At 54.5% G+C, this 128137-nt stretch overlaps 9 protein-coding genes and 3 long non-coding RNA genes across 63 annotated transcripts; 5 read left to right on the forward strand and 7 right to left on the reverse strand.

Moving 5' to 3' along the window:
- The first annotated feature begins 234 nt into the window (after nucleotides 1-234).
- On the forward strand, nucleotides 235-8106 carry ZNF324B (zinc finger protein 324B). Of its 6 annotated transcripts, none has more exons than XM_045380544.3 (4): nucleotides 235-1416; nucleotides 2615-2741; nucleotides 3142-3258; nucleotides 4108-8106. In XM_045380544.3, the coding sequence occupies exons 2-4, from the start codon at nucleotides 2621-2623 to the stop codon at nucleotides 5502-5504; spliced, it is 1635 nt and encodes a 544-aa protein (XP_045236479.1). In that variant the 5' UTR covers nucleotides 235-1416; nucleotides 2615-2620; the 3' UTR covers nucleotides 5505-8106. The 6 variants fall into 6 exon arrangements, with proteins under 6 accessions (XP_045236479.1, XP_073881145.1, XP_073881146.1 ...); XM_074025044.1 differs by having other exon boundaries at nucleotides 235-1108; XM_074025045.1 differs by having other exon boundaries at nucleotides 235-386.
- Nucleotides 8107-14610: 6504 nt separating this feature from the next.
- On the reverse strand, nucleotides 14611-18901 carry LOC135968594 (uncharacterized). Its single transcript, XR_010583506.2, has 2 exons — nucleotides 17451-18901; nucleotides 14611-17368 (listed from the first exon to the last, which is right to left on the reverse strand). It is a non-coding gene; the product is annotated as an uncharacterized lncRNA (long non-coding RNA).
- LOC102137841 (zinc finger protein 324A) lies at nucleotides 15156-22002 on the forward strand. Of its 7 annotated transcripts, none has more exons than XM_074025040.1 (5): nucleotides 15156-15357; nucleotides 17225-17351; nucleotides 17772-17888; nucleotides 19087-20436; nucleotides 21088-22002. In XM_074025040.1, exons 2-5 carry the CDS (start codon nucleotides 17231-17233, stop codon nucleotides 21177-21179), a joined length of 1680 nt encoding a protein of 559 aa, XP_073881141.1. In that variant the 5' UTR covers nucleotides 15156-15357; nucleotides 17225-17230; the 3' UTR covers nucleotides 21180-22002. The 7 variants fall into 7 exon arrangements, with proteins under 7 accessions (XP_073881141.1, XP_073881144.1, XP_015297180.3 ...); XM_074025043.1 differs by having other exon boundaries at nucleotides 19087-20410; XM_015441694.4 differs by having other exon boundaries at nucleotides 15156-15261; nucleotides 19087-20410.
- A 482-nt stretch (nucleotides 22003-22484) lies between these two features.
- On the forward strand, nucleotides 22485-29920 carry ZNF446 (zinc finger protein 446). Of its 6 annotated transcripts, none has more exons than XM_005590607.4 (7): nucleotides 24142-24212; nucleotides 25598-25979; nucleotides 26056-26245; nucleotides 26506-26600; nucleotides 28362-28446; nucleotides 28638-28727; nucleotides 28855-29920. In XM_005590607.4, exons 2-7 carry the CDS (start codon nucleotides 25638-25640, stop codon nucleotides 29403-29405), a joined length of 1353 nt encoding a protein of 450 aa, XP_005590664.1. In that variant the 5' UTR covers nucleotides 24142-24212; nucleotides 25598-25637; the 3' UTR covers nucleotides 29406-29920. The 6 variants fall into 6 exon arrangements, with proteins under 6 accessions (XP_073881155.1, XP_005590664.1, XP_005590663.1 ...); XM_005590606.5 differs by lacking the exon at nucleotides 24142-24212 and adding an exon at nucleotides 24274-24587; XM_005590605.5 differs by lacking the exon at nucleotides 24142-24212 and adding an exon at nucleotides 24546-24893.
- On the reverse strand, nucleotides 23658-60402 carry SLC27A5 (solute carrier family 27 member 5). 8 transcript variants are annotated; one of them, XR_006694438.3, is made up of 10 exons: nucleotides 59559-60283; nucleotides 58995-59204; nucleotides 58113-58271; nucleotides 52778-52902; nucleotides 51701-51895; nucleotides 51524-51614; nucleotides 50365-50563; nucleotides 49993-50090; nucleotides 30081-30879; nucleotides 23658-29484 (listed from the first exon to the last, which is right to left on the reverse strand). XR_006694438.3 is itself a non-coding variant. In XM_074025015.1 (10 exons), exons 3-10 carry the CDS (start codon nucleotides 58225-58227, stop codon nucleotides 49388-49390), a joined length of 1131 nt encoding a protein of 376 aa, XP_073881116.1. In that variant the 5' UTR covers nucleotides 58228-58271; nucleotides 58995-59204; nucleotides 60296-60402; the 3' UTR covers nucleotides 49217-49387. The 8 variants fall into 8 exon arrangements, 5 of the variants coding, with proteins under 5 accessions (XP_073881116.1, XP_005590672.1, XP_045236477.2 ...); XR_006694437.3 differs by having other exon boundaries at nucleotides 50268-50563; XR_010583499.2 differs by lacking the exons at nucleotides 23658-29484; nucleotides 30081-30879 and adding exons at nucleotides 49217-49564; nucleotides 49656-49786 and having other exon boundaries at nucleotides 50268-50563.
- LOC135968597 (uncharacterized) lies at nucleotides 50388-59415 on the forward strand. The gene is made up of 2 exons (XR_012428067.1): nucleotides 50388-51917; nucleotides 58051-59415. It is a non-coding gene; the product is annotated as an uncharacterized lncRNA (long non-coding RNA).
- A 1456-nt stretch (nucleotides 60403-61858) lies between the features above and the next one.
- Nucleotides 61859-68498, reverse strand: ZBTB45 (zinc finger and BTB domain containing 45). 6 transcript variants are annotated; one of them, XM_005590618.5, is made up of 3 exons: nucleotides 68187-68498; nucleotides 64707-65985; nucleotides 61859-62619 (listed from the first exon to the last, which is right to left on the reverse strand). In XM_005590618.5, the coding sequence occupies exons 2-3, from the start codon at nucleotides 65983-65985 to the stop codon at nucleotides 62363-62365; spliced, it is 1536 nt and encodes a 511-aa protein (XP_005590675.3). In that variant the 5' UTR covers nucleotides 68187-68498; the 3' UTR covers nucleotides 61859-62362. The 6 variants fall into 6 exon arrangements, with proteins under 6 accessions (XP_005590675.3, XP_005590674.3, XP_005590679.3 ...); XM_005590617.4 differs by lacking the exon at nucleotides 68187-68498 and adding an exon at nucleotides 68056-68124; XM_005590622.4 differs by lacking the exon at nucleotides 68187-68498 and adding an exon at nucleotides 67931-68124.
- A 21095-nt stretch (nucleotides 68499-89593) lies between these two features.
- Nucleotides 89594-91961, reverse strand: LOC135968412 (uncharacterized). Its single transcript, XR_010583169.2, has 2 exons — nucleotides 91877-91961; nucleotides 89594-91527 (listed from the first exon to the last, which is right to left on the reverse strand). It is a non-coding gene; the product is annotated as an uncharacterized lncRNA (long non-coding RNA).
- A 5692-nt stretch (nucleotides 91962-97653) lies between these two features.
- Nucleotides 97654-103817, forward strand: TRIM28 (tripartite motif containing 28). Of its 2 annotated transcripts, none has more exons than XM_045380554.3 (17): nucleotides 97654-98288; nucleotides 98613-98725; nucleotides 98952-99084; nucleotides 100523-100658; nucleotides 100740-100856; nucleotides 100934-101048; nucleotides 101174-101320; nucleotides 101434-101548; nucleotides 101630-101736; nucleotides 101833-101869; nucleotides 101955-102003; nucleotides 102082-102334; nucleotides 102425-102744; nucleotides 102831-102954; nucleotides 103043-103129; nucleotides 103249-103386; nucleotides 103479-103817. In XM_045380554.3, the coding sequence occupies exons 1-17, from the start codon at nucleotides 97949-97951 to the stop codon at nucleotides 103653-103655; spliced, it is 2508 nt and encodes an 835-aa protein (XP_045236489.1). In that variant the 5' UTR covers nucleotides 97654-97948; the 3' UTR covers nucleotides 103656-103817. The 2 variants fall into 2 exon arrangements, with proteins under 2 accessions (XP_045236489.1, XP_045236490.1); XM_045380555.3 differs by having other exon boundaries at nucleotides 101958-102003.
- Nucleotides 103818-104968: 1151 nt separating this feature from the next.
- CHMP2A (charged multivesicular body protein 2A) lies at nucleotides 104969-108783 on the reverse strand. Of its 3 annotated transcripts, none has more exons than XM_005590624.4 (6): nucleotides 108668-108783; nucleotides 107734-107925; nucleotides 105649-105828; nucleotides 105445-105575; nucleotides 105296-105357; nucleotides 104969-105180 (listed from the first exon to the last, which is right to left on the reverse strand). In XM_005590624.4, exons 2-6 carry the CDS (start codon nucleotides 107899-107901, stop codon nucleotides 105053-105055), a joined length of 669 nt encoding a protein of 222 aa, XP_005590681.1. In that variant the 5' UTR covers nucleotides 107902-107925; nucleotides 108668-108783; the 3' UTR covers nucleotides 104969-105052. The 3 variants fall into 3 exon arrangements, with proteins under 3 accessions (XP_005590681.1, XP_005590682.1, XP_073881173.1); XM_005590625.4 differs by having other exon boundaries at nucleotides 108546-108783; XM_074025072.1 differs by having other exon boundaries at nucleotides 108410-108783.
- A 608-nt stretch (nucleotides 108784-109391) lies between these two features.
- UBE2M (ubiquitin conjugating enzyme E2 M) lies at nucleotides 109392-112259 on the reverse strand. The gene is made up of 6 exons (XM_005590626.3): nucleotides 111966-112259; nucleotides 110750-110844; nucleotides 110579-110617; nucleotides 110374-110477; nucleotides 110003-110066; nucleotides 109392-109917 (listed from the first exon to the last, which is right to left on the reverse strand). The coding sequence occupies exons 1-6, from the start codon at nucleotides 112072-112074 to the stop codon at nucleotides 109777-109779; spliced, it is 552 nt and encodes a 183-aa protein (XP_005590683.3). The 5' UTR covers nucleotides 112075-112259; the 3' UTR covers nucleotides 109392-109776.
- Nucleotides 112260-115825: 3566 nt separating this feature from the next.
- Nucleotides 115826-126426, reverse strand: MZF1 (myeloid zinc finger 1). 21 transcript variants are annotated; one of them, XM_015441305.3, is made up of 7 exons: nucleotides 126159-126426; nucleotides 125653-125822; nucleotides 124248-124515; nucleotides 123449-123632; nucleotides 122620-122690; nucleotides 122403-122523; nucleotides 115826-117396 (listed from the first exon to the last, which is right to left on the reverse strand). In XM_015441305.3, exons 2-7 carry the CDS (start codon nucleotides 125733-125735, stop codon nucleotides 115964-115966), a joined length of 2160 nt encoding a protein of 719 aa, XP_015296791.1. In that variant the 5' UTR covers nucleotides 125736-125822; nucleotides 126159-126426; the 3' UTR covers nucleotides 115826-115963. The 21 variants fall into 21 exon arrangements, with proteins under 21 accessions (XP_015296791.1, XP_005590685.1, XP_073881169.1 ...); XM_005590628.4 differs by having other exon boundaries at nucleotides 124080-124515; XM_074025068.1 differs by having other exon boundaries at nucleotides 115826-118072; nucleotides 124080-124515.
- Between the last annotated feature and the right edge of the window lie 1711 nt (nucleotides 126427-128137).

The following is a 128137-nucleotide window of genomic DNA, read 5'->3' on the forward strand; positions in this document are numbered from 1 at the left end:
CCCTAATGCTAGACAACCCGATGGGCGACTCCACCAGTGCTACGGAGCCCTTGGAAACCCGCGGCAGCGGCGCTACTCCACTTCCAGGCGCCCTGCGCCGCGGCGCTTGGCCGTTGCCATGGAGACTGGTAATGGCCCCGCCTCCACGCCGAAAAACAGGCGGGAACCACACAACCCAGAAGGCTGTGCGCAAGTGTCCGCGCGCGTATTGGGCCAATATGAGCTGTGGGGGCTGGACTTCCGGCGTTGAGACTGTCACTTGGCTGCTCGCGTCAGGCCACACCGGTGGTCTGGGCTGTGGCGCGCGGGTCGGGGCCCGAGACTGGCGGCGAGGAAGGTACTGACCGCGAACAGCTGGCCGCGCCCCCAAGCCTCGGTATCTTCGAGTATGACGTGGGCGGCCTGGGGGCGGTCGGGCCCCGGCGGGAACCACGCATTCTCCCGCCTTGCGGAAGCCCCGGAGGCAGCGCACTGGGCATTCTGCGCCCATGACTGCGGGGGAGGCTGAGGCGCGGCGCAGCCGCGGGACGCTGCGGGCGGGGATGGCGGTGCCGGGTGGTCCACGCCTCTCTCCCCGCCCAGCTGCGGGATTCGGTGGCAGCGCTGACAGACCCGCGTCGGGGAGGCGGGGAAGTCCCTGCTCCCACAGACCGCGCCCCCACGGAGGGAGGCCGCTTCCTAGACCTCGCCTTGTCGTCCTTCCTCTCCCTGCCCTGGGGGGTTGCGGGGGTCAGTGCAAACCCCTGTGTCCAGGGCACCGGTGGGCTCCCGACTTCCGGCAGTCAGGGGGCTGAGGTCCTGAAGGAAGCTCCGAGGGGAGAGTCCTGCGTGTGCAAAACCTGGGAGGGGAGCCGGAGCCCAGGTGCTTCTGGGACTGAGCGCTCTCGATGTGGAGCTGGGGGAGAGGGGACGTGTGTGGCTGCAGTAGCAGGCGAGGAGGTGGGTTTTTTCTCGAGGGCGTCGGGAGACAGAAGTTTTGAACAGAATCAGGACATCCTCTGAGTTGGGATTTTAAAACGGTTCCACCGTTTGTTGCGTGGAGAACAGACATGCAGGGGTGTCGGCATGAAGGGAAGAACCGACTGCCACAGTCTGGGCAGCAGTGGAGGTGAGCGGCCAGGTGAATTCTGGTGGATCTGCGGATGCATCAGGTGTGGGCTGTTTGAAGAACGAACTGCTGCTCCATGTTGTTCAGCCTGAGCGCCTGGAAGAAGGGAGCTGCTGTAGACAGAAAGGAAACTTGAAGGGAAAGCAGGTTTCCTTCGGGGAAAGATCAGGAGTCTGGGATGTTCTAGGTTGGTCATGTCACTGGACCTGACGTTGTTGGTGTCCTGGGCTGAGGACAGGGCCTATGAACTGGACTGAGGAAGGTGATGAACCGATGAGCTGTCAGGCGTGGGCAGTTACAGCTTGAGGGTAAGAAAAACTGGCTGGGGTGCCTGAGGCTATCAGGGGAGGAGTTTGGCAGGTGACTGAGTAGGAGAGGGTGGTGGCAATGTGGGAAAGTGAGGGGGCGCCGAGATCGAGACCATCCTGGCTCACACGGTGAAACCCCGTCTCTATTAAAAATACAAATAAATGGCCGGGCGCGGTGGCTCAAGCCTGTAATCCCAGCACTTTGGGAGGCCGAGGCGGGCGGATCACAAGGTCAGGAGATCGAGACCACAGTGAAACCCCGTCTCTACTAAAAATACAAAAAAAATTAGCCGGGCGCGGTGGCGGGCGCCTGTAGTCCCAGCTACTCAGGAGGCTGAGGCAGGAGAATGGCGGGAACCCGGGAGGCGGAGCTTGCAGTGAGCCGAGATGGCGCCACTGCACTCCAGCCTGGGCAACAGCGTGAGACTCCGTCTCAAAAAAAAAAAAAAAAACAAAAAACAAAACAAAACAAAAAAAAATTAGCCGGGTGTGGTGGCAGGCGCCTGTGGTCCCAGCTACTCGGGAGGCTGAGGCAGGAGAATGGAGTGAACCCAGGAGGCGGAGCTTGCAGTGACCTGAGATCGCGCCACTGCACTCCAGCCTGGGTGACAGAGCAAGACTCCGTCTCAAAAAAATAAGAAGAAGAAATTGAGGGGGCGCCATGTGGAGGGAGGAAGGGATTGAGTTTCTCTGTGTTCACGGGTTCTTGGGGCTGCTCCCCTATGATGACTGGTGGGGATCATCCAGTCCCTCAGGCTGGATGAGCAGCCTGGAAATGTCAGGCAAGCACAGCAGGGGAAGGTCTCAGTCATGGGCATGCCTGGGGTGTCCACAGCTGGGACTTACAGCGTTACTTATTACAAAAGCAAGAAGGGCCATGGGGAGGGTCATGAATGGTCATGCTGAGTCATGAGTGGATACTTGCCGCTGCCCTTGGTGTGGCAGCTAAGGGCCCAGCCAGGGCTTGCTCTAGCCCGCTTGTGTAGTGGGGAGGTCAAGAAGCCATCTGGGGCCTGGACCAGAAGGGCAGAGGGGAAGGGTCCCAGACAGGTGAGGGAAGTGCCACCTGAATATAACCCCGGGGTGGAACCCAGGGAAGGCGGGACACTAGGGGAGGTGACTGTTGGGATGGGGAGCTTGGTCCTGGCTTACAGCCATACCTTAGACCATGCCTACCTCCACCTCCCTGCTATTTTAGGACCTGATGGCCTTCGAGGATGTGGCTGTGTACTTCTCCCAGGAGGAGTGGGGGCTCCTGGACACAGCGCAAAGGGCCCTGTACCGCCACGTGATGCTGGAAAACTTCACACTTGTGACCTCACTTGGTAAGACCCTGGGTGCTCCATGAAAAGTGCACTTGGTGACCATCTGACCTGCCAGGACTGCCTCTTCACTTCCCTCCTGATTGATGAGCAGGATCAAATCTTCTGGCCGGGGCCATGTGGAGCAGGGGTCCGGTCCTGTAGACATGCAGTTTGGTTGGGTCAACCACTCCCTGCGGCCCTGTCCAGCTGTGGCCTCTCCCATGCCTGGGCTCAGTCCCCTTCCTTTGGTGCTCTGGGCACAGTTGCTGCTCTGAGGACACATGAGCTATTCCTATGAGCCCCTTGCCCTGTGCCATCTTTAGATTCTCCCAGTTGCACAGATAACTGTCTATTTCCATGAAGCCCTGACTCCTGCTCTCTATTGAGAGGTGGAGTCTTCACCTGGGGCTCCTCTTCACAGGACTCTCCACCTCCCGACCTCATGTGGTCATCCAGCTTGAGCGTGGTGAGGAGCCCTGGGTTCCCAGTGGAAAGGACATGACCCTGGCCAGGAACACCTACAGGAGGCTCAATGCTGGTGAGCGGGAGCTCAGGGTGGGGTGAACTCAGGACCAACCTGTGGCCAAGCCCATGTCCCTGCATTTCTAACTCTGGAAACATATCCTCCTCTCTTGCCTCCCATCTGACTCCCTTCTCTTCCATCATCCGCCTCTCCTGGAGGCTGCTGCCTTAGTAGGTGCCCTTGAAGGGAGAGCTCCAAGGGCACAGAAGCTGGGTTCACACAGAAGGGCCTACCCTCAGCTGGGTTGTGTGGCCTTGAACCCTCCACAACTAGCGGCCATTATTGATAGGTCATTTATTTATCCCATCATTCATCTTTGTATTCATCAAATGTTTCTTGAGGGCTTGCAGGCACTGTAGACACAGCCTTGACCAGGACACTCATGGTCCTGCCTTCGTGGGGGTGATGGTGCCAGAGGAGAGGCAGTGAGTAAGTAGGGTTCAGGAGTACAGTCTAGAGCATTGGATGGAGGTCATTGCAAGAGCAGGTTTGGGAGTGGGTTCCTGAGACAGGGCACCAAGGGAGAGGGCAGTGCGCTATGGAAAGGGAGGGGGTGGAACAGCCAGTGTGGAGACCTGGGTGGCATGCATCAGCTGCTCAGGTTTTCTCAGCTTCACATCCTGGGTGTCTGGGGGCTGCCACCTTGATCATGGGAGTCCCCACTGCAGTCAGTGCCATACGTGTCAGGGCAGATACTTCCTCAAAACTCCAGCGCCTCCTGCAGGGCCGGCCTTGCCTCTACTTTTCCCCTAAGCTTTTGTGTCAGCCCCCCCCGCCCCGGTTCCTTCTTGCCTGTCCACTCAACCTGCCCTGGTCCTCTCCTAACCAGGAAGCCCCCAGCAACCACCGTTTCTCTGCCTTTAGGTTCCTGGAGTGTGGCAGAGGATGGAGATGTTTCTGGAGAATGTCCACCAGCTTTCCCAGATACCCCACCTGGGATGACTACTAGCGTCTTCCCAGTTGCCGGTGCCTGCCACAGTGTAAAAAGCCTGCAGCGACAACGGAGTGCCTCCCCATCTCGGGAGAGAAAACCCACAGGGGTATCGGTGATCTACTGGGAGAGACTCCTGCTAGGCTCGGGCAGTGACCAGGCCAGCATTAGCCTGCGACTGACCTCACCACTCAGGGCCCCCAAGAGCAGCCGGCCCAGGGAAAAGACCCTCACAGAGCACCCGGTGCCTGGGAGGCAGCCCAGGACGCCTGAGAGGCAGAAGCCATGTGCACAGGAGGTCCCTGGGAGAGCCTTCGGGAATGCCCCGGACCTGAAGGCCGCCAGTGGTGGTGGGGATCGCAGAATGGGTGCGGCTTGGCAGGAGCCTGAAAGACTCCTCGGTGGCCAGGAGTCCTCGACCTGGGATGAGCTGGGCGAGGCTCTCCCTGCTGGGGAGAAGTCCTTCGAATGCAGGGCGTGCAGTAAAGTGTTCGTGAAGAGCTCCGACCTCCTCAAGCACCTGCGCACCCACACCGGGGAGCGGCCCTACGAGTGCGCCCAGTGCGGCAAGGCCTTCAGCCAGACGTCGCACCTGACGCAGCACCAGCGCATCCACAGCGGCGAGACGCCCTACGCCTGCCCCGTGTGCGGCAAGGCCTTCCGGCACAGCTCCTCACTGGTGCGGCACCAGCGCATCCACACGGCCGAGAAGTCCTTCAGCTGCTCCGAGTGCGGCAAGGCCTTCAGCCACGGCTCCAACCTCAGCCAGCACCGCAAGATCCACGCGGGCGGGCGTCCCTATGCCTGCGCACAGTGTGGCCGCCGCTTCTGCCGCAACTCGCACCTGATCCAGCACGAGCGTACGCACACGGGCGAGAAGCCCTTCGTGTGCGCGCTCTGTGGTGCTGCCTTCAGCCAGGGCTCCTCGCTCTTTTTGCACCAGCGTGTGCACACAGGCGAGAAGCCCTTCGCCTGCGCCCAGTGCGGCCGCTCCTTTAGCCGCAGCTCCAACCTCACCCAGCACCAGCTCCTGCACACGGGCGAGCGGCCCTTCCGCTGTGGGGACTGTGGCAAGGGTTTCGCCAAGGGCGCTGTGCTGCTGAGCCACCGGCGCATTCACACGGGCGAGAAGCCCTTCGTGTGCACGCAGTGTGGCCGCGCCTTCCGTGAGCGCCCGGCCCTCCTGCACCACCAGAGGATCCACACCACAGAGAAGACCCATGCGGCAGCACCAGACTGCACCCCCGGGCCAGGTTTCCTTCAGGGGCGACATCGGAAGGTGCGCCGGGGAAGGATGCCAAGCCCAGTCCTGAAGCCAGCGAAGGTCTGAGGTCCTAGCTCGCAGCCCCACCCTTTCCTGGCCTTCTGTGAATCCCTTCCACAGCTAAAGGGTCCGTGTGCTCTTCAGATCCACGATGGGAAAAAAACCCTGTGCCTGAGAGTCAGGGACGAGGGAGACCCTTTGGCTGTGGTTCCATTTGCAGGTGGGGACAGGATTTGCCAGTTTAGCCATAGCTCACACCTCCATCCCCAAAGAGGTAACACTGCAGAAACATCAGAGGGAGGACATGTCAGCTGGAACTCTGGTGGGGCTGAGGCTGCAGCTGGGGCCATAGGAGGCCGACAAAGGCAGCACTGCATGGTGGTGCTACTTCATGTGTTATGAGAGTGGATGCTGAGGTGAGGGGGATGCGGACATGGGGTAGAGGTGGCCCAGAGAAACTTACCACATCTGCATACAAACTGGCCGCTGGATGGACTCTGAGGACATTTGCCCCCTGAGGCCTCTGTTCAAGGCTTCCTGGGGGCCATCTCAGCAGACAGGAGACCACCAGGGACTGGGGATCAGGGTGTGGCCTGTGAGTGTCAGCCTCCTCCTCTGGGAAACAGAAACGCTTTGGGTCAACTCAGCCTCGTGTTTGCAGATGCTGGGCGAGATCCTAATGAGAGTCAATGTGTGCTCAGCTCCTGGGCTGTGCTCTGGTCAGCCAGGTGTGAGGGCCTGGCCTGTGGTCACACACACAGCCGACTCAGGAGAGGGATGCCCGTGGTTCTCAGCACTGGAAGGACAAATCTAGGATGCTGGCTTTCCAGTGGCACTCGTTCAGGTTTTCGTCCAAGTCTCAGCTTGGCCAATGCCTGTCACTGACTCGTTTACCAAAGTCGATGTGAGGAGCAGACTTTACAACGGTGGGGACAGTGATAGCTTCAGAGCAGATAAGGTGGAGCTGCTAATTTCTGCTGGGTTTGGTGGCCATTCCCCACCCCCACCCCACCCCCACCCCCTCCATCTCACCTTTCCCTTGTTATGCCTCCTCAATTAGAGGCTGGACAGAGAGCTGAATAGGAAGGACTTGCCATTACCTAAGGCAATGTGTGACTGCTCCACCCCAGTGTGATGGGCCTGTATGGCAGAGACAAAAGGGTAGACTGGGCGTCATTTACTTCCTGTGGCCTTAAGCCTACTAGGCCCCATCCCTACCTGGAACCTCACCTCCAAGGAAATTAATGGTCTTTTCAATGGGGAAGAAAAAAAACAACAACTAGCATTTGCAATTTAAAATAGATGTAGTTTCCTTTACAGCCTCCTGTCTGTATTCCAGGGCATGGTTCAGTTGTTTGTTTGTTTTTGAGACAGAGTCTCAAGGCAACTCTTGTTGCCCAGGGTGGAGTGCAATGGCGCAATTTCGGCTCACCGCAACCTCCATCTCCCAGGTTCAAGCGATTCTCCTGCCTCAGCCTCCTGAGTAGCTGGGATTACAGGCACCCGCCACCATGCTCAGCTAATTTTGTATTTTTAGTAGAGACAGGGTTTCACCATGTTGGGCCAGGCTGGTCTCAAACTCCTGACCTCAAGTGATCGGCCCACCTTGGCCTCCCAAAGTGCTGGGATTAGGGCATGAACCACTGTGTTTGTTTTTTGATACAGCATTTCAGTCAGTCGCCCAGGCTGGAATGCAATGGAGCGACTCCCTTTTGCCTCCTGGGTTCAAGCCATTCTCCTGCCTCAGCCCCTCCAGTAAGCTGGGATTACAGGCTTGCGCCACGACACCTGGCTAATTTTTATATTTTTAGTAGAGACGGGGTTTCACCATGTTGGCCAGGCTGGTCTCAAACTCCTGACCTCAAGTGATCGGCCCACCTCGGCCTCCCAAAGTGCTGGGATTACAGGCGTGACCCACCACACCTGCCTACATACCATGATTTTAAAGTTGCAGCTGTTTCCTATTGCTTGTAACTCAGTTGTTTTTCCAATGGTAACCAATTTCTGTTTTAAACTGAAAGGTGCATGAGGGGTGAGTTCTTGTATTAGTCTGTTTTGTGTCACTATAAAGGAACACCTAAGGCTGGGTAATTTATAAAGAAAGGATTAATTGGCTCATGGTTCTGCAGGATGTACAGCCATGGCACCAGCATCTGCATGGCTTTTGGTGGGACCTCAGGAAGCTTGCAATCATGATGGAACATGAAGGAAGAGCTGGCATATCACATGGCAAGACAGGAAGCAAGCGAGAGAAAGGGGAAGTGTCACACACTTTTTTCTTTTTTTTTTTTGAGAAGGAGTCTTGCTCTGTCGCCCAGAGTGGAGTGCAGTGGCACGATCTCGGCTCATTGCAACCTTCGCCTCCCGGGTTCACGCCATTCTCCTGCCTCAGTCTCCTAAGTAGCTGGGACTACAGGTGCCCACCACCACACCTGGCTAATTTTTTGTATTTTTAGTAGAGACGGGTGTTAGCCAGGATGGTCTCGATCTCCTGACTTCATGATCCACCTGCCTCGGCCTCCCAAACTGCTGGGATTACAGGTGTGATCTGTAATCGCACCCACCAATTGTAAGCTTCTAGAGAACCTCCCAAGAAGCAGATTCGGAAGCCATGCTCGTATAGCCCTCAGAACAGTGATCCAATTAAAGCTCTTTTCTTTATAAATTATACAGCCTCAGGTATTTCTTTATAGTAATGCAGGAATGGCCTAATATACCTCATGATCCAACACCTCCCACTAGGCCCCACGTCCAACATTGGAGATCACATTTCAACATGAGATTTGGAGGAGGCACACATCCAAACCATATCAGTTCTCTTGTCCCTAAGTGAAGAGGCATTTGCTCCCTCTAAACCCAATTCTAGGTGACTAGAGATTTATGAAGGTGTCGGGATGTTTGTTCCTGATGTGTAGTGGCCTCATAGGGTCTCCCTACTTCTTCCTCAAGAAGGGACTTTCAGCTCAGCCAGAAGGTTCACATAAAGGTTGGTCATCTGGCACCTTGAGCACTCTGCCAACACAGGTGATCATAGATTCCAAGACACATCAAAGAGTGGATCACGACTCACTGGTGACTCCTTGAAGAGTGATGCTCACAAAGCAATACACGTCGTCTAAATACACTGTACTAACCTTGGTCACTTTTGAAAAGATATTTCTACAATTATGGGAAACTGCTCATCAAAACAGCTTTCCCTTGAGGAGCAAACCACCCACCCTTCGAAACGTCACCTGGATTTATGTATAATACCTATGGAGCTCCAATTTGCAAATACTTAGGTAAATGGACCCAGGTCACTCGAGATGACCCTAAAACGCAGTGGCCAAAATGGAGATCTTTTGAAATTCCTAAATTAATATATTTGTGTGCAAAATAGGAAACTAATATGTTTGTTCTAAAATCAGACAAATTGGATGGGAGCCCTACTTTCTGTTTGTGCAGGCTATACTCTGATAATAAGATATTTAAAGACTTTTTAAAAAGAGCTCTATAGGCCAGGCGCAGTGGCTCATGCCTGTAATCCCAGCACTTTGGGAGGCCAAGGTGGGCGGATCACCTGAGGTCGGGAGTTCGAGACTAGCCTGATCAACATGGCAAAACCCCATCTCTACTAAAAATACAAAAATTAGCCAGGCATGGTGGCATGCACCTGTAGTTCCAGCTACTTGGGAGGCTGAGGCAGGAGAAGCACTTGAACCTGGGAGGCAGAGGTTGCAGTGAACTATCAAACTACAGCAAACTCCAGCCTAGGTGACAGAGTCCGTCACAAAAGTAAGTAAATAAAATGAACTGTTTGGTCAGATGTCAGCTTAATTAAAAGCTGATATTCAGGCTTTTTTTTCTTTTAAAGAAAAAATGCCTTTCTGCTTTTTCTCATTTGGATCCTGTTTCTGGGAATTTTTTTTTTTCAGTTGACTGAAACTCCTCTTTAAATATGTCTGATCCTTTTGTTTGCTTCTTTTCTTGTTAGTATGATGTGAAATTTTATTGACCTGAAAAACTTAAAATCTCTCCAAATTGGCTTAGAGTTGTTCTCCCATTTTCTTCTACTCTTTCTTCCTTTAGCTATCTTTGGTACCACATAAAGAAATCTAGAAGAGCCTTCTGATGTCTCTGAGATCCTTTGAGGAACACAGAAAAAAGTGTCACATATACCTTTTATGGAGTTCTGTCTTCCTCATGGAGTCCTAAGAATATCAGGCAGTTTATCTTAGGTCTAAAGCTCTGATCTCTTTTACACTGAGTTCTCTGACCTTTTGGCTTGGGGGGTGCCAGGGGTTACTTTGTTGTATGAAAGAACATGATCTTTGGGTGTGCAGTGGCTGGCAAGTTCCTAGCAAGGGCTGAGTTGTGGTGGTGGCTGGTGGCTGTCAAGGGATAAGAATCCTGTGGGAGATGGGCTGATCACAGAGTGGGCTAATGGGTATTGGGTCTCCCACCAGCCTCAGGGAATGTCCATGCAGTGAGGTGCGCTGTGGAAATACAGCCCTGTCCTGTGGTATTTCCATCTTGTGGGAGCCTCAATATTCCATTTAAAAGTGGAATCCGGCGGGCGCGGTAGCTCAAGCCTGTAATCCCAGCACTTTGGGAGGCCGAGAGTGGTGGATCATGAGGTCAGGAGATCGAGACCATCCTGGCTAACACGGTGAAACCCCGTCTCTACTAACAAATACAAAAAAAAACTAGCCGGGCGAGGTGGCGGGCGCCTGTAGTTCCAGCTGCTCGGGAGGCTGAGGCAGGAGAATGGCGGGAACCCGGGAGGCGGAGCTTGCAGTGAGCTGAGATCCGGCCACTGCACTCCAGCCTAGGTGACAGAGTGAGACTCTATCTCAAAAAAAAAATAAAGCGGAATCCTTGACTTTTTTTTTTTTTTTTTTTGATACGGAGTCTTGCTCTGTCACCCAGGCTGGAGTGCAGTGGCACGATCTCAGCTCCACGCCCCCGGTTCACACCATTCTCCTGCCTCAGCCTCCCGAGTAGCTGGGACTACAGGTGCCCGCCACCATGCCCGGCTAATTTGTGTGTGTATGTGTGTGTGTTTTTAGTAGAGACGGGGTTTCACCGTGTTAGCCAGGATGGTCTCAATCTCCTGACCTCGTGACCCGCCTGCCTCGGTCTCCCAAAGTGCTGGGATTACAGGAGTGAGCCACTGCGCATAGCCTGGAATTCTTAATTTTTTAAAGCTCTAGATGCTCTGCCTTTCAACTGTGCCAGTTTTTTACATAGATGGGGTTTCTCTATGTTGGTCAGGCTGGTCTCAAACTCACAACCTCGTGATCTGCCTACCTCAGCCTTCCAAAGTGCTGGGATTACAGGCGTGAGCCACCGTACCTGGCCTATGTTGACTTTTACGCCACAAAAAATTGACCAAAATTTTTTTGACAATTGCATCTTTAACCATGGCCATTTTAAGTTTTGTCCTCAGCCGGGCACAGTGGCTCATGCCTGTAATCCCAGCACTTTGAGAGGCCAGGGCAGGCAGATCATTTGAGGTCAGGAGTTCGAGACCAGCCTGACCAACATGGAGAAACCCTATCTCTACATTTTTAGTAGAGATAAAAATTAAATTAGCCAGGCGTGGTGGCCCATGCCTGTAATCTCAGCTACTCAGGAGGCTGAGGCAGAAGATTCACATGAACCCAGGAGGTGGAGGTTGCAGTGAGCCGAAATCCAGCCATTGCACTCTAGCCTGGGCAATAAGAGGAAAACTCCATCTCAAAAAAAAAAAGTTGGCTGGGCGCGGTGGCTCACGCCTGTAATCCCAGCACTTTGGGAGGCCGAGACGGGTGGATCACATGGTCAGGAGATCAAGACCATCCTGGCTAACATGGTGAAACCCCGTCTCTACTAAAAATACAAAAAAATTAGCCGGGCAGGGTAGCGGGGACCTGTAGTCCCAGCTACTTGGGAAGCTGAGGCAGGAGAATGGCATGAACCCTGGAGGCGGAGCTTGCAGTGAGCCGAGATCACGTCACTGCACTCCAGCCTGGGTGACAGAGCAAGACTCTGTCTCAAAAAAAGAAATTAAATTTAAAAAAAGTTTTGTCCTCTTCCTTCTTGGGGAGTTCCTTTGAAGCTTCACAGCAACCAAGGAATCTATTTCACTGATGAAACAATTCAATCTACTTTAACATATGACTGGTTATTTAGAATTCCCATTTTGCATACTACTCTCAGTCTTCCAGATTGCTGGAATGTACAAATAATGTAATTAAAAAATCAATTTACAAAGCTTACAGAAACTTTTAACCTTCCGTGGCCTAAGGCTTTTCCAATGGTCCTGAATGAAGGAGCCTACAAACCAACTCTCCTTAATGTGAGCTCCGGGGAGACAAAATATCAAAGATCAAGGGCTCCAACGTGGAGATTCTGTTTATGAGAAATGCCATCTAATAAAGGACTCCCTACAACCATGTTGAAGAGAACTCCAGCCTGGGCAACATGATGAAACCCCATCTCAACAATAACAACAAAAAAAGCAAAAATTAGCTGGCATGTACCTGTAGTCCCAGCTACTTGGGAGGCTGAGGTGGGAGGATGACTTGAGCCCAGGAGGCAGAGGTTGCAGTGAGGTGGATTGTGCCACTGTACTCCAGCCTGGGCAAAACAGCCAGACCCTGTCTCAAAATAAAAAAAGTTGGGGGAGGCACATCAGGTATTCTTTTTTTTGTTTTGTTTTTGAGGTGGGGTCTCGCTCTGTCCCCCAGGCTGGAGTGCGGTGGCGCGATCTCGGCTCATGGCAAGCTCCACCTCCAGGGTTCATGCCATTCTCCTGCCTCAGCCTCCCAAGTAGCTGGGACTACAGGCGCCGCCACCACGCCCGGCTAATTTTTTTGTATTTTTAGTAGAGACGGGGTTTCACCATGTTAGCCAGGATGGTCTCGATCTCCTGACCTCGTGACCCGCCCACCTCGGCCTCCCAAAGTGCTGGGATTACAGGCGTGAGCCACCGCGCCTGGCCTATGTCAGGTATTCTTAACCAATCCTTGTGCAAGCTAAACTCAAAGGCATTGACTCGCAGATTTTTCATTTTTACAAAATGCAGCCCTGCTTGAGTAGACATCTTCGATCATTCCAGATCTCCAACTGAGGCAGTCCCATTCCCCAAGAAGGAAGAGGACAAAACTTAAAATGGCATGGTTAAAGATGTGATTGTCAAAAAAAAAAAAAAAAAAATTGGCCATTTTATTTTTTGTGGCCAAGAACTCAATAATCATCATTGTGACTGATAGCATACCATATACCAGTCATCTTATAGTTCACACCAGCATGAGAAGTAGAAAATTTTTGTTAGAAAATATCACTCAGGCGGTTGGGCACGGTGGCTCATGCCTGTAATCCCAGCGCTTTGGGAGGCTAAGGCGGGTGGATCACCTGAGGTCAGGAATTCAACACCAGCTTGGTCAACATGGTGAAACCCTGTCTCTAGTAAAAATACAAAAATTAGTCTGGCATGGTTGCAGGCACCTGTAATCCCAGCTACCTGGGAGGCTGAGGCAGGAGAATCACTTGAACCTGGGAGGCAATGGTTGCAGTGAGCAGAGATCACGCCATTGCACTCCATTCTGGGCCACAAAGCAAGACTCCATCTAAAAAAAAAAAAAACTAAAAAAGAAAATATCAAACTAGCACTCAGGCCAGGTGCAGTGGCTCATACTTATAATCCCAGCACTTTGGGAGGTCAAAGCAGGTGGATCACTTGAGGTCAGGATTTCGAGACCAGCCCGACCAACATGGTGAAACCTTATCTCTACTAAAAATACAAAAATTAGATGGGTGTGGTGGCATGCACCTGTAATTCCAACTATTCGGGAGGCTGAGGCACAAAAATCTCTTAAGCCCAGGAGGCAGAGATTGCAGTGAGCTGAGATTGCGTCACTCTGCTCCAGCCTGGGTGACAGAGCAAGATGCTGTCTCAAATAAATAATTAAATAAAAAATTTAAAAATGAAACGTTTAAAGAGTTAAAATGCCTCCAAACATGCATACACTGCTTGAAATGGTAATAATGCCTCTAAGCATTTGATTACATCACAACTTTAATACTTCTAAGTGTTGGGTTTTTTTTTTCTTCAGGGTTTTTGTTTGTTTGTTTTTTCCTGAGACAGGGTCTCTCTCTTACCCAGGCTGGAGTGCAGTGGTTCCATCATCGCTCACCGAACACTCCAACTCCTGAGCTCAAGCGATCCTCCCACCTCAGTCTCCCATGTAGCTGGTATTACAGGCTTGCAAGACCATGCTCAGCTAATTTTTCTATTTTTTTTTTATACAGATGGGGTCTCATTTTGTTGCTCAGGCTGGTCTCAAACTCCTAGGCTCAAGTGATCGCTCACCTTGGCCATCCAAAGTGCTCAGATTCCAGGTGTGAGCCACTGCACCCAGTCCTGAAATGTTCTTAAATTCTTTCAAAGTAGCAAAATTTATATTAAAACATTCAAAACATGATGAGCTCCCTTGCTCTACAAGGATTTACAAGTAGAATCAATTAGGTGGACAGTTATAGCTGACATTTGACAGAGAGATAGTTATAGATGGAGGTAGGTATAGAGGGAAGGAGGCAAAAAGAGTTAAGGAACTGGACACCTGAGAACTGTCTACAGGTTCCAAAAACAAGACAAAGAGAGAACCTTTTATTCTCTGCCAAGAGGAACAATCTCTATTGATACTTCTCTGCCTTTCGTTTTTATGTGTCAAAGACACTTAAATTGGCCTATAATCCCAGCACTTTGGGAGACCGAGGCGGGTGGATCACCTGAGGTCAGGAGTTCAAGACCAGCCTGGCCAACATGGTGAAATTCCGTCTCTACTAAAAATAAAAAAATTAGCCAGGCGCGGTGGCGCGCACCTGTGATCCCAGCTACTAGGGAGGCTGAGGCGGGAGGATCACTTGAACATGGAGGCAGAGGTTGCAGTGAGCTGAGATCGTGCCACTGCACTCCAGCATGGACAACAGAATAAGACCCTGTGGAAAAAAAAAAAAAAAAAGACACTTAAATGGGTCCCAAGAAAAAAGGAAAAAAGAATCAATATTGTGATGTGTAGGGCAAGACAAGAACTAGATGGTCTAAGGACAAGCAAGGCTGGGGAAGTACCTTCTGCCCATCCAAATTACAAGGAAAACAGATGCTTTGGGCAAGAGTCCAAGAACAATCACAGACTTGAGGCAAATGTAGGGTTACGGGCTGAGAATTCTTGGTGTAAAGGTTGAAAAACTGACCTTAAACCTTTACGGGACACTGACACAGAGAGGTCGAACCCGCGCCCAGGACGCACAGTCAGTGAGGCGGAGCTGGGAAGGGAACCCTGAGCTCCAGGCTTCGGCGCCTCCACTTACACCTGCCCTACCCGGTGTGTTTTCTCCTCCGTGCGGCCTGCTGGTGGTGCTTTCTGGAACCTCGGCAGTTTCTGCTTTTGCACCTGCAGGGTTTAGTCTCGGGCTGCTTGGGAGGACACCGGGAATGCAGAAGGCAGGACTACACACCGGGCGAGTGCACCAGCGCCACCAAACCCTTGAAAACCCGAGGCCGCCGCGCGACTCCATTTCCCAACGCCCCGCGCGGCGGGGGCTTGGGCGTTGCCAAGGAGACCGGCAGTGGCCCCGCCTCCACGCAGGGAAACAGGCGGGAACCACATGACCCGGAAGGCTGTGCGCAAGCGTCCGCGGCGCGCATTGGGCCAATGAGAACCGAAGGGCTGGAGTTCCGGCGGTGGGACTGTCATTGGCCGCCCGCGTCAGGCCATACCGGTGGTCTGTGCTGGGGCCCGCGGGTCGGGGCCAGTTTCCAGGAGGTTCCCGGGGCCCGAGGCTGGCGGCGAGGAAGGTACTGGCTGAGGGCCCGCGTCGGGCCCGCCCTGCGCACGCGTCGTGACCAAGGGCGCCGGCCACCGGCCGCGCCCCCAAGCCTCCGTTTCTCAGAGTGCGTTGTGGGCGTCCCGGGGACTGTCGGGCCGCGGCGGGAGCCATGCGCTCTCCCACGGTGCGGCAGGCCAGGAGGCTGCGCGCTGGGCGTTCCACGTCCCTGACTGGCGGGGAGGCTGAGGCGCGGGGCGGCCCTGGGACGCTGCGGGCGGGGATGGCGGTGCCGGGTGGTTCACTCCTTTCTTCCCTCCCAGCTGCGGGTTCCGCTGGCGGCGGCGGCGCTGACAAGCCCGCGTCGGGGAGGCAGGGGGGTCCCTGCTCCCACAGACCGCGCCCCCACGGAGGGAGGCCGCGTCCTAGACCTCGCCTCGTTGTCTTTCCTCTCCCCGCCCTGGGGGGTTGCGGGGGTCAGTGTAAATCCCTGTGTCCAGGGCACCGGTGGGCTCCCGACTTCCGGCAGTCAGGGGGCTGAGGTCCTGAAGGAAGCTCCGAGGGGAGAGTCCTGCGTGTGCAAAACCTGGGAGGGGAGCCGGAGCCCAGGTGCTTCTGGGACTGAGCGCTCTCGATGTGGAGCTGGGGGAGAGGGGACGTGTGTGGCTGCAGTAGCAGGCGAGGAGGTGGGTTTTTTCTCGGGGGCGTCGGGTTTTGAACAGAATCAGGACATCCTCTGAGTTGGGGTTTTAAAACGGTTCCACCGTTTGTTGCGTGGAGAACAGACATGCCAGGGGTGTCGGCATGAAGGGAAGAACCAACTGCCACAGTCTGGGCAGCAGTGGAGGTGAGCGGCCAGGTGAATTCTGGTGGCTCTGCGGATGCATCAGGTGTGGGCTGTTTGAAGAACGAACTGCTCCATGTGGTTCGGCCTGAGCGCCTGGAAGAAGGGAGATGCTGTAGACAGGAGAATTGAAGGGAAAGCAGGTTTCCTTTAGGGGGAAAGCTCAGGAGTCTGGGATGTCCCAGGTTGGTCATGTCACCGGACCTGACGTTGTTGGTGTCCTGGGCTGAGGACAGGGCCTATGAACTGGACTAAGGAATGGGTAGGGACTCAGCCAGGTGTGGGCAGTTATGGCTTGAGTGTGAAGAAGACCAGCTGGGATGACTGGGGCTATTGGGAAGAGCCTAGCACCCAGCTGAGGAGGGAAGGGTGGCAACAGAGGGGAAGAAAGAGAGGGGACACCGTGGAAAGAGGAAGGGATTGAGTTCCTGTGTTCACAGGTTCTTGGGGCTGCTTCCCTGTGGCGACTGGTGAAAATCATCCAGTCCCTCAGGTTGGATGAGCAGCCTGGAAATGTCTGGCAAGCAGGCTCAGCAGGGGAGGGTCCCAGTGATGGGTATGCCTGGGAAGCCCCAGCTGGGACTTACAGAGTTTCTTGTTCCAAGAACAGGAAAGGCGCATCTGGTCATGCTGAATCATGAGTGGATACCTGGGGCTGCCCTTGGTGTGGCAGCTGAGGGCTCAGCCAGGGCTTGCTCTAGTTTGCTTGAGTATGGCGTGGCCAGTGGGGAGGCCAAGAAGGCATCTGGGGTCTGGTCAGGGAGGGCAGAGGGGAGGGTTCCCAGACACGTGAGGGAAGTGCCATCTGAAGATGGTGGGGGCAGAACCCAGGGAAGGAGGGTGAGTGTCTGAGGGACATCATGGGAGGTGGCTGTTGGGATGGGGAGCTTGGTCCTGGCTCACAGCCATACCTTAAACCAAGCTTGTCCAACCCACGGCCCAGGATGGCTTTGAATGCAGCCCAGAACAAGTTCATAAACTTTCTTAAAACATGAGATGTTTTTGCAAATTTTTTTTTCTAGCTCATCAGCTGTCATTAGTGTATTTTATGTGTTGCCCAAGACAATTCTTCCAGTGTGGCCCAGGGAAGCCAAAAGATTGGATAACCCAGCCTTACACCATGCCTGTCTCCTCCTCCCTGCTCTTTTAGGACCAGATGGCCTTCGAGGATGTGGCTGTGTACTTCTCCCAGGAGGAGTGGGGGCTCCTGGACACAGCCCAGAGGGCCCTGTACCGCCGTGTGATGCTGGACAACTTTGCACTTGTGGCCTCGCTGGGTAAGGTCCTGGATACCCTATGAAACGGGCAAATTGATGAGAAGCTGACTAGCCGGGACTGCCCCTCACCTCCCTGGTGGCTGACGAGCAGGCCCATACCTTGCAGCCAGGGGTCATGTGGAATAGGGGTCTGGTCCTGTACACATGCAGTCTGGTTGGCTCAACCACTTCCTTTGGCCCTGTCCGGCTGTGGCTTCTCCAAGCCTGGGCTCAGTCTCCTTCCTTTGGTGCTCTGGGCACAGTTGCTGCCTTGGGGTGAGTGAGCTATTCCTGTGAGCCTCTTGTCCTGTGCCATCTTTAGATTCTCCTGTTGCACAGATGACATCTTCTGTTTCCATGAAGCCCTGACTCCTGCCCTCTGTTTGGAGGTCGGTTGTCTTGAGCTGGGGCTGGACTCTAACCTGTACCTCCTCCTCACAGGACTCTCCACCTCTCGACCTCGTGTGGTCATCCAACTTGAGCGTGGCGAGGAGCCCTGGGTTCCCAGCGGAACGGACACGATCCTGTCCAGGAACACCTACAGGAGGCGCAACCCTGGTGAGTGGGAGCTCAGGGTGGGGTGAACTCGGGAGCAACCTGTGGCCACGCCTCTGTCCCTGCTTCCCAGACTCCCCAGAAGCACCCTCCTCACCTGCCTCCCACCTGATTCCCTTCCCTTCTATCATCAGCCCCTCCTGGAGGCTGCAGCCTTAGCTGCCCTTGAGGGTGGCGCTCCAAGGGCACAGGAGCTGGGTTGACACAGAAGGGTACTCAGGCTGTGGTGAGACCATCTAAGAGTCCTGCCATCAGCTGGGCTGGCCTCAAACCCTCCATGGCTAGTCACTGCCATAATTTTTTTTTTTTTTTTTTTTTTTTGAAACTGAGTCTTGCTCTGTCGCCCAGGCTGGAGCGCAGTGATGCGATCTTGGCTCACTGCAAGCTCCGCCTCCCGGGTTCATGCCATTCTCCTGCCTCAGCCTCCCAAGTAGCTGGGCCTACAGGCACCCGCCACAGCACCCGGCTAATTTTTTGTATTTTTAGTAGAGACGGGGTTTCACTGTGTTAGCCAGGATGGTCTGGATCTCCTGACCTCGTGATCTGCCTGCCCTGGCCTCCCAAAGTGCTGGGATTACAGGCGTGAGCCACCGCGCCCGGCGTCACTGCCATAATTAATAGGTCATATCTTTCACCCATCATTCATCTTTGTGTTCAGCAAACGTTTCCTGAGTGCTCACGGTGGCCAGGCCCATTCCAGGCAATGTAGGCACAGCCTCAATCAGGATGATCCTAGTCCTGCTTTTCTGGGGCTCCTGGTGTGGTGGGAGAGGGAGGCAGTAAGCAGGATTCAGGAGTGTAGAGCACTGGATGGAAGTCATTGCACGAGCAGGTTGGGGAGTGGGTGCCTGAGCCGGGGGGACCATAGATGAGCAATGGACAGGAGGTGGGCGGAATAGCCAGTGTGGAGATGTATGTGGCATACAGCAGCCGCTCAGTTTTCTCAGCTTCACATCCCGGGTGTCTGGGGGCTGCCGTCTTGCTCATGGGAGTCCCCAGTGTAGTCAGTGCCACACCTGTCAGGGCAGATGGTTCCTTCAAATCCCAGCCCTCTCCTGGAGGGCCGGCCTCGCCTCTACTTTTCCCCTAAGCTTTTGTGTCAGCCCCCCCCGCCCCGGTTCCTTCTTGCCTGTCCACTCAACCTGCCCTGGTCCTCTCCTAACCAGGATGCCCCTGGCAACCACCGTTTCTCTGCCTTTAGGTTCCTGGAGTGTGGCAGAGGATGGAGATGTTTCTGGAGAATGGCCACGAGCTTTCCCAGATACCCCACCTGGGATGACTACTAGCATCTTCTCAGTTGCCGGTGCCTACCACAGTGTAAAAAGCCTGCAGCGACAACGGAGTGCCTCCCCATCTCGGGAGAGAAAACCCACAGGGGTGTCGGTGATCTACTGGGAGAGACTCCTGCTAGGCTCGGGCAGTGGGCAAGCCAGCGTCAGCCTGCGACTGACCTCCCCACTTAGGCCTCCCGAAGGCGGCCAGCTTAGGGAAAAGACCCTCACAGAGCACCCGGTGCCTGGGAGGCGGCCCAGGACCCCTGAGCGGCAGAAACCATGTGCACAGGAGGTCCCTGGGAGAGCCTTCGGGAATGCCCCGGATCTGGAGGCCACCAGCGGTCGAGGGCATCATGGAATGGGTCCGACTTGGCAGGAGCCTCAGAGACTCCTTGGTGGCCAGGAACCTTCCACCTGGGATGAGCTGGGCGAGGCTCTCCCCGCTGGGGAGAAGTCCTTCGAATGCAGGGCGTGCAGTAAAGTGTTCGTGAAGAGCTCCGACCTCCTCAAGCACCTACGCACCCACACCGGGGAGCGGCCCTACGAGTGCGCCCAGTGCGGCAAGGCCTTCAGCCAGACGTCGCACCTGACGCAGCACCAGCGCATCCACAGCGGCGAGACGCCCTACGCCTGCCCCGTGTGCGGCAAGGCCTTCCGGCACAGCTCCTCACTGGTGCGGCACCAGCGCATCCACACGGCCGAGAAGTCCTTCAGCTGCTCCGAGTGCGGCAAGGCCTTCAGCCACGGCTCCAACCTCAGCCAGCACCGCAAGATCCACGCGGGCGGGCGTCCCTATGCCTGTGCACAGTGTGGCCGCCGCTTCTGCCGCAACTCGCACCTGATCCAGCACGAGCGTACGCACACGGGCGAGAAGCCCTTCGTGTGCGCGCTCTGTGGTGCTGCCTTCAGCCAGGGCTCCTCGCTCTTTAAGCACCAGCGTGTGCACACAGGCGAGAAGCCCTTCGCCTGCCCACAGTGCGGCCGCGCCTTTAGCCACAGCTCCAACCTCACCCAGCACCAGCTCCTGCACACGGGCGAGCGGCCCTTCCGCTGTGGGGACTGTGGCAAGGCCTTTGCCAAAGGCGCTGTGCTGCTGAGCCACCGGCGCATTCACACGGGCGAGAAGCCCTTCGTGTGCACGCAGTGTGGCCGCGCCTTCCGTGAGCGCCCGGCCCTCTTCCACCACCAGAGGATCCATACCGGCGAGAAGCCCGTCCGGCGATCCAGGGCCAGCTTGCACCCCCAGGCCAGGTCTGTTTCCGCGACATCATCAGAAGGTGCGCCAGGGAAGGAAACCGAGCCCACTTCCGCCTCGGGCCCAGCCGCAGTCTCGGAGCCAGGGGAGGTCTGAGGTCACAGGTTGCAGCCCTGGCCTTGTGTGAATCCCGTCCACAGCTAAAGGGCATATGTCCTCTGCAGATCCACAGCAGAGAAAAAGCCCCGTGTTTGCTAGTCAGGGCTTTGGCTGTGATTTCATTTGCACTTGGGGACAGGAGTTGCCAGTTCACCCACAGATCACACCTCCATCCCCAAAGAGGTAGCACTACAGAAGCCTCATGGGGAGGATGTGGTGGCTGAACTCTAGTGGGGCCGAGACTATTCAGAGCCAGTAGGAGGTGGACAGTCACAGCACTGCACTGTGGTGCTGCTTCATGTGTTGACAGTGGGTGCTAAGGTGAGGGGGATGCGGGCATGGGTTGGGGGTGGCCTAGAGAAACTTACGACAGCTGCACACAAACTGGCTGCTGGATAGATGCCCACTGAGGGTATTCTCAACCCACCACTGCCTCTGTTCATCCAAGGCTTCCTAGAGGCCAGCCTAGCAGACGAGACCACAAGGGACTGGGGATCAGGGTGTGGGCTCTCAGTGTCAGCCACCTCCTCTGGGAAAAGAAAAGGTTTGGGTCCACTGAACATCATGTTTGCAGACGCTGACAGGTGGGGTCCTAATGAGAGCCAACACGTGCTCACTGCCAGCTCCCGTCCTGAGTGCTGGGAAATTTCTCCTGAAGCCCTGTGAGATGGCTGCTGTGGCTGGTATCCTGACTTGGAAGATGAGGAAACTGACATAAAGGGGAAGGTGAGTTTCCCATGGCACACAGTGGAGTCGGCACCCAAGTCCGGGTGGACTGATCCAGCATCCAGATGCCTCATCTCCTGGGCTGCACTCTAGTTGGTCAGGTATGAGGGCCTGGCCTGGCTTCACACACATAGCCGACTCAGGAGAGGGATGCCCGTGGGGGAACATGTGACTCTCAGCTTTGGAAGGACAGAGCTAGGATGATGGCTTTCCAGTGGCACTCGTTCAGGTGTTCGCCCAAGTCTCAGCTTGGCCAAGGCCTGTCACTGACTCGCTTACCAAAGTCGATGTGATGAGGAGCCTTTACACCTGAGGGGATGATGTTAACTTCAGACAAGATGGAGCTGCTCATTTTTGCTGGGTGTGGTGGCCACTTCCCCCCCAGCCCCTGTCTCACCTTACCCCCGTTATCCCTCCTCATTTGGAGGCTGGACAGAGAGCTGAATAGGAAGGACTTGCTATTACCTAAGGCCATGTGTGACATCCTCCTGAGGACCTCCCCACCCCAGTGTAATGGCCCTGCATGGCCGGGACTGGGGGCCATTTGCTTCCTGTGGCCTTCAGCAGACCAGGCTGTGTCCCTACCTGGAGCCTCACCTCCAAGCAAATTCATGTTCTCCTTAATGGAAAAAAAAAAAAACCGACTAGCTTCTGCAACTCGGAATAGGTGTTGCAGTTTCCTGTACAGCAGTTGGGACCTCCAGAGCATGGTTGTTTTCAATAACAGTTGAAAGAGCTTCTCTGATAAAGGTTTCTTTTTAAACGTGTGTGAACGGTAGCAACCTGACACCCATTTCACCCTCATACAATGCAGATGGTATTGAACATACCCTGACATGCCATCAGCGTTTGTCGTCATCACAGAAGTTCCTGGACTTGGCTTCAACCTGGGTACCCTCAAGAGGCCACAGAGTAGAGATGCAGCCTGTCTGCGGCCCAGGGAGGGAGTGGGATACCTGTATCCTTTTCAGGGCCAGAGGTGGGGTTGTGGGAGCCAGGAGCTCGATGAAATGGGATAGAGTGGGGCTGCCTGGAGCAGCAGCTGGGCTAGGAAACGAGTCCTGGTGGATCCTGGCAATGGGAGGATGGTAGGTGGAGAAACCAAGGCAGGGGCTGTGTCCCTTCTGCTGCTGAGATAGAGAGCGTGGCCATGTGGTGACCCTGCAAGGCTGCCTCCAGACCAGTGGGCACTCCATCTCATCTTCCAAAATCTTGCAGCTATCCTGCCCTATACACAAAGAGCAGACTCAGGCCCCACTTACTTGATATTGGGGCCAGATTCTTCCACCTGTGAGGAGACACACAGGACCCAGCGCCCCCGGAGCCTGCAAGACTTGGGCCACCAGAATCCCAGTAGGTCCCTGAACCATTGTCCCCCACTAAGTCTGCAGAGCTGTGAAATGCAGACAATAACCCTTCCCTGCCTGAAAGAGCACTTTTCTGGGGGAGCCCATGGGAGTCAGGAGCAAAAGCATCTGTCAAGTATATACCCAGAGAGTTACATGAAATCATTTCTGTGCCTTTGATAGATGCTTCTTGAACAAAGTTTCTGCCCTGAGCCCGCCTGACCCCTCAGGCTGGGCTCAGTGCCCTACCTTGTCTTCCCACCAGCCTCCTCCCTCCATCAGGCTCCTTTCCGTATCTGCTTGTGCCCCTGTTGTCCCTCAGTTTGTCCACCCTCTTCCAATCTCCCCCTCCCCAAACCCATGACTGGTCAGTGGCCCCCAGCCTAGGCTCCCGCCTCCACGCAGGTCTTGGCCCCTCAGCTGACCTCCCTCCAACCTCCCTCTCTGCTCTTACTTTTGAGTAGGTAGTGACTGTAAAAGTATCTCCGGGCTTCTAGGTCAAAAGGTCAGACTGAACACCTGCATCTCAGTGGGCTCAGAAATCCACTGAAACCAGAGGGGAGTATTTAAAACACATAAACCCACAAGTATGAGGATGGTGAAAGAGGAGTCAGGAGCAATGGCATGCCTAAGCTAGACATGGATGAGAGCTGTCACTACGTTAGGGAAGGCCAAATACTGCGTGGCGGCATGGGGAAGTGGAGAGAGTTCCCACCAGGCTGACTCCAGAACTGCAGAAGGCTGAGAACCAGCAGCCCAGAGACGGGAGACCTATAACAAAGCTGCCTGGGGAACAGCTACTGAAGAAGCCCTTAACGCCCCACTGCTCTCCCCACCTGGTGGAGGGTGAAAGTTTTTTTGTTTTCTGAGACTACGCATAGTCCCAGAAAAAAGACCTAAGCACCTCATCCCCAAAAACAACCTGAGGCCGCCTCTGGAAAGCTCCGAGTTCACAGGTCTTACCCACGCACATGCTCAGTGCTTCCAATCAGCGATTAAGGCCATTGCTTTTCATCCGGAGCAGGCAGCAGGGATTCCCAGGTATCCAAAGCAACCAAAACAGGCGGTGTAATTTAGGACTGAATAATTCATGGCTCGGCCACTTTAAGTGTGGAAGCAAAACTGACCCCACAGATACAGAAAACTAACACTGCTTATTGGGAGACACTAGTGTCACCCTGTCTAGTTCTGCTCCCCAAATTAAATAAAAGGGAAATAAACAGTTGAGCACGTCCCATCAGCCTGGAGGGAAACTTCCGCCCCCAACTTTGTAGGACTGACATCTGAAGACGTCAGAGACTGCGGTCACAACCGTCGGTACCTCCTCAGGGCGCTTAACAGGTCAAAGGCGGCCCTCGCACCCTCCCGCCGGGAGAAAGCCCAGGCTCAGGGTGGTCTTCCACACCACCGCCTCTCCCGGGACCACTTGGAAGCAAGCGCCAGCGAACTACTCGACCCAGGAAACCACTGGGCCGCCACTTCCAGCCTCTTCGGAAGTCGAGGCAACGCGCCTGAAGGTTGCCATGGGAACAGCTGGAGGCGGGCGGATATGCCCTGTTTTCTGGGGGCTGCCCGCGGGAAATGGCGTGGGAGCGGCGAGGGCCAAGCAAGCGCCCCCTCTGATTGGGTAAAACCTCCTGCCTCTCTCCTCACCTGCCAATAGGAACCGGTGCACTGTACAGACGCGCGGGTTTACAGCATGGGGAGAGCTGCTCCCAGGGCGGAGGGAGTCCACATAACGCGGTCTCTGCGGCACCTCCTAGAGGAACAGAGCGCCTCTCAGGCGTCAGCGGCTGCTGCAAATGCTAGTCCGCGGGCCACGGCCGCCCCTGTCTTGCGGACGCTCATGGGAAACGTAGTTCAAAGGGCGTGGGTGGTGCCTTCGGTGCAGGCGAGAGATTGGTCGGCGCGGCGTCGCCGGGGCAACTCCCGGCTAAGGCTCCCCGCGTTGCGCGGCGCCGCTTCCGGGAAGCGGCCTCCCAGCAACGGCTCCGGGGTAGAGGTGAGCGCAGGCTTCCAGAGGCGGCGCAGCCGTTCCACCCCGTGGGAGGGTTTGGGGCCGCCCTCGGGCCCGCACAGCTCCTGCTCTCGGCGCCCTGGGGGCCCGCCCACCTCCCGACAGGCCCCGCGCGTTGGCTCAGCCTTCACACGGGCCTTTCCTCCCCCTCAACACCGCTCCGGGGGGCCGGCCCGGGCACGTCCTCTTGGAACACCTCCCTCTTGCCTTCCCCTTTGGGAAACAGACCCCGAAGTTCGAGCATCCCTCGGATAGGCCGGGTATCAGGCCTGGTCTCTCAGGCCAGTCCAGGTGGGCGTGTTTCACTCCAGACCTTCAGGGCCGGGATGCTGTGGCCATCCCTCGACTCACGCAACGTGGAACGTTGGCCCCGTTTTTCTTGGCGTTTGCCTTTCGTTTTTACATGCACGGGTCCCGGCAGTGTGAGTCATCCACGGTTCGCTGTGGTCAGCGAGCACGGTGTCCACATCGGCCCTTGCCTTGCCCCATACGCCCCACGTGACCCCTCCCCAGAGCCAGTCCTAAGGGAGGTCCCACCCAGTCAACATCCCCGAGATTGTGGAGGGAGACTTGCCCCCATACTTTACAGCCTGGCTCCACCTTCTAGCCCCTGCCTCCCTGGACCACTCTCCTCCCACCTCGGCTAGGCACTGTCTGTGGCTCCTCAGCCTGGCCCTGGAACTCTGATGACTGTTCTTCTCCACCTCTTTACCGTCATCTTCCAGCAGTCACCTATTGGACCTGTTTGCAATTTCCGGGAAGCTCCTTGGACACCTTGCGTCCAAGCATTTGTCCCCGAGACTTCCTCCTGCCCTCATTTGCCATCATTGTTTAGCTCCCGTGACCCTCCTCCTTCCATGACGCTTTCTTGGCTTTACCTCCTCTGGCCTCAGAGTACACTTGGTCCTGGTCTCAGCTCCCTGGGCGGGGCCTGGTGTCTGCCTTTCCCTGGCCAGATTCTCTTGGCTGACATTCTGACCCTTCCTTTTCTTTAGGCCCATCTTGACGATTCCAAGACCACCCCCTTGAGCAAAAATGCCATCCCCTCTGGGTCCCCCATGCCTGCCCCTCATGGACCCAGAGACTGCCCTCGAGGAGCCTGAGACTGCCCGCCTCCGCTTCCGAGGGTTCCGCTACCAGGAGGTGGCAGGTCCCCGAGAAGCCCTGGCCCGGCTGCGTGAGCTGTGTCGCCAGTGGCTGCAGCCTGAGGCACACTCCAAGGAGCAGATGCTGGAGATGCTGGTGCTGGAGCAGTTTCTGGGCACACTGCCTCCCGAGATCCAGGCCTGGGTGCGCGGTCAGCGGCCAGGCAGTCCTGAGGAGGCCGCTGCCCTAGTCGAAGGACTACAGCATGACCCTGGGCAACTGTTGGGCTGGGTGAGTGTGGCTGGCATCAGCTTCTTGGAGGGATAGACCCTGGCTAGAACCCTTTTGACTTATTTCTTCTCCTCAGATCACAGCCCACATCCTGAAGCAGGAGGTGCTCCCTGCAGCTCAGAAAACAGAGGAACCATTGGGGAGCCCCCACCCCTCAGGGACAGTGGAGTCCCCTGGAGAGGGTCCCCAGGACACCAGAATAGAGGGGTCTGTCCAGCTCAGCTGCAGTGTGAAGGAGGAGCCCAATGTCGATGGACAGGAAATGGGTGAGATTGGGGTCCACCCGGGATGGAAGGTTCCTGGAGGAAGCGTGGACACTCCTGGCTAGGGTGGGAGTCCCAGGAGAGGTTGTGTCAAGGCCGGGACTCCTGAAATGAATGTGGATGTCCCTGTCTGGGATGGGGCCCTGGGAGGCAGGAGCCAAGGGCTGGCTACGTGCCATGTCACACAGCAGAGGATTTCCTTGTCTGCCATGGCTCATGTGGGCAGCCCCTGACACCACCTTTCCATCTGCCCCACTTTTCAGCACCCTCCAGCCCTCCACTTGCAGTGCAGTCCCCTGAGGGGCACCATGGACACCAAGCAGCAGCCTCCACATCCTTCCACCCTCCCAGGATTCAGGTGAGCGCTCCAGGTGGGAAGCGTAGGCCCCAGGTGTGGGAAGGGAGTGTCCCCATGGCTGCCCTCTGCCTGGTGGTTTTCCAGGCTCCTTGGCTAGTGACTCTTTGCTGCCCAGAAGTGGAGTAACAGCTGTACCCCTCCACAGGCCCTGGGGCAGAGGGACAGACTGGTGATCTATTATTGAAAAGGATTTGAGGCTGGACATGGTGGCTCACACCTGTAATCTTAGCACTTTGGGAGGCCGAGGTGGGTGGATCACCTGAGGTCAGGAGTTTGAGGCCAGCCTGGCCAACATGGTGAAACCTCATCTCTACTAAAAATACAAAAATTAGCCAGAAGTGGTGGCAGGCGCCTGTAATCCCAGCTTCTAGGGAAGATGAGGCAGAACAATCGCTTGAACCCAGGAGGCAGAGATTGCAGTGAGCCGAGATTGCACCACTGCGCTCCAGCCTGGGCAACAAGAGCAAAACTGTGTGTCAAAAACAAAAAAAAAAAAGGATTTGGGCCTCAAGCCATGAAAATGCAGTTTAGAGTGGCTGGAACTGGTGGGCTTGGCTTCCTCACCTCCGGAGAAATCAGGTGGGAGGTTTGCTGCTCCCAGAGGTCCTGAGCCAGAACCTGGGGATTTGAACGTTTGCGTGTAGCTGGGGAGGGGACAAGATGACCAGCTGTGGCAGGACTCCCCCACACCTGAGACCAGATGGAGACACTCTTCCTGGGACATGCCCAAAGTCCCTTCTCTCCCAGGGGTTTCCTCAGAGGCCACCTGTTGGCCCTGGAAGCTCAGCTTGAGGCCCCTGCTACCTGGATCACTTGGTTCCCAAGTGTGGGCAGCAAGGCCTTTTCCTCTCCCAGCTCCTCTGCTTCTAACAGCTCCACTGGGAGCTTCAGCAGCATTGCTGGTTGAGATGTGTTTCAAGGCTGAGAAGTCCTTCCAGGCTCCCTCCACAGCCCCATGGCACAATCAGAAAGTGAGCCAGGGTGGGTAGGCTGCACTTCCCACAGTGTCCTCACGTCCAGCCAGCACCATCTCTGGCTGTGGCTCCTCACAGCTGCCACCTTCCTGCGCCTGGACTTGCCACAGCTTGTCCCTCAGGATGATTTTCCCAACCCAGCAAAGCCCCAGATGGTGGGACTCAGGAGGCAAGGAGAGCTGACCCCCAAGCAGGGAGTTCATTCCTTGATAAACTCACTCAGGTCCCTGTAATGCTGCCAGGCCCTCCCTCTCAGCAGGGTGGGGTAGTGGAGGGGGATGAGAGCTAGCAGCCGCACTGGTCAGGTGATCTGAAAGAGGACCCTAGCACTTAACACCCACCTCGAGATCATTCTCAGCAGGAGGGGCAGATGAGGCATAGGTAACCTGCTGACTCCCCCGGGTAGTAAGAATGTGAACTAGGCCGGGCGCGGTGGCTCACGCCTGTAATCCCAGCACTTTGGGAGGCCGAGGCGGGCGGATCACAAGGTCAGGAGATGGAGACCATCCTGGCTAACATGGTGAAACCCCGTCTCTACTAAAAAACACACACAAAAAAATTAGCCGGGCGCGGTTGTGGGCGCCTGTAGTCCCAGCTACTCGGGAGGCTGAGGCAGGAGAATGGCGTGAACCCGGGAGGCGGAGCTTGCAGTGAGCCGAGATCGCGCCACTGCACTCCAGCCTGGGCGACAGAGCGAGACTCCGTCTCAAAAAAAAAAAAAGAATGTGAACCAGATAGGGCAGGGGAGGAGTAGAAGGACACCTACAGTGATGGGCCACATCCGCAGGAGGAGTGGGGGCTGCTGGACCGGTCACAGAAGGAACTGTACTGGGATACGATGCTGGAGAAGTACGGCACGGTGGTCTCCCTGGGTGAGGACCAGCCAGCCCCACCCCGCCCCCCTCCCTGGGGCCTGCACCCACCCTAGCTGGGCAGGGACTCTTTGTTACCAGCCCTACCCAGCTCTCCCACCTTCCAAAGGAACACCCTGTCTCCTGCCAGAACCCACCCCACCCCTCCTTCATGCAAACCCTGCGCCTAACTGTGCCCCCCACCCGGGCAGGGTTACCGCCCCACCAGCCAGAGGCACAGGCCCAGTCAGAGCTGGGGATGCTGCTCATGGGGACAGGCGTCTGCAGAAGCCTGCGCTCAGGTGAGTGCCCCACACCATCCAGCCTGAGCCACCCACTCTTAGGGGGATGGGAGCTTGTGCCACAGCCACAAGCCTGAGGGAGGGGGTGCCGAGTGCCGGAACTCACCTGGTTTGCCCCTGCCCCCAGGAAATGAGAGTGAGGGTCCACCCGGCTGCCCAGAGGCCCAGCCGCCCCAGGGCCCAGGGCCTGCAGCCTGGGAGGGCCTGCCTGAGGCCACCACTCCTGCCCCCACTGCGCGCCCAGGGACACCACCAGTGCCCACTCAGCCCACACCCACAGAGACGAGACTGGAGCCGGGTACCACCCCTAGGAAGCCCTACACGTGCGAGCAGTGTGGCCGCGGCTTTGACTGGAAGTCAGTGTTCGTCATCCACCACCGGACACACACGAGTGGGCCAGGTGCGCAGTCCCCAGGGCTAGCCGCCGGGGAAGGCACAGAGAAGCCACCGCAAGGGGAGCTGGCCTTTCCGCGCCACCCCCGACATTCACTCGCAGGCCCCCGGAGCTACCCATGTGAGGAGTGCGGGTGCAGCTTCAGCTGGAAGTCGCAGCTGGTCATCCACCGCAAGGGCCACACGGGCCAGCGGCGCCACTTCTGCAGTGACTGTGGCCGCGCCTTCGACTGGAAGTCGCAGCTGGTCATCCACCGCAAGGGCCACCGGCCGGAGGCTCCATGAGCAGCCACATGGCGCAGTCACTCGGGGCCTCGCTGTTCTCGCGGCCTGGATGCAGCCTCTGGGGCACCAGTAGAAGACTCTGGAGGCAGAAGGGGATGCCGGAGTGAACAGGGGGTCCTAAGCCAGTTCCCTGCCCCTGGTCTGGTCTCCCCCAAAAGACCTGGGTGCAAGGAAAAGGAGCTGCTCCCTCCCTCCTTGCCCCCGCCTCCTGGAGGGAGGTCTGAGTTCCTTTCTGTGGGTGACCAGTGCCTGTGGGGTGACTGCCAAGCACCAGGCTCCCTCCCTCCCCGCGACATGGCCCTGGGATGACAGCACTTCCTCTCTGGGACCTCCTTGCCTCAGGGGGGTGTTCACAAGCTGTGCCTTCCCACCCCTCTGTGCAGAGGCTGGGCCTGAGGTTTCAGTGTGGAGGGCAGAAGACCCCAGAAAGCCCGACTGGCTTCCGTTTCTCCTCCGTGTGTGTGAGAATTTTAACATAAATTCCACTTCCATAATACAGAGTTTCTGAATAAGAATCCTGATTTCTGGCTTCTGCTGGTTGGGAAATAGGCAGTTTGCTGTCTCTGCCCAGTAGCTGGAGCCACAGGGCAGTTGGTCCCGGAATGGCCAAACCTCTGTTGCCCCAGAACCCAGGTCCCCAGCCTCCCTTGCTCCTTAGCCGTCCACATCACTCACCAGCCTCACTGGCCTTGGAACTCATCAGTCCCAGCTTGAGTAGACACAAAGGGGATTTCCTTTCCAAGCACGGCTGGACAAGGGGGACCTCTGAGAAGAGGGGCTGCAAGCAGGTGTTGCCAAGGCCATGGGTACTTCCAGGTCAGGTCGCAGCCTCCATAGTTAGCTGGTCATGCAGCAGGAGGGCAAAGGGTCAGCTCCCTGGGAAGCACCGGATCTCCGGGCAGTCACTGGGGACTCGCCTCCCCGGGAAGCACCGGATCTCCGGGCAGTCACTGGGGACTCGCCTCCCCGGGAAGCACCGGATCTCCGGGCAGTCACTGGGGACTCGCCAGTGCACTGTATTAGTTTCTTGTTGCTGCTTTAACAGACTTGGCAGCTTGAAACAACAGATTTATTCTCATAGTCTGAAGGTCAGAACTCTGACATGGGTCCCACTGGGCTAAAATCAAGGTTTTAACAGGACTGGTTCCTCTTGAAGGCTCTAGGAGAGAATCATCTGTTTTGTTGCCTTTTCCATCTTCTAGTCAGCCCACGTTGTTTTTTCTTGATCCCTTCCTCCGTCTTCAAAGCCAGCCATGAGTAGTCACGTCTTCTTTAGGCTGCCTAGGCTGCCAGCTCTCTGGCACCAGTCGATCCTTTGGTCTCCTTCTCTTAAGGACCCTCATCATACCTTGTCCCCTACCTGCACGCTTAGTCACACCTGCAGGATCCCTTTTGCTGTATGAGATGTTCACGGCTTCTGGAGATTGCAATGGGGAGTCCTTGGGCCCCTTGATTCAGCACTCTCCTTCCTACTCTGAAAACAAGGGGCATTTTCACAGGGGATGGTTTCAGAAAACAGGTGCCCTCTCGGAAGGAGCCCTCGCCAGCTGCTGGTTTATGCACAAGTTACAGGTAGATATTGAGGGGAGCTGCAACTGTGGTTACCCCAGGAGGGGCTCCCTGGGACAGGGGGCAGGAACCCTGCTGCAGCCTGAAGCTGCAAGAGCAAGCCTCTCCTCAGAGGCCTATCTTCCCCATCCCCTTTTCTGAGGACCTTCTAACCCATTGCTCCCGTGCTCAGGCCTCCGAAAGCAGGGCCAGTTTAGAGATGGAGCTGTGGGTGGGTGATCTGTGAGCAAGCAGGAGGCGAGAGCTGTGCTGGGGACAGAGAGGAAGAGGGCAGAGCGTACCCAGGGGCTCCAGCCAGGCCCCAGCCCCAGAAGGGAGAGCCAGGGTATAGAAGGCTGTGAAAGGGCCAGATCATGCAGGAAATGCTGCAGGGGTGAGGGTGGTTTTTTCTTTTTTTTTGTTTGTTTGTTTTTTGTTTTTTTTTTTTTGAGACGGAGTCTCGCTCTGTCGCCCAGGCTGGAGTGCAGTGGCCAGATCTCAGCTCACTGCAAGCTCCGCCTCCCGGGTTCACGCCATTCTCCTGCCTCAGCCTCCCAAGTAGCTGGGACTACAGGCGCCCGCCACCTCGCCCGGCTAGTTTTTTTTTGTATTTTTTAGTAGAGACGGGGTTTCACCGTATTAACCAGGATGGTCTCGATCTCCTGATCTCGTGATCCGCCCGTCTCGGCCTCCCAAAGTGCTGGGATTACAGACTTGAGCCACCGCACCCGGCCATGAGGGTAGTTTTTTAATAAACTTTTTCACATTTAGAAGTAATTTATGCCCACTTAGAAAAATCTGAAATATACAAGATGGCACAGAAGATCGTGAAAATGGCCCCTAATTCAACTGTCTCATGTCAGTGCTTACTCTAGAAGTTTACACATCGAAGTGTTTGAAAGTAGTTTCTTGGCCGGGCGCGGTGGCTCAAGCCTGTAATCCCAGCACTTTGGGAGGCCGAGACGGGCGGATCACAAGGTCAGGAGATCGAGACCATCCTGGCTAACATGGTGAAACCCCGTCTCTACTAAAAAATACAAAAACCTAGCCGGGCGAGGTGGCGGGCGTCTGTAGTCCCAGCTACTCGGGAGGCTGAGGCAGGAGAATGGCGTGAACCCGGGAGGCGGAGCTTGCAGTGAGCTGAGATCCGGCCACTGCACTCCAGTCTGGGCGACAAAGCGAGACTCTGTCTCAACAAAAAAAAAAAAAAAAAAAAAAAAAAAGTAGGTTCTTGTAAGGCAACTTACGTTGTTTCACTTCGGGAGACCAGGAGTTCAAGACCAATGTGGGCAACATGGTGAGACCCTGTCTCCAAAAAGAAAAATTAAAAATAATAGGCTGTGTAATCCCAGCACTTTGGGAGGCCGAGACGGGCGGATCACGAGGTCAGGAGATCGAGACCATCCTGGCTAACATGGTGAAACCCCGTCTCTACTAAAATATACAAAAAAAAAACTAGCCGGGCGAGGTGGCGGGCGCCTGTAGTCCCAGCCACTCGGGAGGCTGAGGCAGGAGAATGGCGTGAACCCGGGAGGCAGAGCTTGCAGTGAGCTGAGATCCGGCCACTGCACTCCAGCCTGGGCGGCAGAGCAAGACTCCGTCTCAAAAAAAATAAAATAAAAAAAAATAAAAATAAAAATAATAGGCTGGGCGTGGTGGCTCATGCCTATATTCCCAGCACTTTGGGAGACCAAGGCAGGTGGATCACTTGGAGTTTGATACCAGCCCGGCCAACATGGTGAAACTTCGACTGTACTAAAAAAAAATACAAAAATTAGCCAGGCGTGGTGACAGGTGCCTGTAGTCCCAGTTACTTGGGAGGCTGAGGCACAAGAATCACTTGAACCTGGGAGGCAGAGGCTGCAGTGAGCCACGATGGCACCACTGCACTGCAGCCTGGGTGACAGAGCGAGACCATGTCTCAATAATAATAATAATAATAATTAGCCAGGCATAGTGGTGCATACCTGTAGTCCCAGATACTAGGGAGACTGAGGTGGGAGAATCACTTGAGCCCAGGAGGTTAAGGCTGCAGTGAGCTCTGATAACACCACTGCACTCCAGCCTGGGCAACAGGATGAGACCCTGTCTGGAAAAAAAAATATGGAAATGGGAGATGGAAGGGTAGGTCAGACAGAGGGATGATGGATAAAGTAACCATAAATATTCAAAATGGGAGAGAGATGACCCCACCCTATGGAATGCTTCACAAATGTGTGTTTACCCTCGCACAGGGGCCATGCTGGCCGTTCCAGTTTTAGTATATGTGCTATAGAAGTGAGCAAGCACTTAACTTTTTTTTTCATGCCTGGATGAATCTTCCATTTTCTGGCCAGCACCATCATCTCTACCAAGACCAAAGAATTTCTTGTTCCCTCCTCACCCCACAGTACACAGTCCTGTGATTAATTCTCTTGAGTAAACAGTTGGATACCACTGTGGCTATTTCTGTAGGATAAATTGCTCAAAATGGGATTGGTGAGTTACAGGGAACATGAGATTTATTTTTGCCTTAAAACAGCAAAAATTTATTGTGCAATTCTGGAGACCAGAAGTTAGACACCATCTCACCAAGCTAATCCCAAGGTGTGGGCAGGGGCTGAGCACAGTGGTTCACCCCTGTAATCCCAGCACTTTCAGAGGCTGAGGCAGGAGGATCACTTGAGGCCAAGAGTTTGAGACCAGCCTGGGCAACAGAGTGAGACCCCATCTCTACAAAAAAAAAACACAATTAAAATTTTTTAGCTGGGTGTGGTGGTGCACAGCTGTAGTCCCAGCTATTTGGGAGGCTGAAGCAGGAGGATCACTTGAGTCCACGAGGTTGAGGCTACAGTGAGCCAAGATCTCATCACTGCACTCCAGCCTGGACAACAGGGCGAGACTCCATCTCAAAAAAAAAAAAAAAAAAGCATTGGCAGGGTTGCATTCCTTCTGTAAACACTAGGGGGAAAATTGTTCTGTAGCTCATGGCCCCTTCCCCCATGTGGTGGCTCACACCTGTAATCCCAGAACTTTGGGAGGCCAAGGTGGGCAGACTGCTTGAGCCCAAGAGTTCAAGACCAGCCTGGGCAACATAGCAAGACCCTGTCTCTACTTTTTTTCAATAAAAATTTTTTTAAAAATTTAAAAAGCCAATCAGCCAATTTTCTCCAAGTTAATCTATAAAGTAAATGAAACACAAGTAAAATATACCACATTTCAGCTGGGTGCAGTGGTTCACTCCTGTAATCCCAGCACTTTGGGAGGCCAAGGCGGGGAGATTGCTTGAGCCCAGGAATTCAAGACCAACTTGGGCAACATGATGAAACTCCATCTCTAGTAAAAATACAAAAAGTAGCCAGGTGTGGTGGTGCACACCTGTTGTCCCAACTACTCAAGAGGCTGAGGCAGGAGGATCACCTGAGCCTTGGAAGGCAGAGGCTGTAGTGAGCCATGATCGTGCCAGCCTGAGCAACAGAGTGAAACCCTGTCTCAAAAAAATGAAACACATTTTATATGATCTAAAAAAAAGATTCTAAAATGCATGTGGAAAAGTCCAAGAATTGCTGAGACAATTTGGAAAAATATGACAAGTAGGGAAGAATTGTCATATTGTAAATGAAAACACTGTTAAGTTACATAATATTAAAATAGTGTGGTGGCCGGGCATGGTGGCTCATGTCTATAATCCCAGCACTTTGGGAGGCCGAGGCGGGCGGATCACCTGAGGTCGGAGTTCAAGACCAGCCTGGCCAACATGGTGAAACCCCATCTCTAGTAAAAATACAAAAGAAAATTAGCCAGGTATGGTAGCACACACCTGTAATCCCAGCTCTTCGGGAGGCTGAGACAAGAGAATCCTTGAACCCGGGAAGCAGAGATTGCAGTGAGCTGAGATCGTGCCACTGCACTCCAGCCTGGGTGACAGAGTGAGACTCCATCTCAAAAAAAAAAAAAAAAAAAAAAATATTGTGGTACTGGCACAGGAGTGGAGAACTAGGTCAATCTAGGAACAGACCTTCTAGAACTTGATATACATGAAATGACTCAACTGATCAGTGAAGACAAGGTGGACGTTCACTGAATATTGGCGAACAACTGAACTCCTCATACAAAAGAAAATGGATTTCCACTTTACACACACTCGAAATTAAATTCCAGATTAAATACTAGGATATTTTAAATGATGTTTTCAATATTTTTTTTTTTTTGGTAGAGACAGGGTCTCAATATGTTAGTCTAGTGTCAAACTCCTAGCCTCAAGCAATCCTCCCTTCTCTACTTCTCAAAGTGCTGAGATTACAGGCTGAGCCACCGCACCCAGCCTGATAGTTATTTTTAAATATCAGGAAAATGTAAAACTTTGTTTTGTTTTTTGTTTGTTTTGAGACAGAGTCTCGCTCTGTCACCCAGGGTGAAGTGCCGTCGTGCGCACGTGGCTCACTGCAGCCTTGACCTGGGCACAAGCAGTTCTCTCACCTCAGCCTCCTGAGTAGCTGGGACCACAGGCACCTGCCACCACACTCAGCTAACTTGCTTTTTTTTTTTTTTTTTTTTTTTTGAGACAGAGTCTTACTCTGTCACCCAGGCTGGAGTGCAGTGGTGTGATCTCGGCTCACTGCAACCTCCGACTCCTGGGTTCAAGTGATCCTCCTGCCTCAGCCTCCCGAGTAGCTGAGACTACAGGCATGTGCCACCACGCCTGGCTAATTTTTTGTATTTTTAGTAGAGACAGGGTTTCACTGTGTTAGCCAGGATGGTCTCAATCTCCTGACCTCATAATCCACCCACCTCGGCCTCCCAAAGTGCTGGGATTACAGGCGTGAGCCACCGTGCCTGGCCCACACTCAGCTAACTTTCGTTGTGTGTGTGTGTTTTTGTTTTTGTCTTGTTTTGGTTGAGAGATGAGGTCTCGCCATGTTGCCCAAGCTGAAAGTAAAAATTTTATGACCTCAAGAGTTGAAAATGATTTCTTAAATAATAACACAAAGTATACAGACCACTAAAACCCTGCCAATAACAAGTATTGGTTAGGCGGTGCAGAACAGGACCTGTGAATTTGATGAGTTACCACTCCTGTGATTTGATTATGTCGTGTGGCATAGATGTCCTTGTTTTGTTTTGTTGATACAGGGTCTCATTTTGTTACCCAGGCTGGAGTGCAGTGGTGAAACGGGGGGGAAAAGAAAGATCAGACTGTTACTGTGTCTGTGTAGAAAGAAGCAGACATAAGAGACTCCATTTTGTTCTGTACTAAGAGAAATTCTTCTGCCTTGAGATGCTGTTCATCTGTCACCCTAGCCCCAACCCTGTGCTGGCAGAGACATGTGCTGTACTGACTCAAGGTTTAATGGATTTAGGGCTGTGCAGGATGTGCTTTGTTAAACAAGTGCTTGAAGGCAGTATGCTTGTTAAAAGTACACAATACACTGCGGAAGGGAGGTCCTCTGCCTAGGAAAGCCAGGTATTGTCCAAGCTTTCTCCTCATGTGATAGCCTGAGATACGGCCTCGTGGGAAGGGAAAGACCTGACCGTCCAGTCCCCCAGCTCCACCCAGTAAACTGTCTGTGCTGAGGAGGATTAGTGGAAGAGGAAGGCCTCCTTGCAGTTGAGATAAGAGGAAGGCATCTGTCTCCTGCTTCTCCCTGGGCAATGGAATGTCTTGGTGTAAAACCCGATTGTATGTTCTATTTACTGAGATAGGAGAAAACCGCCTTAAGGCTGGAGTTGAGCCCTGCTAGCGGCAATACTGCTCTTTAATGCACGGAGATGTTTGTATACGTGCACATCAACGCTCGGCAACTTTCCTGAAATTTATTAATGACACAGAGACCTTTGTTCACATGTCTTCCTGCTGACCCTCTCCCCACCATTACCCTATTGTTCTGCCACATCCTCCTCTCTGAGGGAACTCAAACCAGTGCCTGCGCAGTGCAGGTCCTCCGTATGCTAAGCGCCGGTCCCCTGGGCCCACTGTTCTTTCTCTCTACTTTGTCTCTGTCTTATTTCTTCTCTGAGTCTCTCGTCCCACCTGACGAGAATACCCACAGGTATGGAGGGGCTGGCCACCCCTTCAGAAACCATAGGTCACTGCAACCCGGAACTCCTAGTCTCAAGCAATCTGTCCACCTCTACCTCACGACTAAAGAAACAGCTGATAAGTTTAATAAATCGAATTTAAATCTCTATGAAAAGACAGTGTAAAAATAAATAAAAGATAAGCAAAATATTGGAGGAAAACATAAACCAAAAAAAAAAAAAAAACTCAACAAACCCAGAAGGTATTTTTAATTCCAAATAAGTCCAGGCGCGGTGGCTCACACCTGTAATCCCAGCACCTTGAGAGGCCAAGGCAAGGGGATCACTTGAGGTCAGGAGTTCAAGACCAGCCTGGCCAACATGGTGAAACCCTGTCTCTAGTAAAAATATAAAAATTAGCCAGCCCTGGTGGTGGGCGCCTGTAATCCCAGCTACTCAGGTGGCTGAGGCAGGAGAATAGCTTGAACCCGGGAGGTGGAGGTTGCAGTGAGCTGAGATCACATCACTGCACTCCAGCCTGGGTGACAGAGCAAGACTCCATCTCAAAAAATAATAAATATGAATAGGACTAAAACACGATAGAAACATGGAGAAAGGCTATAAGGCAGGAATACATATCAGAAGAAACTGGGCTGATGAACCAGAAAGAAAACATGCTTAGCAGTACATGCCTAGCAGTAATCAGAGAAACCCCAGCACTCCGAGGGCAGGGCTTCACCTGCCTTACTCGTGGCCACACACCCTGTTCCTAGCACTGTTTGGTATTCACAGCATTGTCAACAAACAAGATACACATCAATATAACATGATGCATTTCTCAGCCTTCAAAATAGCAATTAAAAACCCTTCCATTAAAAAAAAAAGGCATAAACGTGACTATGATTAAAAAAAAAAAAAGAAAAAAAAGGCCGAGCGCAGTGGCTCGTGCCTGTAATCCCAGCACTCTGGGAGGCCGAGGCAGGCAGATCATGAGGTCAGGAGATCGAGACCATCCTGGCTAACACAGTGAAACCCCGTCTCTACTAAAAATACAAAACATTAGCCGGGTGTGGTGGCGGGTGCCTGTAGTCCCAGCTACTTGGGAGGCTGAGGCAGGAGAATGGCATAAACCCGGGAGGTGGAGCTTGCAGTGAGCCGAGATGGCGCCACTGTACTCCAGCCTGGGTGACAGAGCAAGACTCCGTCAAAAATAAAAAATAAAAACAAAAAAAAACCCGCCAATAAAAAGTATTGGTGAGGAAGTGAATACCAGGCCCTGTGTATATGATGAGCTATTGAAGCTGCCTTTGCAAAATTATGACTAAGCGAAAGAGATCTGACTAAATCAGTTCCATCTTGCTTCTAACCTCGAAGCTGTCCTAGTTCATTCGTGGGCGTAGGCTGAACTAACTTTGGGAGAAACTTATAGTTCATAACTATATGGTTTATAATTTAAAACAGAGGATAACAGCCCTTTCCCAAAGCAGACCTCCTTCTTGCCTGGGGACTAGACGGCCTTTGTAGGACTCACATTAGCCACAAGATTAGAAATGATGGTTTAGGAGTCATGCAGCTGGAGGCTCCAAGATTGTGACCCTCCCTAAACTGCTCCTAAGATCAGTGCTTGGGATAGTTTGCAGACCCTGCACTTGATGGACCAGCTGGCCCCACCCAGATCCATAACCTGGCTCATCTGAGTCCCCCAGGAACAGACTCCCCACAAGAACACAGCTTCGACTCCCTGTGATTTCATCCCTGACCAGTCAGCACTCCTGGTTCACTGGCTCCCAGCCCACCAAGTTGTCCTTAAAAACTCTGCTCCCTGGCCGGGCGCGGTGGCTCAAGCCTGTAATCCCAGCACTTTGGGAGACGGAGACGGGCGGATCACGAGGTCAGGAGATCGAGCCCATCCTGGCTAACACGATGAAACCCCGTCTCTACTAAAAAAATACAAAAAAACTAGCCGGGCGAGGTGGCGGGCGCCTGTAGTCCCAGCTACTCAGGAGGCTGAGGCCGGAGAATGGCGTAAACCCGGGAGGCAGAACTTGCAGTGAGCCGAGATCGCGCCACTGCACTCCAGCCCAGGCGACAGAGGGAAACTCTGTCTCAAAAAAACAAACAAACAAAAAAAAAAAACTCTGCTCCCTGAATGCTCGGGGAGACTGATTTGAGTAATAGTAAAACCCTTGTCTCCTGCACAGCTGGCGCTGCGTGAATTACCCTTTCTCTGTAATTCCCCCGTCTTGAGAAATCAGCTCTGTCTAGGCAGCAGGAAAGGTGAATCCACTGGGCAGTTACACTCTGTGATTGGATTATGTCCGATGGCATGGTTGCCCTTTTTTCTTTCTTTTTTTTTTTTTTCTTTTTTTAGACAGTCTTGCTGTCACTCAAGCCGGAGTGTGGTGGCGCCATCTTGGCTGACTGAAACCTCCGCCTCCCAGGTTCGAGCAATTCTTGTGCCTCCGTCTCCCAAGAAGCTGGAGTACAGGCATGCGCCACCATGCCTGGCCTTGGCCTCCCAAAGTGCTGGGATTACAGGCATGAGCCACCTCACCAGCTGTAGTTTTGTTTTCTTGAGACAGAGTCTCACTCTGTCACCCAGGCTGGAGCAAAGTGGTCGAGTCATAGCTCCCTGCAACCTAGAACTCCTGGGTTCAAGTGATCCTCCCATTTCAGCCTAGCCAGTAGCTAGGACTTCAAGCACCTGACACCACGCCTGGCGTTTTTTTTTTTTTTTTTTTTTTTTTGAGACAGAGTCTTGCTATACTGTCCAGGATGGTCTCAAATTTCTGGCCTCAAGTCATCCTCCTGCCTCAGCCTTCCAAAGCTCTCAGATTAGAGGCATGAGCCACCACACCTGGCCCCATAGCTGACCTTAAAATAGGAGATTATATGATTATCTGGGGGTGTGGGGGGGCTGATCTAGCTACATGATCCCTTTTAAAGCATGGAGCTCTTGGCGGACACCGTGGCTCACACCTGTAATCCCAGCACTTTTGAGAGGCCGAGGCGGTCGGATCACCGGAGGTCTGTAATTCGAGACCAGCCTCGCCAACAGGGCGAAAACCTATTTCTGCTAAAAATACAAAAATTAGCCAGGCGTGGTGGTGCACGCCTGTTATCCCAGCTACTTGGGAGGCTGAGGCAGGAGAATTGCTTGAACCTGGAGGCGGAAGTTGAAGTGAGTCGAGATCATGCCACTGCACTGTAGCCTGGGTGACAGAGCAAGACTCCGTCTTGGAAAAAAAAAAAAATACAAAAATTAGGCCGAGCACGGTGGCTCACTCCTATAATCCCAGCACTCTGGGAGGTCGAGGCGGACAGATCATGAGGTCAGGAGATTGAGACCATCCTAGCCAACATGGTGAAACCCCGCCTCTACTAAAAATACAAAAATTAGCCAGGTGTGGTGGTACGCGCCTGTAGTCCCAGCTACTCCGGAGGCTGAGGCAGAAGAATCGCTTGAACCCGGGAGGCGGAGCTTGCAGTGAGCCGAGATCGTGCCACTGCACTCCAGCCTGGCAACAGAGCACGACCATCTCCAAAAAAAAAAGAAAAAGAAAAAAGGAAAAAGAGGCTGGGTGCGCTGGCTCACACCTGTAATCTCAGCACTTTCGGAGGCTGAGGCGGGCAGATCACTTGAGATCAGGAGTTCAAGACCAGCCTGGCCAATGTGGTGAAACCCTGTCTTTACTAGAAATACAAAAAATTAGCCAGGTGTGGTGGCGTGTGCCTGTAATCCTAAGTACTCAGGAGGCTGAGGCAGGAGAATGGCGTGAACCCGGGAGGCGGAGGTTGTAGTGAGCTGAGATCGCACGTCTGCACTCCATCCTGGGCAACAGAGCAAGACTCTGTCTCAAAAAAAGAGAAATGCCTAGAAATAAATATGAAAAGACTAAGTGGAGAAACCAAAACTCTACTGAGGGTCATAAAACAGACCAGACCGAAGGCAGAGACATAGTCATCCAAAGCAGAAGTCGCTAATCATTCAAGCCTGTTTGCATTTGTCCCTTCTTGCTTGTCCCCCTGAATGCTACCAAGGGGGACCTAGACAGGAAGACTTGGGCAGGTTCGGAACCTGAAACGTCTGTGAATAAAGTGTGAAGACAGAGCATGTGAGGAGAGACTCGGCTGGGTCCCCCAGTGGCCAACGACCTCCACACCTTTTCCCCACTTCCGCCGCCCAGCCCAGGAAACCAAGGGACCACAGACAGGCCACGGTGGGGAGACACAGAAGGCAGGAGGCATACAGGGCCTCCACTCTGCCTAACCTCATGAGTGGTGGCCCCCTACATTGGTGCAACGTTGAATGAAGCAACCCTCTCTATATCAGACTCCAAACCCAGAACCAGGACACACGGTCTGTGTGAGTTTCCTCTGGCTGCTGTAACAAATTACCACAAACATAGTGGCTTAAAACCATATACATTTATCTTACAGTTCTGGAGGTCAGAAGTCCAAAGTGGGTCTCATGGGGCTAAACTAAAGATGACAGCAGGGCTACATGCCTTCTGGAGGCTCTAGGGAAGAATCTGTTTCCTTGACTTTCCCAGTTTTTTTTTTTTTGTTTTGTTTTGTTTTTTTTTTGAGACAGAATCTCGCTCTGTCGCCCAGGCTGGAGTGCAGTGGCGCCATCTCGGCTCACTGCAAGCTCCGCCTCCCGGGTTCACACCATTCTCCTGCCTCAGCCTCCCGAGTAGCTGGGACTACAGGCGCCCGCCACCTCGCCCAGCTAGTTTTTTCTATTTTTTTTAGTAGAGACGGGGTTTCACCGTGTTAGCCAGGATGGTCTCGATCTCCTGACCTCGTGATCCGCCCGTCTCCGTCTCCCAAAGTGCTGGGATTACAGGCTTGAGCCACCGCGCCCGGCCCTACTTTCCCAGTTTCTAGCAGCTGTCTGCAACCCATTGGCTCATGGTCTTCTACTTGATCTTAGCCAAAAGACCAAGAAGCATGCTCCCTGCACTATCCTCAAAGCCAGCAACAGGCCAGGTGCGGTGGTTCACGCCTGTAATCTCAGCATTTTGGGAGGCCAAGGCAAGAGGATTGCTTGAAGCCACGAGTTCAAGACCAGCCTGGGCAACATGGTGAGAGACCCTAACTCTACAAAAATAATAAAATATTAGCCAGGTGTTGCAGCACAGGCCTGCAGTGCCAGCTACTTAGAAGGGTGAGGTGGGAGGATCACCTGAGCCCAGGAGATCAGGCCGCAGTGAGCTATGATCACACCACTGCACTTCAGCCTGGGTGAGACCTTGTCTCAAAAAAAAAAGCCAGCCATGCCAGGCCAAGTCCTTTCTCATGCTGTCATCTCTCTGGTTCTTCCTCTTCTGCCTCCCTCTTCCACTTATAAGGCCCGTTGTGATTATGTTGGATCCATCTAGATAATCAACAGCAGCTTCCCCATCTAAGGGTCAGCTGATTATCAGCCTTAATTCTCCTTTGCCATGGAAGCTAAAATATTCACAGGTTCCAGGGATTAGGACCTGGACACATCTGGGGTCATTATTCTGTTAAGCACACAACTCAACTGGCTTTCTGCCCAGCTCTGGGAGAGAGGACATTGAAGGGTCTGGGGTATGGGATTTGGACCAGCAAATGTCCAGTTTCCAGCATCTCAATGCATTAAAGCAGTTCCCTTATTTGACTAGAGAGCAGACACTCAATGCAGTGAGCCAACATCGTCCCACTGCACTCCAGCCTGGGCAACAAGAGCAAGACTCCATCTCAAAAAAAAAAAAAAAAAAAAAGGAATAAAGTGTGTGTCACCTGCCCCAGCACATCCACTCCACAATAGTCGAGTATGGGGTAGGACTCTGCCTGCTCATTTCACCCCAGGAGGCCAACCCTCCCGGATAGCCCAGGATATTTTTTGGGGGAAAAAAAGGTGTTTTTCCATCTCCCCAAGATCCTCTTGAGTTCAACTACACATTTCCTATATAAATGTTTTGTTCTGCCTCTTCATTTTGAAGGGTGGCCTTTTCTCCCTTCCGCACCACCCCTGCTCCTTCCCAGTCTGCCCCTGGCCTCCAGTCCTGGGGATCAGTTGAGGTAGGTTCCTGGTGTTCCATCCCCTCCCCCTTTCTTTCTGTCAGTTGTCACTCCTGCTGAATGTATTGCTTTTCAATACTGTACTGAAGGTTTTTTAAATAAAATTGTTTGGAAAGTAAAAGAGAAAAGGAATAAAGTGTGTGGTACATTGAATAAACAACACTTCATACATCTGTAGGCTAGTGGGGGAATAAGAAAAAGTTTTAATTTTTTTTTTTTTTTTTGCAACAGAGTCTCACTCAGTCGCCCAGGCTGGAGTGCAATCTTAGCTCACTGCAAGCTTCGCCTCCCAGATTCACACCATTCTCCTGCTCAGCCTCTTGAGTAGCAGGGACTACAAGCGCCCACCACTACGCCCGGCTAATTTTTTTTTTTTTTTTTTTTTTTTTTGAGACGGAGTCTCGCTCTGTCGCCCAGGCTGGAGTGCAGTGGCCGGATCTCAGCTCACTGCAAGCTCCGCCTCCCGGGTTCACGCCATTCTCCGGCCTCAGCCTCCCGAGTAGCTGGGACTACAGGCGCCCGCCACCTCGCCCGGCTAGTTTTTTGTATTTTTTTAGTAGAGACGGGGTTTCACCTGTTAGCCAGGATGGTCTCGATCTCCCGACCTCGTGATCCGCCCGTCTCGGCCTCCCAAAGTGCTGGGATTACAGGCTTGAGCCACCGCGCCCGGCCACGCCCGGCTAATTTTTTTGTATTTTTAGTAGAGAGGGGGTTTCACCGTGTTAACCAGGATGGTCTCAATCTCCTGACCTCGTGATCTGCCCACCTGGGCCTCCCAGAGTGCTGGGATTACAGGAGTGAGCCACCGTGCCTGGCCTAAAATTTTTATTTATTTTAGAGACAGGGTCCTACCTCTGTTGCCCAGGCTGGATGGAATGCAGCAGCACAATAATAGCTCACTGTTACCTCAAACTCCTGGGCTTAAGCCATCCTCCTGCCTCAGCCTGCCAAGTAGCTAGGAATAAAGGTTCATAATACCACTCCTGGCTAATGTTTTCACTTTTTAATTTTTTTTCTAGAGACATGGTCTCACTATGTTGCCTAGGCTGATCTTGAACTCCTAGGCTCAAGTGATCCTCCCACCCTGGCCTCCCAAAATGCTAGGATTACAAGCATGAGCCACTGCACCCAGCCAACAATTATTATTATATTATTATTTAAATTTATTTATATTTTATTTATTTATTTATTTATTTTTTGAGATGGAGTCTCGCTCTGTTGCCAGGCTGGAGTGCAGTGGCACAATCTCAGCTCACTGCAACCTCCGCCTCCCAGGCTCAAGTGATTCTTCTGCCTCAGCCTCCTGAGTAGCTGGGACTACAGGCGCCCACTACCACGCCCAGCTAATTTTTTGTATTTTTAGTAGAGATAGGGTTTCACCATGTTGGCCAGGCTGGTCTCAAACTCCTAACCTCATGATCCACTCACTTCAGCTTCCCAAAGTGCTCGGATTACAGGCGTGAGTCACTGCACCCAGTCTCAATAATAATAATAATAATTATTATTATTATTATTATCATTAGAGACAGAGTCTCGGCTCTGTTGCCTAAACTGGAGTGCAGTGGCATGATCTTGGCTTACTGCAACCTCCACCTCCCAAGTTCATGCGATTCTTTGCTTCAGCCTCCCGAGTAGCTGGGATTACAGGTGCACACCACCATGCCCAGCTAATCAAATATTATTATTATTATTATTTTTTTTTTTTTGAGATGGAGTCTCGCTCTGCCGCCCAGGCTGGAGTGCAGTGGCCGGATCTCAGCTCGCTGCAAGCTCCGCCTCCCGGGTTCACGCCATTCTCCTGCCTCAGCCTCCCGAGTAGCTGGGACTACAGGCGCCCGCCACCTCGCCCGGCTAGTTTTTTGTATTTTTAAAGTAGAAACGGGGTTTCACGGTGTCAGCCAGGATGGTCTCGATCTCCTGACCTCGTGATCCGCCCGTCTCGGCCTCCCAAAGTGCTGGGATTACAGGCTTGAGCCACCGCGCCCGGCCTCAAATATTATTTTTAATCCTGGCAAATGTAATAGCAAAAACCATGAATGCCCCAAGCTAGCTAGGGTTTAGGGAGGCATGGATTTGTATAAAGTACTAGTGAATTTGTAAAGCTGAGGATCCACAGTGAGCTCTTTTTATAACATCCACACCCTCTGACCCCACACCTGCAACAATGGGGTTGGCAAGTAACTCATGGTGAAAGCACCTCTCTTGGCTGGGGCTTCCTTGACAATGGTGGGAGCAACACAACAACTCATCCCATGAGATGTGGTGAAGATGAGACGAGCTGTCAGTTAAGAGGTATCAGCTCTAGGCCAGGCTCGATGGCTCACGCTTGCAATCCCAGTACTTTGGGAGGCCGAGGTGGGTGGATCACGAGGTCGCGAGGTCAGGAGATCAAGACCATCCTGGCTAACACAGTGAAACCCCGTCTCTACTAAAAATACAAAAACTTGGCCGGGCGCGGTGGCTCAAGCCTGTAATCCCAGCACTTTGGGAGGCTGAGACGGGTGGATCACAAGGTCAGGAGATCGAGACCATCCTGGCTAACACGCTGAAACCCCGTCTCTACTAAAAAATACAAAAAACTAGCCGGGCGAGGTGGCGGGCGCCTGTAGTCCCAGCTACTCGGGAGGCTGAGGCAAGAGAATGGCGTGAACCTCGGAGGCGGAGCTTGCAGTGAGCTGAGATGCGACCACTGCACTCCAGCCTGTGCAACAGAGCCAGACTCCGTGTCAAAAAAAATAATAAATAAAAAAATAAAAAAACTTAACTGGGTGTGGTGGTGGGCACCTGTAGTCCCAGCTACTCGGGAGTCTGTGGCAAGAGAATGGCGTGAACCCGGGAGGCGGAGCTTGCAGTGAGCCGAGATCATGCCACTGCACTCCAGCCTGGGCGACAGAGCGAGACTCCGTCTCAAAAAAAAAAAAAAAAAAAGTCAGCTCTAGCCTGGCCCCAGGGGAGTCCACGAGGGTTATTCTTCTTAACAAGGACGTGAGGGGCCGGGCGCGGTGGCTCAAGCCTGTAATCCCAGCACTTTGGGAGGCCGAGACGGGCGGATCACGAGGTCAGGAGATCGAGACCATCCTGGCTAACACGGTGAAACCCCGTCTCTACTAAAAATACAAAAAAACTAGCCGGGTGAGGTGGCGGGCGCCTGTAGTCCCAGCTGCTCGGGAGGCTGAGGCAGGAGAATTGCGCGAACCCGGGAGGCAGAGCTTGCAGTGAGCGGAGATCTGGCCACTGCACTCCAGCCTGGGCGACAGAGCGAGACTCCGTCTCAAAAAAAAAAAAAAAAAAACAAGGACGTGAGGGTTCTTAGACACAAGTTTCTTTCTATTGTTGTTAACAATCCCCTCCAATGACACTGCAAAGTGGGGTCAACATGCCTACTCTGCAGATGGAGAAACTGAGGCTCTGACTGATGGCCAGAGCCAAGATAGCAATAGCAGGGACAACAGGGAACCTTTGTGGGGATCTTTCCCTGTACTTTTCCCCACAAACATCCTTCAAGGTAGGCATTTTCATTGGAGAAAACTGAGGCATGAGAAGCAGGTAGATCTAAGTAGATCTCTAGCTTGTAAGTGTCTGCCTTGCTCTCCACACTGCAAGCTCTGGGATCTACATGCCCACATTCAAATCTAACACATGTGCCCACCCTCCCCTGCATTCCCAGCATATCAAGCATTTGACAATCTGTTGACTGAGTGGATTTCTTCAGCCCACATTCCAGATGCTGGCTTTGTCTGATAGAAAACGCGTGAGATAGCCCCATGGGCCAGGGCTCCTTGAACTGGCACCAGAGGAATGCAGCATTCCTCATGGGGACACAGTCAAAACTTACCGTCGACCCACAACATGGCATACACAAGAGAAGTAGAGATACCTGGGCTCAGGTTGGCACCAGGCCATGAGCACAGTGGTATGGGAAAGCCTGAAGAACAGGGCCCAGCATGTCTCAAGGGATGATCACAAGACACAGTAGACCATGGGGCCACAGTAGGGGCGGCCAGTGCCAACCTCTGCTGCTTTGTCTGTGTACTCCAAGCTCCCTTCTAGGCTGGTCTCTGGTCCCAAAGGGTACAAGGGCCTTAACATAACAAGAACCTACTGTGTTCAGGGCAGGAGGGATGGGCCATCAAGAGAGCCCAGGCTCCAGCTGTCACATGATATTGAACCTACTGTGCATCTGGGAAGGCAAAGCTGAAGGAGCAGCAAGGGTGACCAGCCTGACCTCTGCTGCTGTGTTCACATAACCGCAGGCTCACTTCTTGGCCAGGGTCCTTCCTGAAGGAAATAAGAATGCCACCGAACTTGAGAACCTAATTTGCAACAGGAGGAGGAAGCCCAGATGGGGTCATCCCACAGGGATAGCTCAGGTCCCTGGTGGGAAGGCAGGAAGGGCCCCAAAGTAAGGTCTTTGGGGCAGCAGCCCCTGCACTCCTCCAATGTTCCTTCATCCACACAGACACACAGACTTCTGTGAACACATGTGATACCAGGCCTTGGTATCCACTTGTCCCTGCCTATTGTTTCCTTAGTGCCCCGAGAGGTGGCAACGCCTGGGCCTCTGCTGCTCTGTTCACACAGCTCTAGCTCCCTTCCTGGCCAGGGTCTCTCCTGGAGCAAACAGGAGTATGAAGGAACTGAACAACCCACTGTGTGCAGGGGAGGACCAGATGGCCCGGATCCAAGTCCAGTTGTATGAAAGGGCTAGGGCTCTTCCGGGAACACATGGGGCTCCACTGGCCACACAGGGTAGAGAAATGGCAAGTCACAACAACTATCACTTTGCAGAAGATAACTACTGTGCATAGCCACCGCCAATGACAAACAGATGCTCCTAGTGGGACCCCAACTGAAAAGGGTACTGTCTCAGCTGGAGGCTGCATAGCTGACAGCAGAGCCTCAAATGCTACCAGGAGCTCTGTGAAGCCCAGCTGCCTCACGGCCCACGTGGGGTGCTGCCTGCACCGCTCCCTTCGAAGGCTGGTTCTGTTCTCGACATGGCCCATAGCCTGATGAGGAGGCTGAGGCACGGGAGAGCACAGTATTGTGCAAAACCCCTACTGACTCCAATGGGGTGGCACCAGGTTCAAGAGGCAAAAAAAGCGACTGAGAGCCAGAAAACAAGATATAGGGTTTTACTGGCGGCTTACGTACTGGGGAGAGTCCAGGGGTGGTGGGCTGGGCAGGAGAACCACTTGCAAAAAGCATGCAGTTTATATAGCATTTTCACTTAATATCCTCCCCCGGCAACCTTCATTTAACTGAAAGCAAAAGGCCAGGATCCCCTGTACCGCCAGCGTTCCATGGGACAGGGCCAAGGACCCGGATGTTCCTCAAAAATAAGGAACGAATCTCTGAGACTCCTTAGCCAGGAACTCTGAACCACACTCAGGTGCGTCTGCCACACAGGGCCATTTTCAGGTATGCTTAAGCCATTGCCATGGGGTGTGTTTACTAAGCACGTGAGAAGGGATGGGCAAGGTCGCAGCCTGCAGCACTGCCCACGGACAGCCCTTTGCATACAGGGGTTACTGCTGTGGGGTTCCTTTTCATCACCCCAGTTCTGCTCCCAAAGTTGACCCACGGACCACCGGCCCGGCACCACCACAACTGTTCCAGTGTTTGTAGCCTCACCTACAGTTCCTACTGCGCCCTGAGAAGCACTTATGGCCTTTGAGCCAGAGGCTCAGCACCCACACACCCCCACCTACATCTCCACTAGACTTCGGGTAGCACGTCCAACTCCTGAGACTGTGCAGACTCCCATTTTCCAGAGGCCTCTGCTCCTGCTGCTTCTCACCTACAAAGCTTGCCCCAGGGCCTTCACACGTGCCGTTCACACTGCCAGGGACACTACTCGCCCAGTTACTTCCTGCTTACCCTTCTAGCCTCAGTCCAGCAACCTCCAGGCTTTGTCAGATCGTGTATCCACAGCACTTCACAGAAAAATAATCCACATCCACTGGCCCAGCTACCGCCTCAGTGGCCCACTAAAGACCCGCAGATGGAATCAGTGTTCTCATCTCTCTACCTTAGAGCAGCTGCGAGGCTGGCCGGCTCCTCCCACACCCGTGGCCTTACACAGACAGGGTCATCCCACAAGGATGGCTGAGGTTCTTGGCTGGGAGAGAGGGAAGACCCTAAACTGAGGTCTTCAGGGCACTAGCCCCTGCACTCTTCCATTGCTCCTTCATCCACGCAGACATACAGACTTCTGTGAACACATTTGAGTTTATTCTGCCACTGCTACAGGGCCCACTGTCATTTCCAGCCCACTGAGGTTGAGGGTATGGCCAGACTGGGATTCACGCAGGCCCAGGTTGAAAGAATGTGTTGGGGTGGGGGTGTCTGGCTTTGATCCCTGCCCCAGTGGGTTGGCCAGATAGTCAGAGCCTCCAGGTTCCCTCACACACAGCCTGGTACGTTTCTGCCGTCAGGGGCCGGAAGGACTGGGCCTGGTTGTCGAGTACAAACAGAGGGTCAACCACGATCCCCACGTTGAAGCCTTCACGCACCAGCCGGGTCTTCATCAATTTGAACGTGCTCGTGACCTCCACGGCGTCCTGCACGGCAGTGATCATGGTCCCCTCACTGTGACACCCCTCCCCCCCGGCTAGGATCTTCCACCCACCTTCCCTGCCACCCTGGCCTCACCTGGATGCGGATGAAATGGGGGGTAGCGTAGGCAGGGAGCCAAGCGCGAACGTGCCGGTACAACTTCTGCCCGTCGAAAGTCTGGCCGGGGGCTAGCTGCACGGCAGCCATGCCCACTTTACCCTCACACCCTAGGGAGCAGTCTGGTCACTCTCGGCTGACCCACCTGGAGGGCCCACAGCTGACCCTCCAGCCTCGCCCAGCTCTGCTCACTGGCTGTGAGATGCGGCAAGTTTCTAAACCTCTCTGTACCCTAGCGCTTCCCACCTGTAAAATCAGAATAACGACCCCTCCACCCACAAAGCTGTTGGAAGTTTAAAATGAGAACTCTCCGCACCTGGCACACACACGCCATACACGTTAACCTGCTGCAGGAAGTCCACCTGCGACAACACGCCCTCCACCTCGTGCGTGGACACGTTCTCGCCCTTCCATCTGCGGGGTTGGAGCCGACGCTTGTGACCACGCCCCCGGCAAGGAGCGGCCCCGCCTCTTGCCCCGCCCCGCCTGCCCCTTTTGGGGATTAGGAGGCCCGGTCAACCCCGCCCCCTCTAAAATCGAGAAGCCCCGCCTTCGCGTGGGAAGTCCGGACTCCAAGCTCCGCCCTCTTACGATAGGAAAGTCCCGCCTCTTCAGCCTGGCTCCCTCTAGGATCTGAAGGCTTCCGAGGTCCTGGCCCAGCCCCGCCCCGAGAAACCCCGCCTCGAACCGGAAGGTGTCCCCGAGGCGGTCGCGGAAGTAGAGGAAGCCTTCGCGGTCCATGGCCAGTACGTCCCCGGTGTTGTAGTAAACGTCGCCCGATTGCCGCACGTTGCGCACCAGCTTCCGTTCCGACAGCTCTCGGGGGCCGCGGTAGCCCACGAAGGGTTGGTGGCTTACCACCTTGGTCAGCAGCAGCCCCGGCTCCCCTGGGGGTAGGAGCAGGAACAAGAACCCCTGGAGCCCACCAGCAAATCCCCTGCTGGAGGTTTTCTTTTTTTTTTTTTTTCTTTTTTTTTTTTGAGACGGAGTCTCGCGCTGTGTCACCCAGGCTGGAGTGCAGTGGCGCGATCTCGGCTCACTGCAAGCTCCGCCTCCCAGGTTCACGCCATTCTCCTGCCTCAGCCTCCGAGTAGCTGGGACTACAGGCGCCCGCCACCACGCCCGGCTAGTTTTTTTTTTTGTATTTTTAGTAGAGACGGGGTTTCACCATGTTAGCCAGGATGGTCTTGATCTCCTGACCTCGTGATCCACCCGCCTCGGCCTCCCAAAGTGCTGGGATTACAGGCTTGAGCCACCGCGCCCGGCCTGGAGGTTTTCAACAACGGTGGACTCTTCATCATCCAGCGCCCTGCCAAGGACAGACCCAAAGAGAGACAGGGAGATCCACAGATTCAGAGACAGAGACCCTGAGAGACGGCGACGGGCGACACAGAAAAGGAGAAGTCTAGGTCAGGCGGTATCGGGGAGCCCATGAGAAACAGGGAAAGGATGACAAGGGGTGGAGACGGACAGACAAATGGCAGTGAGAATACACATGACCAGGACCTTGCAAGGCCCTGGGAGAAGACACAACAAGGTACAGGACAAGAGACCAATGGCTGGAATGCCGTCTTCCACAGAAAGCTCAAGAGAACAAATCAGAGGGACACCCAGAGACCCAGTAAATCAGAGCGAGAGATCAAGGCAGGGGAGCTGGGCAGAGCGGAGAAGCTGAGGCAGAGGCCCCAGATGGTGGTAAGACAGGCCACTGGCTCAGGGTCCAGATGAAGGCTGCATACCCCTTTAGTGAGCACCAGTGTTAAGGTTTTGGGCAGCTCGTTCCAGCCAAAGAGAAGACTGAGGGTCGCCACCCCCACCACCCAGGAAAGGCTCCTCAACCCCCATACCTAGCCCTACAGGGATGCAGAAGCCCTGATTATCCCTCACAGGCTCCTCCGCCTCCATGTCGAACTGCACCAGCTCAAAGGGGGACAGCATCTGGGGTAGAGGGTGGGGTGTCGACATAGGTCCTGTGGGCTCAGCCTCAGTCGGGGCAGCTGCACACCAGGCACCCGCACACTCACTCGAAGAAGGCAGTTCATCTTGCCCAGGGCCCCGCGGCGCCCCACATAGTTGACTAAGCCCATGTTGCCTTCTGTGGAGCCGTAGATTTCCCAGATCCGAATGGGACCGAAGCGCTGCTGGAAGGCCTCCCACACATCAGCCCGGAGTCCATTGCCCATCGCCATGCGGACTGTATGTGTCCGGTCCTCTGGTTGCTACAGGAATGTCCCCAGAAGGGTGAGGAGGAGGTGCTTTGGGGCATGCCTTGGAACCTTTACCTAGAGGGGGTGTTATCCTGGGTCCTTACCTTGGGAGTTACCTGGAAGGTGACTACCTAAGGGATCTACCTGGGTTACTTACATGAGAGTAGTTACTGGAGTCTTTTCAAATAGAGGGTTACCTGCAGGGGTGACCTGAGAGCTTTGCCTAGGGGACGTTACCAGAGATGACTGGAGGCCTCATCTGGGGTCTCACCTAAGAGTAGTTACCTAGAACTTTAATTTCATGGAGATTTAATTTTAATTAATTAATTTTTTTTTTTTTTTGAGACGGAGTCTCGCTCTGTCGCTCAGGCTGGAGTGCAGTGGCATGATCTCAGCTCACTGCAAGCTCCGCCTCCCGGGTTTACGCCATTCTCCTGCCTCAGCCTCCCGAGTAGCTGGGACTACAGGCTCCCGCCACCACGCCCGGCTATTTTTTTTGTATTTTTTAGTAGAGATGGGGTTTCACTGTATTAGCCAGGATAGTCTCGATCTCCTGACCTCGTGATCTGCCCATCTCGGCCTCCCAAAGTGCTGGGATTACAGGCTTGAGCCACCGTGCCCAGTCGAATTAATTAATTTTTAATGGAAATTCTCACGATAGGTGTAGGGGCTATTATTACTGTTTCCCAAATGAGGACACTGAGGCTCAAGGTAGCACAGCTATCAGAGAAACCACTGTTGGAAGCCTTGTCTGGAACTCCTTGTCTGGGTTCTTGCCTGAGGTGGATTATCTGAGGGACTTGCTTGAGTTCAGTACCTGAATCTTTACCTGAGATATCATCTGAGATTTCATACTTGGGTGTTCACCATGGAGCCCTAATCTTAGAGCCTCACCTGGGGCATGTTACACAAGTACCGCAGGAGCTCGCCCACATACAGGATCACTGTCACACCATGCTGCCGACAGTCATCCCAGAAGCAGGAAGCAGAGAACTTGGGGGCCAGAACACAGGTGGCTCCTGGGCGATGAGAGGGGACGGTGTTTCAGGTCATGCTTCCAAGTTGTTGTAAGAAGCTGCTTTTAGCACCTGTGTTCACCCACCCCCACACCCTGAAATACAAGACAATACTAAGTTCATCTTTGTGTCCTTGGCCCAGCCAGGACTGCTGTCATTAGAAGAGCATAGGCAGGCCTGGGTTCAAATGCTGTCTCCAGGATGCCTGGAAAGCTCCGTGCCTGGTATAAAGTGATCAATGCTAAATAAGGGCTGCAAATATTAATTAATTAATTAATTAATTTTTTTTTTTTTTTTGAGATAGAGTCTCGCTCTGTTGCCCAGGCTGGAGTGCAGTGGTGCAATCTCGGCTTACTGCAACCTCTGCCTCCCAGGTTCAAGCGATTCTCCTGCCTCAGCCTTCTGAGTAGCTGGGATTACAGGCACCCGCCACCACGGCTGGCTAATTTTTGTATTTTTTTAGTAGAGACGGGGTTTCACCATGTTGCCCAGGTTGGTCGTGAACTCCTGACCTTTCAGGTGATCCACCTGCCTCAGCCTCCCAAAGTGCTGGGATTACAGGTGTGAGCCACCACACCCGGCCACTTTTTTAATTTTTTTTTTTTTTTTTTGAGACGGAGTCTTGCTGTGTCCCCCAGGCTGGAGTGCAGTGGCGCGATCTCGGCTCACTGCAAGCTCCGCCTCCTGGGTTCACGCCATTCTCCTGCCTCAGCCTCCTGAGTAGCTGGGACTACAGGCGCCCGCCACCTCGCCCGGCTAGTTTTTTGTATTTTTAGTAGAGACGGGGTTTCACCGTGTTAGCCAGGATGGTCTCTATCTCCTGACCTTGTGATCCGCCCGCCTCGGCCTCCCAAAGTGCTGGGATTACAGGCTTGAGCCACCGCGCCCGGCCCACTTTTTTAATTTTTATTTTTACTTGTCACTGACTCAAAGCTCAAATCACTCTTGATTGTGATAAATGAATGCCCAGCTAAGCAGATGGGTGGGCAGGTGGATGGATATGGTAGATGAATGGAAAGATGAATGGATGGACAGTTACAGTAGTGAGTGAACAGATGGATGGATGGACAGTTAGAGTAGTAAGTAGATGGAGGGGTGGGTGGAAAGTTAGAGTAGTGAGTGAGTAGATGGATGGATGGACAGTTAGAGTAGTGAGTGAGTAGATGGATGGATGGACAGAGTAGTGAGTCAGTAGATGGATGGATGGACAGAGTAGTGAGTCAGTAGATGGATGGATGGACAGTTGGAGTAGTGAGTGAGTAGATGGATGGATGGACAGTTAGAGTAGTGAGTGAGTAGATGGATGGATGGACAGAGTAGTGAGTGAGTAGATGGATGGATGGACAGAGTAGTGAGTCAGTAGATGGATGGATGGACAGTTGGAGTAGTGAGTCAGTAGATGGATGGGTGGGTGGTGACATGCAGAGGCAGGGGGTGGAAAGATGGATAAGTGTAAGGATGGATAGATGGGTGGGTGGGTGGATGAATGGATGAGTGAAGAAGTAGGTGAGTAGGTGGATGGGTGGGTTGGTGGATGTATGTATGGATGTATTGATGTATGGACACATGGATTAATAAGATACAGGGGGCTGGGCACGGTGGCTCATGCCTGTAATCCCAACACTTTGGGAGGCTGAGGGGGGTGGATCACCTGAAAGATCAGGAGTTTGACACCAGCCTAGCCAACATGGTGAAACCCCATCTCTACCAAAAAATGCAAAAATTAGCCAGGCGTGGTGGTGCACACCTGTAGTCCCAGCTACTTGGGAGGCTGAGATAGGAGAATCGCTTGAACCCAGGAGGGGGAGAGTGTAGTGAGCCGAGCTTGCACCACTGCACTCCAGCCTGGGTGACAGAGTAAGACTCTGTCTCAAAAAAAAAAAAAAGAAGCTGAATCTAACAACACCTCTAGAGAAAGTTTCCAATTTAACAAGAAATGCAGACGAAAGGGGAACAGAGACCTACAAGCAAATACAATGGGGAGACTGTTTAATTATATATTTAAAAAAACAAAACAAAAAAACACCCAGCCAATTGGCTGGGCACAGCGGCTTACACCTGTAATCTCAGCACTTTAGGAGGCCAACGTGGTCGGATCACTTGAGGCCAGAAGTTCAAGACCAGACTGGCCAACAGGGCAAAACCCTGTCTTTACTAAAAATACAAAAAAATTAGCTGGGCATGGTGGCCCACACCTGTAATCACAGCTACTCAGGAGGCTGAGGCATGAGAATCATTTGAACCCAGGAGGCAGAGGTTGCAGTGAGCCAAGATCATACCACTGCACTCCAGCCTGGGTGACAAAGCAAGACCCTGTCTCTAAAAACAAAACCAAATCAAAACAGCCCATTGGAGAAATCTGAACATAGTTGACATCATATAATATTAAGGGGTTACTATTAATGTTGATAGGTGTGATAATTTGGTTACAGTTTCTTAAGTGCTTATATATTAGAGATATGTACTGCAATATTTACAAGCATAAAGATAGTGTCAAGGATTTGCTCTGATCTATTCTAGAAAGAAATAGGGAAGTGGCTGGGCACGCTGGCTCCCACCTGTAATCCCAGCACTTTGGGAGGCTGAGGCGGGTGGATCACCTGAGGTCAGGAGTTCGAGACCAGCCTGGCCAACATGGAGAAACCTCGTCTCTACTAAAAATACAAACATTAGCCGGGTGTGGTGGCAAGTGTCTGTAATCCCAGCTACTCACGAGACTCAGCCTCAGCATAGAATTGCTTGAACCCGGGAGGCAGAGGTTGTGGTGAGCTGAGCTCGCACCAGTACACTCCAGCCTGGGCAACAGAGTGAGACTCCGTCTCAAGAAAAAAAAAAAAAAATTATTGAGGCTGGGTGAAGATACATGAGATGTCATCAAACTATTTTCGCTTTTTTTTTTTTTGCAAGGAGTTTCACTCTTTTCGCAACCCCCGCCTCCCGGGTTCACGCCATTCTCCTGCCTCCGCCTCCCGGGTTCACGCCATTCTCCTGCCTCCGCCTCATGGGTTCAAGCGATTCTCCTGCCTCAGCCTCCCTAGTAGCTGGAAGTACAGGCACCCGCCACCACGCCCGGCTACTTTTGTATTTTCAGTATCACTAAATTCTTTGCCTAGCAAGGAATATTAATATTAAGACCCTGGGAAAGGAATTCATTCCTGGGGGGAGGTTTATAAACGGCCACTCTGGGAGTGTCTGTCCTGTGCAGTTGAGATAAGGGCTGAGCTACGCCCTGGTCTCCTGCAGGACCCTCAGGCTTACTAGGGTGGGGAAAAATCCCTCCCTGGTACATGTGAGGTCAGACCGTTCTCTGCTCTCGAACTGTTTTCTCTTGTTTAAGATGTTTATCAAGACAATGCATACACCGCTGAACATAGATTCTTATCAGTAGTTCTGTTTTGCCCTTTGCCTTGTGATCTTTGTTGGACCTTTATCAGTAGTTCTGCTTTTTGCCCTTTGAAGCATGTGATCTTTGTACCTACTCCCTGTTCTTGCACCCCCTCCCCTTTTGAAATCCTTAATAAAACTTGCTGGCTTTGAGGCTCAGGTGGGCATCACAGTCCTACCGATATGTGATGTCACCCCTGGTGGCCCAGCTGTAAAATTCCTCTCTTTGTACTCTTTCTCCTTATTTCTCAGCTGGCTGACGCTTATGGAAAATAGAACCTATGTTGAAATACGGGGGGCGGGTTCCCCTGATACCATCATGCCTGGCTTTTTTTTTTTTTTTTTTTTGAGACAGAGTCTCGCTCTGTCACCTAGGCTGGAGTGCAGTGGCCGGATCTCAGCTCACTGCAAGCTCCGCCTCCCAGGTTCACGCCATTCTCCAGCCTCAGCCTCCCGAGTAGCTGGGACTACAGGCGCCCGCCACCTCGCCCGGCTAGTTTTTTTTTTTTATTTCTTAGTAGAGACGGGGTTTCACCGTGTTAGCCAGGATGGTCTCGATCTCCTGACCTCGTGATCCACCCATCTCGGCCTCCCAAAGTGCTGGGATTACAGGCTTGAGCCACCACGCCCGGCTTTTTTTTTTTTCTTTTTTAAACAGAAGGCCTCTCACTATGTTGTCCAGGTTAGTGTTGAACTCCTGGGCTCAAGTGACCCTCCTGCCTTGGCACCCCAAAGTGCAGGGATTATAGGCATGAGCAACCACACCTAGCCATGATAAAAGTTTGAAAACACAAAGAGGCCGGGCGCGGTGGCTCACACCTGTAATCCCAGCACTTTGGGAGGCCGAGGCTGGTGGATCACAAGGTCAGGAGTTCAAGACCAGCCTGACCAACATGGTGAAACCTTGTCTCTAGTAAAAATACAAAAATTAGCTGGGCATGGTGGTGCATGCCTGTAATCCCAGCTACTCAGGAGGCTGAGGCAGAAGAATTGCTTGAACCCGGGAGGTGGAGGTTGCAGTTAGCTGAGATCATGCCACTGCACTCCAGCCTGGGTGATAGAGCGAGACTCTGTCTCAAAAAAAAAGAGAGAGAAAATGGCCAGGCACGGTGGCTCACACTTGTAATCTCAGCACTTTGGAAGGCCGAGGCAGGTGGATCACAAGGTCAGGAGTTCAAGACCAGCCTGGCCAAGATGGTGAAATCCCATCTCTACTAAAAATACAAAAATTAGCTGGGCATAGCGGTGGGTGCCTGTAATCCCAGCTACTCGGGAGGATGCAGCAGGAGAATCGCTTGAACCTAGGAGGCAGAGGTTGCAGTGAGCCAAGATCGGGCCACTGCACTCCAGCCTGGCGACAAAGCAAGACTCCGTCTCAAAAATAAAAATAAAAATAAAAATTAAATTTAAAAAAAGAGAAAAAAGAACAAGCTATGGAGAAGTCCCTGTCTAGATTCTGAATCAAGAGTCCAAAGAGACAGCCCTATGGAGTGCTTGAGAGCACTCCTACTCCAGCTCCCCCTGCGGCCATGTCACAAATCTGGGGCAGCATCCCCATCATCTCCTGAGCACCCCACCTTCCCTGGATGCCTGTGACCGTCACTCATATCAGGTCTTGTCACCTCCTGACCAAAGCACAGCCATTAGGGACTGTGTGGGCATCCAGGCTTCTGTCCATGGGGCCCTGGTACTCATTGGTGGGTGTCCCTTCTCGAAAGTGAGAACGCAGGGTGCTGGGTAACCTACAGTGTCTTTTTGCCTTGACAGCCCCACCCTGACACTTACTCCAGTGGTCCTTTGATTGGAGAGATCCTCAGAAGTGGGCTTACCGAGCTCTAAGCAGCCGAGGATCCCAACGACAAGTCCCATCACGTGGTACAGAGGCAGGACCATGTAAACCACGTCATCAGCTGTGGCCCCAAATAAGGACAGCATCTTGCTCATCTGCAGTACCCTCTCATGAGTGAGGATGGCTGGCTTCGGGAGGCCTTGGGATGAAGGCGTGGCAAGGGCAGAGTGGTGAAATGACAGCACAGAGAGGGTCCTGACCAGAGGGATAGATCTCTAATAGCCAGGCCTGCATTGGGGTTTGAGGCTCTCAGAGAGCAGGCAAGTATAGGTATCTGTGGTTGGGTTCACAGGCTGAATTTGGACTGAGAGTAATATGTCAAGACCAAAGGTTTCAGTGGCTGTTTACTGGACACAGGAAGCATTCTGGCATTGACCTCTCAAATTACATTGGGGGTCAGAGTTCAGGCCAAATGTCAAAATCAATGCTCTCACAGTGGCTCACACCTGTAATTCCATCATTTTGGGAGGCTGAGGTGGACAGATCACCTGAGGTCAGGGGTTAGAGACCAGCCTGGCCAACTTGGCAAAACCCTGTCTCTACCAAAAATGCAAAAATTAGCCAGGTGTGGTGGTGGGCACCTGTAATCTCAGCTACTCAGGAGGCTGAGGCAAGAGAATCGCTTGAACCCAGGAGGTGGAGGTTGCAGTGAGCCGAGATCACACCACTGCACGCCAGCCTAGGTGACAGAGCAAGACTCTGAGTCAAAACAAAGAAACAAACAAACAAAAAACAGCCAAACAAGCAGAAAACAAATGTCAAAATCAGATGGTAAAGTGGTTTCAGAGGTCAACACTGAGGCACAAGTGTGGGGTCAGGTCAGCCTGAGAGTTCAGAGGCTGGTACTAATGGGCACCCTCACCAGTGGTCCCTGAGGTGTAGATGAAGAGGGCAGGGCTTCTCCAAGTGATCCCAGCACGCAGGTCAGCAGGCACTGGATGGGAGGGCGCTGCATCCAGGGCAGCCCCCAGAGCCCCCACCCCTGGTGTAGGGGAGGTATGACTGAGGTAGAAGCAGCGGATGTTCTCAGCCTGCAGCTTGGGAAGGATCTCCTCCAGGCTCTCCCGGAGGTCTGCAGGGATGGGTCAGAGGAGAAACAGAGGCAAGGCTCACCTTTGAGGTCACGAGGCGGGATCTGAGACCCAGAGATGCAGGCAGAGTTGCAGCTAGCATAGAAAAGCGTCCATGTTGTTCGGTAAAGAATCCCATCATTAGTATTTTTGGTCAAAAAGGATTGAAATAGCCATTGTGGGGAAATTAAACTCTGGTGACTTGAGAACTACTTTCTGCTCATAAGTCTTGATTATAACTGCCTGAGAAAGTGGGCAGGTGGGGACCAAGGGCCTCTGCCAGTCCCACCAGGACCCCTGTCCTACAGTCCCTTCCCTTACTCCCTTCCATTCTCCACTGGCTCCAAGGCCCTCACCTGGGTCCACCACCAGCACCCGGGCCCCGGAGCTCAGCACAGAGTGCACCAGGGGCATCCCCCGGATATGCGGGTTGATCCAGGCTGTTGGGCAGCCCAGCTTGGCCAGCCCCAGCCACAGACACAGGGCTGGAACGGCCTGGGAAGCCAGCACCAGGAGGGCGGCAGGCTCCCCAGCACACAGGCTCGCACGGCCACCCATCTCAGCCTTCAGGGCCCATGCCGCCTGGCAGGCCCGGGCATCCAGCTCGCCAAGGGTGACTGAGCCAACCCCGGGCCCCGTCCACACCAAGACTGCCCTGCCAGACTGAGCTCGTGCTCGCCTCTCGAAGGCATCTACAAAGGTGTCAGGTGGCTGCCGGCTCAAGCATGCCCTGATCTTCAGGCCCACATGGAGGAGCTTAGCCAAGAAGACCACATCAGCCGGCAGCCAGCGTAGCCCTGGGGGCGGCCGTGCTGGCAGCAGGGTTAGTGCCAGGGCTGCAGCTGCCAGGCTCAGCCCATGGGGCACCCAGGGGCTGAGCCAGGGCCGTGCTAACATGGCCAGCCCAAGTAGCACGCAGCATGTGGGATCCCCTAGGAGCCAGCGCAGGGTCAAGGCCACAGCCACTGGCCACACTGGCTGTCCTAGGCCCCAGAGCAGGAGCAGCAGCAGCAGCAGCAAGGCCAACCGTCGCCTGACACCCATGGTACCAGCTCCTCCCTAGGAGCAGCAGCTGTGGAATATTGAGGCTCACCTCTGGCCCCTCAGAGTAGCCCAATGGCTCCTCCCCAGGGGTGGCGGCCCTGGCACTGCTGACAGTGGCTGGTCCTCTCTCCAGGACTTTGCCCCCAGCCCTTCTCCTCTACATGTTTGTTTGCTCTGACTGGTCTTGTGTGTGGCTCCAGCCCCTCTCTGCCTATTTGCCACCCCTATCAGCCCCCTCCTTTGCCAGGTCTGACCCCTTTCCATCATTGGCCTCTGGGTTCCCAGGTCTCTGCCCCTTGGGCACCACCACTAGCCTCCTTCCTGCTGTCCTGCTTGCCCCATCCACCCTCCGGGGCTGGCGTCTAACTCCCTTGCCTCCCCTCCCATCCCTGCTGTGTATCAGGCACTCAGAGCACAGAAATCCCTGCCCTTGGGAACACTCCAATCAGGCCAAAGAGAAAAGCAACAGGACAGCAAGGTGGACCTCACTGGGAGGTCCTCCTGTGACACCCACTTAAACCCTGGTGAGAGGGCCTCAGCCAGGCTAAGCCCCTTGTCCCACGATCCAAGGAATCGTAGCCTCCTGCCAGGCATCCAGCAAGTGCTCAGTAAATAGAGGAACACTCGCATCGCCTGGATTCAAACCAGCTCTGCCCCCCTCCCATGTGCTTGCTCTGTGACTCTCTGTCCCACCTCTGGCTTTGATGACGATGGAGTCCTGGGGTTCAGGAGACTGAAGTCAGCCCATGATGCACTCAGTTGGATCATCAAAGCCTTGGCATTTCACCTTGAGGAGGCAGTCCCAGAAGGTAAATCCAGAGGAGCTGCCATTGGCCTAGGAGCCTGGCAGGTCAGGCTGGGGCATGGCCCTCCAGGACATATCCCACTCCACCAGCTCGAAATCCTTAGGGCAGGGCACCTAGGCTAGGAGCCACTATTGTGCTGAAGAGGGGAAAGGTGAAGAGTGGCTGCTCTCTCCACTGGATGCAGGGGCCTGGGACATGGCTGGCCACTGGGGTAGTGTCCCCAACTGCCCAGCAGTCAGCCCCCGGATCCCACCCCTCACTGTTTCCTGTCCCCAATACAGCCATCAGAGCCCTCCCTGAACTTGGCCCCCAGCACTAAGGGCAGATATATGGGGGCTCATATACCCTCAGGGCAACCTGGCCCCAAAGATCCCCCTGGGCTCACCACAAGTAAGGTGCTCAGCCATGTCCATCAGAGTGGGGGAGGGGAAGTCTCAAGTCCAAAAGGCCCTTAGACCCTGGCTGGAAGATCTATGGGAGGGGCCTCAAAGGTCGTGGACAGCAGCAATCAGGAGTGTGATGGGGCTTTCACATGGCCTCCCTCTCGGAGACCCATCTCAGATGTGGCCTGCCTATCCTCCTCCCCACAGGACTCAGGGATACAAGAGAAGCAAGTGCCAGTTATATATGTAGCCCATCTTAGCCCCTACAGAATAGAGGCCCGAGATGGCAAAGTGGACCATCCTGTCCCTGCCCAGGACAGCCTGTGGGCCGCATGGGTGCCGCCCAAGAACAAGGACGCTGAGCCCCGACACCCACAGCTTGTCTATGAGAGCAAGGCACGCACTGATCCAGGTGCTCACAGCTTCGTGGTTTAGGCCCCATGGCCTACAGTCCTTTATTAGAGTGAGAGTCCCGAGGCCCAGCCCCCATATATGATGGGTCCACTTGAGCCTCCTTAGGCGCCCCACGAGGGAGGGATAGCTTGGGTAGGGAGCTAGGGACCTTGAACAGCCTCACACCGGGGCAGGGGAGCGGCCCCGGCCCCAGCCCCCACCCCCACCCCCACCCCAGGAGAGGGCGGGGCGAGAACCAGAGTCATATCTTTAGGCAGGAAATGGTCTAGTTCTCAGAGGTGGTCTGGTCCCTAACCAGCCCCAGCTCGGCACCACCTGGAGGGTTCAAGTACATGGAGGAGAGGAGTAAGGCGGACTTAGGCCCCGGTATGGAGAAAGGGTGAAGGGAGAGAGAGGACCTGCGCTCAGGAGGGAGCGTGGTCTAGTGGCGGGAACCACGGGTCCCGTAGCGGGGGTGGCCGACCGTGCGGGAGGCCTCGGATCCACCGTGGGCGAGGCCAGGCCCCAGCCCCATCAGGGCGCAGGGTGCGCGGCCAGGTGGCGCTCCAGCAGCGCGCGGTGCGAGAAGACCTTGCCGCAGGCGGGGCAGGGCGCGCGCTCGGGCCGGTGAGTGCGCATGTGCACGTTGAGTGAGCTCTTCTGCGTGAAGCGCTTGGCGCAAACGGCGCACTGGAAGGCGCGCACGCCGGTGTGCGTGACCATGTGCTTCAGCAGGTAGTCGCGCAGCGAGAAGGATCGCCAGCACACGGCGCACTGGTGCGGCTTCTCCCCTGCGGACGACAGGGCGGGCCGCGAACGCAAGTCAGACTCTACAGCTCCCCGCCGCCACCCCACCCCACCCCCACCCTGGGCGCCTGGACCTGGCAGGAGCTCCCCTCCCCTCCCAAACCACTATCCCGGGATCCCTTGCCTGTCGGGGAACCCTCCCCTTACTATGGGATCTTCCCGCCCAGCAGGGACACCCCCTCCCCTCCAGGACCTCCCTTCATGTTGGGACTTTCCTGCCCAACAGGGACCCTCATACACTGTGAGGTACCTCTCTCCCATCCCTTCCTGGCAGGGACCCCCTTTCTGTTATCCTGAGATGCCACTGTCTGACAGGGCTCCCCTAAATCCAGCAAGTACCCTGCCTGCAGGGAACCCAGCCTGTCTGGAACATCTGTTGCTCATCTGGACTGCCCACTGGGCTCTCCCTCTACCCTCAGGGACCTCCCCCTCAGCCCCTACCCACCCGGCACAGGGAGACACTCGGACCTGGCCCCCCTCGCCAATGCCCATATAGTCTCCTAAACTCAGTCTGACAAGGCCATTGCCCTTTCATAAGGAGGGACCTGGGCACATCTGCCACTTTCCTGCAGGAAGCCCCAGTTGCCCAGAACCCCTGCCCGCTGGCCACTATAATGTCCTTGGTGTGATAGAGAGAGCTCCTCATTCTAGGTTAGGGGAGGGGAGGCAGGCTGAGTCCACCCCTAGATTCATCAGGTATTAACAAAATGTGTATCTCAGCCAGGCATGGTGGCTCCCACCTGTAATCCTAACATTTTGGGAGGCTGAGGCAGGCAGATTGCATGAGGCCAGGAGTTCAAGACCAGACTGACCAACATGGCGAAACCCCTTCTCTACTAAAAATACAAAAAATAGCCAAGTGTGGCGGTGTACGCTTGTAATCCCAGCTACTCAGGAGGCTGGGGCACAAGAATCACTTGAACCCAGGAGGCAGAGGTTGCAGTAAACCGAGCTCGCACCACTGCACTACAGCCTGGGCAACAGAGGGAGACTCGGTCTCCAAAAAAAAAAAAAACCTCTCTCAGTGGCACGGTACTGAAAGGCAGTGCCTGCCAGGGGGTACCCCAGACTAACCGGGCCCAGGCACCTGACTCAGATCACACACTTCACACAGCCAGCACTACCTTGGGGCCTCTGGCACCACCCTGGAGACTAATCACCCAACTCCCTTATTCCCAGTTCCCTGGCTCCTCCCAGTTGTCCCCAAGGCAGCCAGAGGTGATTATAAACTGACATCTCAGTCACTCCCCAGCTTAGAATACCATGGCTTCCCCACCACTCACAGTCAAATCCCAAGTTCCAGCCCATGCAGAAACCTCCCTCACTACCACTGTGGCCTTCCAGCCAAATTTCTGCTTTTACTGACAATGCCCAGCAGGCTTCTGCTTTCCATTCCTTTGTCCTCCATCTCAGCCCCCAGGGAGCATCCTCACATTCCTCAGTACCATCCTCCCACTCTTTACCTCTCCTGCAGCACTGCAGAGCCGCCTCCCTGACACGGCCAAGGTCCGAGGGAACCTCCGCACAGCTTTTCGGGGTCCTCTGCAGCTGTGGGGTCCCCACACTGTACCCATGTTTTCCTACTCCTGCCCCAGTCTCAGGAGTTCCTTCATCGCACCACCTCTCTGCGGGCTTTCTACCCCTGGGCCTGTAAACCCACCCTCCCTTGCTGACTGCCATGGCGGGACTGCTGGAAACCAGAGAGACACAGGAGGCTCCCTGGAGCATAGTCTCCCAACCTGCCCAGGAGCCCCTGCCAAGACTCCATGCCCATCACATGCATCCTAGGCTGCTAAAGTTTCCACCACCACCCTTCCAAAGGCCAGGACAGGCTCCTGCTTCCCAACCCAGCCTCAGGCCCCCCTCCACAGAAGCCAGTGCCTGCTGCTCCACAGAGTGGGACTTTCTCCTCCCCCACATACCTTGCACTTGGAGAAAGGCTCAATTTCCAGGCCCCCTGCTACCCAAAAGTAACAGAACAGTTCCAGTGCCCTGTAACTAGTGCTGAATTCCCCCTTAGGTTTAACTCTCCAATGAGAGCTTCTCCCTCTCCTCTCCCGCCCTGGCTCACCCGAGTGGATGAACATGTGCTTGGTGTAGTTTTTCCGGGAGCTGAACGTCTTGCGACAGTGGCTGCACTCATAGGTGGGTGGCTCAGCACCTGCTGTGCGAGCAGGGGTGCCTGAGGGGGCCGTGGTGGGAGCAGCAGAGGGAGCCGGGGCCTCCCCCAGCTGAGTGCTGGGGGCTGCCTCGGGCTGGAGTGTGGGGTAGAAGGCGGGTGGGGGCGCAGGGGCTGGCCCTGATGGTGCTGAAGGGGGTGGTGCGGGTGGCCCGGGGGCACCCAAGTGAAAGGGGAAGAGTGCGACGGGTGGCCCTGGGGTCTTCACACCAGGCGGGCGGGGTCCAGCCAGTATGCAGTCGGGCTGGACAGGGGTCTCAGTGGGACAGCCTTCGGGGACAGCGCCATCCTCGTCGTGCCAAGTGGATACATAGCTGTCTGGAAATACGTCCTCAGCTGCCCCAGCTCCCCGAAGAAAATCCCTCCCGGCACCACTGTAGTCAGTGAGGCCAGTGGGTGCAGGGGGCTCCTCACAGGCGCTGTCAGCAGCAGCAGTGAGGAAGCCGGCAGCACAGTCTGGGAAGGAAGGAGGTGCCTGGCCCTCGCCCGGGCCGCCACCTTCGCCGTCCTCGCCATCGGTCTCATCGTCAGTTTCCTCGTCATCCTCATCGCCACGGTCGTCAGGGGCCGCGGACAGTGAGGGGTCAGCATCAGGCCCCTCGGCCTTGGCAGGTGTTGGGGGCGCAGGCAGCTGCAAACGCGCGGGCTGGCGCTGCTTACGGCTGTGCGCAGCACCAGGGTGCCCCGGAGGGCGCGCAGCCAGCAGGTGGCGCAGACGGTGACGCAGCTGCGCAGGTGCGAGTGGCGGGGGCACAGGGGTGGGCAGGGGCGTGGGCGCAGAGGTGCCTGGGGCTCGGGCGCGGGCGATAATCTGCGTGCATTCGTCGATAACTGTCTGTATGCGAAGTACCGACGCGGCGGTGAGCACCTGCAGGGCTTCGCCCTGCGCCACAACAAGCGAACCGCTGTACAGGAACTCGACCAGCTGTCGCACCGTCTGTGCGGGCACCACCGGAGGCACACGGATCTCAGAGTGGCCGAGCAGCAGCTTGTCTTGGAAGAAGGGCGAGCCGGCCGCCAGCACGCAGCGGTGGGCACGCAGTGAAGCTTCACGAATGCGCACAGTCACGTCGCAGAAGTGCCCCCCTAGCCTCTGCCCATTGAGGGTCTCAAGCAGAGAGCGTGAGAAGTTCTGCAGGTGTATGTGGTGCACAGCCTCTGCAGCTGCCATCTGCACAGAACAAGAGGAGGGCCGGAAGAGGTCAACTGAGGACCTCCCTCTGTCCCAACCTCCCTATCTTTTCACCCGTTGCTGCAGGATGGGGCTCAAGAGTGCACCACACTCCAAGGCGCACTAACCCATCCCTCCTCAGCTGCCCTTCACAGTCCCCATTCCCAACACAGGACACTCCAGCACTCCCTCCTCCTCCCATCTCAGTCCCGGCCAGGCCCTCTACAGCCCCCTACTAACGCGGCAAACCTTAGCACACCCCTAGGAGAGGGTGTTGGGGATGTGAAAGGTCTGCCCCTCTCCGGGTCTTGCTTACAGCCCCCAAAAAGGTTCAGGGCTTGGCCTACTCTCCATTGACTCACCCACCCACCCCACCCCATCCCAACTCCAGTAACCCTAGGCCTCCCCATGTGCCCCTCCAAGAGGGCAGCCCTGCGTGTAGAAGAGGCCAAGGACCCCCATCCCAACTGGCTAACCTGCCTCACCCAGAGCAGACCTTGCTCACTACCCAGCTAGTTTCTCCTCCACCCCTGCTGGCAGCTCCTTTTGGTTTCCTTTAGCCACATCCCCCCAGTATGAGACCCTGTGCAGAGGCAGGATTGCTGCCTCAGAACCAGGTCACCTTAACTAGTATATACAGAGGCTTTCGCAGGAGTGGGATGGCATGACCTGCTTCCTGGGCAGCATGGTTCTCGGTGTGCCTGGTCACTAAGGGCTGAGGGTAAAAGGTTGGGCATTACCTTGGGAGATGCCCCAGGGAAACCAGTACATGGTCCCTGGCAGCCCCTAGCATAGCAGGCAGGGAAGTGCCTCCTGCAGCCCCAGCTTCTTGCCATCTCGATGGGGCCTCTGGGGCCCAGGGTGTGGGTGTGGCACAGAGAGGGGAAGTGTGGAATGAGCAGGGGTGTGTGACTGGATAGGTGCCCACTGAGCAAGCCGGACAAGGCCCAACATCAGGTACCAGAAAGGGGAGAGAGTAGTGCCCAGAGGACTCTGGAATGTGAGGAGTTCTGCTACTCCGTCCATCAAGCAGGTAAACCGTGATCCTTCCGCCTGTTTCCCCTTCTGTCAAACAAGGGATGAGATACTCAGCTCATCCTGCACCCATACTGCACACACCTCCAGTCTAAGGGAGGAGGGTAGGAGCTCTGGACTCTGACATCCGTATAGCCTCCACCAGCCTGTGTCTCAGAGTGGGCTCGGCTTGATGCTGCCCCTACACCCTCGGGCTCTACTGGGGTCTCAAGATTCAACCCCTCCAACTCCTTATGCCCAATCCGCCGTCCCTTTGCTCAGCCAGACGCCTCCCTTTCTTGCATGCCCAACATTTGACCCTCAGACTACTTCGAGCACCTCCACTGCCCCGTTCCCGCTGTCCTGGACGGATGAAGAAACCTGGCTGGTCTCTCCACGCCCCTGGCCTCCCCTTCTGTTCCGCACATGGCAGCCAGAGGGAGCCTTTCCAGACTACAGATCCAGATACACCACCCCGCCCCCCGGCCCCACTCTGAGCCTCAAAAAAGCCAGGCCTGTGCCCGTGCAAAGGCTAACTCAGCATGCAGCACCCGCCCCATCTGTATTCACCTAGCACCTGAAAGGCTTCTAATCTGTGTCCGGCCGATAGGGACGCATCAACCCCAGAGACTTGAACCTTCCTTTCCCGCCCTGCCCCGCCCTGCCCCGCCCCGCGGCGGGCTCCATTCCTCAGTCCCGACGCCGCAAAGCCGATCTGGACACTTCAGAACAAAGGCCAGCCTTCGAGACCCGGCGCCAAGGCCAGCTTCCTGGGTCCGGCGCCGCACACTCCCGCCACGCCTTCGCCGCGCCGTGTGCTTTACCCCGAGCGCGTTCTCCCAATCTCTGCTCCATTGCCCGCGCACCACCCTAAGCCCAAAGCACCCCTCTGAGCCGCCGCGGCCACCCCGCACCCTGGCCCGCGCCGTACCCCGGTCCTGCAGCGCCCCCTCGCGTTCGCAGCGTGCGCTTCTAGCGGAGCGCAGGTGCCCCTCCCCTGGTACGCCCCAGCCTCCTCGCCCGCCCTGCGGCAGGGGGATGCCCATCCGACCCCACCTCCGACTCCTCTTCAGGCACCAGGCTCTACTGTGGCCGCCTCCTTCTCACGGACTACAAGGCCGCACTTCCGGGCCCCTACGCCGGCGGAACCAAAGCCCGTGGTCGCGGCGGCGCAGGGGAAACCCTACCGAAGCACATTTCCGGTATTTTTATGGCGATCAGCTGCCGTCAGACTGCGGCTCTCAGTCGGAACCAAAGTCGAAGAGGCTAGGGCTGCCGCGTTGCGAGGAATCTCTGGACCAGAGCACTCTTCCGGCGTCGCCCAGGAGATCAGGGGTGTGGCGGGGCCTGCGCGATCAATCCGCAGGCGCCGTGTGATGGAGAATGGGAAGGCAGTTCCCGGCCCAAGTCACCAACCTGTTCTGGCCAGTTTAAACCCCACTGCGAACTGGGAAAGTGGCCTTATTCCTGTGACACGGGTGAGAGCTGAAGTAGGTATCGGTCCCTGGCCGCCAGGAGGCGCAGGCGAGCTACCCCTACTCCAGGCCCGCCCGCTGTGGGTGGGATTGGGGAGCGGACTCCATCTCGGCCTTGGCACCTTCTACTACAACGCAGACAGGAACAGACAACTGCCTCACCCTGCTCTGGGCCTCTCCTGAGCTAGACTCTGTGAGATTCTGGGACGTTGCAAGTCGATCTGTTATGGGGAACAGAATTCTGAAAATGGCCACCTCCAAGATTCCGTGCCTAAATCTCCAGAACCTGTAAATATGATAATCTCACCTATGAATAGTTACACTACATGGTGAAAGGGTTTTTGCAGACATAACTAAGGTTACTCATTAGCTGATCTTAAAATAGAATATGATTCTGGATTATTTTGGTAGGTCCAAGGTAATCATAAGGGTCCTTAAAGGCAGAAGAGGAAGGTGGAGAAACTTGAAGTAGGAGAAGAGTTTTGTCCGTGAGAGGGACAAGTGTCAGGCTGAGAATCTGAGAAGAGCTGCAACAACAGCCAGTAAGAAGACAGACCTCATGGCCGGAGCCAGTGGCTCAGGCCTGTAATCCCAGGACTTTGGGAGGCCAAGGAGGGCAGATCACGAGGTCAGGAGATCGATACCATCCTGGCTAACACGGTGAAACCCCGTCTCTACTAAAAATACAAAAAATTCGCCGGGCGTGGTGGCGGGCGCCTGTAGTCCCAGCTACTTAGGAGGCTGAGGCAGGAGAACGGCATGAACCCAGGAGGCGGAGCTTGCAGTGAGCCAAGATCGTGCCACTGCACTCCAGCCTGGGCGACAGAAGGAGACTCGTCTCAAAAAAAGAAAGAAAGAAAAGAAAACGGACTTCAGCCCTAGAAGTGCATGGAGCTAGATTCTGCCCACAACCTGAATGAGCTTGGAATCAAATTCTTCCCCAGAGCCTCCAGACAGCAACTCAGTCCATACCACACCTTGATTTCAGCCTTTATGAGACCCACAGAAGACCTACTTGGGCTTCTGACCTATGGAATGGTGAGCTAATAAATGGATATTGTTTTGACCTATGAAGTTTCTGGTAATTTGTTACAGTAACGGTAGAAAACAAATACATCTGGTGAGACCCAGGGCCTCCACACAGTGAGAGTCCGATAAATGCCACTATTTGTTTCCCATCTGATGAACGCATTCCTCACATTTCCCTCCCTGAAAGCTTTATTTCTGTGCCTTCCCAGCCGTTACCAGGCCCCTTCATGATCTCATTCCTCAGGGAGCAGTTCTCACTTCCCTTATCCCAGAGGACAGAGTGACTCCAAAGTGAAAGCGGGAACCCACTGTCCAAATGTATGACTAGAACAAAGCCTCTAGAATACAGACAAGGTCAGGATGCCTGTCCTTCACCCAGGGCAGCTACTGGGTGGCTGTGTTGTAGATGTGGTATTTGGAGGTCAGGAGGTCGGGAGTGGAAAATATGTGCCAGGTGGGAAACCCCATTAAAACACAAGTCTAGGCTGGGCACGGTGGCTCACACCTGTAATCCCAGCACTTTGGGAGGCCAAAGTGGATGGATTACCCAAGGTCAGGAGTTCGAGACCAGCCTGGCCAACATGGTGAAACCCCATCTCTACTTTTTTTTTTTTTTTAAACGAAGTCTCGCTCTTGTCCCCCAGGCTGGAGCGCAATGGTGCAATCTTGGCTCACTGCAACCTCCGCCTCCCTGGTTCAAGCGATTGTCCTGCCTCAGCCTCCTGAGTAGCTGGGATTACAGGCATCTACCACCATGCCTGGCTAATTTTTATATTTTTAGTAGAGACGGGGTTTCACCATGTTCGCCAGGCTGGTCTCAAACTCCTGACCTCAGGTGATCTGCCTGCCTTGGCCTCCTAAAGTGCTGGGATTACAGGCATGAGCCACTGTGCCCAGCCTGTCTCTACTAAAAATACTAAAAATTAGCTGGGTGTGGTGGCAGGCGCCCATAATTCCAGCTACTAGGGAGGCTGAGGCAGGAGAATCTCTTGAACCCTGGAGGTGGAGGTTGTAGTGAGCTGAGATTGCACCATTGCACTCCAGCCTGGGCAACAAGAGTGAAAATCTGTCTCAAAACAAAACAAAACAAACAAACAGAAAACACAAGTCTAATAACCTGCCATCATCATTGTCTTTGTTTAGACTCAAACCATGGCCTGCTGGACCCACGGGGTCTGCTTTCACTGGGCTGTTTTGGGAAGAGCATAAGGGTAGGTGGGAAGGCATGCATGAGGTCTCTAGGGAGGGAGGATGGCCCTCCCTTGGGCAAGACAAATGCATGAACCTTGGGCTGAGTGGCAAGATTGCAGTGCGTTGAGGTGGGGAAGCCATGTCCCATTAGCCCCATTAGTATGTTTAAGGGGCTGTAGGAAAGACAGTGCACCTAGTGGGGTGGCAAACGCAGGAGTCCTAGCAGGAAACAATAGCTGCCCTGACAGCAGTGAAGGGCAGAAAGGGACAGATTCAGGATAGGAAGGAGAGGACGTGGGTGGCTTTAGAGAAAGTCTCAACCCCAAGGGATGGGGCCTGGAGGATTAGGGCAAAATGGGGGTGGAAGAGCCTGCCCAATAGGCTAGGATGAACATAGGAAGGAGAAACCCAGACCCTGACCTCTCTCAGGCAGCCAAGGGAGGTGAGAGCTGCAGCTTCAAGGGTTATTTTCCTTTTCTCTCTAAAAATCTTATGACAAGGCCGGGTGTGGTGGCTCATGTCTGTAATCTCATAATTTCAGCACTTTGGGAGGCTTAGGCATTCGGATCATCTGAGGTCAGGAGTTCAAGACCACCCTGGCCAACATGGTGAAACCCTGTCTCTACTAAAAATACAAAAATTGACTGAGTGTGGGGGCTCATGCCTGTAATCCTAGCACTTTGGGAAGCTGAGACAGGTGGATCACCTGAGGTCAGGAGTTCAAGACCAGCCTGGCCAATACCTGGGCGTGGTGGCAGGCACCTGTAATCCCAGCTACTCTGGAGGCTGAGGCAGGAGAATAGCTTGAACCCGGGAGGCGGAGGTTGCAGTGAGCCGAAATTGTGCCACTGCACTCCAGCCTGGGCGATAAGAGCAAGACTACATCTTAAAAATATATATATATATATATACACACACACACACACATATAAACACATACGTATATACATATATATACATATATACATATATGTGTATATATATACACACACACATATATATATACAAAAATTTGCTGGGTGTGGTGGCGGGCGCCTGTAGTCCCAGCTACTTGGGAGACTGAAGCAGGAGAATCCCTCAAACCCAGGAGGCAGAGGTTGTAGTGAGCCAAGATCGCACCACTGCACTCCGTCTCAAAAAAAAAAAAAAAAAGGGCCTGGTGTGGTGGCTCATGCATGTAATCTCAGCACTTTGGGAGGCTGAGGTGGGCAGATCACCTGAGGTCAGGAGTTCCAACCTAGTCAAAGTGGCAAAACCCTGTCTCTACTAAAAGTACAAAAATTAGCCAGGCGTGGTGGCAGGCGCCTATAATCCCAGCTACTCGGGAGGCTGAGGCAGGAGAATAGCTTGAACCCGGAAGGCAGATATTGCAGTGAGTCGAGATCACGCCACTGCACTTTGACCTGGGCAACAAGAGTGAGACTCCGTCTCAAAAAAATAATAATAGGCCAGGCGCAGTGGCTCACGCCTGTAATCCCAGCACTTTGGGAGGCTGAGACGGGCGGATCACGAGGTCAGGAGATCGAGACCATCCTGGCTAACATGGTGAAACCCCATCTCTACTAAAAACACAAAAATTAGCCGGGCGTGGTGGTGGGCGCCTATAGTCCCAGCTACACGGGAGGCTGAGGCAGGAGAATGGCGTGAACCCGGGAGGCGGAACTTGCAATGAATGGAGATCGCGCCACTGCACTCCAGCCTGGGCGACAGAGAGAGACTCTGTCTCAAAAATAATAATAAGAAGAAGAAAAGAAGAAGAATGTGTATATATGTATACGTGTGTATATATGTATACGTGTGTGTGTGTGTGTGTATAGGAACCCAAAGACCTTATCACTGGTTGTGGGGGCATTTCAAGGAATAAATGTGTACCTGAGAACACAGGTTTGACAAATAGGGAGGAGGGCAGTGTGGCCTGCAAATATTAAAAACTCCAGGCTAAGCCCAAGGCCTGAGATGGGAAATGGCGGCCATTGAGGGAAGACTCTGTGAGAGCACAATGACCACAGATGTGAAAGGAGCAGAAGAAACTGAGCTCCAGGGTGACTGGGCCTCCTCAGCTGGCTAAGGCAGGGCCCCTCTGACAGCATGGCTCAGAGAACAGACAGTTCCCACCAAGGAGTCTCCCAGGACCTCTTGGCTGTGCCTGATTCCATCTCAGTCAGGGTCCCAACCTCCCTCCATCATCCATCACTTCCGGGGCAGCCTTTCATCCAGACTTCCCCTCTGTGGCAGTCACACTCAAGTCCTTGTGTCCACAAACCTGGTCCCATCCTAGTGGGATTGGGTTGTGCCAGGTGTGGAATAGAGGTCCCATGATCCATGCACAGTGATTGTGGGGGCATTTCAAGTACTAAATGAGTATACCCAGGAGCAGGCACTAAGCATATACCTGCAGAAATGTTTCCTGGTATAAGGCAGATAGGAGTGGAGGCTGAGGAGTCATCCCTGGCAAGGCAAATAGCAGCAGTGAAGACTTGAGCCCTTCTGATGGGACAGAGAAGACATGGGAGTCGTGTGAGGTGGTGGGAAGGGGCAACGGCAGGATCCCCTGTATACTCCAGAAAGTCCCCTGAGGAAACTTAGAGAGGGGCTGGAGGGAGGCCCAGCCCCAAGCCCTGGTGGAACCAAGGAGGTGGTAGAAGCAATGGGTGGAATTTATCAGAAAAGTAACAGCATACAGACAGGTATTGAGGGCTGTCAAGAAAGGTGGGTGGGGGCAAGGAAAATTTACAAGAGAGAAAAGATTTAATGTGCTTTCATATGTAAAATAAAAAGAAGAAGGTACTACCAGCCCTGTGGACAGAGGCCTGAGACCTCAGGAGGAAGGAGACCTAAGCTGAGACAATACTCAAAACAACACAACCAGGAGCACTTTGTCAGGGGCCCAGAACCTTGACCAGTCCTGTGCCCTTGGATTAACTTTGAAGAGTTTAAAAAACCCAAAGGCTGGGCGTGGTGGCTCACACCTGTAATCCCAGCATTTGGGAGGCTGAGGCGGGTGCATCACCTGAGGTCAAGAATTCCAGGCCAGCCTGAACAACATGGTGAAACCCCGTCTCTACTGAAAATACAAAAATTAGCTGGGCGTGGTGGCACGTGCCTAGAATCCTAGCTACTCGGGAGGCTGAGGCAGGAGAATTGCTTGAACCTGGGAGGCGGAGGTTGCAGTGAGCCGAGATCATGCCACTGCACTCCAGCATGGGTGACAAAGCAAGACTCCCTCTCAAAAAAAAAAAAAAAATTGTTGCTGAGGCTCACGCCTGCAATCCCAGCACTTTGGGAGGCCGATGCGGGCAGATGGATCCCGAGGTCAGAAGTTTGAGACCAACCTGGCCAATATGGTGAAACCCAGTCCCTACTAAAAATACAAAAATTAGGCTGGGTGCGGTGGCTCATGCCTGTAATCCCAGCACTTTGGGAGGCCGAGGCAGGTGAATCACAAGGTCAGGAGTTTGAGACCAGCCAGTCGAGACCAGCCTGGCCAACATGGTAAAACCCCGTCTCTACCAAAAATACAAAAATTAGCCAGACGTGTACACTCGCCTGTAACCCCAGCTACTAGGGAGGCTGAGGCAGGAGAATTGCTTGAACCCGGGAGGCAGAGGTTGCAGTGAGCTGAGATGATGCCACTGCACTCCAGCCTGGACAACAGAGTGAGACTCTGTCTCAGAAAATAATAAATAAATAAATTAATTAATTAATTAAAGAAATATAAAATTTCACTGGGCGTGGTGACACGCGTCTGTAGTCCCAGCTACTGGGGAGGCTGAGGCAGAACAATTGCTCGAACCCTGGAGGCGGAGGTTGCAGTGAGCCGAGATTGTGCCATTGCACTCCAGCCTGGGTGAGAGCGAAACTTTGTCTCAAAAAAAATAAATAAATAAAATAAATTAAAAAGCCCAAGAAACAGGCTGGGCACAGTGTCTTCCGTCTTTAATCCCAGCAGTTTGAGAGGCCGAGGCAGGTGCATCACCTAAGGTCAGGAGTTTGAGACCAGACTGGCCATCATAGTGAAAACCCATCTCTACTAAAAATACAAAAATTAGCTGAGTACGGTGGCAGGGGCCTGTAATCCCAGCTACTAGTGAGGCTGAGACAGGAGAATTGCTTGAATCCAGTAGGCAGAGGTGGCAGTGAGCCAAGATCTCGCCATTGCACTCCAGCCTGGGCAACAAGAGCAAAACTCCACCTCAAAACAAACAAACAAATTTTTAAAAAACCCAAGAAACACAGGACAATATAGTATAGACTGGAGCATTGATTGTATACAATTCACATTCTCAAATTACCCATGTTCTTGTTTCGTTCTGGTTTTTGTACACACACACACCAAATTGTTGTTGTTGTTATTATTATTATTATTATTATTATTTGAGAGAGAGTCTCGCTCTGTCACCCAGGATGGAGTGCAGTGGCGCAATCTCGGCTCACTGCAAGCTCTGCCTCCTGGGTTCACACCATTCTCCTGCCTCAGCCTCCTGAGTAGCTGGGACTACAGGTGCCCGCCACCACACCCAGCTAATTTTTTGTATTTTTAGTAGAGACGGGGTTTCACCATGTTAGACAGGATGGTCTTGATCTCCTGACCTCATGATCCGCCCACCTCGACCTACCAAAGTGCTGGGATTACAAGTGTGAGCCACCGCACCTGGTCGTCTTCTTCTTCTTCTTCTTCTTCTTATTGAGACAGAGTTTGGCTCTTGTCGTCCGGGCTGGAGTGTAATGGCACAATCACAGCTCACTGCAACTTCCACCTCTTGGGTTCAAGTGATTCTCCTGCTGCAGCCTCCTGAGTAGCTAGGATTACAGGTGCTTGCCACCACATCCGGTTAATTTTTGTATTTTTATTGGAGATGAGGTTTCACCATGTTGGCCACGCTAATCCCAAACTCCTGACCTCAGGTGATCCACCTGCCTCGGCCTCCTAAAATGCCGGGATTACAGGTGTGAGCCACCATGCCTGGCTATTATTATTTTTTTGAGACAGGGTTTCACTCTGTCATCCAGCCTCAAGTGCAGCGGCATGATCACGGCTCACTGCAGCCTCATCCTTCCAGGTTCAAGGGATCCTTCCACCTCAGTCTCCTGAGAAGTTGGGACTACAGGCGTGGGCCACCACACCTGGCCACAAAATGTGTTTTGAGTAAAGCTCTAAAGTGAAGGGGAAAGCCCCAACCCCCTATTGTGGGACACCTGGATGGTTCCATCCCGAAAAGCCACAGCGAAGCTCAGCTCCATCACCAGAAGATAACACATCCACTGAAGCCAGGTTAAAGCCATTCTCCATTTAATCAATTTTCCTCTATTGCACCCACTGCTCCTCGATGCCCTGGAGCGAGGAATTCCAACACCCACGGTAGGTGTAAGCCTGGCAGCTCCAGTTTTACGGCCCCAGGGGACAGCCTTTCTCACCTCCAGACACAAACTCTGCCATATAATTTCCCATGTGCACAATTCAGTCATTTTTAGTCCGTTTATTGTGTTGTGTAACCTTCACCACTCTCCTGTTCTAGAATATTTACATCACCTCCGTGAGATTGCTCATCCCATTTCCTGAGTGTCCCCACCCCTGTCCCCACGAATCTGTCCATGGATTTGTCTGCTCTGGACATTTCCTATCAGTGGAATCACACAACATGAAGTCTTGGTCCCTACCATCTCCAGCCCTGTCACTTTGTCTCAGGTTCCTGTGCCACCCGGGTGTTGTGAATTTTCTCTGGTCAGATCGTTCAGTGTTTTCCACTCACGAGTGGCTAGTCTGAGAAGTGCTTCCCAACTAAGGTGGGCAACTGAGGCAGAACAGCCACCCAGGCCTGTTCTCCCAGCCATCTTCCTGCTGGACCCATTGTGGCCAAGGCCATAGTCCAGGAGGGATCAGCCCAGACTTGCCACACCCTGACTTTGTCCCCTCCCTCTTTACAAGGGCTGCTCTCCACCCTGCCTGCTTTGTGTTTAAGACATTGGGCCGGGCATGGTGGCTCACGCCTGTAATCCCAGCATTTTGGGAGGCCGAGGAGGGTGGATCACCTGAGGTCAGGCGTTTGAGACCAGGCTGGTCAACATGGTGAAACCCCGTCTCTACCAAAACACAAAAATTAGCTGGGCCTGGTGGTACGTGCCTGTAATCCTAGCTACTCAGGAGGCTGAGACAGGAGAATCCCTTGTGAAAGATTCTCCCTGGGGCCTGAAAGCTTGGGGGGATAAATAACTCCTCCCTTCTCAGGCCCAGTCCCAAGACACAAGGCCATTTGTGCCAGCAGTGTGCATCAGCAAGATAGCAGAAGCAGGAAGAGAGCTGGCCGGAAGACACATACCCCTGAAGATGGAGGGAGAGAAGCCCTGGGTACCACATAGCAGTTACATCGGACTAGGACACTTCCTGTTTACAGGAGACTATAAAACTCCTGGCCTGTCCTTACTTGGGGCTGATGCCATTTTAGGCCTCAGCCCCTCTGCACCCAGGCGCTCATTAAAACAGCATGTTGGCCGGGTGCAGTGGCTCACTCCTGTAATCCCAGCACTTTGGGAGGCTGAGGGGGGTGGGTCACGAGGTCAGGAGATCGAGACCATCCTGGTTAACACGGTGAAACCCCGTCTGTACTAAAAATACAAAAAAGTAGCCGGGTGCAGTGGCGGGCGCCTGTAGTCCGAGAGGCTGAGGCAGGAGAATGGCATTAATCTGGGAGGCGGAGCTTGCAGTGAGCAGAGATCGTGCCACTGCACTCCAGCCTGGGAGACAGAGCGAGACTCCATCTCAAAAATAAAAATAAAAATAAAGCAGTGGCCGGGCGCGGTGGCTCAAGCCTGTAATCCCAGCACTTTGGGAGGCCGAGACGGGCGGATCACGAGGTCAGGAGATCGAGACCATCCTGGCTAACACAGTGAAACCCCGTCTCTACTAAAAAATACAAAAAAAAACTAGCCGGGCGCGGTGGCGGGCGCCTGTAGTCCCAGCTACTCGGGAGGCTGAGGCAGGAGAATGGCGGGAACCCGGGAGGCGGAGCTTGCAGTGAGCTGAGATCCGGCCACTGCACTCCAGCCTGGGCGGCAGAGCGAGACTCCGTCTCAAAAAAAAAAAAAAAAAAAAAAAAAAGCAGCATGTTGCTCCACACCACCTTGTGTTGTTGTTGGCGCGCTCTCGGTATTCGAACCGATACTAGAGCCTTGCAGGTTGAACCAAGGAGGCAGAGGTTGCAGTGAGCCAAGATCGCACCACTGCACTCCAGCCTGGGTGACAGAGTGAGGCCCTGTCTCAAAAACAATAATAATAATAATAATAATAATAACAACATTTAAAAGAGAAAAAAATAGGCAGGTGTGGTGGTGGGTGCCTGTAATCCCAGTTACTTGGGAGGCAGAGGCAGGAGAATTGCTTGAACCCGGGAGGCAGAGGTTGCAGTGAGCGGAGATCACGCCATTGCACTCCAGCCTGGGCAACAGGAGTGAAACTCTATGTCAAAAAAAAAAAAAGACATTGATGAACTAATCTTTTTTTTTTTTTTTTTTTGAGACAGAGTCTCGCTCTTTCACTCAGGCTGGAGTGCAGTGGCCGGATCTCAGCTCACTGCAAGCTCTGCCTCCTAGGTTTATGCCATTCTCCTGCCTCAGCCTCCCGAGTAGCTGGGACTACAGGTGCCTGCCACCTCGCCCGGCTAGTTTTTTGTATTTTTTTAGTAGAGACGGGGTTTCATCGTGTTAGACAGGGTGGTCTCGATCTCCTGACCTTGTGATCCGCCCATCTCGGCCTCCCAAAGTGCTGGAATTACAGGCTTGAGCCACTGTGCCTGGCCGATGAACTCATCCTTTCTCTTTTTTTTTTTTTTTTTTTGAGACAGAGTCTTGCTCTGTCGCCCAGGCTGGGGTGCAGTGGCCGGATCTCAGCTCACTGCTGCAAGCTCCGCCTCCCGGGTTTAGACCATTCTCCTGCCTCAGCCTCCCGAGTAACTGGGACTACAGGCGCCCGCCACCTCGCCCAGCTAGTTTTTTGTATTTTTTAGTAGAGACGGGGTTTCAACGTGTTAGCCAGGATGGTCTCGATCTCCTGACCTCGTGATCCGCCCGTCTCGGCCTCCCAAAGTGCTGGGATTACAGGCTTGAGCCACCGCGCCCGGCCAACTCATCCTTTCTCATGAAGCATCTTTTGAAAACAAGGATGGTGCCGGATGTGGTGGCTCACATCGGTAAGCCCAACACTTTGGGAGGCCAAGGCAGGGGGATCTCTTGATCCCAGGAGTATGAGAGCCTGAGCAATATGGCAAACCCTGTGTCAAAAAAAAATACAAAAAAAATTTAGCCAGGCATGATGGCATGTACCTGTAGTCCCAGCTATACTGGAGGCTGAGATGGGAGCCCGAGGAGGTTGAGGCTGCAGTGAGGCTAGATCGTACCACTGCACTCAGAGCAAGACCCTATCTCAATAAATAAATAAATAAATAAATAAATAAATAAATAAATAACCATTTTAAAGTGAACAATGCAGTGCCTTCTAGTATGGTCACAATGCTGTACCACCTCCTCCATCCAGTTCTAAAACAATTTCCTCACTACAGAATAAAAACTTTTCTCCCCTCTCCTCAGTCCCTGGAAACCATTAACCTAACCTTTTATCTAAATAAATGTGCTGATTCTGGATTTTTTTTTATTATTATACTTTAAGTTCTGGGATACATGTGCAGAACGTGCAGTTTTGTTACATAGGTATACACGTGCCATGGTGGTTTGCTGCACCCATCAACCCGTCATCTACATTAGGTATTTCTCCTAATGCTATCCCTCCCCTAGCCCCCCACCCCAGATTCTGGATATTTTACATAAATGAAACCATACAATATGTGACTTTTATATCTGACTTATTTCACTTAGCATAAGGTTTTCAAGGTTCAACCATGTTGCAGCACATATTAGGACTTCCTTTTTATGGTTGAATGAGATCCCATTATGGCTGGGTGTGGTGGCTCATGACGCCTGTAAGACCAGCACTTTGGGAAGCCAAGGCAGGTGGATGACTTGAGCCCAGGAGTTTGAGACCAGCCTGGGCAACATGACAAAACCCTGTCTCTACAAAAAATGCAAAAATTAGCCAAGCATGATGGTGCATGCCTGTAGTCCAGCTACTTGGGTAGGCTGAGGCAGGAAGAGCGCTTGAGCCTGGGAGGTGGAGGCTGCAGTGAGCCATGATGGCATCACTACACTCCAGTCTGATGACAGAGACCTTGCCATGAGAGTGTGTGTGCGCAGCGCTACTCCATTTTATGGATACACCACATTTATTTATCCATTAATTAATTCATTAGCTAATGGACATTTGTGTTGTTTCTACTTTTAGTGTATATTTTTTTAGATCAAGTTTTGCTCTTGTTGCCCAGGCTGGAGTGCAATGGCATGATCTCTGCTCATCGCAACCTCCGCCTCCCGGGTTCAAGCGATTCTCCTGCCTCGCCTCCCGAGTAGCTAGGATTACAGGTACACACTACCATGCCTGGCTAATTTTTGTTTGTTTGTTTGTTTGTTTTTTGAGATGGAGTCTTGCTCTGTCGCCCAGGCTGGAGTGCAGTGGCCGGATCTCAGCTTACTGCAAGCTCCGCCTCCCGGGTTTACGCCATTCTCCTGCCTCAGCCTCCCGAGTAGCTGGAACTACAGGTGCCCGCCACCTCGCCCGGCTAGTTTTTTTGTATTTTTTAGTAGAGACGGGGTTTCACTGTGTTAGCCAGGATGGTCTCGATCTCCTGACCTCATGATCCTCCCGTCTTGGCCTCCCAAAGTGCTGGGATTACAGGCTTGAACCACCGCGCCCGGCCTAATTTTGTATTTTTAGTAGAGACGGGGTTTCTCTATGTTGGTCAGGCTGGTCTCAAACTCCCGACCTCAAGTGATCTGCCTGCCTCGGCCTCCTAAAGTGCAGGGATTATAGGCGTGAGTCACCGTGCTTGGCCCTACTTTTAGTTATTATGAATAGTGCTGCTATGAACATTCCTGCACAAGGATTTGTTTGAACACCTGTTTTCTTTCTTTCTTTCTTCTTTTTTTTGAGACAGAGTCTTGCTCTGTCACCCAGGCTGGAGTGCAGTGGCACAATCTCAGATCACTGCAAGCTCTGCCTCCCACGTTCATGCCATTCTCCTGCCTCAACCTCCTGAGTAGCTGGGACTACAGGTACCCACCACCATGCCTGGCTAAGTTTTTGTATTTTTAGTAGAGACGGGGTTTCACCGTGTTAGCCAGGATGGTCTTGATCTCCTGGCTTGGCCTCCCAAAGTGCTGGAATTACAGGCGTGAGCCACTGCGCCCGGCCTAAACACCTGTTTTCAAGTTGAGTGGGTATATACCTTGGAGGTGAATTGCTGGATTGTGTTTCACTGTTTGAGGAACTGCCAGGCTGTTTCCCATGATGGCTACACCATTTTGCATTCCCACAGCAAAGTATGAAGGTTCTAATTTCTCCACATCCTCACTTTCACTTGTCATTTTCAGTTATTTTTATAGCCATCCTAGTGGGCGTGAAGCAGTATTTCATTGTGGTTTGATTTGCATTTCCCTGATGAACACTGATGTGGAGCATTTATTGGCCATTTGTATATCTTCTTTGAACCTCGTCTCCTTCTCCTTTTTAAATAGTTGTATTGATGTCTAATTTATAAGTCATAAAATACATACAGCACTTATAGGGTGGGATCATGTCATCAACCCTAATGTGGGGCACTGACAGCCTGACTGTCCCCTGTCCACTTACAGGTTCCCCCTACGCAGCCATGTTGACACCACACCCTCCATGTACCTCATAACATAAGCAGATAATCCTGACCAGTGCAGGGATTTCATTATGGGTTGGGAAATTAGGCTTTTTCAAATTCTAGCATCTAATTATCAGTGGGCATTCTTCGGTAAGCAAGAACTGGGGCCATGTGTTCCCCTGAAATACAGTTCACCTTGGAAAGGCAGGATGGATGCCAAGTTCTCAGAGTGAGGGGCTGGCTTAAAATCAGCATCATATGGTGACAGATGGGTTTATTTTTCTGGATCTCTCTTTTTTGGAGAACACTTAAAGACTCATGGGTAGTGTGGATTTATTGTGCATCAGCCAATGACGGTCACTGTTCTGATGCTCCAGTTGTTTGATCAGGTTTGGCATCTATGTCCTTTTAACATATTTCCACCATTCTTTGGGCACCTCTCAGGCTCAGCTGGGACTTTTCCTGTATAGTCTGTCCCTGCACCGTCCTGGAATCAGCCATTTTTCCCAGGAGCCCTGGTTCCTATTAGCAGGGAAAGGGATAAGACTGTGGACTCTGAGTGTTTTCTGTCCTCCCCTCTCCTTCCTTTCCCTGGAAGCTACAGGATGCTTTGGGAAGGCAGCAAACAGAAGGGGCGAGGGCACCACCAAGTCCGGGAGTGGGTTGAATTTGTACCGGTCACAATGTGGAGCTCTGAACAGCCCGTTCTACTCTCTGGGAATTGGTTTTCCTATCTGTGAAATTGGGACTGAAGTAACTGAAAATGGCCCCCAATGATATATACATCCTAACTCTGAAACCTGGAAGTGTTACCTTATTAGGAAAAAGGGTATTTGTAATCGTGATTTAGGTTCTCGAAATTGGGAGATTACCTGGAATTATTTGGTGCACCCTACATGTAAATGAACATGAATCGTAAGAGAAAGGCAGAGGAGGAAATAACATAAGGCTACATGGCGCAAACAACAGAAGATTTATTCTCAGAGTTTTGGAAGGGAAAGTCTAAAATCAAGGTGCAGGCAAAGTAAGTTTCATTTTGCGGACTCTCCTCTTGCTGTGTTGGGGGAAGCTGGGGTGGAGCTCTTCCATACTTTTTCTTTTCTTTTTCTTTCAGATGGAGTTTCGCACTTATCACCCAGGCTGGAGTGCAGTGGTGCGATCTCAGCTCACTGCAACCTCCGCCTGCCGGGTTCAAGTATTTCTCCTGCCTCAGCCTCAGGAGTAGTTGGGATTACAGGTGCGTGCTACCACGCCCAGTTTATTTTTTGTATTTTTAGTAGAAACAAGGTTTCACTATGTTGGGCAGTCTGGTCTCGCACTCCTGACTCAGGTGATCCTCCCACTTTGACCTCCCAAAGTGTTGAGATTACAGGCGTGAGCCACCACCCCCAGCCATGTTTTTGAGAAAAAGTCTTGATATGTCGCCCAGGCTGGAGTGCAGTGGCGTGATCTCTACTCACTGCAATCTCTGCCTCCCAGGTTCAAGTGATTCTCCTGCCTCAGCCTCCCGAGCAGCTGGGATTACGGGCATGTGCCACCATGCCTGGCTACTTTTGTATTTTTTTAGTAGAGACAGGGTTTCTCCATGTTGGTTAGGCTGGTCTCAAACTCCCGACCTCAGGTGAGCCACCTGCCTCAGCCTCCCAAAGTGCTGGGATTACAGGCGTGAGCCACCGCGTCTGGCCTAATTTTTATATTTTTAGTAGAGACAGGGTTTCACCACGTTGGCCAGGCTGGTCTTGAACTCCTGACCTCAGGCAAGCCTCCCGCCTTGGCCTCCCAAAGGCATTTTTTCTTTTTCTTTTTCTTTTTTTTTTGAGACAGAACTCTCGCTCTGTCGCCCAGGCTGGAGTGCAGTGGCCGGATCTCAGCTCACTGCAAGCTCCGCCTCCCGGGTTTACGCCATTCTCCTGCCTCAGCCTCCCAAGTAGCTGGGACTACAGTCGCTCACCACCTCGCCTGGTTAGTTTTTTGTATTTTTTAGTAGTGACGGAGTTTCACTGTGTTAGCCAGGATGGTCTCCATCTCCTGACCTCGTGATCCACCCGTCTCGGCCTCCCAAAGTGCTGGGATTACAGGCTTGAGCCACCGCGCCCAGCCAAGGCATTTTTTCTTATGGGGCATTAGTCCCATTATGGAGCCCCACTATCAGGATATCATCTAAACCTAATTATTTCCCATAGGCCCCATTTCCGAATATCATCACAGTGGAGATTAGGGCTTCAACATATGAATTTTAGGGGACGCAATTCAGTCCATAGCAATGATGCATAGAAGACAAGGCAATATGAAATGAGAACAGAGATATTTGAAGCTGTTAGCCTTCAAGATTGGAGTGATGTGGTGACAAGCCCAGACCACTAGAAACTGGAGGAAGCAAAGAAGGATCCTCTCATGGCCGTCAGAACTTTGAGAGAATAAAGTTTTTTTTTAAGCTGCCATGTTTGTGGCAATATGTTACAAAATCCACAGGAAACTAACAGAGGAATCCTAGTGATTCCAAAGAGCAATTGAGAAGATCTAGTTGAACACTCATCTTTTGTTCTCCATTTTGCTCCCACCCATTACCCAACTGGAACCCTTGAAATGGGAATCAGATCATGCCACCTTCTGCTAAAACCTTCTGTTAGCTCCTCATTACAGTTAAAGAAGCACCCAGCCAAAAACCCCATACGGTATTGCCCACTGTAGCAGCTGTGTTACTAACAGCCCAAGCCGGAGGGAGAATGCAGTCAAGAGAACATGTAAGCAAACTGAAGGATATTATAGCATTGACCCTACACAACAAGGGCCAGGGAGGAACTAAGGTCATACATGGCTGTATAAATGTGCACTGAGAAGCCAGACAGAGAAGTAAAGCCCCATGTGTTTTGTGGGTAGGCAACGCTTGTCTGTGAAGTTAGGGTGTCAGCTACGAGGGACATGGACTTCTGGGAGCCGGAGATGTTCTGTTCTTTGCTATCACAGCTGGTTATCTGAGGTGCTCCCTGCATGCATCTCTACATATCATAAGCCTCCACCAAAGAGTTAAAAAGTCCCTAGAGACAGAAAGTAGATTAGTGGTTGCCAGGGGCTGGTTGGAGGCAGACTGTGGAGCGAGTGCTAATGGTTATGGGGATTCCTTTTGGAGTAATGATAACCACTTGGAAATAGATAGAGGTGGTGGTTGCACAACATTGTGAATGCATGAAATGCCACAGAATGTACACTTTTAAACTGCTTAAAATGATAAATTTCATGTTATGTGAATTTTATTTTATTTTATTTATTTATTTTTTTGAGACGGAGTCTCACTCTGTTGTACAGGCTGGAGTGCAGTGGCACGATCTCGGCTCACTGCAAGCTCTGCCTCCCACGTCCATGCCATTTTCCTACCTCAGCCTCGGGAGTAGCTGGGACTACAGGTGCCCACCACCACGCCCGGCTAATTTTCTTGCATTTTTAGTGGACACGGGGTTTCACCATGTTAGCCAGTATGGTCTCTATCTGGTCTCTATGGTACCTATCCTCGTGATCTGTCCGCCTTGGCCTCCCAAAGTGCTGGGATTACAGGCGTGAGCCACCGCGCCTGGCCGAATTTTATTATTATTATTATTATTGTTATTATTATTATTATTTTGAGACAGAATCTCTGTCTCCAGGTTTCCAGGCTGGAGTGCAGTGGCACAATCTCAGCTCACTGCAACCTCTGACTCCTTGGTTCAAGCAATTCTCCTGCTTCAGCCTCCCAAGTAGCTGGGATTATAGGCACGTGCCACCACACCCAGCTACTTTTTTTTTTTTTGAGATGGAGTCTTGCTCTGTCACCCAGGCTGGAGTGCAGTGGCGCAATCTCAGCTCAGGTTCACACCACTGGCCTCCCAAAGTGTTGGGGTTATAGGCGTGAGCCACTATGCCCAGCCTTAATTTTTGTACTTTTAGTAGAGACGGGGTTTCACCATGTTGGCCAGGATGATCTTGATCTTCTGATCGTGTGATCCGCCTGCTTCAGCCTCCCAAAGTGCTGGGATTATAGGCATGAGCCACTGTACCCAGCCTGTTTTTTTTTTTACATTTAAAAATATATACTTTAATAATAGAGACGGGGTCGGGCACAGTGGCTCATGCTGGTAATCCCAGCACTTTGGGAGGCCAAGGCCGGCGGATCACCTGAGATCAGGAGTTTGAGACCAGCCTGGTCAACACAGAGAAACCTTGTCTCTGCTAAATATACAAAAATTATCTGGGTATGGTGGTGTGTGCCTGTAATCCCAGCTACTCAGGAGGCTGAGGCAGGAGAATCACTTGAGCCCAGGAGGCAGAGGTTGCAGTGAGCAGAGATCACACCTGGGCTCAAGCTATCCTCCTGCCTTGGTCTCTCAAAGTGCTAGGATTACACGCAAGAGCCACCATGCCTGGCCATACATTTTAACTCAATTACCAGAAACAAACAAAAAAAAAATTTAAAGTGGGCCGGGCGCGGTGGCTCAAGCCTGTAATCCCAGCACTTTGGGAGGCCGAGACGGGCGGATGACGAGGTCAGGAGATCGAGACCATCCTGGCTAACACGGTGAAACCCCGTCTCTACTAAAAAAATAATACAAAAAACTAGCCGGGCGAGGTGGCTGGCGCCTGTAGTCCCAGCTACTCGGGAGGCTGAGGCAGGAGAATGGCGTGAACCCGGGAGGCGGAGCTTGCAGTGAGCTGAGATCCGGCCACTGCACTCCAGCCTGGGCGACAGAGCGAGACTCTGTCTCAAAAAAAAAAAAAAAAAATTTAAAGTGATAGAAACCAAACCTCATGTTATGGTCTACAAAACTGGCTCAAGATGGTCATCATCTTCATCTATTTGCATGTCCTTTCACACATTTGCTAATGACTGATCCACCGTGAAGTAGGCTCTGGGCTAAACACAGTGGATGCAGCAGTGAGTATGATTTGGAGCTAATATCCTTGTGATTCTCTCTAGCTGAAATGGGAAGGAAGAGAGCCCAGAGAATAACATTCTGAGTAGAGGCAACAGCAAGTACAAAGGCCCTGAGTTGAGGACAACAGGTCTCCTATGTGGCTGGAAGAGTGATGAGGTCAGAAGTCAGAGGTCAGCAGGGCCATACCCTAGAGTTGTCACCAGAATCGGATTTTTTTTTTTTTTTTTTTTGAGACGGAGTCTGGCTCTGTCGCCCGGGCTGGAGTGCAGTGGCGGGATCTCAGCTCACTGCAAGCTCCGCCTCCCGGGTTCATGCCATTCTCCTGCCTCAGCCTCCCGAGTAGCTGGGACCACAGGCGCCCGCCACCTCGCCCGGCTAGTTTTTTGTATTTTTAGTAGAGACGGGGTTTCACCGTATTAGCCAGGATGGTCTCGATCTCCTGACCTCGTGATCCGCCCGTCTCGGCCTCCCAAAGTGCTGGGATTACAGGCTTGAGCCACCGCGCCCGGCCTCAGAATCGGATTTTTTATTTTTATTTTTTAAGATGGAGTTTCGCTCTTGTTGCCCAGGTTGGAGTGCAGTGGCACGACCTTGGATCACCGCAATCTCCGTTGCAGTGAGCTGAGATTGCGCCATTGTACTTCAGCCTGGGCAACAGTGTGAGACTCCATCTCAAAAAAAGGAAAAAAAAGGCCGGGCGCGGTGGCTCAAGCCTGTAATCCCAGCACTCTGGGAGGCCGAGACGGGCGGATCACGAGGTCAGGAGATCGAGACCATCCTGGCTAACACGGTGAAACCCCGTCTCTACTAAAAAAATACAAAAAACTAGCCTGGCGAGGTGGCAGGTGCCTGTAGTCCCAGCTATTCGGGAGGCTGAAGCAGGAGAAGAGCGTAAACCCGGGAGGCGGAGCTTGCAGTGAGCTGAGATCCGGCCACTGCACTCCAGCCCGGGCGACAGAGCGACACTCCGTCTCAAAAAAAAAAAAAAAAAAAAAGGAAAAAAAAAAGACAGAAAAGACAGAAGAGGGGCCAGGTGCAGTGGCTCTTGCTTGTAATTCCAGCGCTTTTGGAGGCCAAGGCAGGAGGATTGCTTGAGAGCAGGATTTTGATACCAGCCTGGGCAATATAACAAGACCCCATCTCTACTAAAAAAAAAAAAAAAAAATGGCCGGGCGCGGTGGCTCAAGCCTGTAATCCCAGCACTTTGGGAGGCCGAGACGGGCGGATCACGAGGTCGGGAGATCGAGACCATCCTGGCTAACATGGTGAAACCCCGTCTCTACTAAAAAATACAAAAAACTAGCTGGGCGAGGTGGCGGGCGCCTGTAGTCCCAGCTACTCGGGAGGCTGAGGCAGGAGAATGGCGTAAACCCGGGAGGCGGAGCTTGCAGTGAGCTGAGATCCGGCCACTGCACTCCAGCCTGGGCGGCAGAGGGAGACTCCGTCTCAAAAAAAAAAAAAAAAAAAAAAAAAAAAAAAAAAAAAAAAGCTGGACATGGTGTTGACCTAGGTACTTGGAAGGCTGAGATTGGATAATCCCTTGAGGTGAGGAGTTCGAGGCACCACTGCACTCAACCTAGGTGACAGAGCAAAATGGTCTCTATAAATTTAATATATAAATAGGAAGAGAGGACACAAAGAAAGTCATGTGAAGACAGAGACAGAAATTTGAGGGCAGGTATGGTGGCTCACACCTGTAATCCCAGCACTTTGGGAGGCTGAGGTGGGCAGATCACCTCAGGTCAGGAGTTTGAGACAAGTTTGGCCCAAATGGTGAAACCCTGTCTCTACTAAAAATACAAAAATTAGCTGGGCATGGTGGTGCGTGCCTGTAGTCCCAGCTACTCAGAAGGCTGAGGAATGAGAATTGCTTGAACCTGGGAGGAGGAGGTCGCAGTGAGCCAAGTTCACATTACTGCACTGCAGCCTGGGTGACCGAATGAGACTCCGTTTAAAAAATAAATAAATAGGACAGGTGCGGTGGCTCACAACTGTAATCCCAGCACTTCAGGAGGCCGAGGCAGGCGGATCACGAGGTCAGGAGATAGAGACCATCCTGGCTAACACAGTGAAACCCTGTCTCTACTAAAAATACAAAAAATTAGCCGAGTGTGGTGGCGGGCACCTGTAGTCCCAGCTACTCGGGAGGCTGAGGCAAGAGAATGATGTGAACCCGGGAGGCGGAGTTTGCAGCAAGCCGAAATCGTACTACTGCACTCCAGCCTGGGTCACAGAGTGAGCCTCCGTCTCTAAAATAAATAAATAAATAAATAAAAATAAAATAAAAAAGAAGTCCCGGCGCGATAGCTCACGCCTATAATCTCACCACTCTGTGAGGCTGAGGCGGGTGGATCACCTGAGGTCAGGAGTTCGAGACCAGACTGGCCAACATGGTGAAACCCTGTCTCTACTAAAAATACAAAAAATAAGTCGGGTGTGGTGGTGGACACCTGTAATTCCAGCTACTTGGGAGGCTGGGGCAGAAGACTCTCTTAAACTTGGGAGGCAGAAGTTGCAGTGAGCAGAGATCATGCCATTGCACTCCATCCTAGGCAACAAGAGTGAAACTCCATCTCAAAAAAAAAAAAAAAAAGGCAAGGCATGGTGGCTCATGCTCATGCCTGTAATCCTAGGTAGGCAGGCAGATCACCTGAGGTCAGGAGTTCCAGACCAGCCTGGCCAACATGGTGAAACCCCCTTTCTACTAAGAATACAAAAGTTGGCCAGGTATGATGGGGCACACCTGTAATCCCAGCACTTTGAGAGGCCGAGACGGGCGGATCACGAGTTCAGGAGATCGAGACCATCCTGGCTAACATGGTGAAACTCGTCTCTACTGAAAATACAAATAAATTAGCCGGGCATGGTAGTAGGCGCCTGTAGTCCCAGCTACTCAGGAGACTAAGGCAGGAGAATGGCGTGAACCTGGGAGGCGGAGTTTGCAGTGAGCCAAGATTGCGCCACTGCACTCCAGGCTGGGAGACAGAGCAAGACTCCGTCTCAAAAAAAAAAAAGTATACAAAAATTATCCAGGTGTGGTAGTGGGCGCCTGTAATCCCAGCTACTCAGGAGGCTGAGGCAGGAGAATCGCTTGAACTCAGGAGGCATAGGTTGCAGTGAGCCAAGATCACACCACTGCATTCCAGCCTGGGCGACAGAGCAAGATTCCATCTCAAAAAAAAGAAAAAAGAAGAAAAAATAAATTTGAGTGATGTAGCCACAATGCCTCCTCAGAAAGTGGCTTTGGGGGTGACACCTAAGGGTGGGAAGGAGAGCACACACAGGTGTGGGGTTTGAGGAAGAAAGAGAGGGTAACGATGGCTATATTCAGGTAGGCGGCACAACCAGGCAGTAGGCAGTCCTCAGCTTGCCTGGGTGCAGTCTGAGTGACCTGACCACTGCATATTGCTACACCTGTCTTACGCCCTGTCTGCAAAGCCAAAATATTGACAGTTCCCAATGATCCAGGACTGGGAAGGGAGAGATGCGGTAAAGGGTTGGCAAGGAGCATGGAAGACAGAAGTATAAGGCGACACTGACCTCTTTGCTGGTCCAACTGGGAAGCAAAGCCAACCAAGGTGCACTAGTGTCCTGCCATATACTTATGGACCTCTGAGTGAGGTCCCTAGTCTTATTCTCCTATATACCCACCTTGGCTTGGCCAATCGTAAGAAGCCCCACTCTGCTGTCCCTGAGTCAGCCTGAGCCTGTTTTCTAGTTAATCTCCCTTCCCCCACTGGTGTCCTGGCACTTCCTGAAGCCTCAGATTCTCCATGTGGACAATGGGGCTCCACAGTGGTGTGGCACCTGGTGGAGAAGTGATGCACCAAGGTCTGCTGCTGGCGTTGGGTAACACCTGCTGCTTGTGGGGCGGCCTCATACTGGGGATGAAGGTCCTGGGCCCAGGGGGAGGAAAAGGGGTACTCTTACAGTTCCTCTCTATTGTGCAGAGAGAAGAGCATGGACCTTGATGGGCCACTGAAACCCCAAGGCGTGTTGCCAGGGCCTAGGGGAGGGCCTGTTATGAGGGGCAGCCGATTATAGGGTGGCAGGGGATCCAACACCCCAGACCCTGCTAGCTGTATAGTAACCTCTCTGAGCACCTCCCACTACTCCTCACTATTGCCTCCCTATTGCCTCAGGGACCTTGGACTTGTTTCTGCTCAACTGCCTTCCTGCAAGTGTTTGGGGCAGCTCCTAGGAGAGACATTTCCACACTTTGTACCATAGTATTAATATTTTGACCTGGCCCTGGTACCCTTGTCTGCCCTAGAGGCCAGAGGCAGGTGTGGGTCACATATCCCCCTCTCAGGTGATTCTGGGGACAAGTGCAGGATAGGGCCGTGGAAAATGCTCACCAAATATTCCTTTTGGTTTTTTTTTTTGAGACAGAGTTTTGCTCTTGTTGCCCAGGCTGGAGTGCAATGGGGCAATCTCAGCTCACTGCAACTTCTGCCTCCCAGGTTCAAGCGATTCTCCTGTCTCAGCCTCCAGAGTAGCTGGGATTACAGGCGTGTGCCACCATGCCCGTCTAATTTTTGTATTTTTAGTAGAGATGGGATTTCATCATATTGGTCAGGCTGGTGGCCAACTCCCGACCTCAGGTGATCCGCCCACCTGGGCCTCCCAAAGTGCTGGGATTACAGGCGTGAGCCACCGTGCCTGGCCACAGCAAATATTCCTTTTTTTTTTTTTTTTTTTTTGAGACGGAGTCTCGCCCTGTGTCACCTAGGCTGGAGTGCAGTGGCGTGATCTCGGCTCACTGCAAGCTCCGCCTCCCAGGTTCACGCCATTCTCCTGCCTCAGCCTCCGAGTAGCTGGGACTACAGGCGCCCGCCACCACGCCCGGCTAGTTTTTTGTATTTTTAGTAGAGACGGGGTTTCACCATGTTAGCCAGGATGGTCTCGATCTCCTGACCTCGTGATCCGCCCGTCTCGGCCTCCCAAAGTGCTGGGATTACAGGCTTGAGCCACCGCGCCCGGCCCACAGCAAATATTCCTAAAGGACGCCCACACCTGGCCCTGTGCACTGCCAGCACCAACTTTGTTTTTTCTTTCTTTTTAAATTTTATTTTAAAGACAGGGCCTCGCTCTGCCATCCCAGGCAGGAGTGCAGGGGCGCGATCATAGCTCACTGCAGCCAACTCCTGGGCTCAAGCGGTCTTAAGGTGTCAGCCGTGGCATCAACTTTCCCTGTTATCAGAGGAAGGAAGCCAGAGGCCAGGGCCTCTTCAGGGTGGTGGGCTGGAGGGGGCGGGCCGGCTCGCGAGGCGTGGCCCTATGAAGGGGCAGGCTGGGCGCGGAGGCGGTGACTATGCCGCGGAGGGGGCGGGCCCAGATTTGGGGGGCCGCGCGCCAGAGATGGAACAAAGGCAGAGGCGGGGACAAAGCCCCGCGGCCCCCAGTCCCCATCAGGAACAAAGGCCACACCCGGCCCAGCGGCCGACGCACCCGTGCTGCAGCCACGTGCGGACACCTGGGAGCGGGGCCTGGGGAGGCTGTGCCCCGTTACCCTCACGCCCCGCCCGGCTGCCCACTTTACCTGTGCGCGCCTTGGGAGTGGCGAATGGGTTTCACGGTGGTTCGCGCCAGTCCTCGCGGCCTCCAAACATCCTCCGGAAGCTGTCACCTACCCCGCCCCCAGCCGTTGTCACCTGGACCGGAGACCTCAGGGCCCCAGGGGCACTGCACAAGGGGCTGAGGTCCACCCCCTCCCCGGGGGCAGCCTCAATGCACCCACCCAGGTTTTCAACGCGCTGACAGTCCCTAGGCGGGTTGGCCTCTACCTTCAGACCCTGCTCACCCCGTAGACATGATTCCTCTCCCCCAGATCCTGCGTCCCTCAGAGTTCTCTCACACACCCCGCTTCCCTCCTCAGACAGGATTCTCCCCACACACCCCGCTTCCCTCCTCAGACAGGATTCTCCCCCCACACACCCCGCTTCCCTCCTCAGACAGGATTCTCCCCCCACACACCCCGCTTCCCTCCTCAGACAGGCTTCTCCTCACACACACCCCGCTTCCCTCAGACAGGATTCTCCCCCCACACACCCCGCTTCCCTCAGACAGGATTCTCCCCCCACACACCCCGCTTCCCTCCTCAGACAGGCTTCTCCCCCCACACACCCCGCTTCCCTCCTCAGACAGGCTTCTCGCCCCACACACCCCGCTTCCCTCAGACAGGATTCTCTCCCCACACACCCCGCTTCCCTCCTCAGACAGGCTTCTCCCCCCACACACCCCGCTTCCCTCCTCAGACAGGCTTCTCCCCCCACACACCCCGCTTCCCTCCTCAGACAGGATTCTCCCCCCACACACCCCGCTTCCCTCAGACAGGATTCTCCCCCCACACACCCCGCTTCCCTCAGACAGGATTCTCCCCCCACACACCCCGCTTCCCTCAGACAGGATTCTCCCCCCACACACCCCGCTTCCCTCCTCAGACAGGCTTCTCCCCCCACACACCCCGCTTCCCTCAGACAGGATTCTCCCCACACACCCCGCTTCCCTCAAACAGGATTCTCCCCACACACCCCGCTTCCCTCAGACAGGATTCTCCCCACACACCCCGCTTCCCTCAGACAGGCTTCTCTCCCCACACACCCCGCTTCCCTCAGACAGGATTCTCCCCACACACCCCGCTTCCCTCAGACAGGATTCTCCCCACACACCCCGCTTCCCTCCTCAGACAGGCTTCTCCCCACACAGACCCCGCTTCCCTCCTCAGACAGGCTTCTCCCCCCACACACCCCGCTTCCCTCCTCAGACAGGCTTCTCGCCCCACACACCCCGCTTCCCTCCTCAGACAGGCTTCTCCCCCCACACACCCCGCTTCCCTCAGACAGGATTCTCCCCCCACACACCCCGCTTCCCTCCTCAGACAGGATTCTCCCCCCACACACCCCGCTTCCCTCCTCAGACAGGCTTCTCCTCACACACACCCCGCTTCCCTCCTCAGACAGGCTTCTCCCCCCACACACCCCGCTTCCCTCCTCAGACAGGCTTCTCGCCCCACACACCCCGCTTCCCTCCTCAGACAGGCTTCTCCCCCCACACACCCCGCTTCCCTCCTCAGACAGGCTTCTCGCCCCACACACCCCGCTTCCCTCCTCAGACAGGATTCTCCCCCCACACACCCCGCTTCCCTCCTCAGACAGGCTTCTCCCCCCACACACCCCGCTTCCCTCCTCAGACAGGATTCTCCCCACACACCCCGCTTCCCTCCTCAGACAGGATTCTCCTCCCACACACCCCGCTTCCCTCCTCAGACAGGCTTCTCCCCCCACACACCCCGCTTCCCTCCTCAGACAGGATTCTCCCCCCACACACCCCGCTTCCCTCCTCAGACAGGCTTCTCGCCCCACACACCCCGCTTCCCTCCTCAGACAGGCTTCTCCCCCCACACACCCCGCTTCCCTCAGACAGGATTCTCCCCCCACACACCCCGCTTCCCTCCTCAGACAGGATTCTCCCCCCACACACCCCGCTTCCCTCCTCAGACAGGCTTCTCCCCCCGACACACCCCGCTTCCCTCCTCAGACAGGATTCTCCCCAGGCAGACCCCGCTTCCCTCAGACAGCATTCTCCCCCCACACACCCCGCTTCCCTCAGACAGGCTTCTCCCCCCACACACCCCGCTTCCCTCAGACAGGATTCTCCCCCCACACACCCCGCTTCCCTCAGACAGGCTTCTCCCCCCACACACCCCTCTTCCCTCAGACAGGATTCTCCCCCCACACACCCCGCTTCCCTCCTCAGACAGGCTTCTCCTCTCACACACCCCGCTTCCCTCCTCAGACAGGCTTCTCCCCCCACACACCCCGCTTCCCTCAGACAGGCTTCTCCCCCCACACACCCCGCTTCCCTCCTCAGACAGGATTCTCCCCCCACACACCCCGCTTCCCTCCTCAGACAGGATTCTCCCCACACACACACCCCACTTCTCTCCTCAGACAGGATTCTCCCCCCACACACCCCGCTTCCCTCCTCAGAAAGGATTCTCCCCCCACACACCCCGCTTCCCTCCTCAGACAGGCTTCTCCCCACACACACCCCGCTTCCCTCCTCAGACAGGATTCTCCCCCCACACACCCCGCTTCCCTCCTCAGAAAGGATTCTCCCCCCACACACCCCGCTTCCCTCCTCAGAAAGGATTCTCCCCCCACACACCCCACTTCCCTCCTCAGACAGGATTCTCCCCCCACACACCCCGCTTCCCTCCTCAGAAAGGATTCTCCCCCCACACACCCCACTTCCCTCCTCAGACAGGATTCTCCCCCCACACACCCCGCTTCCCTCCTCAGACAGGATTCTCCCCCCGACACACCCCGCTTCCCTCAGACAGGATTCTCCCCCCACACACCCCGCTTCCCTCAGACAGGCTTCTCCTCACACACACCCCGCTTCCCTCCTCAGACAGGCTTCTCCCCCCACACACCCCGCTTCCCTCCTCAGACAGGCTTCTCCCCCCACACACCCCGCTTCCCTCCTCAGACAGGCTTCTCCCCCCACACACCCCGCTTCCCTCCTCAGACAGGATTCTCCCCACACACACACCCCACTTCTCTCCTCAGACAGGATTCTCCCCCCACACACCCCGCTTCCCTCCTCAGAAAGGATTCTCCCCCCACACACCCCACTTCCCTCCTCAGACAGGATTCTCCCCCCACACACCCCGCTTCCCTCAGACAGGATTCTCCCCACACAGACCCCGCTTCCCTCCTCAGACAGGCTTCTCCTCACACAGACCCCGCTTCCCTCAGACAGGATTCACCCCCGACACACCCCGCTTCCCTCCTCAGACAGGATTCTCCCCACACACACCCCGCTTCCCTCAGACAGGCTTCTCCCCCCGACACACCCCGCTTCCCTCAGACAGGATTCTCCCCCCACAGACCCGGCTTCCCTCAGACAGGATTCTCCCCCCGACACACCCCGCTTCCCTCCTCAGACAGGATTCTCCCCCCACAGACCCCGCTTCCCTCCTCAGACAGGCTTCTCCCCCCACACACTTTGCTTCCCTCCTCAGACAGGCTTCTCCCCCCACACACTTTGCTTCCCTCCTCAGACAGGCTTCTCCCCCCACACACCCCACTTCTCTCCTCAGACAGGATTCTCCCCATACAGACCCCGCTTCCCTCAGACAGGATTCTCCCCCCCTACACACACCCCACTTCTCTCCTCAGACAGGATTCTCCCCCCACACACCCCACTTCCCTCCTCAGAAAGGATTCTCCCCCCACACACCCCACTTCCCTCCTCAGACAGGATTCTCCCCCCACACACCCCGCTTCCCTCAGACAGGCTTCTCCCCCCACACACCCCGCTTCCCTCCTCAGACAGGATTCTCCCCCCCACACCCCCCTTCCCTCCTCATTCAGACAAGGTTCCCCTCCCTACACAGACCCTGCTGACAGGATTCTCCTCACACAGACCCTACTTCCCTCCTCAGACAGGATTCTCCCCACACAGACTCTATTTCCCTCCTCAGACAGAATTCTCTCCACACAGACCCTGTTTCCGTCCTCACTCAGACAAGGTTCCCCTCCCCACACAGACCCTACTGACAGGATTCTCCTCACACAGACCCTACTTCCCTCCTCAGACAGGATTTTCCCCACACGGACCCTGCTGCCCTCCTCAGATAGGATTCTTCCCACACAGATCCGCTTCCCTCCTCAGACAGGGTTCACCTCCCCACACAGACCCTGTTTCCCTCAGACAGGATTCTCCCCACACAAACCCTACTTTCCTCCTCAGACAGGATTCTCCCCACACGGACCCGCTTCCTTCCCTCCTGGGGATTCCCCACTGTTGAGGTTCAGTTTCCCCATCTGGAAAAGCATCAAAGTCAGGGTAGCCACTGACTAAATCATGCGGACGGGACGCCTGGGGGGCTGGATGGGATTTCATAGACTCATTGCTCTGTAGCCTCTTGTGATTTATAGTTTGTGTGTGTGTTTTTGCGGCGGGCGGTAGGGGGGCCGGCGTGGTGGCTGACACCTGTAATTCCAGCTCTTTGGGAGGTCGAGGCGGGTTGATCACCTGAGGTGGGGAGTTGGAGACCAGCCTGGCCAAAGTGGTGAAAGTCAGTCTCTACTAAAAATACAAAAAATAGTCGGGCGTGTGGAGGCGGATGTCTGTAATCCCAGCTACTCAGGAGGCTGAGGCAGGATAATTGCTTGAACCCGGGAGGCAGAGGTTGCAGTGAGCCGAGATCGCGCCACTGCACTCCAGCCTGGGCAACAGAGCAAAACTCCGTCTCAAAACAAACACAAAAAGATTTCTTCTTTTGAGATGGAGTTTCGCTCTTTTCTCCCAGGCTGTAGTGCAATGGCACGATCTCGGCTCACTACAACCTTCGCCTTCCGGGTTCAAGCGATTCTCCTGCCTCAGCCTCCCGAGTAGCTGGGAGTACAGGCGCCCGCCACCACGCCCGGCTAATTTTTGTATTTTTAGTAGAGACGGGGTTTCACCATGTTGCCCAGGCTGGTCTCGAACTCCCGACCTCAGGTGATCGACCCGCCTCGACCTCCCAAAGTGCTGGGATTAAAGGCGTGAGCCGCCGCGCCCGGCCACATTTTTTTCGATCTGTTGTCTAGGCTGGCGTGCAGTGGCACAATCCCGGCTCACTGCTGCCCCGGCCTCCTGGGCTAAACGGAGCCTCCCGATTCGCCTAAGAAAATGGTGGGATTACAGGTATGAGCCACGGCGCCCGTCTGTGATCTACATTTGATTTAGGCAACTTTCTGTGTTTCTCAAGTTTAACTATAACGTGGTTAAAATTCAAAAGTCAGCCCCTGCTCTCACACAGGCGCTTCCTCCCTCCTGGGATGGAGCCTGTCCTCCCCTCTCCCGGGGCACAGCCCTTTACTCCGTCTTGGCCCCGCCTACTTCTCCATTGGCCCTGCCCCCTATCCCGAACGCTTAGTGACGCAGAGGCTGGAGACGACTCTACGCGAGCGAAAAGACGCGGGTTGAGGAAGAGTTACGGACTGCCCATGCGCTTGGGCGCACAGCGGCCCGCTTCGGTGTGGTCTGGAGGTGGAGCTGAGAGGGGAATCACACTCTATAAAGGTGCGCACACCCCACTGGCGGATTAAATTGCGGCAGTGACGTCACAGAGGGACCGCCCCGCCCCCACAAGACCCCACCGACGTGGGGTTGGCCGTGGTGGAAGGACCCGGAGTGGGCGCGTGCGTACTGGCAGCCTCTCCCGCCCCGACCGGCCTGGGCCCCGCCCCCGGGCGTGCGGCGCCCAATGCGCGTGCGCGGCGGCGTCGGCGCCAGTTATTTCTGTCCCGCCCCCCGGCCTCGGCTCTTTCTGCGAGCGGGCGCGCGGGCGAGCGGTTGTGCTTGTGCTTGTGGCGCGTGGTGAGGGTTTCGGCGGCGGCTGAGGAAGAAGCGCGGGCGGCGCCTTCGGGAGGCGAGCAGGCAGCAGTTGGCGGTGCCGCAGCAGCGTCCCGCGCGCGGCGGGCAGCGGCCCAGGAGGCGCGTGGCGGTGCTCGGCCTCGCGGCGGCGGCGGCGGCCCAGCAGTTGGCGGCGAGCGCGTCTGCGCCTGCGCGGCGGGCCCCGCGCCCCTCCTCCCCCCTGGGCGCCCCCGGCGGCGTGTGAATGGCGGCCTCGGCGGCGGCAGCCTCGGCAGCAGCGGCCTCGGCCGCCTCTGGCAGCCCGGGCCCGGGCGAGAGCTCCGCTGGCGGCGAAAAGCGCTCCACCGCTTCTTCGACCGCGGCCTCGGCCTCGGCCTCGGCCTCGGTGTCGTCGCCCGCGGGGGGCGGCGCCGAGGCGCTGGAGCTGCTGGAGCACTGCGGCGTGTGCAGAGAGCGCCTGCGACCCGAGAGGGAGCCCCGCCTGCTGCCCTGTTTGCACTCGGCCTGTAGTGCCTGCCTAGGGCCCGCGGCGCCCGCCGCCGCCAACAGCTCCGGGGACGGCGGGGCTGCGGGCGACGGCGCCGGTAAGTACGAAGTGATCGGGGCCACCCCTCCCCCTACTCTCTGCCTTTGATTCCCACTGGGTGCAGAGATGAGGATGCCACCTGGGCAAGAGGATGGGGGCCCGGACAGTGCACGGGGAGTACTTTCTGGGTCCTGCATAGGAACGTGGGTTTGAGCTGGCCGCTGAGATGAGACATCTGACTAAAGTTGGAGAAAGGGCTCGGGGAGGGGAGGGGCTGGCTCGCTGCGGGGTAATGGTCGGGGGCCCACCCAGCACGGGGATGCGGGGGGCCATAACTTGGGTGGGAACTTGTAACAGTCTCCCACATCCCTGCCTCTTGAAGTGGTGGACTGTCCCGTGTGCAAGCAACAGTGCTTCTCCAAAGACATCGTGGAGAATTATTTCATGCGTGATAGTGGCAGCAAGGCTGCCACCGACGCCCAGGATGCTAACCAGGTGCGTCCAACCGCAGCAACCACAGGGAGGTTTCTGGGGAGGGGGCATCTGCCCAGGAGGAGCTTGACACCAGCTCCCAGGCTGTTACTCGACTTTCCCAAGGCTCTGGGTGGGCTGTCTAGGCTGGGTCAAGGGACCAATCTTAATCTTGGGTTGTATTTTCTGAGGTGTAGATGTGGATCTAGCAAGTTGTCTTGCTTTCTCTGACCCTGCCTTTGTCTGGCAGTGCTGCACTAGCTGTGAGGATAATGCCCCAGCTACCAGCTACTGTGTGGAGTGCTCGGAGCCTCTGTGTGAGACCTGTGTAGAGGCGCACCAGCGGGTGAAGTACACCAAGGATCACACTGTGCGCTCTACTGGTACGTGAGGCTGAGGGGGCTGTTGCTTTCCCGTGTGTGCCCTCAGTTGCTTTTATAATGTTGGTTGCATTTGGTGGATGGGTCCTAGAGTTGTCCAGGGGGTGCCGCCCGAAGGGCCGGAGAGCAGAACTCCAAAAGCAGGAAAATTGTGGTTGTGGTGTGTAGTCTCTAGGGCTTAGGTGGGAGGGGGTGGGAAGGGGAGACGTGGAGACCTTAATGTGCTGCAGGGAGGTACAGAGGGTTTGAGGAAGCTTATCAGGGAGTTCTCAGTCCTGGTGTTGAAGGGCTCAGAATATGCAAACAGGGAAAGGCATGGTGTGAAGGGCTTACTGGGTTTGTGGTTCCCTGGCACACATCTGGTATAAGACGCTGTTAGGGAAAATGAGACTTTGTGGGTCCATGGGTTATAAGTGATGGTGATTTCTGGAAACGTTTTAGCTTTTGAGTTGGCAGAGACTTACCCGGAGTTTGGTTTGGCATTTCCAGCTTTTCGCAGACACTCGCTAGCTTTGATTTGGAAAGGAGCTTGAGAGTCTTTTGAGTGTAGCCCAGTTTTTGGGCCAAAATCCTCCCATGAGTGGCCTTTTGGTAGCCATACCGTGATTCTTCCCATCCCAGAGGCCAGCATTGGTGGAAGATAGTGGGAAAGTGGCGGCTGTGGGGCCTGAGGAGCCAGGAGGGATAGGCAGGGGCTGCAGGGTGTCCTACATTCCAGACGTCCCAAGCAAAGGTCAGGGTGCAGGAATGGTGGCACTGGGGAAGTCAGTTTCCCCAGTGAGCCCTGATGCTACGTATTTTGGATTTGGTTGGTATGTTGGACCACTATGCTTAATCGGTTTTCTAATGGGGAAGCAGGCTTTGAAGGTTATTAATGTGTTGGTCTTGGGGTGGAATTATGCTGAGCACCAAGCTCCTGGTCTAGAGGGGGTGTGACCACCATTCTGAGGGTCCTAGTTTGACATTTTATCTCTCCCAGTATGAGAACCTCTACAGGTTTTCTCTGGGCTCTTGGGTTGTAAGAGACCCTGGTGTTTTCTTGTCACGAAAGAGGGAGGAAGTTAACCATGAAAGGAGAAGAAAAGGAGTCCAGGGTGGTTTGTAGGCAGAATTCTGAATATGTCCACTTGGAGAATAAAGGGAACAGTGTGTGTGGGGGGGTAGTCCTCTTTTTCCGGAGGCTGTCCTTACCTTTACCTTTGTGTCACCTCTAGAAGCTAGAAGAAAGGGATGTGTTTCTCAGCTATGTTGGGGCAGAGGTTTCTGGGAGCAAGGAATTGGGCTTGCAGGCCTGTGTTCTTCGCTGGCCACACCCTCTACATCTTCCCAATAAATGGCCCAGTGTCACAGAATGGGCAGGAAATGAGGCCCCAACTTAGTCTGCTTCCTGAGTTGGGGGTGGTGAAGGGCAAGGTCCAGCCTTATGATTCCGACTCCCCAGGGCCAGCCAAGTCTCGGGATGGTGAACGTACCGTCTATTGCAACGTACACAAGCATGAACCCCTTGTGCTGTTTTGTGAGAGCTGTGATACTCTCACCTGCCGAGACTGCCAGCTCAATGCCCACAAGGACCACCAGTGAGTCCCAAGGCATAGTGGTTGGGTGGGTGCCACCCCTTCCCTAGCTTAGTGCTCAGGAACACATTTGTCTGCTCTCAGGTACCAGTTCTTAGAGGATGCAGTGAGGAACCAGCGCAAGCTCCTGGCCTCACTGGTGAAGCGCCTTGGGGACAAACATGCCACATTGCAGAAGAGCACCAAGGAGGTTCGCAGCTCGTAAGTGTGGGTTCTGGGGCTGTGGAGTGGCCCAGGGCAGCAAGACCCTACCTAGCCTGACCTGCTGTGTCCCCTAGGATTCGCCAGGTGTCTGATGTACAGAAGCGTGTGCAAGTGGATGTCAAGATGGCCATCCTGCAGATCATGAAGGAACTGAATAAGCGGGGCCGTGTGCTGGTCAACGATGCCCAGGTAATCCTTGTGCCAGTGAGAGGGTCCCTGAGCCCGCTCTGCTGATTGATAATGCTTTCCCGGGTAAGGAGTGATCCTAGTGTTCTCTGCCTTCTTTGCTTACCCCATACATCTTCCATTTGCAGAAGGTTACTGAGGGGCAGCAGGAGCGCCTGGAGCGGCAGCACTGGACCATGACCAAGATCCAGAAGCACCAGGAGCACATTCTGCGCTTTGCCTCTTGGGCTCTGGAGAGTGACAACAACACAGCCCTTCTGCTTTCTAAGAAGTTGGTGTGTACTGGTGGGCTTCCAGCTGGTGGGTTCCAGGCAGGTGGCTCCCAGTACCTCAAATCCCTATTTGTTGTTGGTGTGCTCATTCTTTCTTCCCTTTCACTCCCAACCAGATCTACTTCCAGCTGCACCGGGCCCTCAAGATGATTGTGGATCCCGTGGAGCCACATGGCGAGATGAAGTTTCAGTGGGACCTCAATGCCTGGACCAAGAGTGCCGAGGCCTTCGGTGGGTCCCAGCTCTACCTTGCTCTGCTTTGTTATTACCCCATGTGCTGTACCTGCTTATGTTTCTCTTTTTTTTGTGCAGGCAAGATTGTGGCAGAGCGTCCTGGCACTAACTCAACAGGCCCTGCACCCATGGCTCCTCCAAGAGCCCCAGGGCCCCTGAGCAAGCAGGGCTCTGGCAGCAGCCAGGTGAGCAGGAGAGAGGACCCAGAAAGGGGTGGGCAGGGAATGGGGTCCAACAGGGTTCCTGTCCCACTGAGGCAGAGGGCTCTGCTTTGTTCACAGCCCATGGAGGTTCAGGAAGGCTATGGCTTCGGGTCAGGTGAGTGGGTCTGCCTAGTGGGTGGGGAAGGGCCCCAGTGCTGTTTCTACCCCGACCTGCCAGTCTTCTTTCTCCATTTTCTAAGTAGATGATCCCTACTCAAGTGCAGAGCCTCACGTGTCAGGTGTGAAACGGTAAGTGTGGCACCTCCCCTGGGGGTGGAGGTGGATGGAGGGTAGGGGTGTGCTCATGCCAGGTTGCTGCATCTACAGGTCCCGCTCAGGTGAGGGCGAGGTGAGCGGCCTTATGCGCAAGGTGCCACGAGTGAGCCTGGAACGCCTGGACCTGGACCTCACAGCTGACAGCCAGCCACCCGTCTTCAAGGTCTTCCCAGGCAGTACCACTGAGGACTACAACCTTATTGTTATTGAACGTGGCGCCGCTGCTGCAGCTACTGGCCAGCCAGGGACTGCACCTGCAGGAACCCCTGGTGCGCCACCCCTGGCTGGTATGGCCATTGTCAAGGTAAGTCTGTCCCAAGGAACTGTAGCTGTAGGATGAAGCCTGTAGTCCAGGTCTGGACCCTGTTGAACACCCCTCATCACCACCTTGCAGGAGGAGGAGACGGAGGCTGCCATTGGAGCCCCTCCTACTGCCACTGAGGGCCCTGAAACCAAACCTGTGCTTATGGCTCTTGCGGAGGGTCCTGGTGCTGAGGGTCCCCGCCTGGCCTCACCTAGTGGCAGCACCAGCTCAGGGCTGGAGGTGGTGGCTCCTGAGGGTACCTCAGCCCCAGGTGGTGGCCCGGGAACCCTGGATGACAGTGCCACCATTTGCCGTGTCTGCCAGAAGCCAGGTGATCTGGTCATGTGCAACCAGTGTGAGTTTTGTTTCCACCTGGACTGTCACCTGCCGGCCCTGCAGGATGTACCAGGGTGAGTGTGAGGCTGGTGTGGGTCTAGTCTGGGTGTTGGGCTGTCTGGACAGGATCATGTGCAGACCTTTATTCTCTTCACCCTAGGGAGGAGTGGAGCTGCTCACTCTGCCATGTGCTCCCTGACCTGAAGGAGGAGGATGGCAGCCTCAGCCTGGATGGTGCAGACAGCACTGGCGTGGTGGCCAAGCTCTCGCCAGCCAACCAGCGGGTGAGGGCTGGGGTTACTTAGGTGGGGTTGCCCAGAGAGGCTTTATAGGTGCTACCCAGAGCTGTGACATCCAGTACACTGTTTGTAGAAATGTGAGCGTGTTCTGCTGGCTCTCTTCTGTCATGAACCCTGCCGCCCCCTGCATCAATTGGCTACCGACTCCACCTTCTCCCTGGTGAGTCCTAGGACGGGAAAGTCGGGGGGGGGGGGGCGGTGGTGGCTGCCGGGTCTCACCCTCAACCTATGTATGTATATGTGTGTCTTTGTGTGTGTATGTGTGATCTCTGCCTGTAGGACCAGCCCGGTGGCACCCTGGATCTGACCCTGATCCGCGCCCGCCTGCAGGAGAAGTTGTCACCTCCCTACAGCTCCCCACAGGAGTTTGCCCAGGATGTGGGCCGCATGTTCAAGCAATTCAACAAGTTAACTGAGGTGAGCCAGTGGAATGGAGGGGCTGTGGGCAGGGAGAGATGTGAAGGAAAGAGCTAGGACCCATTCATCCACTGCATTCCTGCTTGGTCCAGGACAAGGCAGACGTGCAGTCCATCATCGGCCTGCAGCGCTTCTTCGAGACGCGCATGAACGAGGCCTTCGGTGACACCAAGTTCTCTGCTGTGCTGGTGGAGCCCCCGCCGATGAGCCTGCCTGGTGCTGGCCTGAGTTCCCAGGAGCTGTCTGGTGGCCCTGGTGATGGCCCCTGAGGCTGGAGCCCCCATGGCCAGCCCAGCCTGGCTCTGTTCTCTGTCTTGTCACCCCATCCCCACTCCCCTGGTGGCCTGACTCCCACTCCCTGGTGGCCCCATCCCCCAGTTCCTCACGATATGGTTTTTACTTCTGTGGATTTAATAAAAACTTCACCAGTTCCTCAGGCCTTGGCTGGTTGGGGGGCTGTGGTCCTAGGGCCTGGTTTATTGACTGTATCTGCTATTCAGCCTTATCAAGCACTGGTGGCACAAGGGAGGGGGGGTCTTGTCCCCAGCCTACCCAAGCCCATGTGTATGGATGCCTAGGGAGTGGGGAAGACCGCCTCCTTGCCCTTTCTGGATATGGGGAGGGCACCCAGGGCAAAGGATGTACACGCTACAGGCTTGTTTGGTACCCTTTGCGATACTGGGTGGGTGTGACCTGCAGCCCTGTGTAGGCAGGGTTAGCCCCACTCTACTGAATACTTCGTAAACTTGGGTGCCGTAGCTGTTTCTCATCTTCAGATGGTACCACAGTGAACTGAGACCTTCCAAATATGGTTTTTTCCGTCTCCCTTTGCTGAGTCCACTTAATATTATCATTCATCCCTGTGTTATGATTTAGTTACTCTACAGTTGAGCCCGTGTGAATCTCAAGGTCACCCCCTTGCCTCTGTTGGTTGGTCTGGACTGTCCTCGAATGTTGTCATTAAATCATCACTGGACCAAACAGTGTTGGGCACTAAAGCCTGGCAGATGGAGGACTGGCCTCTCAAGATCCTACCAGGGGCCGGGCGCGGTGGCTCAAGCCTGTAATCCCAGCACTTTGGGAGGCCGAGACGGGCGGATCACAAGGTCAGGAGATCGAGACCATCCTGGCTAACACGGTGAAACCCCGTCTCTACTAAAAAATACAAAAAACTAGCCGGGCGAGGTGGCGGGCGTCTGTAGTCCCAGCTACTCGGGAGGCTGAGGCAGGAGAATGGCGTGAACCCGGGAGGCGGAGCTTGCAGTGAGCTGAGATCGGGCCACTGCACTCCAGTCTGGGCGACAAAGCGAGACTCTGTCTCAACAACAACAACAACAAAAAAAGATCCTACCAGGGTGTTTGGGGGAGTCCAGTATCTTGAGAGGGGATGGAGCAGGGCCCACAGCTCACCTCAAGCTCCCAATCCCTGAAAAACCCCAGGTGGACTTTGCTTGTCCACCCCTGCCCCAAACTCCCACCCTTAGCTTTGTACCAAGTGCCTCTTGGCGTTAGGTGATACTTGTCCTCCCAGGGACCCCAGCCTGGTCCCACATCAGGCCAAAAGTCACATGGGCCTAGAGACTAGTGTCCAATCTCTTTTATTACAGAGGGGTTAGGGTAAAAGATCCTGGGCATCCACTGGTTATCTTGGAGTGGCAAGGGGCACTCAGTCCCTCCGCAGGTTCTTGAGCCGTTCCTCCAGGTCTGCATCAGCATCAGCTAGGGCTGAGGCTGCGGCCTCTGCTTTTTTCCCACCAGCAGCCACACTGAGCGAGCCCCCAGTTGAGGGGAGGTCTGCAGAGAAAGTGGGGGTTTGAGCAGGGGAGGGGAGTAATGCAGGCAAAGGGAGGGCTTGGGGCTGTGGCTGGGCCTTGGGTGGGAAATGGGGCCCAGGTTTTGGAGCACTCACTTGACAGCTCATCTGTTAGGCTAAGTCCCAGCTCATCCAGGACCTGGGACACAACAGCATCACTAGGGAAGAGAGAGAACTCAATGAGGGCTATGTACTCCATGAGGGCCAGGCAAACATCTCTACGCTCCCATCCAGTTTCCCCATACCTCTCCTCTTCGTCTTCCTCATCACCCATGGCATCATCAATAGCATCATTCATCATCTCCTCCTTCATATCCATGATCTCTGCCTGCCGTTCAAACTCCATCATGATCTTCTGGATCTGGGGCAACTTCAGCTGGAAGTGGTAGGAGTGTGAGTGTGGTCCCCATGGGTCGTGGGAGTGGGAAGGGGGATTGGGAAAAGCGCACCTGTCTGTTCATGGTGCCCATGGCCTTGGTGACACCCTTCATTGCTTGTGCCATCGAGTTGTTGGACTTGAGTGTCTGAATCTTGAGGGACACAGCCTGGATGTTGGCCCGCATCAATACAAACTTGCGCACATAGCGCCGGGTGCGCACCAAATCTTTTGCCATGATGCGAACGGCATCCTGCAGAGTAGACAGGTATCAAGGACACAGGAGTGAGATTATCCTATACTTCTTGACACCCCATTAGTTAGGTGTTCCTCCCCACCACCCCAATTCGCAATTCCACTTGAAGTTTACAGAGACTTTGTGGCTAACCCAATGGTCACTGATCCCTCCCCCCTGACCTAACCCTTCTCTGCCTCTTGGGCCACCAACTCCCTGGGCTCCTTTGTAAGGTCCTCCTCACCTCTCTTGATTCGTAAATGGTAAAACGCCCCAGGCTCACTCCTTAGGGTTCCTTTTCTCTTCATGTTTTCAGTCATTCTTTTGACTTAACAACAGCTATTGCTCAATTTTTATTCCCAGCCTAGAAGAATCTAGAAGAAGAATCTGCCCCTTCTTCCACTTGATACAAACCCACACCTCAAACTATCCAGAATCACATACAAACCTGAGGCTCAGCTTTTGATTTCCTCTCCAAACAGCTTTCTTGCCCATCCCAAGAAATGCTATCTTCTCTACCTACCTGTTCAGGCCAAAACCCTCTCACCCATCAAAGGCTGTGTTCCTTCTTCATGTCTCCTTACTGGTTTTGGCAGCCTCTGCCATAGCTTATCCTTATCCTTTTTTTTTTCTTTTTTTGAGATGGAGTCTTGCTTTGTTGCCTAGGCTGGAGTGCTGTGGCACAATCTTGGCTCACTGAAACCTATGCCTCCCGGGTTCAAGTGATTTTCCTGCCTCAGCCTCTCGAATAGCTGGGATAACAAGCATGCACCACCATGTCCGGCTAATGTTTGGTAGAGCAGGCTTCTGCTGTGTTGGCCAGGCTGGTCTTGAACTCCTGACCTCGGGTGATCCATCCACCTCAGCCTCCCAAAGTGCTGGGATTACAGGCGTGAGCCACCATGCCTGGCCAGCTTATCCTTATAGTTATCTTTTTTCTTTTTCTTTTTTTGTTTTGAGACAGAGTCTTGCTCTGTTGCCCAGGCTGGAGTGCAGTGGCACAATGTCAGCTCATTGTAACCTCCGCCTCCTGGGTTCAAGTGATTGTCCTGCCTCAGCCTCCAGAGTAGCTGGGATTACAGGTGTGCACCACCACGCTCAGCTAGTTTTTTGTATTTTCAGTAGAGCTGGGGTTTCACCACGCTGGTCAGGCTGGTCTCGAAGTCCTGACCTCAGGTGATGCAACCACCTTGGCCTCCCAAAGTGCTGGGATTACAGGTGTGAGCTACCGCGCCCAGCCCTGTAATCCCTAACCTTTCAACTTTTTTTTTTTTTTTTTTTGAGACGGAGTCTCGCTCTGTCGCCCGGGCTGGAGTGCAGTGGCCGGATCTCAGCTCACTGCAAGCTCCGCCTCCCGGGTTTATGCCATTCTCCTGCCTCAGCCTCCCGAATAGCTGGGACTACAGGCGCCCGCCACCTCGCCCGGCTAGTTTTTTTGTATTTTTTTTTAGTAGAGACGGGGTTTCACCGTGTTAGCCAGGGTGGTCTCGATCTCCTGACCTCGTGATCCGCCCGCCTCGGCCTCCCAGAGTGCTGGGATTACAGGCTTGAGCCACCGCGCCCGGCCCCTACAACTTAGCTCCCACTTTGGCCCACAATTCTGAATTGTCTGGTCCATGCCCAACTCTTGAAGCTCACCTGTCATCTCCCGTTTTGTCGAGGCTCTCTTTTAACATTTGCTGCTCTGTCTGCTTGACACATTCCCTGCCCAGATCTGTAGGCTCACTGTCATAACTCAAGCCTTGGCGCTCATACCAGTTCCTTGGAGGCAGCCTTCCAGACCCTCAAACTAGGGAAGCTCTGCTGACCTTTCACTCCACTCATTTTGCTGAAAGCACCTGTGTTTGGTGTCTGGTCTCTTGTTCACTGCTGTTACAGCCGTGCCTGATTGACAGCAACCTGCCCCTGACCACCCACACTCACCATCTGGCCTTGCTTGGCCATCTTCTTAATGTCTGCAATGATTTTCTTCTCCTGGGTCTCTAGTTTCTGTCGCTCGCGGTCCAGCTCCCGCATGGCACGGTTCAGGGCCCTCTGGTTCTGCCGCAGTAGCTCCTCTGGCGTCTTCCGGCGCCCGAACAACAGGTCCATGGTGGTAGAAGCTCACTGGCAGGCCTGAGACAGATGTGAGGCCCAGTTGTAGGGCAGGGGGCCCAGAAGGAGGGCAAGAAGCAGAACAGGGTCACGGGAGCCTTGCCAAACGGGAAGGGGCTGAGACTGGAGACAGGAATGAGGGGCCAAAAGGGAGCAGCTGAGAACACTGGGATTGTCCCGGGGACACATAAGGGGGACAGGTAGACCTGAAAATTATCCAAGCGCTGGCCCGAGCCCCTCCATCGCCGTGCCCCCACAGAAGTTACGGCTTCCAAGTTTAGCTTTTCTCTCCAGACCCATGGGTGAGGCCCTGGAGTCCTTGATACGACTGAGAGCGGGGGGCGACGCGAGTTGGCGCACTAGTGTTTTAGGGACCGTGGGCACCGAGCACAGGGCAATTGTGGGGGTTCTGATAGAGGAGGACAGGATGGGCGGAGACCCTAAGAACCAAGAAAGGTGAATGTGGGGCTGTGAAGCTGAGGACAAAGCATTAGAATCTGGGAACCCTGAATGCTGAGGGAGACGGTTGGGAGCGCTGGGGCATCCTGTACACCGAGGACGGGATGATGCAGGTTGGGTCGCACTATACACCGAGGACAGAGTCAGTGGGCCCGGCACCAAAGCAAGGTGGTGTTGGAGACCTCGATGTTGACGACAGAGTCCCAGGGAGAAGCGAGGCACCGGACACCCGGGCGAGTAGAAGCCTCGTACGCTGCCGCCCGCACGCCCGCCCGGTATCCGCGGTCCAGCAGGGGCCACTCACCGGAGCTGGGACGGGCACCCGCTTCCGCTTCCGGGTCACGCTTCTTTCTGGGTTTCCCGACTTGCCCACCTACCAAGGCCCCTCGATCCTGTCGCCTCCGCCGCCGTTTCCGGATTAAACGACGTGACGTAACATGACCCGCCCGCACCCGGAAGGTTGGGAGGCTCCCAGGAGCGCGCGTGCGTACGTGCCCTGGAATGGGCCAGCGTTCGAGCGCATGCGCAATAGCTCCCGTTTCCTCTGCGCGTCAGTGTTTCATGTTTGAGTCCCGCCCGAGTGACCCCACCAAGGCAGTACCGGGGTGGGCGCTTTCCACCCAACCTCCACTTGAGGGCCCAGCTTGTCCGTGATATCCTGACTTCTGCCTGAGGCCTCAGATAGAGGGAGCCTCAGGAGGCTCCTCCTCCTCGGTGGGCCCACCCACACAAGAAAGGGGCAAAGCTAGAGATGGCTTGTTTCTTCCACTGTGCTGCCCTCTTGGCCAGGAACCCAGAGGTCACTGGATCCTGCCTACGCTTCTCATCCTAGAGTAGGCTTCATCCCAACCAACCCCAGGCTCTGGCCTGGTATCCCCACCAACTCGAGAGCTGCCCCAGGCACTGGGCAGCCTGTTGTAGGGTGCTGCAATGCCACCTGTGCCCAGACGTTCCACCACCCCAGCTTTGCAGGCCCTAATGGACCTCAGCTGCCCCACCCACCCCATAGAAGTAAGAAGCAGAGGCCATGCAGTAACATTCCCCTTTAATAGCCTGGTGCGACCTCCAGAGGTGGAGGGGTGGGTTGCCTGGGCCCAGCTACCCAGGCCCCTTACCCACCCACTCCACAGCCCAGAGTGGGGGCTGAACAAGCACCCAGCAGGGGGGCTAGACAAGCCAATTCATTTCCCATCGCTGAGTGGGTCGGGGGAGGCAGCGCCGACCTTAATCACATGGTGGTAAAAAAAAAAAAAAAAAAAAATAACTAGGGGCAAGTGGCAGGAAGGGGAGGTAAGGCCAAGGCAGGGAATTCCCCCACGGGCCGCCCCCCAAACCCCTACCGATGGCCCCCAATAAATATTTGCAGGGGATGCCAGGGCTTGTGGCCGTGGCGGGGGTGGGTATGCGCCAACCCTATTTCAGGCAGCGCTCGAAGTAGGTGGAGCCGATGTAGCCACCCCGCATGGAGCGCTGCACGTTCTGCTCAAACAGCCGCCGGTTGTTCTGCAGGACCTCTGCAGCCTCCTTGTTCAGTGGGTCCTCGGGGTTGGGCTCCTGTGGCCAGTACAGGTAGGGGGGTCAACAGGCCAGAGGGACAGAAGGCCAGTCTCCCCAGACCCAACCACCTATTCCTACTCACCAAGAAGAGATACTGCAGGCCATAAATTATGGAGTTTATCGTAAGGACTGGCTTCCAGTCCTCTCTGTGGACAGAGAGCATCAGGGTCAGAGCTTGGTGAGTGGGAGACTGCCAGAGGCCCCTCTGGTATTGGGCAGGTCAGATCCAGGGCATAGGAGAGTGAGCATGTGAGAGGCTGGGAGGGAGGGTGTGCAGCAGGCTAGGCCAGGGAGAAAACCAAGGTCAGGCCATGAGGAAGATGACTGGGAAATGAAGAAATCACAAACAACAAAGGGGTGGGAAGGGACAGAGTCTGATGTAGTGCCCACAAGACCATGAGGGGGACCTGGCAGGCAGGGCTGGGGAGGGCAGTAGAGGGCCCGTGCCTTCACCTGAGGATGTTGAGGCAGACGTTGCCCTCGAGGTCAATGTTGGGGTGATAGACCATTGTCTCACACTTCACCTTGGGGGGATCATGTGGGTACCCCTGGCCCACCTGGCTCCAGGAAAAGAAAGGAGAGATGGGTAGGTCCCTGGAAGGGCCTCAGCTGCTGCCTCCTCAGTCCAGGGAGCCATCCCTGCCTGCCTGGGACTCACCTTAAAACTGAACACAAACTTCCCACTCTTGTAGAAGCCCTGGGAGGGAAAGGGGGAGAAGAAAATTTTAGGGTTCCATCCTGTGGGGCCTGATGGGCAGAATATGTCTCCCTCCTCTCAGTGGGGACACCCTTGGTCTGCTCCTGGGAATTCAGCCATATGCACCCTCACCTCATCAGGACAGATGACCAGCTTGAAGTTGAGGAGGTCGTCTGGATCTGAGAAGCTGATATCACACGTCTTGGGCAGGTTCAGCTCGTTTATGTCTGGGTTTGGGCAGCAGAGAGTGGGGGTCAGAAAGAGGGAGGGGAAGAGAGAGAGAGAGGGAGCCAGCAGGACACTTAGGGCAGGTGTTTGTTAGCAGAACCCCCATGGTCTCCTCCTAGACCCCTAGGCCTCTGTCCTGGGCTGTGCTCCACACCTCCAGCCCTCTCCCTGTTCCCTAGCTTGGCTCTTGTGGATACACATCATACCCCAAACATGCATGTTTAGTTGTGTATGCGTGTCTCAACTCCTGGCCCAGGGTAACCCCCAACTGTTCTGTATCCACAGCTCCCAAATGCCCCCACTCCCAAACATCCTCTGACTGCCCTAAACTCCAGGCTCCCCATCCATGACCTCCACTCTCCAGTATCTACCTGTTCACCCAAACTCAAAGATCCTGCCCACCCCCACCAACCCTCAGTCCTCACTGTCCTTCCTCTTCTCTCTCAGACCCAGCTTCCCATCTGACCCCCACAATCTCAAGTCCCCAACCCCCACCACCCTGCCCCACCTCCTTTGACTCTGAGGTTCACAGCACAATAGCCTAAATTTCCCCTCACCCCTGTCTCCAATCCCTGGTACTCACTAACCTTCCTTCCTCCACCTGTTACCCCAAAGCCCAAATCCAAATTGCTGTGACTCTCAGGTAGGCCCACGAGTCCCTAATCCTCCAACTTACTTTACCCGTTTGACTCTGAGATTCCCAGAGACCCCAGCATAATACACTAAATCCTCTCCCACTCATATCCCCAACCTTTAGCCTCTACTATCCGTCTCTTTTTCGCCTGTCACCCCAAACCCAAGTTCCCGTCTAACCCCCATACTCTCCAGTCCCCAGCTCCTCCACTCCACTGCCTGACTCTGAGATTCCGAGTCCCTAGTACCAGACGCCAGGCCTTCCTAATATCCTAAACCACCACATACCGGGCCCCATCTCTGACCCCCGCCCCGTGACTGCATGATCCCAACCCTCAAGACCTGAACTCCGACCCCCCCCCGCGACTCGGGGCCCTCCACCTCTGACCCTCGGCAACAGCATTACCCCCTCCTGACTCTCAACATCACCCTGCCTCAGGCCCTGACCTCCGACCTCCAGCTCCAACCCCATCCCCTGACCCCCTACCCTTCTGGATCCGCAGCTGCGCCGCCGACGCCTTCTTGCTGCTGCCCTTGGTGCCGCCCGCCGACTCCTCCTCCTTCTTCTGCTGCTTCAGCGAGAACAGCTTGATCATCCTGCCGCCGCCGCCGCCGCTGCCGCCGCCGCGGGGCCCGGGACCCCGGCCACCCGGCCCCCCGCCGCCGCCCGCGTCGCCTCCGCTCCTCGGACCCGCCGCTGCGGCCTCCTGCGCTGCTGCCGCCACCCGCCCGGCCTGCCGCGCCGCTCCGCGCCCACCGCGCGGCCCGCCTCGGCTCCCGTAGTCCGGCCCCGGCCTGGCCCAGAGCCTCGGGCTCGCTCGGCAGCTCTCGGCCAAATTCGGCTGTTCTCGGGCCTGCCCGGCCCCGCCCCCACTGCCCCGGGCCGCTCCTTCCTTGCCCTCGCCCACTCTGGTCTCAGGCCCCGCTGCAGCTGCGGACTCGGGGCTCCCCGGACCGTGCCGTTTGCCGCTCAGCTGATCCCTCCGCGAAGGGGCTGCGGCTAGGGGTGGAAGGAGGACGCGGCAGCCGCGGTGACGGCGGGTGGGTATTGGAGGATCGTCTTCCGCGGCAGCAGCGGCTTTAGCGCGGAGGTCTGCAACGGCCTCGGGCGCCCCGCGGCTTCGGATATTTCCGCCGCCTGCCCGCTTTGGCTCTTCCCGCCCGGCCTGCGTTGTGCGCCTGCGCAGCCGCCGCAAACCCGCGTTGCTCAGCGATGGAGTTTGGGGTTCGGCCTCCTTCGGCTGGACTCGGGTATTTCCGTTCATGGAGATGACGCTTCGGCGGCCCTGCGGGTCACTTCCGGCGACTCTCGCGGGGCCGGGCAGGAAGCGGGGTTAGCCGCCATCTTTTAGTGGGGCAGACACGGGCCACTTTGCTCGCGGTCACTTCATCCTGTGTTGTGTATGTGCAGAGCGCGGCGTGGGTGGTCGTCTCCGCTGCTGCCGCCACCCACACGGCCTGCCTTTGACCCCATAGGTCACAGACAAGGCAGGGTGATCGCGGCAAGACCCTGAGTGAGACTAGAGGCGTTACCCAGAGGGTGCGAGGTCGAGCACCCTCACTGTCCTATCGCAAACCCAAAGATCCCCGTTCCTGGAGATTCTGATTGAGGTAAACTAACAAAACATGTATTGTGCCAGAGAGTGGTAAGCACTATGGAGGGTTACAGTGGTGTAGGGGAAGACCTGTCGGGGTGGACACTTGGGGAACGTGACGTGCGGGCGGAGCGTGGGCGCTATTGGCATGGGCCCCGAGTGCCAGCGGAGACGCACTGGAGTCTCTGCGCTTCCCCTGCTAGCTGGAAAAGGGGATGGAGGCGGGGTCAACTTCCCATCCAATCACAGCTCAGCGTGCCTCGGAGGGCGGGAGGAAACAGAACTCTGCGGGTCTGCGACTTCCGGCCGTCACCACGGAAACTACCGGCCCCGTGAGCGCGTGGTGTGGTGGCCTTTCCCTGCGGAGGGCCCCAGGCGCCACTCCTCTGATTCTGCAGATCCTCCCCCAGGAGTGGCCTCTGGCCAAGGCTGGCTTGTCTGCTTCCCCCGAGGCCAGGCCCCTAGTCTTGGGGGTTAGGGTGACTTGAAGCAGCAGGGGGAAGTCCGGCTGCACCCCGAAAGAAGCTTGGACACACAAACTTCAAGTCTCTGTTACTGGAAATGCCCAGGCCAAGACTAGCCTGACACGTGCCCAGAGCGAGACCTTCAGTGGGGTTTAAGGCTCAAGCTGTACCCTGCTGCACACAGACCACTTCTTTGAAACTGCCTTTCACCCTGTGTTACCTGCACCCAAGTCATCCATTGGAGGGGTGGGGGAGAGGGGCTGTGTGAAGGACCTGGACAATGCGATGGAAGGGGAAGATGGCTAGGGCAAAATAGTCAATGGCACTGGGTCCTGGAGATGCTGCCCTGAAGCCTGCAGTATGCTGAACTTGCGCTCTCAGCGTCTGTCCACTTTCACCTAAGCTGCGTTTCCACTGGTTTGCTGCTGGATCTACTCCTGACTGAATCCTTCCAATGTGCCCGGGGCCAGGGTGGGAGAAGTCTTCAGCTCTAGTGATGGGAATGATCAGCACAGGGCAGGGAAACTGGCCCAGGGCCTGCAGTCTTTGCTTCTCAGACTGGTTGGGGATCCATCTGCAGGGTCCTACACCCTCATCACCTGCTGCTTGTAAACATGAGAACAGGAAAGTCCCGAAAAATCTGAATTTCCAGGTAAAATCCTCCAGTTTTAAAACCAGGAAATGGTTTCCTAGGTGTAAAGGAGTTTTACAAAGACATCCTGAGGCAGAATCTGGATCACCAGGTGTCAGTTTGCTCCTGCTGGATCACATGATCTTGGTTGGCTAGGGAGAATCTGGCCTGTCTGGGTCCTCTCCTGGGGTTTGGCTTGGCCCACGGTCCAGCGGACAGCCATGACAGGGTGTGGAGGGGAGCATGCAGGTTTCAGGCATCAAGTTTAGGCACAGTACCACCCACAAACCTGGGGGTTGGCAGATCCAAGTTGGATCCTTGGCTCCCAGCTGTACGAAGTGCTGTGATCCCACTGGTTCCCTTTGTTCCTCTTGTACTAAGGGTGAGATGCTGAATCTCCCCGTGAGTACAGCTCTTCAGCAGGTACTCCCACTGATAGGTGGATATAGGTAGAAAGCCTTGGCTGCTTATGACCACTTCAGGGAGTAGGGTGCTGTTAGGGTAAGGGTGACTGGACAGCTGAGCTAGGGTGGGAGAGGTAGTATCATGGGAATCATCAGCGCTGACTTGGAGCAAGGAGGACTGGTGGGCTCAGGAGGCTGGTAACCTCTCTGAGGATTGAGTGTTCTCCCAACCCTTGGAGGCCCTGGTCTCAGTGTCAAGGGAAAATCCTATGGGATGTCATTGCCAGACAAGGGCTGGGCTCCAGATCTGCCCACCTAGGCATCACTGTGCAGGGCAGAGACTACAAACACCCCTCTTCACCTGCAGCTGTGTTAGGGGCAGGCCGGAACAGGGGTTGGAAAGGGAGAAAAGACTAGGGCAGCAGCATCTCTTCCCCCTGGCAACAGCAGGTCCTTCCAGGAGCAACAGTTTTTACACCTCCCAGAACCAGGCTCACTGGGCCCCTTGGAGATACCCACACCAGTGCCCCCTCCTCAGGAGTCTCCTAGGCCTTTGGGGCACCCTCCTGAGAACAGAGACCTCCAGACCAGCTGAGCAGTACCCCCTCAGGCCCACAGGGCTTTCCTGCCAGCTAAGAGACCCCAGGACCGGCTCAGCAGTGCCCCCTTCTCAGGGGACTGAGTTTCAGCTCCATGGGAAACTCACTGGAGCTTGTAAGTTGCAATGCTTCCCTTTGTTCCTCTAGGCCTAAGGGTCTAGCTGCTTCCTGCAGGAACTTTCCCATTTCTAAGCTAGATTGACTTAACCTTCTCAGTCCCCCATTAGTCACCTAACACCTAGTTAGCTGTGCTCTGTCTCTTGACCCTGATTGATCAGGCATGGCACCATGCTACACACATATGGACTCCTGGTAGATGCTCACAGAGAACATTTCTTCCTCTCTGGGTTTGGGAAACCGAGGTCCATTGCCCAGGGAGAGCTGAGGCTGGACTGCCCAGGGCAGTTCTGCCCCACCTGCTGCTGGTCCATTCCCTCAGTGTAAACCGGAAGCTTGGTATACCGGCGGTCCCACACGCGGGGTAGGTGATGCTAGGAGCCACCTCTGTCAGGGTGAAGAGGGGTGTTGTGGAGAGGAACTCGCACAGGAACCATGTGGTTGCAGAGGGAGCACAGCAGCCCAGCACTGTGGGGGTTGGAGGGTGAGGAGTGAAGGACGCACAGGTGGGGAGGCACTGAGTGGGTGGAGACCCAGTTTCCATCTACTGTTTATTGGACACCTACAGTGGCCAAGCCCTGGGCGGACCTGCTTATACTTATGTAATCGCCAGCCTCACAACAACCAGGTGAGGTAGGTGTTCTGACCAGGGCAGAGACTGCGTCCCGACTGGAGCTACTCGGCGCTGTGGATGCGCTGGTGCTGAATGAGCTTGGTGCTCTGGTGGAAGCGGCGGCCACAGTCCTGGCAGGCGAAGGGCTTCTCTCGTCGGTGGGTGCGCAGATGCTGCGTGAGTGTGGGCCGCTGGCGGAAGGCCTTGCCACACTCAGGGCATGCATAGGGCCGTTCGCCCGTGTGGATGCGCCGGTGTTGGGTGAGGTTGGCGTGCTGCCGAAAGCTCTGGCCGCACTCCGGGCAGGCGAAGGGCCGTTCGCCCGTGTGGATGCGCTGGTGCTCTGTGAGCCGCGAGACCTGCGTGAAGCCCAGGCCGCACTCGCCGCAGTGGTAGGGCTTCTCGCCCGTGTGTGTCCTCTGATGACGCGTGAGCTTGAGGCGCTGGCTGAAGCGCTGGCCACACTCGGGGCAGGCAAAGGGTTTCTCGCCTGTGTGTACGCGGAGGTGCTGCGTGAGCGTGGGCCGCTGGCGGAAGGCCTTGCCACACTCGGCGCAGGCGAAGGGTCGCTCCCCGGTGTGGATGCGCCTGTGCTGCGTGAGGTTGGAGCGCTGCCGGAAGCTCTGGCCGCACTCCGCACAGGCGAACGGCCGCTCGCCACTGTGCACGCGCCGGTGCTGCAGCAGCACTGAGCGGCGGCCGAAGCGCTCGCCGCACTCGACGCAGCCGAAGGACTTATCGCCCGTGTGTACTGCCTGGTGCTCCAGTAGCACGGAGCGCCGCGCGAAGCTCTCGCGGCACTCGCTGCACGGAAAGGGGCCGGGAGGCTCGGGCGCACCAGGAGGGGCCGAGGGCGTAGCGCCAGGGCCCGGAGGATCGCCGTGGATCCGCTGGTGCTGCAGCAAGTTGGAGCGCTGCCGGAAGCTCTGGCCGCACTCAGCGCAACGGAAAGGCTGTTCGCCCGTGTGCACTCTCCGATGCTCTTCCAGGCGCGCGCTGCGCACGAACCCCTGGCCACAGTCGCCGCACACGAACGGCCGCTCCTCGGTGTGCGTAAGCTGGTGGCGCAACAGGTGCGAGCTGCGGCTGAAGCTGCGGCCGCACTCGCTGCACATGAATGGTCGCTCACCCGTGTGGATCTTCTGGTGCCTCAGCAGGTTGCTGCGTTGGCTGAACACCTTACCACACACGTCGCAACGGCCGCCCCTAACCACCCCACCCCCAGTGCTGGGGCGGCCCCGGCTCCGGCCCCTGGGGGAGCGCCAGCGGGTGGTGACCAGGGCAGGGCCCACACCACGGCAGGGATCCTCCTCCGTGGGGTCCTGCTCACTCCTCAGATCGCTGGGGAGCACAAGCGCATGCGCAAAGCCACCTTCGCGGGAGGGTGATTGGATCTGGCCCGAAAGGCCAGCCATGCCGAGGTCCCAGGGGACGTGGAGGTGAGGGCTTACACTACCTGGACCTGCGGAGACGCTGTTCAGCTGCAGCGCAAACCCTGTGTGCACAAGGGGACCATTCATTCATGACAAAAATGCCCACCGTGCCCGGACCCACGTCAGCCTTGGGGACACAGTGTGAACTACAGGGACCTGAAACTGACCAATGAGGCAGACGGAGGTGACAAAGGCAGGGGTAGGGATTCCATCTGTACAGCCTTCCCTGATGAGGTGATAATGAGACAGAACCCAGTGCAAGGAGGAAGACTGGGCTTTGTGAAAAAGCTTTCCAGGTCTGATTTAAGTTGGAAAAAATCATTTTTGGAAGGGCTGTAGGGCAAGCGTGGGGGCACTGTCTAGGTGGAAAATGATGGTCGCTGCAAATGCAGGGAAGTGAGTGGGTCTCGAAGGCTGGAGGTAGAGCCAACAACAGTAAGAGGGTGCGAGCTCCTGGATGGTGGTCTAGGGTTTGGATGTGCCTTGCTTGTGATGTCTGTGGGGGCATCTGAGGAACACAGATTTCGTGCAGGCTGTGGGGAAACCTGAGCAAGGGCTCTGGGGCATACACATGGCACACAACCCAGGGCCTGCTAGTGATCAACACAGGGGTGGGTGTCTACAGAGGAGAGAAGTCGGTCCCAGCCACACTGTGAGCACTCTAGCGTCTGACGCTGGGAGAAGGACGAGGTATCAGCAACTGCAACTGAGAATCAGGGCCTGGAGAGGGTGGAAAACCTGGAGGAGGTTAAATTAAGAAGACTGAGAGAGCAGTGAGGGCTTTTAGTGGGTGAGAAAAAATCCATAAGCCGCCAAAGAAAAGTCAGATAATTAGAATACATCAAAGGAAATCAGCAAAAACCACATCAGAGTCAAAAGACAAATGGCTAAAAAATAAAAAAAATTAAATTAAAAAAAGGGCAAATGGCAAACTAATAAACTCTCCACAGGCAAAGGGCTAACTAACCTCCTGAGTAAACAGCTACAATAAATCAATAAGAAAGATCAATAACCTCATAGACACACGGGCAAAGGATGTGAACAAGACAGGAAATGTAAGTAATGCTTATATCCCATAAAATATACTCCATCTCCTCCTAGTAAGAAAAATGCACCCGGCCGGGCGCGGTGGCTCAAGCCTGTAATCCCAGCACTTTGGGAGGCCGAGACGGGCGGATCACGAGGCCAGGAGATCGAGACTATCCTGGCTAACACGGTGAAACCCCGTCTCTACTAAAAAATACAAAAAAACTAGCCGGGCGAGGTGGCGGGCGCCTGTAGTCCCAGCTACTCGGGAGGCTGAGGCAGGAGAACGGCGTAAACCCGGGAGGCGGAGCTTGCAGTGAGCTGAGATCCGGCCACTGCACTCCAGCCTGGGTGACAGAGCAAGACTCCGTCTCAAAAAAAAAAAAAAAAAAAAAAAAAAAAAAAAAAAAATGCACCCTAGGGCTGAAATCATCTGCCATTTCCACACCCCGACTACAGGGACCCAAGTGTTCCTATGTATTGCTGGTGAGCATAAATGGGAAGACAGTGTGGCAAAATCCATCAAAACAGCAAATATCCCACACTTTGATCAAGTAATTCCATTTTTAGGTACTTCTTCAACAGTTGTGCTCCTCCTTGTACTAAAGATTACAGGTGTGAGTCACCGCGCCCAGCCCATGTATGTTTTATAGAAGAGGAATGGGGCTGGGCGCGGTGGCTTACGCCTGTAATCCCAGCACTTTGGGAGGCGGAGGCGGGCGGATCACGAGGTCAGGAGATGGAGACCATCCTGGCTGACACGTGAAATCCCGTCTCTACTAAAAATACAAAAAATTAGCTGGGCGTGGTGGCTGGCGCCTGTAGTCCCAGCTACACGGGAGGCTGAGGCGGGAGAATGGCGTGAACCCGGGAGGCGGAGCTTGCAGTGGGCCGAGATGGCGCCACTGCACTCCAGCCTGGGCGACAGAGGGAGACTCAAAAAAAAAAAAAAAAAAAAAAAAAAGAAGAGGAATGGGCCAGGCGCAGTGGCTCACGCCTGTGATCCCAGCACTTTGGGAGGCCAAGGTGGGTGGATCGCCTGAGGTCGGGAGTTCGAGACCAGCCTGACCAACATGGAGAAACCCCGTCTCTATTGAAGAAAATACAAAATTAGCCAGGTGTGGTGGTGCATGACTGTAATCCCAGCTACTTGGGAGGCTAAGGCAGGAGAATTGCTTGAACTGGGAGGCAGAGGTTGCGGTGAGCCGAGATTGTGCCATTGCACTCCAGCCTGGGCAGCAAGAGCGAAACTCCATCTTAAAAAAAAGGAATGAATCTGTGTCTGTAAATGTCTTTGCTTCTGTATGTACAGAATCTTTTTAGAAAGACACATAAGAAACAAGCAATGTTGGCTGCTGGAGAGTAGGACTGTGTGGCACAGGCAAGGAAGGGGCATTCCACTGTATACTGTCTTGTGCCTTTTGAAATCCTAACATATGAATGTATTAGCTATTCAGAATGTTCTGAAGAAGACATAAAAAAGACCTCTCTGAGCCAGGTGTGGTGGCTTAAACCTATAATCGCAGCTACTTGGAAAGCTGAAGCAGGAGGATCACTTGAGCTCAGGAGTTTGAGAACAGCCTGGGCAAAATAGCAAAACCCCGTCTCTTTAAATAAAGCAAGACTCCATTTCATAAATAAATAGATAAACCTCTCTTGCTGCAAAGAAAAGGCACAGTTTTATTCCCAAGATTCCTTTTCTTTTTTTGAGACTGGGTCTCATCCCCATTGCCCAGACTGGTGTGCAGTGGCACGATCTCAGTTCACTGCAGCCTTGACTTCCCTGGCTTGGGTGATTCTCCCACCTCAGCCTCCCAAGTAGCTGGGGCTACAGGTACGTGCCACCATGCCACGCTAGTTTTTTGTATTATTTTTTAGTAGAGATGGGGTTTTGCCATGTTGCCCAGGATGGTCTTGAACTCTTGGACTCAAACAATCCACCTGCCTCGGCCTCCCAAAGTGCTGGGAGTACAGGCATGAGAGACTGCACCTGGCTAAGAAGATTCTACAAACTCAGGAGTTGGAGGCACCTGGTACCTCTGGCCATGTAGGTGAATGGGCAGGGCACCAGCCAGGCTGGAGAGGCTGTTTCAGAAGCAGATGCTGGGCAGGGCTGCTGCTGTGGGCTCTGTCCGCACAGAATTCTGAGCCAACAGTATGTACTGCCATGATTGACTTCTGGATTTCTTCTCCCATCCTGGCAGAAGGCTATGTTAAGGGTGAGAAACCATACTGAGAAAGTCAGGGTTGTTAGGTAAACAGTCCCATTGGACGCTGAGATGTCAATCTCTCTCCCAAGGATGCTGACAGGAGGCTGAAGGTACCTTCCTGTAGGATTCAGACGATGGAATGAAACACGCTTACAGTGGAGAGTGCCCCCAAACTGGCCTAGCCACATTGCCCTATGGATCTGTTTGCAGTATGCACTCATACTCAAGCTGTTTGCTCACATTCCCTAAGAAAAGGGTCTCCTTGGGGAGTGGGGTTCCCCCATGTCCCTTCCAGCCAGTAATCCCCACATCTACCTGCTCAGAGCTGTCAGCCAGATTTGTGTTGCCCCTCTCTTGCATATAAGCCAACAACTAGGAAAGAATAGAGACCACACTGTTTTTTAAAAAAGTTACTGCTGTTCTCAGAGAAATAAGGATAGACATTACAAGTGAAAGAACAGGAGGCAGCTAAAAAGATGAACATTCAGAGAATGAAAACACTCTTGGAAATTAAAAATATGCTAGAAGAGGCCAGATGAAGTAGCTCATGCCTGTAATCCCAGCACTCTGGGAGGCTGAGGTGAGACAATCACTTGAGGCCAGGAATTTAAGACCAGCCCTGGAAACATAGTGAGAACCTGTTTCTACAAAAAAATAAAAAAATTAAAAATGAGGCAAGTACAGTGACACATGCCTGCAGTCCCAGCTACTTGGGAGGCTGAGGCAAGAGGATCACTTGAACCCAGGAGTTCGAGGTTACAGTGAGTTATGATGGCACCACTGTGCTCTAGTCTGTGTGAAAGAGTAGACCCTAAAAAAAAAAAAAAAGCTACCAGAAATGAAAATGTTAAGAAGGTCTGAAAGATAGAAGTGAGGAAATTTCCTGGGAAATAGAGTAGAAAGACGAAGGAATGGAAAATTGGAGTGAAAAGAACATAAAAGGATTAATCCTAGAGGCCAACAGCCAAGTAACAGGCATCCCAGAAACAGGGAACAGAACAATAGAATGGAAGGAAATAAACATTTCAAGGCAGTTTCTCAGAACTGAGAGATGTGAATTTCAAACTGAAAAGGCTCACCAACAATAGTAATCAAAAAGGTTTGTGACTGTATTAATAAAAAGAATTCTTCTAGCCAAACTTCAATCTAATGTTGAGGGTTAGACGATGTGTTTCAGATATGGGACATCTCAGAATTTTATCTCCTACACCAGAACACCCAGAAAGCTCCACCAAAACAAAGGTGTGAACTAAGAAAGAGGAGACCCTGGGTCTCAGGAACAGGAAGGAACGGAACAGAAGATGGGGTGTGGGGGAACCTGGATGATGCCAGACAAAGGTGGTGGCTAAGAGGTAGATGGCAGGGGGCCTCTGGCCTGTAATGCCCGCATGATTGGGCAGGATTCCTATCCTGTGTCAAGGTCCCTCCTGCCCACCTGCTCTGTCTACTAACCTGCTGTCCTTGTCAGGTCCCAACCCTACCTGTCCTGATGCCTGATCAGCAGGATGCAAGCCCAGGAGGCCATCCAAGATACCAGGACTGGGAGAGAATATGGGTACGGGGAATACAGGCCCTACTTGCAAAAGATTTTACTGGGGTGTGGAGTTTCTAGAAAGTAGAGGGACTGTGGGATCAGTGGTAGTGGTGGGTGGCTTTTTTTGAGGACAGAAGATGCTAGAGGAGGTTGAACCTTACATGGGATGATCTAGGGAACGGGGAAACTTGGAGATACTGGAGTGAGAGGGCTGCCTGCATAGGGCGAGGAGTGGGGTCAGCGGAGATCGTGCTGTCCATGCAGAGGGCCTAGTCCCACCACACCCCATCTCACTTACCTGGGGAGAAGATGTCCCCAGCTTCCTCATGCCACAGGGCCCTGGGGTGCTCCCTCCATGGGGGACCCTCAGGCCCAGTGTTACTGTGGGGAAAGTCCTGGTCCAGCACTGTCCCACATCCCTGAAATCACAGTGGTCACTGCTCATCTGTGCCTGGCTGGGCTCAGGGAGCAACCCCCAGGGAAAGGAGGAGAACATGGACCTGGGCAGGACTTACCTGGGCCGCCTCAGGCAGGAGGGTGGGTACAGACTCCTGGGTGGCAGCTAGAGGCCCAGACTCCAGGAAATCTAGAGAGGAAAACTGAGATCAGGCAGCCTGAGCGAGTTTCCACCCCACTGCCCTTCTTAGTGGTGTGCCAGGTGCTGGGATGCAGAGAGGTGGGATTCCTGGTTGTGGGCTCGGGTTGGGGAGGGCAGTGCAGGGTAGCTGAGGGCCCAGCTTAGGGGCTGGGTGAAGCAGAGTACCCTGGAAGGCCAGGGGTTGAGCTGCAGTGGGATGAGATGGGCTTAGGTCTGTGCCCCTGTAGCCTTACGTGAACCATGCGGCAAGATGGTCAGCGGGTATCAGAGGTATTGTACAGGGGTCCACACAGGAATGGCAGGGTGTGAGCAGCTAGTTCAGGTGCCCTGCCTGGGAGGTGAAAGGGGTCATACCCCTAACACTACGAGGTCATCCCTCAGCAGCTCCTAATTATACCAAGGCCTACTGTCTGTTCCCCAGTGAAAAGCAGATATTGCCTAACGGATCTCCTTGGGGACTGAACACCACATGCCATCAGTGCTGGGAAACCCCAACAGCCTGCTCCATGCCAGGGGGTTCATGGGTACAGGGCTGTGGCAGTCAGGCTTGGTTTGTGAGGGGTAGTGACAGTGCTGGCTGCAGTGGAGGGGAGACATTACTGGGTGGAATGTGGAGGCTACTGGCACATGGAAACCATTCCATTTATGACAAACCTGGCCCAGTGGACTTCAGACTGACTGCTCAGGCCAGGCTCCCTGGCCCACCCAACCAGACCTTAGGTGCTGCCCACACTGCATGCTCTCACCTGAGTCCTCTGTAACCTCTGGTTCCTCTTTCACCTGCAGGCCCAGTGGTGCTTCCTGCATAGTCCTAGGAGGTGTCTTGGGCACAGGCTCTGTAGTTGGAGGCTCAGTTTGAGGTAGGGGCTGGAAACTGGAGGGCTCCATCTTCTCTGATAGGACCTCCTGGCCCTGCACCTGGACTGTGACCTGGGGAGATGCCCCCACCATCAGAGGTCCTACCAGAGAGTAAGGTTGGCCGCAAATCTCACTGTAGGATCCCAGGGGCCCGCCTTGTAAATACCTACTGACTAGGTCCTCCAAGGACCCACATCCCCTAGTCCCTGAGCAAAGAACGAAGGGACCACCTGCAGTCCCTCCCCTGCTGTGACACCCAGACCCTTGCAGTACCTTCCCCATATCCCCCTAGCCTGCAGCTCCTATGTCCATGTGACTGCAGGTGATGCAGGAATGGGCTGCAGAGTCTGGCCCTGGAATCCCTTTGCCCTGGGCAGCCTTGCACAGGGTCTCTGTTGCAGGTGGCCACTTCTGTACCACAAGGGAGAATGTGTGTCTGGCAAAGCATGGTGCTACCCAGGGTGAGGCAGAGCTGGATGATGCTCCAGTCCTGAACCCCATTCATGGTCACTCACTCACCCATCTCCGGGGTTCGCCCGGCTCCCGGCGCAGCCCATCTACTAGGGCAGCAGCCTCCTCGGGGCTGCCTGGCCGCTGCCCCTGCATACGGGCCTGGATCTCAGGGGGCAGTGCGCCCAGGAACTGCTCCAGCACCAACAGCTCCAGCATTTGCTCCTTGGAGCGTACCTCTGGACGCAGCCACTGGCGACACAGCTCTCGGAGCTGGGCCAGGGCCTCTTGGGGCCCTGTGGCCTCCTCATAGCGGAAGCACCGGAAACGCAGGCGTGCAGCTTCAGGGCCTGGGTCCCATAGGGCAGCCTCACCCTCCTCCTCAGAGTCCTCTAGCTTCACCATGACAGGCCCCTCCTCTTCTGGGGGTGCTCGGTCTGGGGAGCCCAGCACCGCAGGCCTCATAGAGGGTACCAGGTCAGGTATCTGAGGCCAGTGTCTGCCCCTGGTGAAGAAATAGGATGAGGCTGTTGCAACAGGAGTAGACAGTGAATGCTTCACTACCTAGTCTATCCTGTACTGTTTGATCCTCAGACCTACCCCATGTGGAAGACAGATGAGGAAAGCAGCAAAGAAGGGCCATTCACACCCCACAGACTTACGCAGCTGGAAGCCCTCCCTTAGCCACCTGTATCCCTGGTCTTCACTTGGGCCTGTGCAAAGTCTCTGATGGTCTCCCTGCTCCAAACACAGGCTTTTTTCTTTTTTTTTCCTTTGTGACAGGGTGTCACTCTGTCGCCCAGGCTGAAGTGCTGTGGTGAGATCATGCGTTACTGCAGCCTTGACCTCCCAGGCTCCAGAGATCATCCCACCTCAGCCTCCCAAGTAGCTGAGACAACAGGTGTGTGCCACGACATCCGGCTAATTTCTTAGTTTTTCTGTAGGGATGGGATCTTACTATGTTGGCCAGGCTGTTCTTGAACTCCTGGGCTCAAGCAGATGATCCTCTTGCCCTGACCTCCCAAAGTGCTGGGCCTTACAGGTTTGTTCCACCATGCTGGCCCACAGGCTGTTTTTTAGGTCTAGAAGACACTTCTCTCCCCTGTATCCTTTCCTTCTTCTACATGTGCAACCTCATTCCTGCGCTGCAGCTCTCTCTTTTACCAGGTGGATGGCATCTATACACCTACAGCCTGGGCATCAGCATCACTGATGGCATCTCCCCCCACCCAACACCAGCCCTCACTTCACCTTCTACTCTCTCATTTACTTAGATTTGGCTCCTCACTTGGGCCTCACCATCATTCCCCTCCCAGCCTGGAAGCCTCGCTCCACCTAATCCTTCATGTCAACCTGTGCAGTCACCTGTATGGCTCAGCCCCAAGGCAGCACCCTCTCTCCCTACTCAGTCTCATCTTCTGAGCCCAACATCACACTACACAATGCCCCATCTCAGCTTCATGATTTAGGTGGGGTTGGAAGAGGATGGGGGAGCTTCGCAAGGGGTGGGGGTGGGGGTCGGCAAAGGCTCCAAGACCGCTGGAATAGGAGCCTCCAAGGAAGTCCCGAGATTCTGATTCCGCCCATCTTCAGGTCACTGTGCCTTTGAGAACTTGTTTCCGCATCTGCAAGTGGGGCTGACCTCCCTCCTCGCGCTGTTCCTTCTGCAGCTGCGGCTTTGTGAAGGAATCTGCGTTTATGAAGGGGATGGCGCCGCAGAATCATCCCCCCGTGGGTGGCATTGATTTCGAGGGTCGCCTGATCCTGGGGGCCAAGCCTCCACTCTTCAAGGTGCCAAGTCAACCTGAAACCCTGGGAGAAACTTGGGTCATAGCCAAGATGGTAGGTACCTACGGAGGGTTCCGAAATACACTTCCCAGAAGTCCAGGCGGCAACTTCCGCTCCAGCGTGCCAAGGTAGGTCGTGAAGACGCCTAGGCAGCCGGGGGCGGGGCTCCCAAAGCCTGTCGTCGTGGCAACCAGTAGTGATTGACAAGCCTCTCGCTCTAGCCCTGGGCGCTCCCGTAAGGAGTGCCCGGATTCCTTCCCTGCGCTCCCGGTCTCGCTGGGCAGCCGGAATCCCTGAGTCTGCAGCCACCACCCCGGTCCCCACCCTAGCCCTCCCGGTTAAGAGGACCCCCGCCCTCACCTCGGCGCTCAGCGAGCCGCTCCGCGCTCCTGAGCACGCGCAGTCTTCGACTTTCCCACCCGCTGGACTACGTCTCCCAGGATGCTCCGCGCACCAGCTCGAGCGCCTCCTTGCCCTTCCCCTACCCTCGCCTCGGTTTCTACACCCTCTCCTCCCGTCCCCTAGCGGTGGTCGCAATCATCAGGTCACGCTCCTGGCCGCTTCTTCCCATGCTCCCCGCCTCGAATCCGTGCGTCGACATGCGCAAGCCTCTCGGGGAAAACAGACTGCAGTACCGCCTTCCAGATCGCGCATGCCCCCCACCACATTTTCCGCAATTCTCTACGGGCCTTCCTGAGATTAGCAGGGTCCTGCACCAATCACGGCCGTCATTGGAACGCCGTTGGCGCCCCACCGCGTCTCCATGGCAACTCCCTGCAGGAAGGGGCCTCTGCTACTTCCTAGGCCGCAAAATGGAGAAAGGCTTGGCCCGATGCTTTCCGGGAGATGTAGTCGGCAGGGTCCTTCGTGTGCACGTGCGTGCGCGGCGCGATTACGTTCCTCTGTGATCATGGGCGAGGGGCGGGCCCTGAACGTCTCCATGGTAACCTGGGGACCCGACCCGACATCGCCTGGGCAAGCCGGAGACGTGGCGGGCGTTGGAAATGCAATGGGACATGTGGGATGAGGAGGTGGGGAGGGGTACTGGGTCAGAGAGATGCCGATCGATAGAAACAGCGAGGAAAGACAGACAGAGAGACCAGAGACTCAAGGGCAAGGAGAGACGAAGGACAGGCGGGAGGAAGAGAGACAGAGACAGACCCACAGACTGGGAGGGCCGGAGACTCGACGCGAGGAGAGACAGTGAAAATAAGTGAACAAACATAGAAACACGGGTCCAAGTTATAAGAGGGCTGAGTGGATCAGAGGGTTAGGACCGGGCAAACTGGTGTCAGAACAGTTAGCAAGAGAGAGGCAGATCAGAAAGGGATGCAGATGAAAGACACACAAAGAAACGCAGAATGGGTTCACAGAGACAAGAAATGCAGATATCCAGACTCACGAGGCAGACAAGAAGGGAGAGGGACAGAGACAAGAAGGGAGAAAAGGGATAGATATTAGAGATACAGTAAGATGGACTGACAGTTTTCAAAGACCTAGAGAAAGATGACAGCACCAAGAGAGGGAGAATCAGAAGTAGAACTGTTAGGAAAACTTAGGAGTCCAGATGCTGTCCAGTTAGATGCTACCTTGTAAAGGCTGATAGATTGCAAATGCTTTTTTTTTTTTTTTTTTTTTTGAGACAGAGTCTCGCTTAGTCGCCCAGACTGGAGTGCAGTGGCGCGATCTCGGCTCACTGCAAGCTCCGCCTCCCGGGTTCACGCCATTCTCCTGCCTCAGCCTCCCGAGTAGCTGGGACTACAGGCGCCCGCCGCCTCGCCCGGCTAAGTTTTTGCATTTTTTAGTAGAGACGGGGTTTCACAGTGTTAGCCAGGATGGTCTCGATCTCCTGACCTTGTGATCCGCCCGCCTCGGCCTCCCAAAGTGCTGGGATTACAAGCGTGAGCCACCGCGCCCGGCCGCTTTCTGCCCATTGTATCGCTTTGTAGCCCACTAAGCAGTTTTGTATCCGACTTCGTACTTTTATTTCTTTTTTTTTGTTTTGTTTTTTGACGGAGCCTCGCTGTCGCCAGATCTCGGCTTACTGCAACTCCACCTCCCGGGTTCAAGTGATTCTCCTGCCTCAGCCTCCCGAGTAGCTGGGACTACGGGCGCGCACCACTACACCCAGCTAATTTTTGTATTTTTAGTAGAGACGGGATGGCATCATGTTGGCCAGGATGGTCTCGATCTCTTGACCTCGTAATCCGCCCGCCTCGGCCTCCCAAAGTGCTGGGATTACAGGAGTGAGCCACCGCGCCCCGCCGACTTTCTTTTTTTTTTTTTTTTGGCAGTCTCACTCTGTCGCCCAGGCTGGAGTGCAGTGGTGCAATCTCGGC

This window comes from Macaca fascicularis, chromosome 19 (genome assembly GCF_037993035.2).
Source record: "Macaca fascicularis isolate 582-1 chromosome 19, T2T-MFA8v1.1".
NCBI lineage: Eukaryota > Metazoa > Chordata > Mammalia > Primates > Cercopithecidae > Macaca > Macaca fascicularis.

What these genes read in the sequence shown, in the direction of transcription:
- ZNF324B (XM_045380544.3), top strand. Translation starts at nt 2,621, where the DNA reads ATGGCCTTCGAGGATGTGGCTGTGTACTTCTCCCAGGAGGAGTGGGGG. An exon ending in CACACTTGTGACCTCACTTG is followed by an intron (nt 2,742 to 3,141) that starts GTAAGACCCTGG and finishes TCCTCTTCACAG; the next exon opens with GACTCTCCACCTCCCGACCT. An exon ending in CTACAGGAGGCTCAATGCTG is followed by an intron (nt 3,259 to 4,107) that starts GTGAGCGGGAGC and finishes CTCTGCCTTTAG; the next exon opens with GTTCCTGGAGTGTGGCAGAG.
- LOC102137841 (XM_074025040.1), top strand. Translation starts at nt 17,231, where the DNA reads ATGGCCTTCGAGGATGTGGCTGTGTACTTCTCCCAGGAGGAGTGGGGG. An exon ending in TGCACTTGTGGCCTCGCTGG is followed by an intron (nt 17,352 to 17,771) that starts GTAAGGTCCTGG and finishes TCCTCCTCACAG; the next exon opens with GACTCTCCACCTCTCGACCT. An exon ending in CTACAGGAGGCGCAACCCTG is followed by an intron (nt 17,889 to 19,086) that starts GTGAGTGGGAGC and finishes CTCTGCCTTTAG; the next exon opens with GTTCCTGGAGTGTGGCAGAG.
- ZNF446 (XM_005590607.4), top strand. Translation starts at nt 25,638, where the DNA reads ATGCCATCCCCTCTGGGTCCCCCATGCCTGCCCCTCATGGACCCAGAG. An exon ending in TGTCGATGGACAGGAAATGG is followed by an intron (nt 26,246 to 26,505) that starts GTGAGATTGGGG and finishes CCCACTTTTCAG; the next exon opens with CACCCTCCAGCCCTCCACTT. An exon ending in CGGCACGGTGGTCTCCCTGG is followed by an intron (nt 28,447 to 28,637) that starts GTGAGGACCAGC and finishes CCACCCGGGCAG; the next exon opens with GGTTACCGCCCCACCAGCCA.
- SLC27A5 (XM_005590615.4), bottom strand. Translation starts at nt 60,246, where the DNA reads ATGGGTGTCAGGCGACGGTTGGCCTTGCTGCTGCTGCTGCTGCTCCTG. An exon ending in AGATGAACTGCCTTCTTCGA is followed by an intron (nt 51,615 to 51,700) that starts GTGAGTGTGCGG and finishes CCTCTACCCCAG; the next exon opens with ATGCTGTCCCCCTTTGAGCT. An exon ending in GTATGGCGTGTGTGTGCCAG is followed by an intron (nt 49,787 to 49,992) that starts GTGCGGAGAGTT and finishes ACTGCTCCCTAG; the next exon opens with GGTGTGAGGGTAAAGTGGGC.
- ZBTB45 (XM_005590618.5), bottom strand. Translation starts at nt 65,985, where the DNA reads ATGGCAGCTGCAGAGGCTGTGCACCACATACACCTGCAGAACTTCTCA. An exon ending in GCACATGTTCATCCACTCGG is followed by an intron (nt 62,620 to 64,706) that starts GTGAGCCAGGGC and finishes TGTCGTCCGCAG; the next exon opens with GGGAGAAGCCGCACCAGTGC.
- TRIM28 (XM_045380554.3), top strand. Translation starts at nt 97,949, where the DNA reads ATGGCGGCCTCGGCGGCGGCAGCCTCGGCAGCAGCGGCCTCGGCCGCC. An exon ending in TCACACTGTGCGCTCTACTG is followed by an intron (nt 99,085 to 100,522) that starts GTACGTGAGGCT and finishes CCGACTCCCCAG; the next exon opens with GGCCAGCCAAGTCTCGGGAT. An exon ending in AGGGCTCTGGCAGCAGCCAG is followed by an intron (nt 101,737 to 101,832) that starts GTGAGCAGGAGA and finishes CTTTGTTCACAG; the next exon opens with CCCATGGAGGTTCAGGAAGG.
- CHMP2A (XM_005590624.4), bottom strand. Translation starts at nt 107,901, where the DNA reads ATGGACCTGTTGTTCGGGCGCCGGAAGACGCCAGAGGAGCTACTGCGG. An exon ending in TGGCCAAGCAAGGCCAGATG is followed by an intron (nt 105,829 to 107,733) that starts GTGAGTGTGGGT and finishes TCTACTCTGCAG; the next exon opens with GATGCCGTTCGCATCATGGC. An exon ending in CCTAACAGATGAGCTGTCAA is followed by an intron (nt 105,181 to 105,295) that starts GTGAGTGCTCCA and finishes CTTTCTCTGCAG; the next exon opens with ACCTCCCCTCAACTGGGGGC.
- UBE2M (XM_005590626.3), bottom strand. Translation starts at nt 112,074, where the DNA reads ATGATCAAGCTGTTCTCGCTGAAGCAGCAGAAGAAGGAGGAGGAGTCG. An exon ending in GCAGCTGCGGATCCAGAAGG is followed by an intron (nt 110,845 to 111,965) that starts GTAGGGGGTCAG and finishes GCCCAAACCCAG; the next exon opens with ACATAAACGAGCTGAACCTG. An exon ending in TGGTCATCTGTCCTGATGAG is followed by an intron (nt 110,618 to 110,749) that starts GTGAGGGTGCAT and finishes TTTCCCTCCCAG; the next exon opens with GGCTTCTACAAGAGTGGGAA.
- MZF1 (XM_005590628.4), bottom strand. Translation starts at nt 125,735, where the DNA reads ATGATTCTGCGGCGCCATCCCCTTCATAAACGCAGATTCCTTCACAAA. An exon ending in CGGGCGAACCCCGGAGATGG is followed by an intron (nt 123,633 to 124,079) that starts GTGAGTGAGTGA and finishes GCATCTCCCCAG; the next exon opens with GTCACAGTCCAGGTGCAGGG. An exon ending in TCCTGCCTGAGGCGGCCCAG is followed by an intron (nt 122,524 to 122,619) that starts GTAAGTCCTGCC and finishes CTGTGATTTCAG; the next exon opens with GGATGTGGGACAGTGCTGGA.